At 43.7% G+C, this 144,179-nt stretch overlaps 3 protein-coding genes across 7 annotated transcripts in view; 1 reads left to right on the top strand and 2 right to left on the bottom strand.

Annotated features, from left to right (window-relative positions):
- Positions 1–10,578, bottom strand: part of CCNYL1 (cyclin Y like 1) — a 50,638-nt gene extending 40,060 nt beyond the window's left edge. Inside the window, exon 1 of the mRNA XM_034785522.1 lies at positions 10,198–10,578. Coding sequence (XP_034641413.1) covers positions 10,198–10,411 — 214 coding nt within the window. The 5' untranslated portion in view covers positions 10,412–10,578. The remainder of the gene's footprint in view (positions 1–10,197) is intronic.
- A 30,506-nt stretch (positions 10,579–41,084) lies between these two features.
- On the top strand, positions 41,085–51,209 carry METTL21A (methyltransferase like 21A). 3 transcript variants are annotated; one of them, XM_034786268.1, is made up of 5 exons: positions 41,085–41,223; positions 42,870–43,046; positions 44,517–44,628; positions 48,761–49,196; positions 50,758–51,207. In XM_034786268.1, the coding sequence occupies exons 2-4, from the start codon at positions 42,888–42,890 to the stop codon at positions 49,156–49,158; spliced, it is 669 nt and encodes a 222-aa protein (XP_034642159.1). In that variant the 5' UTR covers positions 41,085–41,223; positions 42,870–42,887; the 3' UTR covers positions 49,159–49,196; positions 50,758–51,207. The 3 variants fall into 3 exon arrangements, with proteins under 3 accessions (XP_034642159.1, XP_034642157.1, XP_034642158.1); XM_034786266.1 differs by having other exon boundaries at positions 48,761–51,209; XM_034786267.1 differs by lacking the exon at positions 41,085–41,223 and adding an exon at positions 41,742–42,452 and having other exon boundaries at positions 48,761–51,209.
- Positions 51,210–71,643: 20,434 nt separating this feature from the next.
- On the bottom strand, positions 71,644–115,788 carry CREB1 (cAMP responsive element binding protein 1). Of its 3 annotated transcripts, XM_034785249.1 has the most exons (8): positions 115,557–115,788; positions 94,622–94,743; positions 90,057–90,203; positions 88,174–88,274; positions 83,625–83,767; positions 81,880–82,062; positions 80,419–80,569; positions 71,644–75,292 (listed from the first exon to the last, which is right to left on the bottom strand). In XM_034785249.1, exons 2-8 carry the CDS (start codon positions 94,733–94,735, stop codon positions 75,148–75,150), a joined length of 984 nt encoding a protein of 327 aa, XP_034641140.1. In that variant the 5' UTR covers positions 94,736–94,743; positions 115,557–115,788; the 3' UTR covers positions 71,644–75,147. The 3 variants fall into 3 exon arrangements, with proteins under 3 accessions (XP_034641140.1, XP_034641141.1, XP_034641142.1); XM_034785250.1 differs by lacking the exon at positions 115,557–115,788 and having other exon boundaries at positions 83,625–83,741; XM_034785251.1 differs by lacking the exons at positions 94,622–94,743; positions 115,557–115,788 and adding an exon at positions 88,568–88,693 and having other exon boundaries at positions 83,625–83,741; positions 90,057–90,175.
- Positions 115,789–144,179: the final 28,391 nt, after the last annotated feature.

Genomic DNA, 144,179 nt, shown 5'->3' with positions numbered 1-144,179 from the left:
GACACTGGATGTGGTATTAAGGGTTCTGCATTTTCAGAAGTCCCTGTGGTACTGAATCTCTTTCACAGCAAAACCAAAGTCCTAGTCAATTTAACTTTTAGCCCCCTGCTGGGGAACCTAAAACAAAATACATGCCCATTCCACCACATGCACTAATCAGGCCCAGGGCTGGCGGTCGCCTAGGGTGCTACGATTTAGGGGGCGGCGACCGCAGCGGTATTTCAGTGGCGGGACCTTCCGCCGCCTCTGTGGGGGGCAGCATTTCAGGGCAGGACCTTCCGCCGCCTAGGGCGGCAGAAAAGCTGGCAGTGCTCCTGATCAGGCCTTTCAGGGATTGAGAGAAATTGAACAGGATTCCATGACCTGAACCTCTGTGTGCAGTAGCAAAAGTATTTTGGATGGGCAGAGTCAGAATGTGAAAGGGACCAAGAATTCCAGAGGGAAAAATAAAACCAATTACAAAATGTATAGGAGAAAGACAGACATCCTCAACTTTTTGTTTCTGGGGGAGGGAAGGAAAATGGAAATCCAGATGAAATAAGATGTGACAAATGGACCACGTTTTAATACCGCAATTAGAAAATTAATATAAACTCAATGTGACATTTAATTGGGTGGGTAGAAAACCAACTTTAAACTGTCCACTTTTTCCTCCCTGTTTGCGCCAACCTCTTGAATTTGCTCAGCATTTGGAATTCATTAGCATAAGTTAAAATAAACCCCTGGAATTTTTAGAACGTTAGATTTTTAAATTTAACAACATACTTTTGCACATTAAAGTATGGGTAGCCATATCTCAGGCTTCTCAGCCAAAACTGATCACTCCAATGGTAAGAAACGCATTCCCTCACTGTCTCTTCATGTTCAGTTTGCCTGGTGTACTACAGGGAATGCTTCAGAAGGAAGTCAGGTGTTAACTATTACCAGAAATTTACCAGAATTGATGAACCAATAATCTGGTAGGTCAGATTCCATCTAGTCTCTATAGATAAAATTAAAATAATGCAGTGTATTAGGTACTATTTTGCATAGTGGGCCATCTGATTATGGGGAGGTTATGGGGGGGGGGTTAACTTCAGTTTAAACAGTGAAGTGAAAATGTAACAATACCTTCCCTCAGTAAAAATTTTATATGCTGAAAATATGAGGCTTGGGCTTTTATGAAAGTTACTAGAGGACTTTTCAAATTTCCTTTTAAAGGTCACTTCAGGCACCAATTCAAATTCTCCCTTCATAGTAGTTTTGGTTATTGGTAGCCAAAATTTTGTTTTGTAAGAGGTTCGATAAAAATGTGATTTTTAGTTTAAGATTTTTTTTTTTAATTTTGTAAGGGCTGCTCAGTTTCAACAGTGTAAAGGGTTTACTCCTGTCACAACTGATACTGAGCCAGTATTATGTATAACGTTACACAAAAACAGTAAAAAAAAAAAAAAAAGTCTTATAAGAATTCCAACAGTGGAAGACAGTGCTGTACATCAGTATGTTTCATTAACAACGCAACTGAATTTTATTAAATTCAAATTGGGATTTTTTTTATCTAAAAATCTTAATTTGTATCAACCCACGCTCTTGAATTTATTAATTTTAGTATTCTTGCTTTACTGTATACTTGAATTTATGCTAGTCGAGTTCTCTAAGCGCAGTCATCACCTTCTTTCTGATGTGGGTTTTCAGTTTAGCTTCCTTATGGACACTGAAAATAGTGTTTTATTTCACTTTGTATATCTTTTTCTATACAATATTTTTTTCATATTCTCAGTTCCATTGGTATGGATAAGGAATAAAATAATGAAAAAAGTTACCTCAGAACCATAAAGAGTTCTAAGGCGAGTGATGTGTATCCGAGATCTCAGCTCCAATTTCACACTAATGTTCTGCCCCACACTCCCACTTCCCTGTTCTTCCCAGCTACTAAATGAAGTGCTCTCAAAGGCCTAAAGTTAGCTCCCACACCCAGCAGCAAAAAGCCTCATGGTCTCCACCCACTTCCCATTAGCCAACTTTTTCAGCAGGTGCTAAGCAGGCTCTGAGATATCCAGGGAGGCTTACGCTCTTAGCCACCTTCCCCCTGCTGCTTCTGGGCATGAGACCTGGTCAGGGAGAAGCAAGACAAAAGCCACTTAAACAAGGCAAAAAAGAAAAGGGGCTCTCATGGCGAGGGAGTCAGGGTGAGGGGAGACTTGAAATGTTACTTTAAAAGCTCCTCCTACTTTAAATTTTGAAGTTTATTCCAGTGATTTTTTTCTTCACACTCATATGCACTTTTCAGTTACTATCCCCATCTGTCCCTGTCCCCCCCTTTTCTGCAGCAGGGTCAATACTTTACAGTAACAAAAAATGTTAAGTAAGCCTATGACAGGTCTAGCCGTCTGTTTTTGGTTTGTTTTTTGTTTTGTTTTTTAAATCAAAAGGAGTAAGTCTTATTTAAAATGAGAGGAATTACAATTCTGAGTGAGAGGAAACAGCTCACACAATATTTGGAGGAAGCAGAGAGTTGAAATTTAATTCTGAATTTCCTTTACTTTGTAAGTTTAATCAAACCAAGCTACTGTGGTATGCTCTTATTGTTGAATATTTTAGCTAGCATTTCCAAAGTTACATGGAAACCAAAGCAATCTTTCTTGGAATTTTTATAGCCAAGAAAAGAGTTCCACATAGCATGATCCCGCAGGGCAGTAGGGCTACTATCATAAATTAATAAAATAAGTTGCCTTCCCAACTACACTTGGCTTTTCATGAACTGGAATCGTAGATACAAGCCACAGACAGATTAACATGTCACATAAGATTCCCTGGTTACGGAATTATTTGCAGAACTTAATGGAGGAAAAATGGAGAGGAGAACAAGAGATTCTTTGGTTACCAGTAGCATCTAAGCATGGAAGAAATAAAATGGGGTACACAACAACAGACATTTTTCTTCTTCATGGTCATGGTCAACTACCACGTGGATACAGTACATTCATGGGAAGACATTTCAATCCGCCCCCTCACTTCCACCTATCCAATGGGAACTCATCACCTCTGATCAGGTGTCAACTACAATAGAACCTCAGAGTTACAAACACCTTGGAAAGGGAGGTTATTCGTAACTCTGACATGTTTGTAACTCTGAACAAAACATTATGGTGTTTTTTCAAAAGTTTACAACTGAACATTGACTTAATACAGCTTTGAAACTTTACTGTTCAGAAGAAAAAATGTTGCTTTCCCTTTTTCCCTCCAGTAGTTTACGTTTAAGACAGTACTATACTGCTGCTGCTTGATTGTGTACTTCCACGTCCAACTACGGTGTGTGGTTGATTGGTCAGTTCGTAACTCTGAGGTTCTACTGTACCAACTACCAAGAAGATGCATTTAGGTAATGTAGGGAGTCAAGAATTGAGCAAACATGCTGCAGGTATGTGTGAAGATGTTATACCATTTGTAATTCTGGGAAAAATAGAAGATCACAAGAAGGAGATATTAAAAAGACGAGCAAGAAGATCATAAGGATAAAACCCAGAATGCAAACAGGATAGCAAGCCTGAATAGCACAAAAGGGACAAGACAAAAAAAATAAAACAAAAACAGATTGTGATTGTGTCAAGCAAAGCTTGTCTTCAGCCAGCAACTTCATCTTTTACCTCAGCAGACAACTGAATGCACCAGTTCTTTCACTGCTGATCTTCAAATACAATGAGCCACAAGATAAGACACAATATAAGCTGGTTAAACCTTTGATGCAAGCAGTTTCCAGCATGGGGAAAAACTGACTCCTTGCATCAAAGTTTATTTTTGATTTAGCTTGCAAACAGTTTTACCAAGATCAAAAAGAGCAAAACGCCCACACGCTTTAGGCTATTTAACATGTTCTATAAAATGGAATAGTGCTTAGATATCTGAAATGAAGATTTGCGGATAGACTATAGTTAGTCAATGTATTATTGCACTGTATATTCATCGTTGAATAGATAACTAAGAAAAAGCAGGAAGAGTCTTCACAGATTATGCCCTCCTCTAGGCTAGGCAACTGCTCCTGCACTCCTCTGGAGAGCCTCCATCTTTTGAATGGGACTGACTAGTTAGATAAATTATTCTAATACTGACAAAGGGGAAGAAAATAGGATGACATGTTTGTCAAAACAAGAACCAAGTACTGTGCTGTATTCCAGTAGTAAGGTTCTCATCCTAGACAGACTTCACTTCTCTCTCCCCTTCATTATGTTTCCATTCTTTTTTAGCACTGGTCTTCTTTATCTTAACCGCAAGTGGTTATTTCACCTCACCTGGTGCCTCTCCTAATCTTGCCTGGCTTTCTTCCCCATTCCTGGTTACCCCAATTCTTAGTTCAACCCAGTGCTGGTTATCTCAGATCTACCTCTCATTTCTCTTCCTTTTCTCTTCAGCTTCCTCTCTTTCCCACATATATCCTCCAAAAATACTGACTTGTTTGGAATTCAGATTTGATACATGTAATCAAAGTAGTGCTATTAACGATCCTTGCTGGGACAGTGCACCATACTGTCCTCCCTAGGAGGACGCGAATCGATTGATCTCAGATCAGAACCGTAAGCCATCAGCCTGCAATAAATACAGGAACTTTTTTAAATGACTAACTTTAATGAGTATTCATATTGAAGTCCAATGAGCTGTAGCATGTGTCATCAGTACAGTTTTTAATAGATGCTAATCACATAAACTGACTTACTGTGATTCAATCTTGAATATGGGATAGGCCAATTTGTGGTAACAAAAACATTAGGGATTTATTCAGCTGTACATATTCACTGAATATGTAACTCAAATTACAATGGGAGTGAAGATGTTTCTTCAGCAACAAAAATAGATCCTAAATGGTTTGGATTTATGCAGTGTACTTTGAGCACTGTCTTTTCCTAAACATCAAATCTTGGTTTATCCGTCAAATCAACAATGGCTTAAAATGTGCTGTTAAGATACTATGCTGGTAAACTGGGGACCATTTCCAATTTAAGATACAGGCATACATCACCACCACACTCCATTGCAAACAGGTTAACAGTGCTAAGTGCTAAGTCTCAGCTGTTAACTGTGAAGTTCCTGTTGCCACTGAAACACTCAATTTCAGCAAAACAAAGGCAAGAGAGTTAAAGTGTGGATTTAAAATGTAATCCCTGGTTTGTCATTGTTCCCCCCTCCCCTCCCCCGAAACAGCACTTTAGAGAGAATTCTGTTCAAGCCAGAAATTGAGCAAGATGTCTCTATCATCACTTTCAGACACTAGTGTTACCTGTCAGCTCTGCGTTCTTGGGGAACCAGGGCGCAGTATCCAACCTGTCTGACTCATGAAGACACCCCCCTCCTACTCCCAGCATCTGCTTGAGCCAAAGCCGATCAGAAGAAAGACTTACAAAAAGCAATGAAAAGACAGTGGGAGATCCATCTAAACCCCTCCGGACTAGGGTGACAAGGAAACTCCCCTAGCCTCATCTGCATCAAAAATGGGACAGGGAGGCATCCCTATTAGCGTACAGGATGGAGAACAGAGATTCCAAGACAAGAACCGCACTGAACTCTGGGACCAGAAAAGGAGGGAAGCACTGCATGATGAGGGAATCTCTGCTCCAGATGTTAATGAACCCATGCCTGCACACACCCAGCTCAGTAGTTATCAGACCAATTCTAGTAATAAATCCTTTATTGGTATCCAAAATACTGATGCTGTCTAACTGCATTGTGAGCTCCCTCGAAGGAGCACCACCCATAGCCAGGAATGATCAGCTCCTATTGTCTAGCCTAAACAAAACAACTGTGGTATACCCCCTTGAGCCATCAGTTTACCCAAAAAACAAATCTAGTGTTCTCCTTGAACCATTGTTCTTTCCCTACAAAAACCCCTACCCATGCTCAAGTAAGTGTTCTCTTGCCTGTATCCAACATCTGCATCAGTTCCATTGGGACTTCATCTTCTCCAGACTGATCATGCTGGGGGCTCTGCCTGTCTCCAGCACTCCGGACCCTCAGCTACCACCACCATCTGGGAATCCCGATAGATTCAAGCTTCACGGAGTGGTGAAAACTCAGCTCTCGCTCTCTAGATAGAGCCTTCTGACCCTGACTTGTGTAATCAGTTATAGTTTTCTAAACCTTTTATAAAATTAAAAGTAACTTAAATTTGTTTATAACTGTTTTGTTTGTTATTACCTGGCAATAAATAGCTTTCATGGTTAAGCTGGTTGCGTCTCTCTCTTCCCGCCCAACCGTGGGTGTTTTTTGGCTTCCTCATTTGCTCTGCAGCAACGCTCCTCATACCTAAACTAAAAGATCCCTGCAGCGCCCAAAAATCCTGTGAGGTTTGCTCATCAAGTGGGTTACTACCAGAACAACTGTAATGTGAAAGTGGGGGTAGGGACGTGCTGAACCTGGGACATATGAGGGTGGCAGCTTGGAGGTACTGTTCAACCAAGCCTACTGAGTCCAGGGACATAAGGGTCAGCTTGGGGGTGCTGATTAACTTGATCCTCTCAGACATGGGTGTGTGGGTGGGTGGAAGAACCTAGGTCCTGCAGGATAGCTCCATTGGGAGGGAACTTGCAGAAGGGAAAAGTAGAGTGCTGTATGAGAACACAAGTGACACAAGCAGTATATTGATAGAATTACAGAACACTTGCCCCCCACTCCCCCAGAAGAGTAACCCTAACAAATGAGCGTACACTAAAGTAACTGGCAATCTGGTAACACTAGCTGCCTGCTCCGTAATCAATAAGTGAATGTTCTCAAAAAACCCTGAGAATAATTGACAGAAAAAAATTGGGATGATTATTACTTCCCTCCCTTGAATTGTTTTACTCATTAGAGAAAGGCAAAATGGCTAATAAGTTCCAACCTGGCAGTTACTAGTAGAACTGGAAGCTTCCTCAACCATCACATCACTCCTTTCATAAAACCCTTTCCATGTAAACCCTTAAATTGCTGGGCCAAATCAACCAATATCAGTAATGCTGTAATAGTCAAAAGTATAGAACTTGTGTAGTTATAATGGACGCTTGTATGCCATGTGACAAAGCTAGCATCTTTCAATGTCATGATAAATACAGGGATCTAGTATACAACCGCTACAGTTTAATTTAACATTCTATAAAATGACAAACTTTTACTGACACCTGCATAATCTGAACCTCTGAGAAGCCCTCCTTCATAATGCTTATTTTTAAAATCTTGCATATTGGGAGTCCTTCATGGTGTGAAGTGAACCACTCCAAGATGTTATTGTAACTACCGAAGTCACATTTTAAAGTTACTTGCTCATTTTAGAACTTTAAAAATACACTTGTAGTGGTGGCCCACCGTACATCTAATTTCATGACTGTCTCATTCCAAGTTTATCTGGGACAACTCAGTTTTGTTTTGCAGCCTCATAAACAGGAACCAAATATATTGAAGACACACAATAATATTAATAGAGATAGGAAACAGTCAGTGATTTATTGTAATGATGCCTAGCTTACCAAAGGCAACATAAAAATGAATTAAGAGCAATGTTGTGTGAATAAGTATGCCTCTGAAAGTCTCTTATAACTTGTCTAATTTGTGCCCATCACAAATTATAGAATTATGTCCAACCTTAAGATCAAAGTTTCCACAACCCCAAAGCCAATCTGGGTTAGCTATTACGTTATCCTTTGATTGTACAGTACTGTCATAATACACCTCTACCTTGATACAACGCTGTCCTCAGGAGCTAAAAAAAAATCTTACCGTCTTATAGGTGAAACCATGTTATATCGAATTTGCTTTGATCCACCGGAGTGCGCAGCCCCGCCCCCCCAGAGCACTGCTTTACCACATTCTATCCGAATTAGTGTTTTATCAAGTTGCGTTATATCGGGGTAGAGGTGTAGTCTGCAAACCCAGAAAATTAAATGCTTCCCTTCTCCAAGGCCAATTCTGACATTGGGATGAACTCACAATTAAGCTTACCATAGCTATTCAGCACTGGATCAAAACTGAAGTGATTACATAGTTGAGAGATTCAGACAAACACAGCCCTTATTTCTGAGCAGCTTTATTTAGTTTAGGCATTTTTGATCAGATTACTAGAATCTTTATTAGAGAATTTATCCCACCCAAAAAGAATTAGGAGAGAAATAGTTCACAGATTCCCTAACAGTTTCTTGCAAGATTAGAATTTTCCTTTTCCTAACCTGTAAATGTGACTTTTCCCATTGCTGCATTACACAGCTGTCTCAGAGAAAATCTGGAAAGTTGGCTATTCTATTTAGTTTCATTTCTATAAAAACAGCTATGCCATATGGTCTGTGTGCAGAACCATAGATGTTTAAACCTTCCATTTCTGACAGTTTTCTCACACTCCTCTGCAACCAGTTTCTAAATGACTGCCAAAAATGTGTCCCTAAAATTCAGGAACAAGAATGGAAGACCAATGTTAAATGTTATTGCAGGCATCCTACACACCAGATGGCAAACATGCTGTCTCTTTCAAACTGTGTATTTTGAATAGTGTTGGTTGTTATAATCATGAAATGGGATGACAAAGCTCTTATACAAGTCAGAAGTTAAAGATGTCAAGCAGTCATGAAATTTGAAAGACTGAGTGTAATAGCATTTGAACCAAAGTTCACACACACAGCAGCACCAGTAAGACATCAGGTGATGTCTAAACAATTCCCACCAAGGCATGACCCTGTCAGCTCTTCTTAGGCGGTAGGTGCGGTTGAGAGATTAGAAAATGTTTTCACCCCTCAGCCATAAGGCCGAGAAGCAAACCACAGAACAATTATGTTCACAAGCACACCCAAGTTTGCTGTTCAGACTGCAGTGAAACATCTGGAATCCTTGAGCCAATGGGGAAGTAAGTGCAGAACCACAAGAGCTATGTGAAAATGGACTTTCAGTGCAATGAGTCTACTGCTGTAATTTAGCTCCCTGTGGGGCTAGTTTATAAATTGTCCTTGTCTCCCAGAGTGATGTCACATTACACACAATCTTTATAATTTATAATCCTTTTACCCTCCAACCCTCCCCCTCCTCTCAGGGGAGCACAGATTAGGAATGCAGCAACTATTGTCAGCTCCGCAAAAGTTATGAAGTCAGTTAGGACTCCAAAGTTAAAGGGCTATCATCAACGTAAAAACACTTCCACCTGAAAGTATTTTACTTACTGATATTACCACTGGCCACTAAAATTTAAAGAAAAACTCTTCAGAGATTGCTTGTCTATAGCAAGTTTCACTGTTTTGTCTGTTGAGTTGGCCTCTCCTGCTTGGGTGGGGCTTCCACACAAAGTCTAGGAGGAAAACCTTGTGAAGCCACAAAATTTGACAGTGAATTCCAGGTTAAACTGTAGAACCTACAGCTACTTTTAAAACTTTTTTTTTTTTTTTAAAAAGACACTGACCAAATTATCCTTTAAGCTTGCCAGTAGTTTTCCATTCTGAGCCTTATTTCTGATTCTCCCCTAACTTCCTAAAGAAAAGTTCTTTGACATGGAATTTCTCATGTTTCGTTTCAAGCCAAAAATAAATTGTTCTAGAAAATGAAAAAAAACCCAGCAATCTATAAGAATTTTAAAATGTACAGATACCCAATGAATCTTTGTTTCAGCTACATCACGATCTACAGAAGACCATCTAGGGGAGCAGTGCAACACTAAAGAAAATTAAGATGCAAATTATAGCACAGATCTTCAGAGCGCCTCAAAAGCAGTTACGTGCCCAAATGAGACGCTGATTCAGTCTTTATCCACCCAAGGAGCAGAAGATAGTATGCGGCATCTTGCCTCGACAGCTCATTCCCTGCAGCCAGCCCATCGATGGGGCAAGGGATGAAAGAGGTGGCTGGGCGGCACCCCCTGTACAGAGGTGAGTATCCATGGGGACCCACCCCAAAGAAAGGGGGGGAACCTCCAATAGGGGATAGATTCATCAGGTAACAGCATCAGCCCCTCCCACCCCAGTGCTGGGGGCTCCCTCCAGGAATGGGGTGACGCAGGCTCCAACGCACCGCAAGGGCCAGGCCGGTACCACCCCACGTGCCACCCCACGCACACGGTGCCCCCAGCAGAAGGGCGCAACCACATGCAGCCTCCCGAGTGCAGACACCCCCTCGCTCTGCCCGGTCCCTCTCTACATCCCCCAGGCAAGGTCCGGTCCGGTCCCGTCCCCCCGCCGCGGCTGGCCCCGGCCCCCCCCTCGGGCCGCTCGCTCCGCCGCTCACCATCCGGGAACTCCCGGTCGCTGATGTGCTGCAGGTGGGGGCCGCCCCCAGGATCCGAGTCCCCCGACTCAGCCTCCGCCGCGGCCGCCGCTACCTGGTAAGCGTCCGCCCGGCGCTCGGCCCCCGGCGCAGCCCCGCCGCCGCCCCCCCCGCGGGCCCGGCCGAGCTTGGGGCTGGTGTCCGGGGACACGCAGCAGGTGACGGTGTTGCCCATGGGGCCCGGCCGGAGCCCCCGGCCCCGCTACGCGGCTCCCAGGCGGGGGCCGAGCCGGGCTACGGGCGGGCGCAGCGCCGCATCCCGCCACGCACCCGGCAGCTGCCTCAGCTACGGCTCATAGAGCGCGAGAGCCGGAGCCGCCGCCGCCTTCCCAGGAGCCCCGGGGAAACGCCCCGCCCATCACCTGATGCCGGGCAGCCAATCAGAGGGCAAGAACGGACTGGGGCCGCTGTGTCACGTGAGCCGGGGAGCCCCTGCTCCTCCCTCTCCCATCTTTGCTCCTCCCCCTCAGCCCCTCCCATCCCTGCTCCTGCTCCCCCTCCCACCCACACTCCCGCAGCGTGGGAAGGGCAGGGGCAGCTGCAGGCTACACTAGTCGCTTACCCGGGGCGGGACGTTTCTGACCTGGCCCTGCCGTGCTGCTAAGGCTCATCCCCGCAGCCTCCAGGGGAAGGCCCTGCACGGGAGCGAGCGAGCATGGAGGTGAAAGATGCAGCAGAGGGGACCGACTCAGGCCGGTCCATATGGTTCCCTTATCGCCCACTGAGCCTGGGCAAATTTTACAACTCATTTTTATGCTGATTAGAGCCTTAGTGTAGACGGGATCTAAGGTGACTTCAACCAAACAAAATCAGTTTACATAGTCTAGCCTCAGCCAGCCTTAAAAGCTGTTCAGCTCATCCGGTTTTAATAGTTCCCTAGGGTCCACACGTGCCTATATTGCACAGACACTCCTTGTGCTGCTCTCCCCTTCTCCCCACAAGGGAGAAGTTTTCATAATAGGCAAGAGAGATCAAATCTAACAGTACACTACACAAAAGTGGGGGGGAGGGATAGAAAGGTTTTGTCGGCATGAATGTGGGGTGGTCAAACTGCCAGTGCCCAGATGAGTGCTGAGAAAAATGTTTGTAGCACAGCACTCCATATATGCCACACATTTTTTTAAATTTATATTACAGTAGCATGCAGAGGCCCCAATCAGGGACTGGGGTTCCCTTCTGGGATGCAGTGTACATGTACAACCCAGAAAGATGGTTCTACCGAGTTTCAAATCTAAGTTCATTTTACGGAAAAATTGATATGTTTAAAATGTTTGAGTTTTAAACATTTTTAGTGGCAATTCATATATTTATCCCTCAACCTCTAAACCAGGAACCTTAAGTATCAGAAGTCCAACTGCATGGGGCTCAGAAGAAGACGACTCTAAATTCATCTAAAGTCACAATTTTGACATTGTAAGATAAGGTCTCCCAAGCTGCTTGGGCTAGAAACAAGTGCTGTATCCCAGTAGGGAAATGGGATTCCCATGAGAAAATCCATATGCCTAATGGTGATGTTTTGAGAGATAAGGAACCATAAATCCATCACCAATTCAGGACTGGATATTTCCCATCCTACTTTTAAACCAGTGTGGTTTGGAGGGGGAAACCCCTACAGTTGATGGAAGGAAAAACCTACCCTTCCCCAATAAATGTTGGGGTTTTTTTTGTTTGTTCGTTGTACATAGCAGCTATCTGACAGCTGCTCAGAGGTTTGGAATGTTAGATTACACCCTAGGGAAGATGGATTACTAGGCAAGATACCTTTGACAGAGTCAAAGTTCATGAGAAGTACAGCCTATGCATGACTCTGCAATGTATCACCACAAAAAATGTATAACTCTAGATACTGATAAGAATGAAACCACAAAAGATTTAAGAGAATAAGATTTTTGCAGGAATATATTGAAATAAAGGACCCTAGAACACAGGCATGTATCCAAAAATTAGTGGAATTGATATCCATTTTGTAGTAGTAATCCTAACAACTGAAGGTGCATCTTGCATATATGAATATATAATTTTAGAAACAAGATAACGTCTTCTCTTCATAAGGTGGATATAGATGCTATATGACTAGAGTCCAGCTGAGTTAACAGTGTTATAAATATAGGAACCTATTGATTTATATAGTCCTAGTCTTACATGTGGGTTAAACCCTCATACTGATAAATTATGTTTTTCACCTGCATGCTAGTTCTGCTAAACTTTAGTGCCACCTATGTCCATGTAACATGTTGTTAAAGTCGAAAGGCATGTTACCCTAGAGAAATGTGTCATTTAATACAAGAGTGGTTTGGAGTAGACCAGAGGTTCTCAAACTGTGGGTCAGGACCCCATAGTGGGTTGTGACCCCCTTTGAATGTGGTTGCCAGGGCTGGCTTAGACTTGCTGGGGCGCGGGGCTGAAGTCCAAGCCCCACTGCCCAAGGCTGAAGCCAAAGCCCGAGGGCTTTAGCCCTGGGTGGCAGGGCTCAGGTTGCAAGCCCCCAGACTAGGGGCTGACGTGCTTGAGATTCAGCTTTGGCCCCCATGCCTGGAGCGGTGGGGCTGGGGCTTGGGCTCCCCCCATCGCCCAGGACAGTGGAGCTGGGACAGAGGCGACCCCTGCCTGCCTCAATACAAGCAGCAAATTGGGGGGAATGACCCTGCCCGCCTCCCCCTACACGTGTCCCCTGGGCTTGGGCGGGCTCAGGCTTTGGTCCCCCCTCCTGGGGTCGTGAAGTAATTTTTGTTGTCAGAAGCGGGTCGTGGCACAATGAAGTTTGAAAACGCCTGGAGCAGACTTTTAGGGATTGTGTACACAAAACACTAGGTCTACACTCCAGCATATATTCGCATAATTTATGTCACTCAGGGGAGGTGAATAAATTACCCTGCTTGGCGGACCACCTGAAACCTGCTCGCAGACCCCTGGTTGAGAACCACTGATGTAGACAAATCCTGGCCCCCGAGTCACTCTGTTTCAATGCGGTCTTAAGGGGCACTTTGCCAAGACTGAGGTTTGGGGATGCAAAAAATCTGCTGCAGGTTAAAACACAGACAACTGAATGAGAGAGGTGAGGAACAGTGGTTAACCAGACTCCAGCCCAGCTGATCATTAGGACTCACCCTATGATAAAGTACCAGTCATAAAAGCCTGATGTATCAGACAGATATATAGAGGTAGATGGGAATTGGGAACCAACTTTGATTAGGGTGTTTTCTCCCACAGTTACCAGCAAGTGGAAGTGTATGATTTGCACAACTCCCAGAGGCTGAAGTTTCTTGCTGGATTTTGCACTTGATGCATCAGGCTGCAAAGGAGATTGATTAAGTTAAATATATTCCTTCTGCAACAAGCTCTTTACAAAGGGAGCAGGATACAAGAAGAAAAGAGAGGAATCAGAAGTCAGTTTCCCTTTACAGCCTTATTCATAAAGATCAAAGTCCAAAAGGAAACTCCAACCCCTGGGAATCCCAAAACAGCAAACTGTGTGGCATGTCAGTAACTCCAGGAGAAGAACACTTTTCCTAGTATCTAGTTTAACCCTTTCCTTCCACATTCCCCAAGTATGGCCACACATTATACTTCCCATCCTATAAGAAGTCATATCCAGATCTTTTTATGCCCCTTTAGGTACAGAAATGGAGGGGGAGGGGGTCTTCAGTTTGTTCCCCAAGTTAACTCTTGGGGTATGTTTATACTGTGATAAAAACCCATGGCACGGCTGCAGCTGGCCCAGGTCAGCTGGCTCGGGCTCATGGGGATCAGACTGTGGGGCTATAAAATTGCCATGTAGACATTCAGGGTCAGGCTGCAGCTTGGGCTCTGAGATCCCGCGATGGAGGAGAGTCTGAGCTGAGGCTCCAGCTCGAGCCGGAACATCTACACTGCAGTTTTTTAGCCCTGCAGCCCAAGCCCTGTGAGCCCAAGTCAGATGACCCACCCAAGCTCTGCGACTCGGTGCTGAAAGTTTTTTATTGCAGCATTGTTTTACCCCTGGAGGCTTTGTTTCTTGATAAACCAGACCCTTCAGATCATGAATCAAACTTGGCACCCTCTGTACTCTCTCCAGGACCAGGATATTCTTTTATACCCAGGCCTGTGGACAGGGACCATTATATCTTTGATTGAAACATTAGTCCCTTATTTATGAAATTTCACACCCTATTGACTCATTGCTAATAGCAATACGGTGTATCTACTATCACAATTTATTACCAGCCCTAGGTCTCTTTCTTCTACAGTCTTACTTCTTTTGATTTTCTGCTTGATCTAACTCGATGAATCAGACAGTTCCCACTACAAAAAAATCACTTTTGATCTACAAGTATGGACATTATGTACCTTGTTCCATATTTCACATGATAAACGGGGGTTTTGAATATGATCAATTCCAGCATAATGAATTAATGTGCTGCCAGCAGTTTACTATATACATGAGATTTGAACCATTGTTGTGCTGCCTCAAAAAGCCTCCACCACTTGACCTAATGGAAAATGTCCATAGTTGCTGCTCTTAGTAGATCTTTTATTCTCTGTCTGACAGTCACTAGAGAGCAACTAGTCACCTACTCACACCCAGCCAGTGCCACACCAATATGTGGTCCAGTGGATTGGAATCAATATTTTCTTGACTATTTGTATGAAAGAGGAATTGCCCAGTACATACACAATCCCCTTACTACACTGTTTTAACCTGTCTGGGCCCACAGCATATATAGGACAATTGAAACTACAGTTTCACCCTAAAGTGCGAAGAAGTAGAGCTCAATCCTTAGCTGCTGTAAATAGCTACATTGAAGTGTGCCAGTTTACACCAGCTGAGGATCTGAGCTATAAAAGGTCAATATAGCTTTATTACAGATCTACAGTTATAATATACTACAGTGGGAGGGTTACTACTAATTCTATTAATTAGGCAATTAAATCTATACTCATTATTTACAACACTGGGGTGTGGGTTAGTGCTACACTGCTATGAGAACTCTACCTTTTGACTATAGTTAGTTTAAATTCATACCACTCATGCTCAATTAACCTTTTGTGAATTACATTTTATTTTGTCATTTGAACACACAAGTCCACACTACACAAGACTAATATAGTTTCATAGATTCCAAGGGCAGAAGGGACCACGGTGGTCATCTAGTCTGACCTCCTGTCTGACACAAGCCACAGAACTTTCCCCAAATAGTTCTTTGTGAACTAGAGCATCTCTTTTAAAAAATAAACATCCAATCTTGATTTAAAAGTGACCAGTGATGGGAATCTAAGGGGCAATTGAAACAAGAAGTGCATAAACCAAGCACCTGGATTCAAACACCGCCATATCCCTAAATTAGAGTAAACTTTTCCATTTTTAATCAAATTGCAAACAAATTGCAGCCACTCACTAAAGAAGAGAAGAATCATTGAACATTATTTTCTTATGAATGTGTAATGTGAACTTAAAAAGTGGTATTTACATGATTGTTCTCACGACACCATGTGATATTGTTAATATAAAAATGAATGCTTTCTCAAGATTAGATCATGCTAGGTTTCCTTTACAACATGCCATCCTATGGTTAGATATGTACTTCTCAATATTTTTTGGCCCCACAGAAAATATCTATTTGCTAGACAACTTAAACTGATCCAGTTGAGGTGACGACACAGGCAATATTGTAAATATCAGAGTCTGGTCATACAGCAGTGAAAACCAAGAGCAGGAATCCCATTAACGTATGGGAGCAGGAGCAAGCCCTAAATCAGTGTTTTCCAAAGGGTAGGGCATACTCCCTCCCAAGAGCCAAAGGGATGCAGATAGGCCTCTTAATTGTTCTCCAGAATCTCAGCTTTCACAAAGAAAAAAGTAAGTCTCTTGTTATTACGATTACAAAGAAAATCTGACCCAAGTGTAACCTATGCAGCCATGAATGTCTGAGTTTGCAGAGAGCCTGACATAATAGTTCACAGGTGAGAAGTCCTCATGCATTTCAATGAATGCTAACAATGATAGTTAATGTTGACACCTAAAGTATGTCTCTGTCAAAGTATGTAAGAAAGGAGAGCAAGTACATTGTGTAGATCTGCACATTCTACTCTGACTGCTCATTTTGGGTAGGGGTTTAACAACATAAGGTTGAAGGCAGTGTGATTGGTTTCATTTTCCTGAAAGGGGGATCAACTTTCAAAAGGCTGGAAATGCCGCCTTACATCACCAGGGAAACTTCAAGCAGCCTCTGAATATTGGTCAGGATTCTGAGGTGGACCTAGTTGTCGTGTCACAATGACATTAGGAGAAGCAGCCTATATTCTAATAGGCCCTTTCTGTCTCTAACGTCTATGATTCCTTTAAGCTATGAAAATATAATGGGACAAATTCATTCCTGGAGTAACTCCAGGGAGGTCAAAGGAGTTATACCAGGGAGGAATCTGGCTCAGTGACTATTGTGCATAGCATCAAGGTGAATATATAAAATAATTTGTAGGATGCATATTAAATGAAGACTGCCAAGGCTGGACAGACTAATATTAGAGCCAACAGCTGTGGCTGTGCATACATGAGAGCATGTCCTTCTGTCTTTTCACTCTGCCTGCCTGCTCCGTACATAGAATCAGGCAGGCTGTTGAAAAGAATCCTGTGTCTCAGATGAGTCTTTTACATTTAGTATCCCCACGCTGTCCCTGGTGTGGTTAGCTCTCTCTGTTGATTTTTATATGTTTTCATTCACTCTCTCCCCCTTTATAAGCTCAGCAGTAATGTTCATAACCACATAATTAATGCTGTTTCCTTACACCCTTGCGCCACTGTGTAAAAACATTCTCTCCTGAAATCTGTGAGGAGGATGGGGGGGGGGGGAATAGTCTCCTGGAGAGAAAAAAAGATACAGTAGCTGAAATCATAGTTACCGGAATTCCAGTCTCAATAATGGCTCCTGAAAAATGCCAAAAATTTAGGGTATATTTTTACCCAAACTAATTGCAGCAAGGAATTGAGATGCTCCTAAAAGCTATTTCAGAACCAACAGGGACGCTGTATGCTTCCCCCTGGTCTTCCTTTGTAGTGGCACTTACTCCTGAAAGGGGAGAATGGCTCCTTGAAAAAAATCTATGCTGTGCTTCCCATTGCTAAGAGACTCTCATCTCGCAAATTCTAACTGAGGTCTTGACACTAAGGGGGCATCTTCACCCAGCGTTGGATGTAGAATCCGCACCCTCTTTTCCAATGCACACCCTCCTCTCTCACACATCCACCAGTTTAGGAGTGCTTTTCCTTCATCTTCTCCCTTCTTAGAAAGTATCTCAGCTGTCACAGGTGACTGTATTTCTGCTCTTCCTCTCAGGGCATTTATGGATCCTTTGGACAGGAGCCAAGACAGAAACATAGCTACAGGAAGAGTGAATCAGCAGGCTGAACCTGTATAACCAACTGAAAACAAAAGCTCAGATGTGTGTGTTTTCCTGTGGCATACAGCGGGCATTCTGGGGAAAGAAAATCTTCTGTTTGGAAAATCCACCACCAAGCAACAGGACAAGAATGTTGGCTAGAATGATTTTCTTCTAAAGCCGGCAAATAATGCAATGAAATTATAGCAGGCAGGATCATGGCCGTTTAAGTGAAAGAGCCCGAAATAAAACAGTAGTTAATGGTGAAGTATGAATTTCTGACCTATTTATTAAGACTTGATTTAACCATTCATCAGTGAGGGTGTGTGAAACACACATGCCTAGATTTTCAGTAACCACATAAGAACATAACATAAGAACAGCCGTACTGGGTCAGACCAAAGGTCCATCTAGCCCAGTATCCTGTCTGCTGACAATGGCCAATGCCAGGTGCCCCAGAGGGAGTGAACCTAACAGGTAATGATCAAGTGATCTCTCTCCTGCCGTCCATCTCCATCCTCTGACAAACAGAGGCTAGGGTCACCATTCCTTACCCATCCTGGCTAATAGCCATTCATGGACTTAACCTCCATGAATTTATCCAGTTCTCTTTTAAACTCTGTTATAGTCCTAGCCTTCACAACCTCCTCAGGCAAGGAGTTCCACAAGTTGGCTGTGCGCTGTGTGAAGAAGAAGTTCTTTTTATTTGTTTTAAACCTGCTGCCCATTAATTTCATTTGGTGGCCACTAGTTCTTGTATTATGGGAATAAGTAAATAACTTTTCCTTATCCACTTTCTCCACATCACTCATGATTTTATATACCTCTATCATATCCTCCCTTAGTCTCCTCTTTTCCAAGCTGAAAAGTCCTAGCGTCTTTAAGCTCTCCTCATATGGGACCCGTTCCAAACTCCTAATCATTTTAGTTGCCCTTCTCTGAACCTTTTCTAGTGCCAGTATATCTTTTTTGAGATGAGGAGACCACATCTGTATGCTGTATTCAAGATGTGGGCGTACCATCGATTTATATAAGGGCAATAATATATTCTCAGTCTTATTCTCTATCCCCTTTTTAATGATTCCTAACATCCTATTTGCTTTTTTGACTGCCTCTGCACACTGCGTGGATGTCTTCAGAGAACTATCCCCGGTGATTCCAAGATCTTTTTCCTGATTCATTGTAGCTAAATTAGCCCCCATCATATGGTATATATAGTTGGGGTTTATTTTTTCCAATGTGCATTACTTTACATTTATCCACATTAAATTTAATTTGCCATTTTGTTGCCCAATCACTTAGTTTTGTGAGATCTTTTTGAAGTTCTTCACAGTCTGCTTTGGTCTTAACTATCTTGAGCAGTTTAGTATCGTCTGCAAACTTTGCCACCTCACTTTTTACTCCTTTCTCCAGTTCATTTATGAGTAAGTTGAATAGGATTGGTCCTAGGACTGACCCCTGGGGAACACCACTAGTTACCCCTCTCCATTCTGAGAATTTACCATTTATTCCTACCCTTTGTTCCCTGTCTTTTAACCAGTTCTCAATCCATGAAAGGACCTTCCCTTTTAACCCATGACAACTTAATTTACGTAAGAGCCTTTGGTGAGGGACCTTACATTTGCACTTTTCTATCATCTCCATGCTATTCTTGGCTACTGGTAAATATAGCCTAACTAAGGGTACATATATACTTACCTCCAGGTCCGGCGGTAAGCAATCGATCTTCTGGGATCGATTTATCGCGTCTTGTCTAGTCGCGATAAATCGATCCCGAATCAATCCCGGAAGTGCTCGCTGTCGACGCCGGTACGGGGGAGCCTGCCTTCCACATGTGGACCCGCGGTAAGTTCGAACTAAGATAGTTCGACTTCAGGTACGTGAATAACGTAGCTGAAGTTGCGTATCTTAGTTCAAAGTGGGGGGGTTAGTGTGGACCAGCCCTGAGGCTACCATCCTGTGCTTGATAGCACAAAGGCAGACTGCTACGCCTCTGTCTTAGATTAAATGAGTACCTTTGTTGTCTCAGCAGCAATCTAAAGTGCTATCATGGGCAATGTAAAGGTTGCTGTATTGATATCCACAGTATGTCAAAACACAACCCTATACAGGGGTTTGGTTTGACTTTCTCTCTTCTGACCCTACCTTCAGTTTGTCCTAAGTAGACTAATTTTGTGGGTAGCGAAGCAGAACAACGAAGTGCAGCTAGTAGAATCAACCGACTCTTTAAAATGCTTGCGAGGGAAATGTGATATCTAGTCAACTCAGGTAAGCATAACGCTCTAGTTAGCTATATTGTGTGTAAACCGAGGCAGGGAACTGGTAGAACCACTTCTATGACTTACCATCCTCTAGCAGAAAAAATATTTGATACTACAAGTCATGTTTTAAAGTTTCCTTTGCTCTGAGGAAGAGGCAAATCTTTTACAGCACTTTGGCATGGGCTGTGGAAGGTCGTTGTGAAAGTTCTTCTGAAGGGATAATGTTGCAGGAGTAACCCTTTTATTAAGCCTGATTAATCAGTGCTGTTAGAGTCCTCATTGCATCTCTGGCCTACCTCTAGTACCACTCACCATTGGGGAGGGGCTATAAATGAGCCTCAGAACAGCTTTGAGTTACTTGAAGATGTTATTATGTAGACTTGATTACAGACTATCAGTGGTGTGTAGGGTTTAAAATGCTTAGAGAAGAGAAAAGACATATAATTAATGCAGCAGGCATGGTATTTGATATTTGTGTTTGTAACCTAGGACTTTGGTTGTTTTAATTGGAAAACTTTGCACAGGTGCAGGTTGCTTCTGGGGATGGTATTTTAAAGGACTCTGCTTGTTTCTGCTGTAATTTCTTCTCCAATTACATAAGATAGCAACTGTAAATAAAACCGCAAATCTGGGTGCCTAAAGTTTAAGCTTCTAAATCTGTATCTAGGCTCTTAAATAGAAATGGAATGTAGTGCAACTTTTAGAAATGCTGAACACCCACAAATCCCAATAAAATCAATGGGAGTTGCAGGTAGAATCATAGAACTGGAAAGGACCTCGAGAGGTCATCTAGTCCAGTCCCCTGCACTCATGGCAGGGCTAAGTATTATCTAGACCGTTCCTTACAGATGTTTGTCTAACCTGCTCTTAAAAATCTCCAATGATGGAGATTCCACAACCTCCCTAGGCAATTTATTACAGTGCTTAACCATCCTGATAGGAAGTTTTTCCTAATGTCCAACCTTGAACCTCTCTTGCTGCAATGTAAGCCCATTGCTTCTTGTCCTATCCTCAGAGGTTAAGAAGAACAAATGTTCTTCCTCCTCCTTGTAACAACCTTTTATGTACTTGAAAACTGTTACCATCTCCCCTCTCAGTCTTCTCTTTTCCAGATTAAACAAACCCAATTTTTCAGTCTTCCCACCTAGGTCATGTTTTCTAGACCTTTAATCATTTTTGTCACTCTTCTCTGGACTCTCTCCAATCTATTTTATCAGCACTTTCTAAAAAGAAGCCAAACTTTTATTTAGGAGACTAGTTTTAAGCACACAGGTTTGAAAGTGTTGTTATTTACCTTATAGTATCATTTAGTTCCCCAATTAACATCAAGGCTCCACTGTGCTAAGCACTATATAGACACATAGGCCCGTATCCTCAAAGGTATTTAGGTGCCTCGCCCCCAGATTTAGGTGCACTTTTGAAGATCTGGGCCATACTGAGAGACCATGAAGTGCGTATAAGACAAAAGAAAAATGGGCAGAAAGGAAATATTATCCCTATGTTAGGTAAGATGCTGAGGCAGGGAGGGATCAAAGCCCAGAGCCTCAAAGGAATTTGGGCTGCTCACTTCCATTAACATTAATGTTTGTAGTGTATTTGTAGCCATGTTGGTCCCAGGATATTAGAGAGACAAGGTAGGTGAAGTCGGCTCTTTGAGCTGTGGTCAAGTGAAAAATTCTCTAAGTTATATCTTTTATTGGACCAACTTCTGTTGGTGAGAGAGGACAAGCTTTTGAGTTTACACAGAGCTGCCCAGGGCAGTAGAATGCATTACACCACCTCAAACCCTCTACTTTAGTGTTCCTAGCACTTTTTGGAATGACCACAAGGCTGATCCTTGATACACTGCTCTACAGCCAAAATGCTTCTGAAATAAATGTAGTCAAACTTTACTAATTCTGGGTTACTGAGAATGAAAATGATGCTTAAAATTGTTGATTGGCTCTAGTTTTCAAGATTTGCTATTGGGTCAGTATATACGACCCTTGACTTGGGAATGGCGGAGGATAAGTGAGTTATAAAGGGAAGGGATCTCAATTTAAACCAGAAATGACTAAAATACATCTTTGACTGGATCTATGAATAAATCTATGACTGGGTTTGGACAGTACTTGCTTTTTAGGCAAAACAGTGAATGATGCAATCTGAAGCTGGTATTGCGTCATCCATGATATGAATTGCATCATGTTATTCCTAGAAGTCATGGATGATGCAATCATAACGAAGCTTACATCACTCTGCTGAACAAATTGCCCTATATCAGCTCTAGAAATCATAGTGTCATGCTGTCTTATTTGTCAGTGTTTGATTTTGCAAAGGGACACATTTCTGTTTAGCCAAAGTGAGCAGAGATGCCTCGTACTTGTGTGACAGTGCAGATAACTTCTGCTATGTTTGTGGTGAAGTGACTTTTGCATCACAAAAGCACAGTATAACCACTATGGTTAAGGAAGCCTATCACCTTTATTTTGGCTGCAAAATTGGAGATCAGGACAAGAGGTGGGCCCCACACATATGCTGCAACACTTGTGCAACAAATCTTCACCAGTGGTTGAACAGGAAAAGGAAATCTATGCCTTTTGCAGTGCCAATGATTTGGAGAGAGCCAACAGATCATACCAGCAATTGTTACTTCTGCATGGTGCCTCCAGTTGGGAAAGGTGTGTCAAAGAAGAAAAAGTGGACTGTGCATTATCCAAACATTCCATCAGCTATACGCCCAGTACCCCACGGAGAAGGACTGCCGGTTCCTGATGCACCAGAATCATTCTCACTTGAGTCAGACGAGGAAGAGGATGAAAATTCTGGTCCTGAACCATCAATGTCACAGGACCCACATTTTCTCCCATCCTCCTCCTCCTCTGAAGCACACCTCATAACACAAAGTGAACTGAATGACCTTGTCAGGGATTTGGAACTACCCAAGAGTAAGGCAGAGCTGTTGGGCTCCAGACTACAGCAGTGGAATCTCCTGGCAGGTGATGTTAGGGTTTCCATGTTCCGTGACTGTCAAAAGGATCTTGTCCCATGGAAGGTGATCTTGTAGCCTTCAACAACATCGATGGTGTGATGGCAGCCCTCAACATCGTTCACGATCCAGATGAGTGGAGACTGTTCATTGATTCATCGAAGAAGAGTCTTAAAGCTGTTTTACTGCATAATGGCAATGTTTTGCCATCAATTCCAGTTGGTCATGCAGTCCATATGAAGGAAAACTATGACAACATGAAACAACTTTTGAGGTGCATAAACTATGACCAACATCAGTGGCAGCTTTGTGGCGATTTGAAGGTTGTTGCTTTCTTGCTTGGTCTGCAGACTGGATACACAAAGTATATGGAGCCTGGGAGGAAAAGTGTTCAGCATCCACCACTTGTTGAATCAAGGAAGATTTTGTTACCCCCCTTACACATCAAGCTGGGTCTGATGAAGAACTTTGTCAAGGCCATTGACAAAACACAAGCAGCTTTCAAGTACCTCCGTGGAAAATTTCCAAGGTTAAGTGAAGCTAAGATAAAGGAAGGTGTCTTTGTTGGTCCTCAGATTCGTGAACTTCTTCGAAATGATGCATTTGACCATGCACTGCGTGGCAAGGAAAAGATGGCATGGAAAGCCTTCCAGTTAGTGGCAATAAATTTTCTCGGAAACAACAAGGCAGACAACTACAGGTTGTTGGTGGAAAATCTCCTCAAGGCATACAAAAGCCGTGGTTGCAACATGTCATTAAAGATACATTTTTTGCACTCTCATCTAGATTTTTTTCCACCGAACTGCGGAGCAGTGAGCGACGAACACGGCGAGCGATTTCACCAGGACATTGCAACAATGGAGAAACACTATCAGGGCAAATGGAGCCCATCAATGCTTGCAGACTATTGCTGGACAGTGACAAGAGATGCTCCATTTAATGAATACGAGAGACAAGCCAAGAAGCGCCGAGTAGACACTGAAGAGGACTAAACTATGTACATAATAGTTTTTTGCCTTTTGTTTCATAATAAATTTTATTTATATACCCCTTTTGCTGATTTTTAAAGTGTTACATAAACAGGACAGGTGAAATATCATGTAAAGCAACCATAAACACATGAAAAGACCTAGGTTTACAATTTATGATTAAAACTCTACTATCTACACAATATACATAGACATAAAATGTAAAAACAAATATCTTAGAAACAGTAGCCAATCAGTTGTTTTAATTGTCATATTTGAATTCAGCACATCAAAATACATAATAAATAGCACATTTTATCTCTGAAGCAGACGACTTCTCAAAAATTGTAGACCAGTGATACCAGCAATAGTTTTTTTGTGGGGGCCTGGGGTATTTGATTCAGATCCTGGCGCTGTGAGAAGAAGGTAATATTTGGGTACCAACTGGTAGCCGATCATGTTTAGCCTCACATCGTGAGATTCTCAAGTCTTTTATTACAAGGGGTGGTGGCTGTTCGCTGATGGTGGCTGCTGTTGAGGGGAAAATGGGGAGAGTAGCGTTGTAAACATGTTCATAGTTTGTGATCTAAGTGACAGCACATGGATAAGTATTGCAGCACATCAGGTTTGCATGGAACTCCTACTGTATCATGCTCATATCCAGTACGTGTTCATTTGTTTTGTTCCTTGTTATCATTACTTAATTAAGCCTTCAGATTAAGTTATCTTTTAAAATTGCAACACCGTTGAGTCATTGAATATATCATGCAAAGCGTTTCTTGTGTAACAAGGCATTTTCATAAAGGTGGAGATTATGTGTGACTAATGATCAAAGTGAGGCTTCAGGCACTTATATAATATTACTGAAAGAAACTATTCTGCAGAGGAATCCGAAATCACTTACATTTCAGTTCATGCACAGCTCTCTGTTATTAAATTGTGCATCTGTGTATTTTTGTAGCTGATAGTGTGAAGGAACACGCAACTAGAATTCCTTTCCAATATCCAAAAATTCTTTGCAGGAGTCATACTAAACAGGCAGGACAAACTGCCATTTCTCAGTTCAGTTTCTGCAAAACTTAAGCTTTCATCTGAAACAAAGATTTTGGCCTCCCTGGTTTCAAAGATAACCTCAATTTGATCTAATGCTAACTTCTTGCATCTGCAGACTGACAGATACAATGAGCCAAATTCATCCCGGGTGTTACTCCATTTGCTTCAACAGAGATTAATTGAGCTCAATGGCTCTGAAATGTAAACTGCCCATCCATCTTATTTGTGTGATAAAGTTGAAACCTAATGATGAATGTGTAAATGTCCAAATTTTTAATTATTTCACTGCTGAATATTTGAGCAGAACCATCCAGTTGTCTGTGACTGTGGGTGGCACTTAAGTAGAATAAGTCGCTGTCTTTTTCTTGTCTGTTTTCTTTGCTGACTAATCATAGTTGTTTGATGAAATTTTCATAGCAAAGTATCTGTGTATAAAATGTTTGTTTCAAAGATACTTTTCAATAATTCAGCAGAATGGAGCACAGAAGGGACTGATGTTCTTGTACAGAAGAAAGAAATAAGTAGCATAAATAACTGGACATCTTTACCCAAATGGTTGTTGCTAGTCTTTTGTTGAACAGAACTGTTTGGAATAAGCTACAACTATTAGGGACTTGTGGACACCATGGGTTTTCACGAGCAAAGTGAAAAAAATCCAACTGTTTCTATTTATATCACATTTTCCCTTGGTAACTAGAGATTGCTTGTTTAGTGCAGTATTTTCTCCACATCACAAATCACTGCAAGCTACCATGTGCAGTCACACAATATATGTAGTAGGTAGGATTTCACATTATGATCAAAGTAATTTCAACAGAAGCCAAGGACTTTAGTTATTAAGCAGGAAAGAGAAGATTTCAGTAACGTATTTACAACCATTGCTTTAAAAATAAACCTTATTCATTTTTATCCCATCTACCTGACTCTTTGATCTTCTGAATATTATTTGCACAAAAACACTTAAAAGAAATCATTAGATATCACTTCAGAAGCTTACATGCTTCTGAGCTGGCAGCATTCACTGATAGTGAGATACAGAACCTGATGATCCCAGCAAGTGGCCAACTGAGCGAGAGACATCCCCCCCTCCATTAATCACATGATAATGTAGCTGAAGCAGTGTTTCTTGATTTAAACCTATTTCAGTTCATCCTACAGCAGACAAGTATCTATCTTATTTAAAAAAAATCAAACAAAGAGGGAAAGCTATCCCAGTAATTTACAAATATCACAATGCTGTCACACAATAAATCCAGGTTCAAGGATGACTTCAGGACTGTGACTCCTCCAGTCAGCAGAGTTCAGCACTTGCATACCCCACCAAAAAGTGGTGCCAGTTTAATGTAGGGCATGAATTTAAACCAATACAGTTAAACTGCTGCAAAAGGCTGCATGGCTGCTCTTACTTTGGCATAAGGGGGTTTAAGTCGACCAGGAACGGGATTAAACACCAATAAGCCACTCTTACGCAGAACTAAGGCCTGGTCTACACTACGGGTTTAGGTCGACTTTAGCAGCGTTAAACCGAATTAAGCCTGGACACGTCCACACAACGAGGCCCTTTCTTTCGACTTAAAGGGCCCTTTAAACCGGTTTCTTTACACCACCTCCGACGAGGGGATTAGCGATAAAACCGGCCTTTGCGGGTCGGAATTGGGGTAGTGTGGACGGAATTCGATGTTATTGGCCTCCGGGAGCTATCCCACAGTGCTTCATTGTGACCGCTCTGGACAGCGCTCTCAACTCAGATGCACTGACCAGGTAGACAGGAAAAGACCCGCGAAGGTTTGAATTTCATTTCCTGTTTGCCCAGCGTGGAGAGCACAGGTGACCACGCAGAGCTCATCAGCACAGGTAACCGTCATGGAGTCCTCCCAGGATCGCAAAAGAGCTCCAGCATGGACCGAACGGGAGGTACGAGATCTGCTCGCCATATGGGGAGATGAAGCAGTGATAGCTGAACTCCGTAGCAGTAAAAGAAATGGAAAAGTATTAGAAAAGATCTCCAAGGCCATGAAGGACCGAGGCCATAACAGGGACACACAGCAGTGCCGCGTGAAAATTAAGGAGCTAAGGCAAGCCTACCACAAAGCCAGAGAAGCAAACGGAAGGTCCGGGGCAGAGCCGCAAACTTGCCACTACTACGCGGAGCTGCATGCGATCCTAGGGGGTGCAGCCACCACTACCCTAACCGTGTGCTATGACTCTCTCACTGGAGAAACACACAGGGAAGACGGTTCGGGGAACGAGGAAGATGACGATGGAGGTACTGTAGGTAGCTCACAGCAGCAAGGAAGCGGAGAAACCGGTTTCCCCAACAGCCAGGATCTGTTTGTTACCCTGGACCTGGAACCAGTAACCTCCGAACTCACCCAAGACCCTCAGGGCACACAGGAGACCTCTGGTGAGTGTACCTTTGTAAATATTTGTAAACATTACACATGGTTTAAAAGCAAGCGTGTTTAATGATTAATTTGCCCTGGCAATCGCGGCCAGTACATCTACTGGAAAAGTCTGTTAACGTGTATGGGGATGGAGCGGAAATCCTCCAGGGACATCTCCAGAAAGCTCTCCTTTATGTACTCCCAAAGCCTTTGCAAAAGGTTTCTGGGGAGGGCTGCCTTATCCCGTCCGCCATGGTAGGACACTTTACCACGCCAGGCCAGTAGCACGTAGTCTGGAATCATTGCATAACAAAGCATGGCAGCGTATGGTCCCGGTGTTTGCTGGCATGCAGACAATATCCATTCCTTGTCTCTCTTTGTTATCCTCAGGAGAGTGATATCATTCACGGTCACCTGGTTGAAATGGGGTGATTTTATTAAGGGGACATTCAGAGGCGCCCGTTCCTGCTCTTCTGAACAGAAATGTTCCCCGCTGTTAACCATGCGGTGGAGGGGAGGGGTGAAGTGATCATCCCAGAGAATCGTGTGTGTGTGTGTGGGGGGGGGGTGGTTTACTTGTGTTTGTGCCGCATGTTAACCGGGAAACTGCAGCCCCCTCCTTTTACATTGAAACCCCATTTTAAATGGACAACCCAATTCATCCTTGAGATGGGAAATGCGCTGCTGTTTGCAACCTTTCCCGCATGTTAAGAAGGTTAAATAAGCCAAAACACTGTGGCCTACGATGGCTGCCTGCAAGCCGAAATATGCGACCTTGTAATGAAAGAGTGTACCCATTGTTCCCTAAAATGTGTCTTTTTTAACCACCTCTCCCTTCTCCTCCACCAGCTGCAAATGTTTCTCCTTCGCAGAGGCTCGTGAACATTAGAAAGAGAAAACGTAAGACAAGGGACGAGATGTTCACGGAGCTGCAGATGTCCTCCCACGCTGATAGAGCACAGCAGAATGCGTGGAGGCAGTCAATGTCGGAGATGAGAAAAGTCCAACATGAACGAGAGGAGAGGTGGCGGGCTGAAGACGATAGGTGGCGTCAGCTTGCAGACAGACGGCAAGAGGCAATGCTCCGTCTGCTGGAGCATCAAAGTGATATGCTCGAGCGTATGGTTGAGTTGCAGGAAAGGCAGCAGGAGCAGAGACCGCCGCTACAGCCCCTGTGTAACCAACAGCCCTCCTCCCCAAGTTCCATAGCCTCGTCACCCAGACGCCCAAGAACACGGTGGGGGGGCCTCCGTCCACCCAGTCACTCCACCCCAGATGATCGCCCAAGCATCAGAAGGCTGGGCTTCAATAAGAGTTAAAGTTTTAAAATGCAGTGTGTCCTTTTCCATCCCTCCTCCCCCACCCATCCCTGCTACCTTGGCAATTATCCCCCTACCTCTGTAAGGAACTAATAAAGAATGCATGAATGTGAAAAAACAATGACTTTATTGCCTCTGCAAGCGGGAGGGGAGGGGAGGGTGGGGTGGGGTGGTTGGTTTACAGGGAAGTAGAGTGAACCGGGTCGGGGGGGGGGGTTGGAGGGTTCATCAAGGAGAAACAAACAGAAGTTTCACACAGTAGCCTGGCCAGTCACAAAACTCGTTTTCAAAGCTTCTCTGATGCGCACCGCGCCCTGCTGTGCTCCTCTAACCGCCCTGGTGTCTGGCTGCGCGTAATCAGCGGCCAGGCGAGTTGCCTCAACCTCCCACCCCGCCATAAATGTCTCCCCCTTACTCTCACAGATATTGTGGAGCGCACAGCAAGCAGCAATAACAATGGGGATATTCTTTTCGCTGAGGTCTGAGCGAGTCAGTAAGCTGCGCCAGCGCGCTTTTAAACGTCCAAATGCACATTCCACCACCATTCGGCACTTGCTCAGCCTGTAGTTGAACAGGTCCTGACTCCTGTCCAGGCTGCCTGTGTATGGCTTCATGAGCCATGGCATTAAGGGGTAGGCTGGGTCCCCAAGGATCACGATAGGCATTTCAACATCCCCAATGGTCACTTTCTGGTCCGGGAAGAAAGTCCCTTCCTCCAGCTTTCGAAACAGAGCAGAGTTCCTGAAGACGCGAGCATCATGTACCTTTCCCGGCCATCCCACGTTGATGTTGGTGAAACGTCCCTTGTGATCCACCAGGGCTTGCAGCAGCATTGAAAAGTACCCCTTGCGGTTTATGTAGTCGGTGGCTTGGTGCTCCGGTGACAAGATAGGGATATGGGTTCCGTCTATGGCCCCGCCACAGTTTGGGAATCCCATTTCAGCAAAACCATCCACTATTGACTGCACGTTGCCCAGAGTCACTACCCTTGCTATCACCAGGTCTTTCATTGCCCTGGCAAATTGGATCACAGCAGCCCCCACAGTAGATTTGCCCACTCCAAATTGATTCCCGACTGACCGGTAGCTGTCTGGCGTTGCAAGCTTCCACAGGGCTATTGCCACTCGCTTCTCAACTGTGAGGGCTGCTCTCATCTTGGTATCCTGGCGTTTCAGGGCAGGGGAAAGCAAGTCACAAAGTTCCATGAAAGTGCCCTTACGCATGCGAAAGTTTCGCAGCCACTGGGAATCGTCCCATACCTGCAGCACGATGCGGTCCCACCAGTCTGTGCTTGTTTCCCGGGCCCAGAATCGCCGTTCCACGGTATCAACCTGCCCCAGTAACACCATGATTTCCACATTGCTGGGGCCTGTGCCTTGTGAGAGGTCTATGGCCATGTCAATTTCCTCATCACTCTCGTCGCCGCGCTGCAATCGCCTCCTCGCCTGGTCCGGGTTTCGCCTTGGCATGTTCTGGCTCTGCATGTACTCCAGGACAATGCGCGTGGTGTTCATAGTGCTCATAATTGCCGCGGTGATCTGAGCGGGCTCCATGATCCCAGTGCTAGCTATGGCGCCTGGTCAGAAAAAAGGCGCGAAAGTAGTATCTGATGGACCAGGAGAAGGAGGGCGGGAGGGAGGGAGGGCCGAGTGACGACATGGCGTACAGGTACAGGAACAGGGAGAAACACAAACAACTGTCACACAGAATGGTCCCCCCAAAGATTAAACTGGAAACCCTGGGCTTAGCAGGCCGTTGATTTCACGGAGGAAGGGGAAGCAAATGAACACAGAACAAATCTATTTTTTACATCTTAAGGTGGCAGCCGACGCTGCAGCATGAGTGACAGCCATACCAGTATGACGATGACGGATACCAATCATAATATGCCATCATCTGCCAAAAGGCAAGGGGCTGCTGCTGTGTAGCAATGCAGCCCCACGTCTGCCAGCCCCACGTCCGCCAGCACCCAGCATCGCCCTCGGCCTCTTCTGGGTGCTTAGCAGACAATATTGGGCAATTGGCAGAAAATAGTATATTATGACTGGTAACCGTCATCATCGAAACAGTAGCATGTCTGCCCAGGTGGCCATGATTGACAGCCATACCAGTACGACGACGACGGGTACCAGTCATAATATACCATCGCCTGCAAGGGGCTGGTGCAATGCAGCACTACGGCTGCCAGCCCCACGGCTATCACTCATGCTACACCGTCTACCGCCAAAAGGCAGTTAGCAGCTGCTGCTGTGTAGCAATGCAGTCCCACGTCTGCCGGCACCCAGAGGACATATGGTGACGGTGAGCTCAGCTGAGCTGAGCGGGCTCCATGCTTGCCGTGGTATGTTGTCTGCACAGGTAACCCAGGTAAAAAGGCGCGAATCTATTGTCTGCCGTTGCTGTGACGAGGGGGGAGGGGCCTGACGACATGTACCCAGAACCGCCCGCGACACTGTTTTGCATCATCCGGGCATTGGGATCTCAACCCAGAATTCAAAGAAAAGGCGCGAACCGCTTCTCGGCTCGAGCTGTGGCGCAAACGTAGTATCTGACGGCCTAGGGGAAGGAGGGAGGGGGGCCGAGTGACGACATGGCGTACAGGCACAGGGAATTAAAATAAAGAACGGTGGCTGTGCATCAGGGAGAGACACAAACAACTGTCACAGACTGGTCCCCCCCAAAGATTAAACTGAAAACCCTGTTGACGGAGGGAGGGGGAAGCAAATGAATACAGAGAAAATCTATTTTTTACATCTTAAGACGACGGTGCAGCGTGACTGATAGCCCTCGGCATCTTTCTGGGTGCTTGGCAGCAAATACTGGGCGGTGTATGACGATGGTCTTCAGGCCTATTGCACGAGCTGCTGCTCAGGGAAGACTCTGCTAACGTGCGATGACCCGACTTGTAATAGGCCGGCTAACAGTCATAATACACCATTTACTGCCAAAAGGCAAGCCCCACGGCTGCCAGCACCCAGATCGCCGATGAAGGCTACCAGTCTACTGCACCGTCTACCGCCAAAAGGCAGTTAGCAGCTGCTGCTGTGTAGCAATGCAGTCCCACGTCTGCCGGCACCCAGAGGACATATGGTGATGGTGAGCTCAGCTGTGCTGAGCGGGCTCCATGTTGTCTGCACAGGTAACCCAGGTAACCCAGATAAAAAGGCGCGAATCTATTGTCTGCCGTTGCTGTGACGGGGGAGGGAGGGGCCTGACGACATGTACCCAGAACCGCCCGCGACACTGTTTTGCATCATCCGGGCATTGGGATCTCAACCCAGAATTCCAAGGGGCGGCAGAGACTGCGGGAACTGTGGGATAGCTGTGGGATAGCTACCCATAGTGCAATGCTCCGGAAGTCGACGCTAGCCTCGTACTGTGGACGAGGTCTGCCGACTAGAGCACCTAGAGCATTTTATTGTGTGGACATACACAATCGGCTGTATACAACCGATTTCAATAAAACCGGCTTCTATAAATTCGAACTAATTTCGTAGTGTAGACATACCCTAAGACTCTCTGCAGAGCCTTTTGCTCTGGTTAAACTACATCAGCTTAAAAGCAGAGTCAAGTGATGCAACTTTCGTATTTAGCTAAACCCTTAACAGAAGAGAGATTAAGTAATTCAGCTCTCGGCAAGGGTTTCTGGATCAGTTCTCTGTCAGTGCCTCTCACCAGTTATTTTATTGTTCCTCGCTGTGGTGGAAGCCATGTATCTCTTCTCTGCTCCTGTAATACCCAAGATAAGATATCATGAGAGCAGACAAGTTTGGACAGAAGAAAAAAAAAATCGGTGAATAGCAGATTTAGAATGACTAAAGGGAAATTGTTGCAGCGAGGGCCAGATCTATAATCCATCTCGGTCAATGGAAAAATTGTCATTTACTTTAGTGGGCTTTGGATCAGGAACCTAATCTGCACTGACCTTCTAAGCAGCATGGATGGGCTCCACGAAGGGGCTTACTTAGGTGTTGCAGCACTGAGCATCGTAGCAACTACTTTTAGATACCTAGAAAAATCACAGGAACAACACTGCAATCCACAAAGCTAAGTCAGGCACCTAGGCTCCCTACACCATGAATGGGGAGAGATAGGCGCCTAAGACTGCAAGCCACAAAAGCCAGCATGCTAAGTGGGGAACTGCCTAAGGTAGCCAATGAGAGATGCCGACAACAGGGGTGTGTGCTAAGCCCCTCCCTTCTTGCAGAGATAGGCTCCTAAATCCAGGCTGCAGGGAGGTGCCTCGTTCAGCTAGTGATCCACAAATGGGAACCAACTGTCTGGATGCAGGCACCTTAGGCCCCGCAGCCACTTGAGGGAATGAATTTGGAGCCCGAGGAGGAGGTGGTGACCTATAGCTTTTAGTCTAGTGGTTAGAGCACTCACCTGGGATGTGAGAGACTCACATTCAATTTCCCTGAGTCAGCCAGAAGGGGAAGAAAGGATTTTAACCAGGGTCACCCATATCTCAGGAGAGTGCTCTAATCACTGAGCTATGGGATATTTTAATATGGGCCTTCTTCAGGCTCTCCTGGGAGAATGATTCTGTAGAGCAGGGCACCAGATCCCCTGCTCCAATCACTCTCATTATTTATCTCAGCTTCAAATCCATCTTCTCCACGGGCAAGGGGGGGGGGGGGGGGGGGGGGAGGGGAATTGAACCTGGGTCTCCCACATCCCAGGTGAGTGCTCTGATCACTGGGCTAAAAGTTACCATCACCATCTCCTCCTCTGGATTTTGAATAAGACCCAATCTGGTAGACATGATGCAAGGCCACCTATGAGATCAGGCCCCACATGCTACTTAGACAGATGAACACCTATTTTCCACCAGATTATTGTGATCCCACCCAGTAGGCATGACCAGAGGCCATCTACAAGACTGGGCCTTGCATGCAACTTAGGCAGACAAATGCTTATCTTCCCCCAGTTCATGAATCACTCTGGGCCTTAGGAGATAGGTGCCTGGGCACCTAGAGGGTGACAGCAACGCATCTGCTCCACGGTCTAAAACTCAGACACCTAGGGAACTTTCAGTGGGAATTTAGGTGCCAAATGAGTTTAAGCAGGGTTAGGTGGCAGCCAAGCGAGAGTTTCACAGATCGAAGTAGTGTCATGCATGGGGGTTTAGGTACCTAAACTACTTCCTGGATTGCACCCTGTGAGAGTAATCTACTTCCTTCGGTTCAAGGGAAGTCAGTACCAAACAAAGACATTACCTGGGAAGAAGGTAGAAATCAAATAAGTAATTTTTTCAATGACATAGAGCTGGTCTGGTAGGGTATCCACTGAAGGTATTTAAGGATCCCTGACTTACTCATAGCGCTGTCTTTTTATCATGTCATTCCCCAAATGATCTCCTTTGGGAACAATGCTGTAACACTTGATGGACAGCATTTTTTTTTCAGGGTTGGTGGTGGTGTCAAATAACTTATCTCATGGTAGGTCTTCTGAGTTACCTTATAATAAGGAGATTACTCAAGAAAAGAAACAACCACCCTGCCTACCACATGCTTTCTGGAGTCATGATAGGCACAGGTAAAGTGATTCCAAACTAAACCAATCTGAGATTTTCTTCCAGGTGCGATTGCTCTCATCACTAGGCGAGAGCTTTTTCTTATACTGCCCACACATGTAATATCCAGAAATGCAGCCAGAGAACCGCATTAGCAACTCGAGTTCCCACTTGCTGTACTAACAGCAACAAATCGGCCCTTAAGGCACTAAACCTCAATATGCTGAATCACTACACCTGCCCTGGCATGCTTCTAATCATGGGGTTTACATAGCATGAGGCCTGTATAAACTGGTTTGGGGCAAGTGAAATTCCAGTTTCCATTTCCCTATGGCAACAGTTTTTTCTCCCAAAAAGTTTGGTTCATCCCATCCTTATGCAGACCATTATTGTATCTGAAGAGCTTGCCCTGATTTTTGACCAACTGTTGAAAATGAGAGGTTTCAGATGTTACCACATCAGTTTCATCTAGCTTTGGACAGGTTCTCTCCTGCAGCCAACCTGTGTTCAGTGCAGAAGAGCTACGGGACATCTGGGAGCTGGTTCTGTTCCCTGATCCTGAGGCAGGTCAGCGCTGGCCCCAATCCTGATGAGGTTTAGAGCAGCTGAGGAGGCTCTACAGAGTCTATGCCAGTGGCGGATCGATGTAGTGGAGCCCTGCCATAGTCCCTTGCACCCTGACTGGGGAGACCCAAGGGGGTGATGCATGTGACATAGGAGCTGGCAACAGCAGCTTTATGTCAGGTGGGAGAGTGACGGGTTCAGTCACAGAGACCCCCTTGAGGCTATCATCTGACATGCTTGAATTACCTCTGAGCCCGTTTTCCCTGCCAGCTTGGAACTCCAGAACCCTGCCTTGTTGGGCCAGACGCTCTAGTCTGCTGCAATACAGACCCAGGTCTGGTCCACGCCCCCAAAGCTGCAGACTTTAAAACTGCTCAGCAAGTCACCTATCTCCAGAACCCTGACACCCAGCTCCCAATAAATAAATCCATTTTACTCTGTATAAAGCTTATACAGGGTAAACTCATAAATTGTCCACCCTCTCTAATACTGATAGAGAGATATGCACAGCTGTTTGTTCCCCCAGGTATTAACCACTTACTCTGGGTTAATTAATAAAAGTGACTTTATTAAGTATAAAAAGTAGAATTCAAGTGGTTTCAAGTAATAACAGACAGAACAAAGTAAGTTACCAAGCAAAATAAAACAAAACATGTATGTCTAAGCCTAATACATTTAAGAAACTGAATACAGGTAAATCTCACCCTCAGAGGTGTTCCAATAAGCTTCTTTCACAGACTAGACTTCTTCTTAGTCTGGGCCCAATCCTTTCCCCTGGTACAGTTCTTGTTAATTCCAGCTCAGGTGGTATTTCTCATGACTGCAGCCCCCTTTGTTCTGTTCCACCCCCTTTTGTAGCGTTGGCACAAGGTGGGAATCTTTTGTCTCTCTGGGTCCCCACCCTTCCTTCTTAATGGAAAAGCACCAGGTTTAATATGGATTCCAGTACCAGGTGTCATGGTCACATGTCCTGTGAGACCCCAAGCCTTCATTCTTTCTGGCCTGACTCACAGGAACACAGGAAGGCTTACAAGTAAACAGAGCCATTTACAACCAATTGTTCTAGTTAATGGGAGCCATCGAGATTCTAAGACACCATTAATAGCCCACACTTTGCATAATTACAATAGGACTTTAGAGTAATACTTCATATTTTTAGCTTCAGATACAAGAATGATACATTCAAACAAATAGGATGATCACACTCAGTTATTAGCTTTATAATGATATTTTACAAGAGACCTTTTGCATAAAGCATATTCCAGTTACATTGTATTTACACTTGTAAGCATATTTCCATAAACATATGGAGTGCAACGTCACAGGGAGTTTCCCTACACCAAGGCAATTCCCTGCTGTCCCTTCACAGCTAGATTCTGTCTTGTTTGCACTGCCCGAGGGATCTCATTTAAGAATCTGATCCTGTATCTTTTCAGGAGATAGACCTAGTCTGTGCCGTAAGGGCGAGACCCACAGCTCAATGAAATCAATGTGAAGACACCCAATGGCTTCAGTGGGCCTTGGATCAGGCTCCACATAACCAGCTATTGAAGATGGAAAAAGAGAGACGCAGTATGTCAGGCCCCATTGCTTTCCTAGGCCAAACAAGTAGCGTTTGAACAGAAACGGGGTAAGATGGACAAACACCCCCTACACAAACAACTCTGCAGGGACGTTTACACCAAACAGCCACTATGCAGAGCATCTTCCAGTCCTGAGATATGCTTTGACCAAGATACACAAAATGTTCAGTGCTGCAGTAATGGTCAACTATGGTCACCCAAGAGCCATTTAGAGACCAGTAATGAAAACTTCCAGGTGCTTAGGTCATGTTCATAGCAGTGTAAATGCAGATTGAAAGATAAAGCAAGTCTGCTTTTTCAATAATCCAATTGACCTTCTACAAACCAATCACATCTGAAACCAGGGAGAGGCAGAAGGAACTTCCAAACATCTCTCAGGAATTTTGATTTTTTTTTTTTTTTACATACATTTGCTTGGTATTTAGATATCAAGGTGATAGATGCCTATCTAATACATTAGGGAGACTCCAGAGACAAAGAACCTTTATTTTAAAAACTGGTGAAGGTTGCTAAGTAACATTCTGTTCTTACACATCGTCTACAAAACTCGGGCTATTTAAAGTAAGGCAAGGGATAGTTAAAGAAATCATAAAACTTACACTGCCCACATTATATATAAATCACATTATTAGGGCTGGCTGAAAATTTTCGGTCAAAAACAGACTTTGACAGAAAACTGGATTTCTGACTAAACAAAATGTTTCAAAGAAAAATATCTGTGCGCGTTGGAAAATTTTGAATTTTTTGTAAACCCCGCCCCCCACCATGAATATCAGAATTAAAAAAAAAAAGTTTTTTTTGGCCCCAAACTGAAATATTCTGGACAAAACCCCTAATATTTTAATTCTAAAATGCTGTTATCGTGGTACATATTCCCTTCCTCCTCAATTGGCCCCCAGCCAGACTACATCTCCCATGAGACACATGGCTTGACACATGGGCTCACCATAGGGAAGACTGTGGTGCATCAGGGAGATGTAGTCCAGCTGAGGAGTTCAGTCTGTAGAGGACAACTCCCAGAAGAGGCGCCCGTGGACGGTGTGAGCCCGGTAGCGGCCCCCGGCGTGCCGGGACCGGGTCTTCTTGGAGTCAGGTTGCTTGGGAATGCAGCCCAAAGCTGGTGGTAAACTCCAACTAAGGCTAAATACTGGCACAACTCCCATCAGATCCAGTGCGGGCATTTCAGATTCAAAATAGTTCCATTTTTGATATTTTTCTGTAAACTCAAAATCTCCCCATGGATAGCCCATAGAGCTAGTTTTGCAGTAGCGCGGGAAGAAAGAAAGCCTTTCCAGACCAGCTGTGATTGCTATTAAATATTTGTAACCCTTGTGGAGCCATCCCAGCCCCCTCGGTGTGACGCCACGAATAGCAACCCTCCCGTTTTGCAACTGGGTGTGATTTCTGCCACGCAACTTGACATCTGGTTTACTTGCTACCGCCTGGTCCATGGGGTTGCGAATCAGGAGGGATGGGGTATGTGGTCAAAAACAATCCCGATCTGCTTCCTGACCAGAGTGGCCCCTTTCATTGAACATGTGAAAAGGGAGGTAAGGTTTGGGGGTACGGAGCATGCCCCCAAGCCCAAGGTGATAGCAGAGTGGCCCCTTTCATCGATCTGCTTCCTCCAGGGTAGCATGCCCCTGAGCCCAAGGTGAGACCAGAGTGGCCCCTTTCATTTTTTCCACTGGCTTTCTCCTTGCTTATTTCCAATGACTTGGCTGCTCATGCATCTGTCACTGGTCCAGGGAGGGTTGCAAAACGGGAAGGATGCTGTTTGTGGTCGAAACCACTCACGATCTGCTTCCTCCTGGCTAATGTGCCAAATTGATCTATTGGACGATTGAGGCATGCTGTTTCACTTTTTTGTGTGTGAATCTGTGAAAAGGGAGGTAAGGTTTGGGGGTACAGAGCATGCCCCTGAGCCCAAGGTGAGACCAGAGTGGCCCCTTTCATTGAATTTGTGAAAAGGGAGGAAAGGTTTGGGGGTATGGAGCATGCCCCCAAGCCCTAGGGGATACCAGTGTCCCCTTTGATTGATCTGCTTCCTCCTGGCTAGCATGCCCCTGAGCCCAGGGTGATACCAGAATGACCACTTTCACTTTTTTCACTGGCTTCCTCCTTGCTTATTTCCAATGACTTGGCTGCTCATGCCATTGGTCCATGGGGTTGCGAATCAGGAGGGATGGGGTTTGTGGTCAAAAACACTCACGACCTGCTTCCTCCTGGCTAATGTGACAAATTGATCTATTGGACGATTGCTATATCCTGAATAGTGGTGACTGGGAATGGGGGGGCTGGGGGGCGGGGAGTATAGCAGATGCCAATTTGAGGTGAATATTCTCTTGGCCAGATTCTACTGGGTTTATGGTGCTTTGTGCTATGGACTGGAGCAAAGTGGCTGGTGAATAACCAAGAATCTGGTTAATAATTATTCTCTAAATTCAGCTTTTTTCTTTCTCTCTCTCTGAATTATCACTAATTCAAAATAGTAGTGTGCAAGTTGACTGGATAATGGTAATAGCATAATCTCTTGTTATAACATTGTAAACCTTACTACCTGATTTTTATATTAAACACTTACTATACATAATACAATAAATCCTTGATGTTAGAACCTGGCTATGCCGCTGCTGTAGAGGGCTCATCACCCAACAGCTGGGGGCCACCATGTGGGCTCGGCAGGGCTGCTGGCCACGGGGCCAATGGCTGTGGGTGGGATCTCGGGATTCACGTCCCAGGGATCTGCCCCACTCTCCAGCACTGCTCCAGCTCTGAGCTGTCTCCACTGCCTGGAACCTGTGGGGCCCCACCTGCCTCCCCAGGGAAAGAGCCACCTGGGACTGGTACAGAGGCTGGGCCAGTCTCAGCCAGTCACAGGGGACGGCGGGGGGGGGGGGGGGGGGGGGGGGGCTCAGCTGGGTCCTGCCAGGCATGTGGGTCCTGAAGGAGCCTGGCCCGGGTAGGCTCTGCTCCTGCTCCAGCCTGGCTGATTGCACCCCCAAGGGGCTGGAGTTATCCTGCCCCAGGGCCAGCTCTGGCTGTGCTGCCGGCTCAGCCTGGCAGACACAGTCACCTCCCATCAGGGCCGGGTATTATGGCTGGGGGTTAGGGTGTGGGAGAGTAGGTCTCTAGTGGGTCTGGGGGGGTGCTGTGCAGTGGGGGTTGGGGAGATCTGTGTGTGTTTGGGGGGCTGTGCAGTGGGGGAGATCTGTGTGTGTTGGGGTGCTGGGAAGCATAGGGGGGTCTGTGCGGGGCACTGTGCAGTTGTGGCAGCGGGGCGGTGGGGAGCACTGGGCAGTGAGGGAATCTGTGGGGGGGCTCTGGGCGGGGAGGTGCAGGGCACTGTGCTGTTGTGGGAGGACTGTGGGTTGTCTCCAGCTAGGGGGCACTGGGCAGTGAGAGGATCTGTGGGGGGGTTCTGAGTGGGTGGGGGAGTGGTCTGTGGGAGGGCACTGAGCATGGGGGTTTGTGGGGGTCTCTGGGTGGTGTGGCACTGGGCATAGGGAGTCAGAGGGGTGCTGGGCAGGGGGGTAGCATGGTGCAGCATGGGACTGCCCCGAAGGGGAAAAAGCACGATAGGAGCGCAGGGCCGGGCTGGCCAGTGTGCGTCTGGCAGCTTCTGGTTTGTAAACAGTGCCCTTGTACTGCGCTGTGTGGAACGGGGCTGTCCCTGCTGTGCCATGACCCATCTCATCTCCCATTGCCCCCAGCCAGCCCGTTGCTCTGAGGACTCTGCTCCCCTGCCCCATGTCCCCATTTCCCCCATGGGGGCTCACAAATATGGTTAGCACCAGGCCCACAAAAGGTTAATCCAGCCCTTTTTGGGGTGCAGGCTCTGGGATGCAGGGGGGTTGCAGGCTACGGGGAGTTTGAGTGAGGGGTGCAGGCTCTGACCTGGGGCAGGGGATTGGGGTACAGGAGGGGGTGCGGATATGTGGGCTCTGGGAGAGAGTTAGCAACTCAGCATGTTATATAAGAGAAATGAGCTGCAGTGAGTGATTTCATATAGACATAGAAGACACTTTTACATATTCAAAATGTGAGAGGCAGAGTTTGAGGGAGGGAGTGTTTGTACAATATTTCACCGCATTCAGGCTCCTGGCTGGAGCAGTAACGTAGCCCTGCACAGGGCTGCCCAGAGGATTCAGCGTCCAGGAGTGGCGTTGGACAGCGTTGGAGCCACGGCATTGCAGCGCGCCAGGGCCGCTCCCGGACGTGGCCTGCGGAGACTGTGACACTGGGGCTTGGGGGAAGACGGAGGCGGGGGCAGCCTCCAATATACTCGTGGGAGCCCCTGTGGAAAATTGCCCCACTTGCCCCCCCCCCCTCTGGGCAGCCCTGGCCCTGCATCACTTGTATAGGATAGAGAGGAGCTGTGGTGATTAAGCTTTGACAGGCTAGGAATTGGAGGCCTGTACCTTTAAGACCCCAGTCCCAGGAACCCGCCCCCTGCTCCGGGGCTGACATGCAGTGTCCCTGTGAGCAGAACGAAAACAGCCTCTGCACCCCCCACACCCCTAGATTAGCGAGCACAGTGGGTGGCTCATCCTACGGGGTCACTGTTCCCCCCTCTCCCTAAACGGGGGTTTTGTCCCTGCACGGGGTCTGGCAGCGTCTTCCCCCCCAGCTTAACCCCGGCTCCCACCCCCGAGTTTTCCCCTTCAGCCCCTCTTCTGCCGCTAGCTACAGTAGCTTGAGCCCCCCGGGCAGTAAATGTGTGCCCCTGCTCAGACCCTGACAGCCCCGCCCCCCGCTGCGATTTGCCCCCCTTCATCCTTTTAAACCCCTCCAAAGAGGAGGCAGCAAACCGCATGTAGGAGTAAGGGCAGAGAGAGGGCAGTGGCTACAGCGAAGGTTACTGGGCATGCTCAGTTCGGGTGCGCATGCTCAGTACACCCAAAGTAGGGAAAGGGGAGCAGGGTTTGTTTGCGTCGCTACGGGCGCAGGCAGCGACACCGCCCCCTTGCCGGGGCGGGTGAGGCGGGACTCAGCGCGGCCTGTAGCGAGGAGGTGGCGGTGAGTGCCCGGCCCCGGGGTGCAGGGCGGGACAGCCGGGCGCCCTAAGGGCTGCAAAGAGCGCTCGCTCCCCGGGCAGCCCCTAGGGCTCGTTGCGTGGGCTCCAGTGCGCCCCCCCAGCCTGTGCACGGGGGGAAAGGGCGCTGCGTGCACCGCCCCGGGCAAGCCCTGTGCCGCAGGAGCGGCTGCGGAGAAGCCCCTTAGCGCGTTGGTAGCGTGCATGGCCCGCCGAGCACTGCCCTCCGCAGCCAGCCCTTCTCCCCGTCGGGACTCGGCAGCAGCTAGATACACATTCCCTTTGCACTACAGAGCTCCGCAGATTAAGCTCACCTTGCCCCCTGCGCGCTGATGCGCGGTTTGGCCGAGACCTCGGCATTCTTACAGGAGTTAGTAACTGGCATTACTCCCAATGTCCTGGCTAAAGTCCACTGGGGATAATTTACCTTCTCCTTGACTTCCTTCCGCAGCGTCCATTAGATACCATAGCATTCTTTATGCTCTGTCTGAACCCATTGTGGTATTAAACTGGCTTTGTTCCACCCACATGAGTGGGCGATGTGATTCCCAGGAGGATATGGGATTGAGCATCATCCGAATGCATGGCAGTTTTGGGCAGGAAACGTAGACTGCCGTCTCCAGGGGGTTCAATCAATCAATGGTACCAGCGCTCTTTACAGAGCATGGTGTATGCGCCAGTGAGTTCTTTGATGGCTGCTGAGTCCAATGGGCTAGTGACAGCACCGGAGGGCACACCCACGCACGAGCAATGCTCTGAATCCAAGCAGCAGATGCTTTCCTCCTCTGACGCTGGTCATCACAAAACTTGATCCAGTCCACCTCGCAATGCTTCGCTCTATCTACAAGCTGACTCCGTCAACCAGAGCGGCACTCTGCATTCCTTTCCCAATCATCCACAGCGATTCCAAAGGATACAAAGTCCTCTTTGCAAGCATCCCAAAATCTGCGCAGTGGTCTGCCTCTCTAGACCCTTCGCGAGTTTCAGAATACAGCACGCTCTTCGGTAGTCCAGCACTCGCTTGACCTGTCCAAGCCACCTAAGTCTTTTCTTACTAATGAATGTTCCCGTGAATGACGTACCAGCATGATTTAACACTTCCATGTTTGTCACGCTATCTTGCCATCTTATTCAAAGAATTTTACACATGTATCTGATATGAAGTGGGGAATATCAGCATTCCTCTGTCCAACTCGCCTGAGGGGCCTATCTGGTAAGTGTGCTCAGAGAGCACTTACCGCATGAGCCCTTATTCGCGAGTTGACACAAAACGGGGTGGGAGAGGAGTGCCTTCTTCCAACACTTTTAGCCCAGAGGTTAGGGTACACAGCTGGGATGTAGGAGACCCCCAGTTCAAGTCTTCCCTCCAGCTGAGAGAGAAGGAAGTTGACCACCTTTTAGATGAATGCCGTAACCACTGAGCTAAGGGATAGTCTCACGTGGGACTCCTTCAGTCTCTTGTTGAAGCTGTTCCACAGTAGCTAAACAATGAGCGAATCGTTAGGATCCAAAGTGGTATTTGGAATCTTCCTCATGTTATTTAAAACAAGCCAAATTAGTTTGTGAGGACAAAACAGATGTTCTTTTCTCACTGAGGTTTCACATAGACTTGTTCTCCCTTGCTCCATAGGTCAGAGAGATTTGATAGATGGATAATAAAATGGCGTTGGTTCCCTATGACGACAGTGCGGTCTGGGGATTGCAGAAGTTCCATAAATCTTCATCTGTGTATCACTTTGCCAGCCACACAATCCAAATCAAACAAAACTGGAAGCAACTGGGTGTAGCAGCAGTCGTATGGGACGCGGTACGTATGATTAAAATACAAATATTTCAATTTGTGCAGAACATGTGTCTGTTTCAAGTCCAACTCCTAATAATACTGAGCTTTTATGTAGTGCCTTTCATCAGGATACCTCAAAACTCTTTACAAAAGGAGGCCAGTACAATTATTCCCATTTTATAGACAGGTGAAATGACATGCCCAGCAGCCTAGGAGAGCTGGCTGCAAATTTTCTGCATGAGAAGTTTTTTCCCCAATTGAAAAGTGCAAAAAAAAATCTTTTTATGGTACATTGTCAGCATGATCAAAACTTTCCATTTTGCACAGTTTTCTGCAAAATTTAAAAATTGATACTTTGATCTAAATGCTCAATATTTTTAGATTTTTTTGTTGTTAGATTGCTAGTGTACTGGAAACTGTGTTTTCAGTAAGAAAATCCATTTTTTTTGGTAGATGAAAAATGTTGACAATTACTGCAATAGAAAGTTTAACATTTTGAAAAAAAAAAAACCCATGAAAGACTTTGTGGGAAATGGGGCCACTTTCAAGACTTATCACAAAGTTGTTTTCCCATTTTTTTTAACCAAGTCTTAATAATAATAAAATAATACTTAGTATTTGCATAGCTCTTTTAATCTTCAAAGCACTGGACATCCACTAATCCCCACACCACCTTGATGAGATAGTTAAGTAGCGTTATGTAGTAGCTAGAGAACCCAAAGCACACGAGTCGTCAGTGGTCGACCTTGTATTGGAATTTAGCTGTACCTGTGTCGTAGTCCTGTGCTTTGACCACTAAATCATGCCTCTCTCTCTGATCATAAATAATGAGTTTGGCAATTTAACTGCTCGTATTAATTGGAGCATATACGCTAGCACAGCTATCATTCCGTTCCTAAGGATAAGTCTGATATTGATGAGACAGAATTTTCTATAGCAGATGCTCTTGCGAAGTCCTGATTTGGGTGTGGGAACTTGCTTAACAGTAGCTCACATTGGATTTAACTTGTACTTAAATAGAAGTGCTCTTAATCCATTACGCTCAACTGCTTGACCTTCACACACATTATGGAAGAGCATGCCAAGCATGCACCAAGATTAAACCAAAAGGTTTTGGAAAGTTGTAAGAAATATGATAAAGGGCAATGGTGCATCTCAACGGTTCTGCAATTTTGCATTCATTTTTGCATCAACAAAAATCCTGCTTTTCCTTTCTTAGTGCAACTATTTCTTTTTCTGCTTCCTTCTGTTGTGTTTTGGATTTAATGAAGAAACAGTCCCATGTCATTATTTTAACCTACTTTGCAGGATTGATTGGACATTCCTCTCTGCCTCTCATCAGCCTTTGTATAACATGGATGGCAAAGTATACCTGTAGACTTGAGGTGTTTGATTGTATCTTGCAACCTTCTCTACTGGTTTCAATCAGAAATACTGTGGTCTGGCATCACTAAATTACCCCCAAGTCTTAATTAGTCCTGTCTCTTGGTTCAGGCTGTTGTCCTGTGTACTTATCTGGAGATGGGAAGTATTGATCTACAAGGGCGCTCAGTGATTGAACTAGGAGCAGGAACTGGATTGCTGGGAATAGTGGCCACGTTATTGGGTAAGTTTTTCTTTAAGAAATCGGTGCTGCCGTAAAATTCACACATAAGGTGACAGGGCTGCTGTAACAGCTAAGCGATGTGACCGTTACTGTGATGTTTCCTCTGTGGCTCATCTTCCTTATTAGGCTTTAGAGCCTCCTGCATTATTTATTGTGGTGATGGTGCTACACCAGGTTTCTTCATAGTAGAACCCCCTTAAGGCTGCCTGCTGTTTCCGTGGCAGTGAGCTCAATGGCATCCCCTTCTTTTCTGTAGCTGTTCTCCCCCAGGGAATAAATGCTGTGCTTGTGTCCTTCAGCTTTATTAATACTTCACATTTTGTATACTGAGCTCCAGCAACAGATAGCAAAGCACTTTACAAAGATGCATAAACGTTATTAACCCTATTTTGCAGGCAGGGAAACTGAGGCATGGAGCAATTAAGCAACTTGCCCAAGTTCTGTCAATCACTCAGTGGCAGGGCCAGGAACTGAACTCAAGTCTCCTGATCTAGTCTGATGTCCCATCCACGGTGCTGCGCTGCCTCCCCTTTACAATGGGTGTGCATAGTGAGTCACGGCATCGCTAGACCAACAGCGGGGCCAGTCATAAGTCTGGTATCTCACAGCCCTAGCTTTGCTTCCTGCTGTATTCGCTCATTGATTGTTTCAGAGTTTCATTAGACACCCTAGCGGTAGCACAGACTAAGAGTAAAGGTAGCACTGGACTCCTTTGCCTGACCACCGACAGCTCTTGACAGATGCTCAGTTCCACTAACATGAACTAATATTAGTTTGATTCTCGTTTGAAAAGCAACCGGTATTTGATCATTTTAAAACTAGCACCATCTTTATCTGGAAAACTCACTCGTTCTAATTGTAATTAATTCCTGCACTGTATGTGTTAACAATACATTATTACCCCACGCCCCCCCTGGGAGGCATGGATCAGCATTCATGTCGCATGCCCCCTCAGTACCCAGTCCAAGCTGGGGAGCTAATGATCCAACCAGCGGACCAAATTCAGGGATGAATCCTGGTCATGTGCCGCCTGAGGCACGTTGCACATACGCTAAGAAGACTCCCCCGCTCTTACTTCTTTTTTCTTACCTTTGCTGTAGCCATAGGATTTGATCCTGCAATTGGATCTGTGTAGGTGGACTTGATTGGAGCCCTAGGTGGGGATTTTCAAAAGCATTCAGTTTAGCCTAATTCTGTACCCAGTGTAGTCAATGAGAGTTTTACCATTGACTTCATTAGGCCAATGAGTTCTTCTGCTAATTTACATCAGTGTAGAAGTGGGGTGGGAGTGGTCTGACTCTGATCCCACTGAAGTCAGTGGAGTTATGACAGTTTACCCCGACCGAGGATCTGCTCCAGTGTGTCAATTCTTAATTTTTAAGTCCTCTTTAACATGTGTTAACTAGCACAATTCTATAATCTTGTGCAGACAGCACACAAGTTTGTGTACTGCCTAAACTTGCCATGCTGATCATATCTCATTGGACTAAAATAGGACTACATTCAAGTGTAGATGTCCCTTTAGTCATAAATTCTAGCCACTATGACAGACTTCCTTTTAAAATGGAAATGAAAGGAAGGAACTCAAATGTGAAGTTGCAGGACTACTAACTGTCATCTGTAACCTATCATTTAAATCAGCTTCTGTACCAAATGACTGGAGGATAGCTAATGTGATGCCAATTTTTAAAAAGGGCTCCAGAGGTGACCCTGGCAACTACAGGCCAGTAAGCCTCACTTCAGTACCGGGCAAGTTGGGTGAAAATATCATAAAGAACAAGATTGTCAGACGCATAGATGAACATATTTTGTTGGGAAATAGTCAATGTAGTTTTTGTAAAGGGAAATCATGCCTCACCAATCTACTAGCATTCTTTGAGGGAGTCAACAAGCATGCGGACAAAGGAGATCCAGTGGATATAGTGTATTTAGATTTTCAGAAAGCCTTTGAGAAGGTCCCTCACCAAAGGCTCTTAAGCAAAATAAGCAGTCATGGGATAAGAGGGAAGGTTCTCTCATGGATTGGTAACTGGTTAAAAGCTAGGAAACAATGGGTAGGAATAAATGGTCAGTTTTCAGAATGGAGAGAGGTAAATAGTGGTGTCCCCCAGGGATCTGTACTTGGCCCAGTCCTATTTAGCATATTCATAAACAATCTGGAAAAAGGGGTAAACAGGTGGCAAAATTTGCAGATGATACAAAACTACTCAAGATAGTTAAGTCCCTGGCAGACTGCGAAGAGCTACAAAAGGATCTCAAAACTGGCAGATGAAATTTAATATTGATAAATGCAAAGTAATGCACATTGGAAAACATAATTCTAAGTATACATATACAATGATGGGTTCTAAATTAGCTGTTACCATTCAAGAAAGAGATCTGGAAGTCATTGTGGATAGTTCTCTGAAATCATCCACTCAGTGTGCAGCGGCAGTCAAAAAAGCGAACAAAATGTTGGGAATCATCAAGAAAGGGATAGATAATAAGACAGAAAATATCATATTGCCTCTATATAAATCCATGGTACGTCCACATCTTGAATATTGCGTCCAGATGTGGTCGCCCCATCTCAAAAAGGATACATTGGAATTGGAAAAGGTTCAGAAAATAGCAACAAAAATGATTAGGGATATGGAACGGCTTCCGTATGAGGAGAGATTAATAAGACTGGGACTTTTCAACTTGGAAAAGAGGCTACTAAGGGGGGATATGATAGAGGTCTTTAAAATCATGAGTGGTATAGAGAAAGTAAATAAGGAAATGTTATTTACTCCTCCTCATAATACACCTCTACCTCGATATAACGCTGTCCTCGGGAGCCAAAAAATCGTTATAGGTGAAACCGTGTTATATCGAACTTGCTTTGATCCACCGGAGTGCGCAGCCCCGCCCCCCCAGAGCGCTGCTTTACCACGTTATATCCGAATTCATGTTATATCGGGTCGCGTTGTAGCGGGGTAGAGGTGTACAAGAACAAGGGGCCACCAAATGAAATTAATAGATAGCAGGTTTAAAACAAACACAAGAAAGTATTTTTTCACGCAATGCACTGTCAACCTCTGGAACTCCTTGTCAGACGGTGTTGTGAAGGCCAATACTATAACGGGGTTCAAAAGGAAGCTAGATAGATTCATGGAAGATAGCCATTGTTGGACCTATTAGTCAGGATGGGCAGGAATGGTGTCTCTAGCCTCTGTTTGCCAGAAGCTGGAAATGGGTGACAGGGCATGGATCACTTGATGATTACCTGTTCTGTTCCTTCCCTCTGGGGCACCTGGCATTGGCCACTGTCAGAGGACAGGATACTGGGCTTGATGGACCTTTGGTCTGACCCAGTATGGCCGTTCTTATGTTAAAAAAAATCAAATATTTATTAAACTATAAGAACATCAGAATGACCGTACTGGGCCAGACCAATGGTCCATCTAGCCCAGTATCCTGTCTTCCCACAGTGGCCAATGGCAGGTGCTTCTGAGACAATGAACAGAACAGGGAGTCATCGAGTGATCCACCCCTGTTGTCCACTCCCAGCTTCTGGCAAACAGATGCTAGGGACACCCAGAGCATGGAGTTGAGTCCTTGACCATCTTGGCTAATAGTCATTGATGGACCTGTCCTCCAGGAACTTATCTGATTTTCTTTTGAACCCCGTTATAGTTTAAAACCGTGCCCAACTTCAAATAAAATATTGCAACCATTAACTTAAACATCCATTGAAAAAAATAGCTGTGTCTAAGGCTCTTTGGTTCCCCATCTGCTCTGTCTGGGTGCCTAGGGGTAATCTGATGCTGCTACACCAGGGCAAAGATCAGAGGAGACTGTTTTATAATCATCTCCCACCATTTATTCTGTCGTTTCCTTCAATTGGCAATTGGCTCCGTCTTTCTAAAAAGAAATAGTCATTTATTCCAAAAACGATTTTGATCTGATAGTACTATTTTTACCATTAAACATAAATAAAACTAAATATTCCAAGTGTCAGTTGACTTAAAATCAAGCATCTCAGTAAATGTTTTCATTGTTATTCAGTAATTTTGTTAACTCTTAATGGAAACGAGCAATTGTATTCCAAAAGCTGTATCGGTGAGCATCAGTTATTTGTCTTGACACTTACACTCCTTGTGCCACACAGGTGCTCATGTCACCATCACAGACAGGGAAGCCGCACTGGAATTTCTCGAGTCAAACGTTCAGGCTAACTTACCTCCCGACCTCCAGCCGCGAGCTGTGGTAAAGGAACTGACTTGGGGAAGAAACTTGGGGAACTTCTCACCAGGAAAGTTTGACTTTATCCTGGGCGCAGACATCATTTATCTGGAAGACACCTTTGCAGATCTGCTTCAGACACTGGAGCACTTGTGTTCAGAACATACTGTTATTCTGTTATCGTGTCGGATTCGCTATGAACGGGATCAGAATTTCCTGGAGATGCTGAAGGGACGATTTTCGGTACGTGAGGTCCACTACGATCCTAGTAAGGATGTACATGTATTCAAAGCACGGAGGAGCATTCACAAGGAAGACTTTTGACTGCATTTCTTTTCTCTAATATCAAACACTACTTGAAGGTTTGCTACTATTATTTCTACTACATATACTCTACTTGTACCGATGAGCTTAATTTCAAAGGGATCCATCCACTTATGCCACATCTGTCGCCATGGTATCTGAGCCCCTTTGAAGTTTGTATGCTCCGCCCCTCATGTGTATAAGACTCATTGTCAACATTCTCATTATCACGGAGTGAGCTTAGAAAAGGTCATTTTAAGAACCGGTTTAAACTTTTTCAGCCAAGAGACGCCCTGTGAGAAATAGAGTTTAATTGAAAACAGTTGTTTTGCTGGAATATATTATTTCATGAAGGTTGTTCAGTTGTTTGACAGAAAATTACAAACAATTTTCTTGTTTCAAAATTAACATTTCCTTTTAGTTCTTGTAAATTGATTTTCAAAATATCAGATTTTGGGGTTTTCCTCCTCTTTTGTCCCCATTTTTGCCACCAAATAGAATAAATAGAATGAAGGATGTTGAGGGTTTTTCCTTTCACTTCTTCTATTTTTCCCCTCATTGTTTCTCTCTTTCCTTGCTGTAACTTTTCAAAGCTCCCTGATCTTTGAAAAGTTCGAGTGGAAAAATGTAAACTAAACGGTGTAGAGACAAGTAACTGTCCCAGGACATCCCATTGTGGCCTAGGACAGCCCAAAGGCACCCTGCCTCAGTTTCCCTCTGAGTTCTGCCAAAATAATTCAGTCATAAGCAAAGTCTTTGAAACAGTATTCCTCTTCTCCTGGAGTCTGATTTGTCCAATATAATTCGACTCCCACAAAGCTTCCTTTCTACTCTTCTTCAGATTTAGGGTCTGAGTCTGCCTTGTGACTGGGGCTTTAAAGTTTGGCCTCCCCAGCATGTAACTTACCTCGCAAATCTGGGATCTCACAGTCCTCCATCCTGTGTGCTGGTTGACTTCTTTATCCAGCAACTCCTTAGTGCCTCTCCCTTATATATCCCTAGGCTTGGCCTGACTTAGTCACATGATCAAAATCATTTTCTCACCTGGGGAGGCAAGTTAGGCTTGTCACAGGAGGACTGAGGCCCATCTCCCCTTAAAGGGCCAGCTGCAGCTATGCCATTGTAGTGCCGTAATATGGACGCTTCCTACATCAACAGAAAGTGGTAGCTAGGTCCTATGGGGTGGAGCTTTAGCCTCCCTCTTAGCCTTGCTCTCCCCAAATATAGGGTGCCAACGTGAGCCCTGGTCCTCCCACTCCCACCAGGTTCCTAGGGAGGGTGTGTGGTGTCCCTTCTGATGACCTAGCTGCATCCACTCTGGGGGGTAGGTTGACCTAACTGTGGTGCTCCAGACATGAAATTTTTCACAGCCCTGAGCGATGTAGCTAGATCAGTCTAATTGTTCAATGTAGACCAGGACTAAGAAAAAGGAAAAAAGTGTCCAAAAATCTGAAGCCTTGGACGCTGTTCATTTTATTGCACTCAGTAGCAAAAAGGAAAAAGTGAGGGAAAACAAACAATAGTTAACGTTTTCAAAAAACATTTCATGAAAATTTTAAAAAAAACCCTGCAAAACTGAAACAATTTTTCTTTTTTTTCTTTTTTCCCCACCGGCTGTAGGAACTGTGACACTGAAGTCCTGTCAATAGCAAGATAGGCCAAATAGCAGGGTGATTTTAGAGCAAGACATTTTAGGATTCACACAGAGAGTGAACATTCCTTGGTGCACCCACGTGTGTGTGTACACATGCACAAAAAGAAGAGATATTGTGAGATGAAGACAAATGGATTTTTAAAGACCCAGGTAGCCTTTGGGTCTCAAAGCGCGGTTATCGCATAGTGTTCTAAGCATCACCACCTCAGTTACCTTATTGCCATGAAACTGCTTCTATTATTCTGACCTGATAATTTTTCAAATAGGTTAAGGGCTCTCAGAAAGAGGATGGTGATGAATTGTTCTCCATGTTTGCTGAAGGTAGGACAAGAAGTAATGGGCTTAATCTGCAGCAAGGGAGATTTAGGTTAGAGATTAGGAAAAACTTCCCAACTATCAGGGTAGTTAAGCTCTGGAACAGGCTTCCAAGGGAGGTTATGGAATCCACATAATTGGAGGTTTTTAAGAACAGGTTGGACAAACACCTGCCATGGATGGTCTAGGTTTATTTGGTCCTGCCTCAATTAATAGAACTGAACTAGATGCCTCTTGAGGTCTCTTCCAGCCCTATGTTTTTGTGATTTTATGATTCTCTATCCTAATTGGTTTATGTGGTTAAATCATCTATTTTGACTACTATCCTTGAGAATTGCTGTTTCTGGGTGGAGTTTTGTTTTTTTGTAAACAGACCTCTCAGAGTCGGGTTATTCTGTTTGTAATTTGTAATACAGCCGAGGGTCCCCATGGAAGGGACCCCATCCAAAACCACCAACCAAGATCTAGTAATGGTCCATCACAGTGATGGTATAATTTACTCGGCAGGAGAGAGCCAAGATAATACAACTGGTTGTCAAAAAATAAATAAAATAAAAGGGATTTTACTTAAACTGGAACAACCAGAACAACAACCAGAACTGGATTCCACCTACCCACAATAACATTAAATAGATGAAGAATGTATATCATAAAAACATTTATAACAGGGTGTGTGTGTGTGTATATATATAAAAATAACTTACTACTAAGTGTATTTAACTCAATATAACCCGCTAAATAAAGATATACACCTCTACCTCGCTATAACGTGACCCAATATAACACGAATTTGGATATAACGCGGTAAAGCAGTGCTCCGGGGGGGTGGGACTGCGCACGCCGGTGGATCAAAGCAAGTTTGATATAACGCGGTTTCACCTATAATGTGGTAAGATTTTTTGGCTCCCAAGGACAGCGTTCTATCGAGGTAGAGGTGTATATCTATCTCTGTATGCACAGTCTGTTATCTTATAGGTTGTTGTTATTATATTAGATCAAGGTTCCCCTTTCCCCAGATAACTCGCTGGGTCCTATCTAACGCTTAAGGCAGTCTTTGAGCCCTGGAGGGATGGACTTGACTCCAGTGGTGCTCGCTTGCAGGGGTGGACATTAGACCAGACCCATGGGATCTGAAGGACCTTTGCTTCTCCTGTTCCAGTTCTCTGGCTCCCCATGTATCGATGTTAGGAGACAACCAGAACTGAGGATCAGGAACGGAAGCTCAGGAACTGGCCATCGAACGTGGACTGACTTGACCAGCCAGCTTTAAACTAAAAGAACCTTCTTCTGTACAGCTGTCTGCCCTGCTCAACCTCAGTCACTCCACTTACTCTCGGTTTCTCTCAGTCTGGTTTCCCTCTCTCTCTCTGGCTGCCCTCTCCTCACACCCTATTTCTCTGCATTTACTCCCAGACTCTGTGTTTCTTTCTCTCTCTCAGGCTGCCCGCTGCCTGCCTCCGTCCACTGCCTTCCTCTTCTCCTCCAACTGTCACTTCCCATCCCTCTGAGACTAGGGGCCACCTCTTCTCCAGAGCAAACTGACAGTACATTCACCCTGAACACACCCTAAATCATATATCCCCACACAAGGTTGAGTCCATTGTTTACCATTTGTTTTGTTTCCAGGAGGTCTTACTTTTCCCTAAGGGCAACTACTATCATCCTTTGTATTGTGGTAGTTCCTAGAATCTCCAGTAGGGTGACCAGACAGCAAATGTGAAAAATCGGGACAGGGGTGGGGGGTAATAGAAGCCTATATAAGAAAAATACCCAAAAATCAGGTCTGTCCCTATAAAATCGTGGCATCTGGTCACCCTAAACTCCAGTCAAGAGCTGGGCCCCATTGTGCTACGTACTATGTGGACACACAGAAAGAAGCAGTCAGAGCTCCAATGAGCTTACAGTCCAGCGCTGCCTTCTTGCAAAGACTCATGCACATGTGTAACGTTAACCAATGAATGAACAAACAAGTTACCAAGTTAAAACAGAATTTGATTAGAAAAAGGAATGGGGCGTGGGGAAAATAAACAGAAAATAAAATCAGGAAAAGATTACAGGAAAATGAAGAAGAGAGTAAAGGAGGAAAAATATGGGTGAGAAAGCAAAAGTATTCAAATATCAAAGGGTAAGCACCAATATCTCCAAATGTATTTGTAAAGCATAAAAAATACACAGTTTCTTATTTGAAATACTTTTGTCTATTGTACGCCCAATTTATAAAGGCCCCAGTTCACAAAAGAATTTTAAGCATGTGCTTAAGTCCCAATCAAGCCTGTGCTAAGCTGTTTTCCCTGGGTCCATTTCCATCAGCTGAACTGGGGCCATAGTTCTTATTTCTCGGCATTGAAGATTACTCAGAAGTGATCTGTTAAGAATGTTAATTTTAAGCAACAAAGGAGGACGTGACCTGAAATGCACTATTCTGTGGATCTGTTCTTAGGAATATTTTCTTGTAATTCACAAGCCACAAGGTGTCAGTAGAGCTGTAGACACATCGCTCAAAGAAAACCAGCATAATGAAAACAAATATTAATTCCGGTTAGGTGATGGGAAAACTGCATCTTCAATAAAAACACCACACCTCTAAATCATAAGCCATAATTTAACAGCAAATAAAGCTCATTCTGTAAGTGAGCTTGTGGATCAGCTGAACAGTGTTAAGAAAACTGTAGAACATTCACGTTCTCTTCCCAGGTGCATGGCTGGCCTCCAGATTCTGGCTTTCAATTACCTCCCTATTAGCCTAATTTCCAGTGCTGTCCACCCTTATTCCTCTCACACCCTTGATCTGTCATCACTGTACATTTAGGGTTTGATCCTGCAAAGAGCTTTGAACTAGGGCTGTCAATTAATCACAGTTAACTCACGATTAACTCAAAAAAATTAATCGTGATTAATCGCACTTTTAATCGCACTATTAAACAATAGAATACCAATTGAAATGTATTAAATATTTTTGGAAGTATTTCTACCTTTTCAAATATATTGATTTTATTTACAACACAGCACAATGTGGACAGTGCTAACTTCAATTATTTTTTATTACAAATATTTGCACGGCAAAAGTGATATCACCTCATACAAGTACTGTAGTACAATCTCTTTATCCTGAAAGCGCAACTTACAAAGGTAGATTTTTTTTGTTCCATAACTGCACTCAAAAATAAAAGTAAAACTTTAGAGCCTACAAGTCCACTCAGTCCTACTTCTTGTTCAGCCAATCACTCAGACAAATATGTTTGTTTACATTTGCAAGAGACAATGCTGTCCGCTTCTTGTTTATAATGTCACCTGAAAGTGAGAACAGGCATTCGCATGGCACTTTTGTAGCTGGCATTGCAAGGTATTTACATGCCAGATATGCTAAACATTCGTATGCCCTTTCATGCTTCAGCCACCATTCCAGAGGACATGCTTCCATGCTGATGGCGCTCGTTTAAAAAAATGCTTTAATTAAATTTGCAACTGAACTCGTTGGGGAAGAATTGTATGTTTCCTGCTCTGTTTTACCCGCATTCTGCCATATATTTCATATTATAGCAATCTAGGATAATGACCCAGCTCATGTTGTTTGTTTTAAGAACACTTTCACAGCAGATTTGACAAAACACAAAGAAGGTACCAACGTGAGATTTCTAAAGGTAGATACAGCACTCAAGGTTTAAGAATCTGAAGTGCCTTCCAAAATCTGATCGGGACAGGGTGTGGAGCATGCTTTCAAATTTCTTAAAAGAGCAACACTCCGATGCAGAAACTACACAACCCAAACCACCAAAAAAAGAAAATCAACCTTCTGCTGGTGGCCTCTGACTCAGATGATGAAAATGAACATGCGTCAGTCTGCTCTGCTTTGGCTTGTTATTGAGCAGAACCCATCATCATCATGGATGCAAGTCCTCTGGAATGGTGGTTGAAAAAGGAAGGGACATCTGACTCTTTAGTACGTCTGGCACGTAAATATCTTGCAACACCAGCCACAACAGTGCCATGCAAACACCTGTTTGTAAACAAGAAGCGGGCAGCATTATCTCCTGAAAATGTAAACAAACTTGTCTGAGTGATTGGCTGAACAAGAAGTAGGACTGAGTGGACTTGTAGGCTCTAAAGTTTTACATTGTTTTATTTTTGAGTGCAGTTATTTTTTTTGTACATAGTTCTATATAAGAACATAAGAGTGGCCATACTGGGTCAGACCAAGGGTCCATCCAGCCCAGTATCCTGTCTGCTGACAGTGGCCAATGCCAGGTGCCCCAGAGGGAGCGAACCTAACAGGCAATGATCAAGGGATCTCTCTTCTGCCATCCATCTCCACCCTCTGACAAACAGAGGCAAGGGACACCATTCCTTACCCATCCTGGCTAATAGCCGTTAATGGACTTAACCTCCATGAATTTATCCAGTTCTCTCATATTAGCCATTAATGGACTTAACCTCCATGAATTTATCTAGTTTTCTTATAGTTGTAAATTGCACTTTCACGATAAAGAGATCACACTACAGTATTTGTATTAGGTGAATTTCTTTTGTTTTTTACAGAGCAAATATTTGTAATAAAAATAAATATACAGTGAGCACTGTACACTTTGTATTCTGAAACCAATATATCTGAAAATGTAGAAAACATCAAAAAATATTTAAATAAATGGTATTCTATTATGCTTTAACAGTGCGATTGTGATTAATTTTTTTAATCGCTTGATAGCCCTGCTTTGAACACTTTACCCTGATCCAGTAAAACATTTAATTTTGTGCTTAATATTAAGCCTATGGGTAGTCCCATTGCAGAATACTTAATCCTGCCTTGAGTGCAGGGGACTGGACTAGAAGACCTCTCGAGTCCCTTCCAGTTCTATGCTTAGTGTCTTGCAGTGCTTAGTGCTGTGGGCATCTACACCTGTATGTTGCCACTTGGAAACTATTGACACAATGTAGTAACCTTAATGCAGCAGAGCAGAAGAAATGCCAGCAAGGCAGTCCCACACCCTGGAATAAACAAGTAGCCTCCATACTAGATCTTGGTGCAAAGAGGGGCTTTCCAACTGGAGAACAGTTTGACACTTAAACTTCAAACCCAGGGGTTTGTGTCATTTCTGCTAAGGATTTAACAATTTGCAACAAAGGTTTTCCCACTTCAACCCAGCTCCTCCCAGAGCTGACACAGAAGTCAGAGGGTTGTAATGGTCCAGCTTCCCTTACCTGCTACGGTGGAACAGAAAAGGGGGCTGAATTCATGCGCTCTGGGCTCCAACCCGGGACTAGGCATTAACGGCGTCCCAGACGATGTTAGGGGATTTGTGGTCATCAGCCGTAGCAGAAACGCTGATCTAGCAGAAACAAAACAAGTTACATAGTGGCTGGCAAGTGTGACATCTGTGTGTAAAGTGCTACTCCACCCAGCTCTGTATTCATACTGGGAAAAGCGAGGTCTGTTCACCAGGGGCCTGATTCTCGGTTTCCCTGCACCTCGTGTAGTTCTTTGCATTGCAAAGGGAGCATGAAATACCACCATTCTGATTCGGCTGGGCTTTGCACTCACTTTGCATTGGCGTTAGTGACTACATGAGGTGCAGAGAAATGGCAAATGGGAACTAAGGATTGTAATTATTGACGGCCAATGGAAGATGCTGCTGAACTCTACTTCAACTCCTGAGAGCACCGACTGCTCCAGGCCGAACAGCAGCTGAGAATTAAAGCTGCTCACTCTCTCTTATTTTCTTTGTACTTACCAGAGGAAAGAGCTGAATTACTTGCCCAGGTCAGCTTAGCTGTTGCATATGAGTATACTGCACTCCGGGAAGGGTACAGATGGCTTGTTTGCTCTCCTTCAGAGCGTAGTGTGGGGTACCACTGCTTTTCAGTGCCTATTGGAAAGAAACTGATGCAGGCGACAACTTTCCATTGTCAGCTGCGGCGCAGACATGTATGTCAGTCAGTTCACCCACGCTTGTAAAGTGGAGTTCAGATCAGAAACTTGCCCCGGAGGGAAGGAAGAGGCTCAAAACTAGACAGGAACTTTCTGTCCTTGGTGTCAAAATAAATTTTCCGCCGGTGAGAAGCAGTGGTAGCATTTTGCTGTCCTCATCACCTGCACAGGCTGCACTCAATGTCTGCGTGTGTCTTTGCAACTTTGCCATCTGTTTGTTGAGTGGCGATTGTGTGGTCTCACCCACACTGCTGCTGTCTCTAGTTAGAGCTTATTGCTGTTCTCTCCTGTCCCCCTGGCTGTGTGCTGCTGGTTCACTCAGCTCACATCACTGCAGGATATCTGGGGAGCGGGGAAGTGATGGGGGAGGCAATAAGAAGCCACCCACAACACATATCCACACAGGAGTTTCTTCTTTGCTCGTGGGATGAGAGTTACTTTTAAGTGTAAAGAAATGAAAAAGGACAGTGACTGACTGAACTTAACCATACATAGATTAATACACAACTCATTTTGGATACCTCTCTGCCCCCGCCTTTGTTCGAGGCTGTCATATGGTGGCCCTTCTCCTGGGGAGCCCTCCTGTGGCAGGCCAAAGTACAACTGCCTCAGTGTCCCCCTTCTTCCAGGGTTCCCATTAACGCCATGCCTTTGTTTCCAGGTATAAATAGCCCTCTGCAGCGTCAATTTATTACAAAAAAAATCCCGCAACCATAATCTAACCCTCCCCCGTACAGTCTAAATAGTACAGTCAATCTTTCAAGTCCCAACAGTCTATCAGCACCCCACGTACAGCGTTGGCATCTCAGCACACTGCAGCTCTCCTGTACTGCTCCGACATCTCTCACCAGGCCTCACAACAGCCCCTATAGTACAGCTCCAGCATCTCTCACCACGCTCCAGCTCTCAGGTACAGCTCCGACGTCTCTCACCATGCCTCACAACAATAGTACAGCTCCAGCGTCTCTCACCACGCTCCAGCTCTCAGGTACAGCTCCGACGTCTCTCACCATGCCTCTCCAGCGTCTCTCACCACGCTCCAGCTCTCAGGTACAGTTCCGAAGTCTCTCACCATGCCTCACAATAATAGTACAGCTCCAGCGTCTCTCACCACACTCCAGCTCTCAGGTACAGCTCTGATGTCGCTCCCCACGCCTCACCCTGTCTACCTGCGGTGCTTCTCTGCCCACTTTCATTCTCAGGACTGATTCTAGTGCTTGCCAAGAGACATCAGCTGTCTTACTCCTCCATCATGCCTCAGCCTTCAGCTCTCCGGCTCAGGGAGCCATCAGGCATCTTCCTCCGCCACATTCAGCCCTCTCTGGCCTGGGGAAGTTTGTAGGTGACCCCGACTGCCTTTCTGCCTTTTGCTTTCACCAGCCTGATCTGGCTCCGTTGCTCAACCAGGGAACTCTGACCACTCTCTCCTTCAGAGGCATCCCCCCGTGTAGCTCTCAGCCCAGCTCTGCACTTCTTCTGTGCACTGTCTCAGGAGTCTGAGTTCTGAATTCTCCTTCAGGGCATCCATCGCTGAGCATTCTTCACTCTGGGTTCTGGACTCATAGGCAACTGGAGCAGGAAAGCTGGGCCTGATTTCATGGAAGGGATCAGCTACCCTGTTACAGAGGACAACCATAGTTTATCAGACAGCCAAGTCTGAGATCTAGCCCTTACCTTGCTTGTCTTAGGTAATATCTCCCTAGCTTATCTCATTTCTTCTTACACAGAAGATGGTAACCAATTTGACTGTCAGTAGCAGTCCAAGGAAATCATGGAGTGAATTTGAGGTGTTTTTTAATAGACCAGAGGTTCTCAAACTTCATTGCACCACGACTCCCTTCTGACAACAAAAATTACTACACGACCCTAGGAGGGGGGACTGAAGCCTGAGCCCCACCACCCCGGGGGGAGGAGGAAGCAGAAACCAATGCCCAAGGGCTTCAGCCCCAGGGTGGGGGGCCTGTAACCTGAGCTCCACCGCATAGGGCTGAAGCCTTCAGGCTTTGGCCCCAGGTGGTGGGGCTTGGGCTTTGGCTCCGGGCCTCGGGCATGGTGGCTTGTTAGGACCAGTGGCTGGAACGTGTGTGCGTGAAGTATACATGGGCCCCAGCAAGTCTATTGCCAACCTTGGCAACCCCATTAGAACAGGCTCGTGACCTACTTTGGGGTTGACCCACAGTTTGCGATCCACTGTAATAGACGATTGCCCACCCATTAACAGTAAAGGGTAAGCAGGCTGTAGGAATCCACAGAGAATCTGGTGGCTTTGTTAGGACCAGTGGCTGGAACGTGTGTGCGTGAAGTATACATGCATTCCTGCTGAAAACCACCCGCATGAAAGCAGCACCTACTTTCTTAACAGATGTGCTCCTTGGGTGTGTTCAAAAAAACCCCCATAGTTTTATTCTTCAGGCAAGACGTGGTGGTGGATTCCATTTGCATCATCATCCACCCACTTTTTACTGAGCTCCACTGAGTTACTCCTGGGAATGCCCTTTTGAGGCAACAGGCGTATAGGGGGCGTGGTGGTGGTGGGATTTCCACTTATGACAATTTGTCCTACACAACTATTATTTCTGATGGCGAGGTGCAAGAAAGCAACCTGATTTTCAAATTCCCAACTTGAACTTAACAAAAGGATTTTTTCCCCACTGTAAACGCAACATATTTGTTATGGACATCAAGACATGACAATAAGGGAACCTAACAATGCCACTTGCACAGAGTGGCTGTTAAGAATAAAACTACTTTTTACAGTTTGGATGGACTCTGGCAACCATGTATCTAGAGGAGCTGAATGGCAGTTTCATCAGTTGTGAAGGGGACCTACTTTTGCTTTTAAATTAAGTTGCACTGTTGAGCTAACAATAGCAAAAGAGAACACAGGTGCCATCGAAGTCTCCCCTGGTAGAAGCGTTAATGGTATTTTGGCCCCATCCAGACCTGTGAGAAAACTGGTGGACAAAAAGAAAATGCAAAGTGAAAGAATCAGTTGAAAAGAAAAGAGTTTAAAAGAGTAACAAAGGTGAAAGATTCAAGTTAATGCAGAGTAAAGAACGCGGGAAAGAAAAAGGCAATTCAATCAAGTTAGCAGTTAACACTTTTAAGTGTTATGAGCATAGCAGACGGTTAAAAAGAGAGACAAACAGTTAATTCTATTTAAAGAGCTATCATGTTCAGAAATTAAAAACAAGTGAAAAGAAAGAAAAAAACTCCCCCAAATTTGTAGCCAATAGATCCAAAGAAACTAAAGGGAAAGTGGACAAGTATGGTTTTGATTTTCATTAAATACAAAAATATTAAGTCCTGCGAGGGCTTTGAGAAGGGACCTCAGGATTCTACACATCCTACGTGAGATTAATAAAATCCAGAATCTAGGACAACTGACTCAGATTGGTATTAGATTATTAATATATCCCAATTAGTCATTTTAGCAATACCATTGACTACGTGTTTTGTAAAGTAATCAGATTTCATTGACAAATTTTATATTGCTGCTTTTCCCCCTTGCGCTGCAGAAGTCAATATGCATCTGTCTGGGCACTAGCATTGTAATAGAATGGATGACAGCAGGAACATACAGTTACATAATCCCAGGTGAACACATCTTTGGTTTCTCCTTTGTGTTAGTGTTTAGGGCACAGACTTGGATTTCAGGATGAAATCTGACTCGTTTTACCTGTGCAAGACTCCCATGCGTGTCACCATAGGAGTCCTATTGAAGTCAATGGGAGTTTTACGTTGCCCTGGGACTCTTATTGTAACTCTCCCATTGATGGGGCAATGAATTTTAAAAAGACAAATATTCCATTAGGAAATTCCTGGTCAGTTAAAACCATAGGATCCAAGCCAGGGAGGTGGTCAGGACATTGACCAGGATTCATTGCTATGAAGCCTTGGGGCCGTTACTGAAATCTTCCAGCGTGACATTTAATAAAGGAGTGAACTTGTTTGAAATGTCATTAACATTAAGAATATGCTTAAAAATATTTACACCATAAGGACCAAATCCCATTCCCTGCTACATCCAGGCAGCTGTTTTCAATAAGGTGGTGTGGCTAAAACTGAGGGCAGAATTTGGCCTTAATATAGGAAAAAACTGCATCTTGTGCAAGTATTTTTTGGTCAGGACAAAAGACCCATTCAGGAAAGCAGCCGCAAAGACATGTGACACAGATACAAATTTTAATATTTTTGCCAGCAAAAGCTAAGTAACTGTAGTAGCATTTCCGTAGCTTGCTAAACAAATTTACCATTATGCTGCCTAGCAGTTACCACCGCTACCTTTATATGATATAGTGTTACCTGACTTCCTTCACGATGAAATTCGAGCCAAGTTTTACTTTAGTATTCATGGGGTTTAAGCCCTGCTGTCATCCTCTCATAGATGGAATGGTGGATTTTCAAAAGAAAAATGTTCCATTAAGAAATTATGTGGTCACTGAAAACCAGCCATGGAAAGGGGATGGAGGACTTCACTGCACTCCAGTGACCTTAATGGAGAGGCATCTGTTTACAGCAGTGCCTAATTTGATCCACTGGCTTTTACCCCCACTGTTTGACCTAATCTGTAGATTACCTAACCCAGTCCTGATCTTTGCATGTTCACAGTGCCTCCCTGTATTTTGTTCTGCCACATGTTATTAGAGAGACAAGGTGGGTGAGGTAAAAGACGGTTACTCACCGTTGTAACTGTTGTTCTTCGAGATGTGTTGCTCATATCCATTCCATTAGGTGTGCGCGCGCCGCATGCACGATCGTCGGAAGATTTTTACCCTAGCAACACCGGCGGGTCGGCTGTGGAGCCCCCTAGAGTGGCGCCTTCATGGCGCTGAATATATACCCCAGCCGACCCGGCGCCCCCTCAGTTCCTTCTTGCCGGCTACTCCGACAGCGGGGACGGGGGGCGGGTTTGGAATGGATATGAGCAACACATCTCGAAGAACAACAGTTACAACGGTGAGTAACCGTCTTTTCTTCTTCGAGTGCTTGCTCATATCCATTCCATTAGGTGACTCCCAAGCCCAACTTAGGTGGTGGGGTCGGAGTGAGACAATGCTGTGTGCAAAACCGCTGATCCGAAGGCAGCATCGTCCCTGGACTGCTGCACTAGTGCATAGTGAGCTGTAAACGTGTGGACTGATGACCAAACCGCCGCTCTACAAATGTCCTGTATCGGAACATGTGCCAGGAAAGCAGTCGAGGAGGCTTGGGCCCTCGTGGAGTGAGCGGTGAGGTGTGGTGCTGAGACACCTGCCAGGTCATAGCAAGTCCGGATGCAAGACGTAATCCAGGAGGATAGGCGTTGTGAGGAGACCGGTGAGCCTTTCATTCGGTCGGCCACTGCAACGAAGAGTTGCGTCGTCTTTCTAAAGTGCTTTGTGCGGTCAATATAGAAGGCCAGGGCCCTTCGTACGTCCAGGGAATGCAAACGTTGGTCCTGGCGAGTGGCATGTGGTTTGGGATAAAAGACCGGGAGAAATATGTCCTGGTTGATATGAAAAGGAGAAACCACCTTAGGGAGAAAGGCAGGATGTGGACGAAGCTGCACTTTATCCTTATGGAAAACTGTATAAGGGGGCTCGGATGTAAGCGCCCTGAGTTCAGAAACGCGCCTTGCTGAGGTGATGGCTACGAGGAAGGCTGTCTTCCAGGATAGGTACAAAAGTGAACAGGTGGCTAGTGGTTCGAATGGAGGACCTGTGAGCTTGGAGAGAACCAGGTTGAGGTCCCACGTCGGGACGGGCTGACGATGTTGAGGGTACGTCCGGTCTAAGCCCTTGAGGAATCTAACGACCATCGGGTTAGAGAATACCGAGGACGCGAGTTCCCCTGGGTGAAAGGCCGATATAGCGGCCAGGTGAACTCTAATTGAGGAAATCGCCAACCCCTGTTGTTTTAGGGAGAGGAGATAGTCCAAAATGAGGGGAATGGGTGCCTGCAACGGGGATGTGGCTCGTTGTTCGCACCAACAGGAGAACCGCTTCCATTTGGCCAGGTACGTGGTCCGTGTTGAGGGCTTCCTACTGCTCAGTAGAATCTGTTGCACAGAGTGCGAGCATTGCTGCTCTGCCTGGGTGAACCATGGAGCAGCCACGCCGTGAGGTGGAGTGATTGGAGGTCGGGGTGACGCAACCGGCCGTGGTCCTTAGAGATGAGATCCGGATCCAACGGAAGCGGGATCGGTGTCTGAACCGAGAGCTCCAACAGTGTGGTGTACCAATGTTGTCTCGGCCACGCAGGAGCGATCAGAATTACCCGTGCCTGGTCTCTGCGCAGTTTGAGCAGTACCTTGTGGACCAGAGGAAACGGAGGGAAGGCATAAAACAGGTGGTCTTTCCAGGGAAGCAGAAAGGCGTCCGAGAGGGAGCCCGGAGCTCGACCTTGTAGGGAGCAGAACACGTGGCACTTCCTGTTGTCTCGAGATGCAAACAGGTCTATCTGGGGAAACCCCCACCTCTGGAAGATGGAATGTATGATGTCCGGACGGATAGACCACTCGTGCGTTTGGAAGGACCTGCTGAGCCGGTCCGCTAGAGTGTTCTGGACTCCAGGGAGGAACGATGCCGTGAGATGGATTGAGTGGGCGATGCAGAAGTCCCACAGGCGAATGGCCTCTTGGCATAGAATTGACGAACGTGCTCCTCCTTGTTTGTTGATGTAGAACATGGCCGTGGTGTTGTCGATGAGAACTAACACACAGCGGCCACGTAGGAGACTGAGGAATGCCTGGCACGCCAGGCGTACCGCCATCAGTTCCCGAACATTGATGTGTAGGGCTAACTGGGATGCAGTCCACAGGCCCTGGGTATGGTGTTTGTTGAGATGGGCGCCCCACCCCAGAGATGACGCGTCTGTGACCAGGTGCAGGGAGGGTTGTGGGGCGTGAAATGGCATCCCCTCGCAGACCACATTGTGATCTAGCCACCAGGTGAGGGAGGCCAGGATCGAGTTCGGGACCGTGACCACCATGTTCAGGCTGTCCCGATGTGGACGGTATATTGATGACACCCAAGTTTGAAGCGGGCGAAGTCGAAGTCTGGCATGCCTGGTTACGTACGTGCAGGAAGCCATGTGACCCAGCAGGGTGAGGCACGACCTCACCGTGGTAGTTGGGAAGGCCTTGAGCCCTTGAATGAGGTTCGTGATGGTGCCAAAGCGATTGTCTGGCAGGATGGCTTGTGCACGACTGGAGTCTAGAACTGCGCCGATGAATTCTATTCTCTGGGTAGGTTCTAGAGTGGATTTGTCCTTGTTGAGTAGGATGCCCAACTCGCTGAATGTGTGCACTATTTTGTGGACGTAAGCTTGAACTTGCTCCTTGGTGCGACCGCGCACCAGCCAGTCGTCTAGGTACGGGAACACCTGTATCCCTTGCCGACGAAGGTACGCTGCCACGACCGCCATACATTTCGTGAACACCCTTGGGGCCGAGGATAGGCCGAAGGGAAGTACTGTAAATTGGTAGTGCACCGTGTTTACCACGAATCGCAGGAAACGTCTGTGAGGTGGGTAAATTGAGATATGAAAGTATGCGTCTTTCATGTCGAGGGCGGCGAACCAGTCTCCAGGATCGAGGGAAGGGATGATGGCCCCCAAAGAGACCATGCGGAACTTCAACTTTACTACGAATTTGTTGAGTCCGCGCAAGTCCAAGATGGGCCGCAGACCTCCTTTGGACTTGGGGATCAGGAAGTAACGGGAATAAAATCCCCTGCCCCTTAACTCTATCGGAACCTCCTCTATAGCCCCCATGGCCAGGAGCGTAGAAACCTCCTGCATAAGAAGTTGCTCGTGAGAAGGGTCCCTGAAGAGGGACGGGGAAGGGGGGTGGGAGGGGGGGATAGAAGAAAACTGGATAGCGTATCCCCTCTCCACCGTGCGGAGGACCCAACGGTCCGAAGTTATAAGGGACCAAGCACGGTGGAAGTGGGAGAGGCGATCCCGAAAGGAGGGAGCTGGATCCTGGGGGATGACTGGGGCGCCGTCCTCGACCGCACCTTCAAAAGTTCTGTCTCGGACCTGAAGGTGGTCTTGGTGGCCCTTGGTTTTGACCAGGTTGAGGGCCAGCCCATCTTCTCCTACCACCTCGCCCTCGCCTTCTGGCAGGGTCCTGTCTCTGACGAGGTGGAGGGGGGTAAAACTGTTGAGGCTGGGGCCTAAATGGTCTGCGCTGGGGACCCGCAACATGCATCCCCAAGGAGCGCATGATTGTCCTGGAGTCTTTGAGGCTCTGTAATCGAGAGTCCGTCTTCTCCGAGAACAGCCCCTGTCCTTCAAAGGGCAAATCCTGTAGGGTCTGCTGTAATTCAGGGGGCAAACCCGAAACTTGGAGCCAGGAGGTCCTACGCATAGCGATACCTGTGGCCAGGGTCCTTGCGGCCGAGTCCGCTATGTCCAGGGAGGCCTGTAAGGAGGTCCGAGCCACCTTCTTACCCTCCTCAACCATGGCTCCAAACTCTTCCCTGGACTCTTGGGGAATCAACTCCTTAAACTTCCCCATAGAGTTCCAGGAGTTGAAATTGTAGCGGCTCAGTAGCGCTTGTTGATTCGCCGCTCTAAGTTGTAGCCCTCCGGCTGAGTAAACCTTACGGCCGAACAGATCAAGCCGCTTAGCCTCTTTTGATTTTGGCGCTGCAGCCTGCTGGCCGTGGCGCTCTCGTGCATTCACTGATTCCACCACCAGTGAGCACGGTTGGGGGTGTGTGTACAAATACCCATAGTCTTTAGATGGGACAAAGTATTTCCTTTCCACCCCTCTCGCAGTGGGTGGAATGGAGGCAGGAGTCTGCCATATCGTATCCGCGTTCGTTTGGATCGTGCGGATCAAGGGTAACGCCACCCTCGAAGGGGCATCCGATCCAAGGATGTTCACGATCGGGTCGTGCACCTCCACTATCTCCTCCGTCTGCAGGTCCATGTTACGGGCCATTCTGCGCAGGAGATCCTGGTGAGCCCGAAGATCTATCGGAGGGGGACCCGTGCATGAAGTGCCCGCCACTGCCTCATCCGGAGAGGAGGAGGAGGACGCCTCTGGTGGTAGTGGATCCAAGGGGGGGTCCCGGTCCCCCTGGTCTTGGGTCGGAGCATCACCGGCACTTGGGTCCACGGTGTCGGGTGGTGTGGACACAGAAGCCTCTACGCCTCCAGGCGGAGGCCGAGAGATGGTGGATTCTGGGGCCCTTCTGACCGAGTGACCCGAGCGAGAGGTCGATGGTAACGGAGCCCCTTGCTCCTGGTGGTACGCCCACGGGGTCCAAAACGACCAGTGAGATGGTCCATGAGGGTGGTCCTCTGCCCTCTCCTGCCAATGGCCCAAGTCTCGTTCCTCGGCCTGCCCCTGAGGGGGGTATGCCGATCTCGACAGGTCCTCTGAGGATCGAGACGCTGATCTTGACGGCCATGGCGGTGCCGTGAAAGATGGAATGATTCCCGTGGTCTGCGGTGCCGCACGGTGCCGGTCCGGAGATGATCTATCTCTGTGCGGTGCCGGCGATCGGTGCCGGGACCGCGACCGGTGCCGATGACCTCGTCGGTGCCGGGAATCGGATCTGGACCTCGACGAGGACCTAGAGTATGCCCGGTGCCGGGATCGGCCCCTCGGCGTCGAGCGTCGAGCGTGGCGGTGCCGAGAACTACGTCTCGACGTTGACCGGTGCCGACGATCATATCGGTGCCGAGACGTAGAGCGGTGCCGCGAAGAAGATCTTGACCGCGAGTACGACCGGTGCCGAGACGTTCGGTGCCGGGACTGCGAGCGGCGTGGGGACCTGCTTCGGGACCTGGATCGGCGCCGAGGTTCCAGCCCTTGTGATGGAGGGCGCATCAAGGCAGGTTTCCCTCTTGACTGTACCGGGCGAGTCAACGGTGCAGTCGGTGCCGGTGGTTGAGGCGGTGCCGGCTCCGTGAGAGCTATCAAGTCTCTCGCCGCCGCGAAGGTCTCTGGAGTCGACGGGAGACACTGTATCACCGCCGGCCTCGGTGGAGACGCTATTTGCACCGGACTCGACGGCCTCGGCGCCGGAGTCGACGGTGCTGGAGGAGCCTGTTTCCGATGCTCCATCGGCGGACGCGGCTCTACCCCCGGCACTGGGGGAGCCGGTGTCTTCGGCGCGGACGTCCCCGTCTTATGGGCTTTTTTATGCCCTGGGGATAATGACCGGCGCCGCGGCACTTGCTGTGTTTGCGGTGCCGACGAGGTCCGGTGCCGGGGAGGCTTATCTGACGCCACTCGTGTGGTCTTCATAGCCGGTGCCGCCGGGGCACTGCGCACCGAAGTGCTAGGCACCGAAGTCTGGCCCGTGGAAGGAGTGTCCGGGCTAAGTGCCGCCTCCATTAGGAGTTGCCTGAGCCGAAAGTCCCGCTCCTTCTTGGTTCTTGGTTTGAAGGCCTTACAGATCTTGCATTTGTCTGTTTGGTGGGACTCTCCCAGGCACTTCAAACAGGAGTCATGAGGGTCGCTCGTTGGCATAGGCTTAGCGCAGGAGGCGCACTGCTTGAAGCCGGGAGCGTTGGGCATGAGCCCGGGCCCGCGGCCGGGGGAGAAAGGGGGAGACGACCCCCTTAACCCCCTGAACTACAATACAACTATAACAACTTTAAAAACTATTTAACTATAAACACTAGAACTACAACTATAACTATAACTCTGAATGATCAAGTAAGCTAGGGAGAGTGGAGAACAGCTACGCCGCGCTCCACAGTTCCAACGACCGTCAGGGGCGGTAAGAAGGAACTGAGGGGGCGCCGGGTCGGCTGGGGTATATATTCAGCGCCATGAAGGCGCCACTCTAGGGGGCTCCACAGCCGACCCGCCGGTGTTGCTAGGGTAAAAATCTTCCGACGATCGTGCACGCGGCGCGCGCACACCTAATGGAATGGATATGAGCAAGCACTCGAAGAAGAATATCTGTTATTGGACCAACCTCTGTTGATGAAGGAAACAAGCTTTTGAGCTTACAAAGAGCTCTTCTTCAGCTTGAAAGCTTGCCTCTCTCACCAACAGAAGCTGGTCCAATAAAAGATATTACCTCACCCACCTTGTCTCTCTATTATTACTTCAGATAGTACTAGATTAAAACAATAGTATAGGTTTTACAAAGGGATGTTCAATACATTGAAAGGCAACACATTTAAACCCGATAAAAGGAAATACCTTTTCCATACAACACACAGTTATCCCATAGAACTCCCTGCCACCATGACGGTAGGTTTCAGAAAAAGGATTAGACCTTTAGAAAGAGAGAAAATAGCAGAGGATTAAAAATAAATCAAAAAGCCCAGGTTTTTTTAGAAGGAATATAAAACCTCGTGCTTCAGGATAGAAACCAATCTTCAATTAACTTAAACTAATTAATTAAGCGAGGAAGAAACTTTCCCTATGGGCAGGTTATCCCATAGCAGCCTATAGCAGGATTTCTTGCATCTCCCTTTGAAACAGCTAGGACAGGCTACTGTGAGAGAGAGGATACAGGATTAGATGGACCATTGTTCTGATCAAATATGGCTACGTTCTTACCTCACTGCTTTGTAGCTGCTGCCCGTAACACAGTCTAAATGGAACCCCCTCCTCAAAAAAGAGACTTTGGAGAGTTTTTAAAAGCATGTTTATGTGACTGCACATCAATGTTTGTGTAAAAAGGATTTATGACAGTTTATACCACAAAGGTTACAGTAAGAAAAAGCACTTCTTTATGACAATAATTCACAAATTCACAAGGATCACTTTAATATACAAAGCAATTTCTACCATTCTGAAACACAAAGCAGCTAATATGTACATAGTGTTAATAAAATGCATTATAACTCAGTACAATTTTTTTTTAAACACAGATAAAGCACAAAAAGATTAAGTAAAAAAAAATTAAAGCAGGGATGTTTCTAGAATGTAGGGAATTGTAATAGGAACTTATTTCCCGCATCAAGGTTTCTTTGTTTAGTCATTTAACTCCCACAGAAATGCTGGAGTTAAGGTTGAAATACCCTGTTTTGTGCTGATAGTTTTGGGTAAAGGATCAGAAATGGGGTGAGGCGAGCTTTACCCTCTCCATCTTAAATTAAAAAATAATAACAATAGTTAATAATAATCCTTGCTCTAGAAACCTCCCTGAAAAACATTGTTCTAAAAACATTTCAAATTATAAATCTGGACTAGAAATTATTTATTTTTGACATGAACAACTGATATGTGGACAAGTCTGTGTGGGGTGCGTGGGAACAGTAGCTAGTTCCCACCTCTCTCTGCCCCTTCCCTTCCTCATCACAGAAAGTCCATACAAGCAGTAGAGTGTTAAATTTCATACAAATTTGCAGTTCTATAATTTTATTTCTTTTTAAATATAAGTAATTTCATTACACACACAATGGAGTGGCACCTGGATAAGATACAACTTGGGTAGAGCATCCTGCTGTCGCCGATTCTTAACCGTAACCATTTGCAGATGGCCGATGGGCACAAGACCCTATTCTTGTTGGTTCCCCCACTTCGTGTTATCCCAGATTTCCCCTTACTTCATAGAAAGGCTGCCTAAGGTTGAGACTCAACGAACTGATTTTGATAACAGTATGCTTCCAAGTCACAAGTACAACAAACGGTCAGCTTATGTTAAACGTGCTAACCTCGGATCATTAGCCCCCTTCCCCTACCCAATGTATGTCTCCTGAGGACAGTAAACTTTCCCTATTTCTTGCTGGTGAGAATGAGATCTAAAATTACCATCTAGTGAGCCAAAAAGTGCAGCTGAGACCTGCACTTGCAGTACCAGAATGTAGACAGGTCAAGATCTTGAATTTGTGCTAGGCAAATTTGCCTGTTCAATTCTCTTCACAGGCTATGATTTAAATACACTTACAAAAAACACTGCAAGCTGAAAAACCTGAAATACAAACCCTTTTTACAAACTGAATCTGGTCCCTCTTCCCCAAAGAGACAGAAATATTCAAGCTACATCCATCAATAGAGCTGAACCTACCATGAGCCAATGCCAGCTGGAACTTAGGACCCTGTTTGTATATCAGGTTGAATCCTCCCAAACTAGCTTAGCTTGTGATATGTTCAGGTCCCTCTCGGATCAGTATCTTTTATAACTAGCAAATTCAGAAAATCAAGGAAACCACTCCTTCGTCACAGTCCACACAAACCGTGAATGTACAGGACATTTGAAAAGTTTACATTACAAGGATTCAGGGTATAGCTAAGTCATTCATTCCCCTCATTGCCACTGCAAAAGAGAGTTAGCTGTGCTTTTTTCTTTTTTTTAAACTGAATGGGCGTGTTATCATTAGATGCACCTCTATTTCCTGGTATGTAGAATCTGTAAATCCTTTTGCATTTGTTTTCTTGGGATGCAGCTCCGGAAATGTGCAGCTAGATCTCAAACTGGGGACAGGGGACTAACGTGATGAAAAGGTTTCAGTTTCCCTTCCAAATTAATTCCCCTTTCTCACTTGAGTTCTTTGAACTAGTTCTGTTTTGTCTAAAAATAATTTAACATTCGTCCTGTTTGTGTTCCTAAGAGACAGAATGAGATTCTTACACTACACCCCGGTATCTAGCCTTTTGGTACTGCCAGTTCAGATCCCTTGCTATTTGGAAGTAGCACTTGCTGAAAGTCAGGTGCTAACAGGCTTCATGCTGAAAGCTCTTCATGAAAGAGTCAACAGATTTGTGGAGAGGAGTGAGAGTCACAAACAAGTAGTAGGTCTGTAATAACCATGTCAGGGAGCTTTTCAAGCAAAGCGAATATCCAATTGCTCTAAGGTTTTTTTCTTTTTGTAAAAGTGCACATTTTATCAAACATTTACAAAGCATATCACGTAACAAAAATAAATATACCACCTTTCCTTTAGGTCATTGGCGAATGGTCTGTCACTAACTCTGTTCTCAGGGCAAAAAATGGCCAGACAAACAGGATCTCAGAAATGCAGAGAAACCCTCCAATAACTGCCACAGGTTTGTGACCACTGATAATGAAATCACTTTAAAGTGTAGACTTGTTCTTGCTTTAACCTGCAAAAAACACTGGCTGTCTGTTTTAAAAATAAGCAGAGACCAGTTTTAATTAACAGATGACTGCCTGCAGCTGCTGTCTACTGGAAGCCCAGATTAAAAAACGGTAGTACAAATTTAGATCAGAAATGTTACGTATAGGGTGGTTTGTCCTTGTTAAATTAACCTTTATTTTTTCCTGAGTCTTTGTATGGTTCCAAACACCCCACCACCTTTCTGGTCAACATTTAGTACCAGACAAGCCAGTAGGTCTGAGACAAACCATAGAACAACCAAAAGCAGCCTACAGATGACTTTGTCCTGAAGAGCATGACTGGCTGGAATTGTGCTTTCAGATACTAGCAATGCTGCTGGCAACTATCCAAATCTGGTGAAATCATTGGTCAAATAAAAATGCATAGCCCCTACACCATGAGTTAAAAAAGAAAAAAAAAGTTTTACGAGTGGTTTCTTAGTAAAACCTCTTCCAATTATTTTTGCCTTTGTTATATAGCTGCCAAAGACACAAAGCACAAAAGTGAATAATTTTGAGGGAGGGGGGAGTTTTTAAACAATTGTTTACATTATTTCAAAATCTCCGTCTAAGAAAAACACAATAGCCTTGAAAGATGAAATAAAATCCTTTAAAATGGGTAAATGAACAACAGCACACATAAAAAATCAATAATAAGCGCCTGAATAATGCAGCCCAAACCTACTGAAAATGTAAGCGTGCGCACACTCACACACACACAAAAGTAAAAATTGTTTCTGACCTCAATATACTATAATACTCAGCATTCCTGACTTAAAAGCTCTCAGAGCTGTAGATTATATACTGTGTGTGTGTGTATATATATATATATATATATGTACATATTATACATATGTATTTTTTCCAAGAATATCTAAATTAAGAGAGCACCTCTGACAATATCTTAACTGCCTGCTTGGTGCCTTTGTTTTGAAAAATAATGACATTACAAAAATTATATTTGAAATCAATTCTTGTTTATTATGAACATAATGGATCTAGCCCTTTCTAACCCTCTCTTCAGTTAAACCAGGCTATCGACGCTTGAAAACTCACAACCGTGAGATATAAAACAAGCCTCCCATTTAGTTTCAGCAGAATTTCTGTTCTACAGCAAAATGGCCCTAATTTATAAAAGCTGACTACCCCCAACACCTTGCTGTTTGTTACTGGATTCCTGTATTGTCTTTTTCTTTCCCTTTTTGGCCAATGTGAATAGTAAAGCATATACTGGTAAACTCAGCCAGCCCTGTACTTGGTCTAATATGATAATTTTTATTCTTGACTTGTTTCATTTCCATTAAAGAAATTCAAGTCCCCAAATCCTCAATGCTGCATGCACAAAAATAAAGATTCTTGTAGATCTTTGGGTAGTATAGAAGGCTTAACTTTTTTGCGTGTGCAACCTTAATGCTGATGAGGGTCTGGATTGTTAACCCTGAAGATTCTAGCCACAGGACATGTACAGCATGGACATTAGCAATGCGAGCTTTCCCACACTGCCCAGTCAATATGTTTCCACTTTGTCCTGGAAGGAGCACTTCTGGGGCTAACAGTTCAGTCTCCACAACTATTCAGTTCTTGGTCTCTCTCTGCTGAGAGACTATTAACAAAGGTGCTAATTAATGCCAATTATCTAAAAGGAACAGATCTGAGATCATCAACTAATTTCATGCAGGTTCACCACAAAACCCAAGTTTTTGTAAATAGTTGGTTCTGTAGTGAGAAAAACCCTGCTTCACGTAGAGTATTAAAAAGCTTTTTTAATTCTCAGAGCTGGAGTTATTACATATAATTGTTTAAATCAGGCAATCAGTAGTCCATTCCTGCAATATCATCAGGGATTCTGCTTCTAGCACTAATTCTGAGACGATACCATGCATTTATAGTAAGCTATTTGTCTAGAGTGGGGGCACAGATTCACTCCAATATATGTATTCTCCATCTTTAAGAATCTGCCAATTTTAATAAAAGCACATTTGAGAATTTGGGGGCTTTCCTTAAGTTTGCATCACTAAACTCATAAAGTGACCTCTAAATTTTAAAAAAATAAAATAAAAAAGGAGGCTCAATCCTCTACTGCAGATAAAAATAGGCCATGTATAAAAACTACTTGACAATCTTAGATTTGAAAACTTATCCTTTCATAATCCTGATACTCATGTTCCGGTTTTGTTTAATTTGACATACCAACAAAACTTGACCTGAAGTTATCTCTGACCCAAGATTAAACAATAATGCTACAAGTTTAACCTTGCTCTTTCTTAAACCTCTTGGAAACCGAATGCCCTCTCAAATAAGAAAGCCAGAACTTTTAATACTGCTAACAGCTGTTTGAGTCAATTGGTTACAGTCCTCTCAGTCTCTTTTATTATAATGCCATCTTGGCTGTCTCACCATTTAAAAGGATCTTAAATTTGAAAATTTACCTTAAACAGATTGAGTGAACAGGAGAAACTATTAGCTAATACTTAGATAGCCTAGGCATTAGTACAGACCATAGTCTTGTGTGTATGTCTATATACACAAAGCTTGAAATAATAACCAGGACCTGAGATCCAGAGCAAACTTATTTCATCAAATGACCAAGTTAAAACATCACAGTCTGGCTTTAAAGGGCCAATACACAAACTAAGCATGATTCTTTTTGACACACAATGGAAATCCTAATGTTGAGTACAGAGTTCACTGTTTTTAACATGATACATCTACTGTTTCTTGCCATGTATTTCTGGGAAAAATAGCTATCCCCTCAGTGCATACTCAAGGGCCCGATCCTGCAAATGTTTGACACATGTGAGTAACTTTACTCAATAAGTAAAGTATTTGCTGGATCTGGCCCTTTACATTAAAACCATCCACTGAATAAATTATGTACATTTATGGTTAGGATGGGCAGGTTCATAGTCAATATTTTCCCCAAACACAGTTCTCACCCTAAAAGTGGGATTCAGTAGGGAATATTTAGTCACATTTGTAGTCCTCATATTTGAAGTTGTCTTACAAAGATGAATTTTAAGTAGAGAGGGAGGCCTCAGGGTTTGAAAAAGAATTTAGCAAACCAGTGTTCAACATAAAAGTAATGCAGATAACCTACTTATTTGAGTAGAGCTGAGACACTCAGAGGAATTCCATGTTCATCAATGAATTTATACATGGAGTTGGTGATATAGTTGTCTTGAATAAAAACAGGTAGGGCTTTAAGCATTACTCTTGTTTACTATGTAACAGTCCTCTAAACAAAAGCTGTTCACTATTGTACCTTTGTGTACTTTGAGTTCATTTCCCATCCAATATCCAGATGTTTCACTCAGTTGGTGATTTCTTTTAGTGTATTCAAAATATTGAACACACAGACACACACACACACACCTACTGCAAGAAGCAACAACTGACAAATAATGGAGCTAATTTCAAGGAAATGGTTTCTGAGGTATGGAGAAGCTTTTATCAATCTAGAAGGCGGAGAGATTACAGATGACACACCAAAAAGCCTCCTGGGCTAGTTTAATAATTTTCTCTCCATACTAAGAATCTGTATATGAAGCTCCCTTCATTTGGCATGTCACTCAGCCATATATTTGAATTGTTTATAATGCATATGTATCAATTTGGCAACCATTGCTTCTTCATTGCACCATACCTACTTTTATATATATGTGGTCCACAAAGTACTTCAGGCCAAGAGGATGGGGGTGATTCTGTCCCTAAGGCAATCAAAAGAGGTCAGCACAAACTCTTGAAATCATACAAAAGAACCCCCTCTCCCCCAAGTCTTCACAAATGAACATTATTACTCCTTGAAAATGATGGGGGGCATGAGAAAGAAGTCTTTTCTTCTTCTTCTTCTTCTTCTTTTTCACGCTCAGGATAGTTGTGATGAAAATAATCTCTTGGGAGGAGAAGTGGAGGCAAGTGTTTGAACATTCACAGTTTAATGCAAAGCACAGACGAATTAAATTCTGAAGTTGCTTTCAGGCAGTTTCGCGCATAGAAAAAAAAGAAATGTTTAGAAAATAAAAAGTTTACTTTGTCTTTCTGGTTGTGGGCAAAACCAGTCTCTATCCCACCTTGACAAGTGAAAATGGGATCCAAAATTAATCTGATTTGTGGCAGTAAAGGTCCTTAAGTGCTTTTAGCTCCTCAATCAGTGTCTTGTTTTGGTTTTCAAGCACAGCCACTCGGTTTTCTAGACATTTCACATATTCTTTCTTCTTTCTGCGACACTCACGTGCTGCCTCCCTGTAAAGCAAAAGAGGCCGTTCAAACTCAGAACATTTGAGACCATGAGCTGCTTTCGAGCTTGATTGTTCAGGTCAAACTGCCAAAGCAGTATCAGTGTTTTCAGAACCTGGCTGTAGAATTAGAGGTATTTGTAATTCAGGAAGAAATTAAGTATATAATGATTTACATTTCAAATCATGAGCATATCAAAATCACAAGGATCACTCCATTATATAAGTAGCAGCAAATAAACACTAACAAAATTCTGCCCAGTTTAGAACGTGACTCTGAATGCTATCGTAACTATGGTGGCCTTTGTGTTGCGTACATCACTTTGCTATCATTTCACTGGGTTCTATAATAAGGATTAAGATGAGTAAAAAACGAGCATAAGAGCAATGTTCATCTTACTAGTAAACCCATCCATTTGCTATGGCACAACTGAATAATGACAGCAGTGATAAAAAAATGTTTTGTTTACCCAATGCAACAGAAGCTATACTTAAGGCACTCATGTATTTGTCCTCTACCTGTACCAAACCTTGTTAACAATGCCCTCATTTTATTGATACTGTTCATATCACTACACTTAATATTACAGCATTTCAGTCTTAGCAACCACATGGACACAATACACAATTAGCTTACCAATGTCTATTGTATCAATAATGCAAGGACCAAAAAGTGTTGAAGTAAGCTTCAACACAGTAAGCCACAGGGCTGCTTTGTAAAAACTGGTGCTGGAGCCCCCTAACTCAGATATCAGTCCTCTAGGCGCAGTGATGGTATCAGAATGCTAACAGCATCAATGAAAAATACCTCTACAGTGCCAAACTAAGTGCTAAGCATCCTTGAAGCAATAACACAGAGGCAAAAACTTTACTAGTTCCTAAATTATCAGCACCAAAGTGCAGAGGAAAAACAGGTGTCAAAATGCCACAATACTGCACTGAAGCAACCAGAGGCAAGAACTTCAAACATGAATAAATGTGTACCACACCTGACTGGAAGGCTGGATAAAAGATCTGTAAAGGATACCTAGCTAGGGGGCACTGGGATCTGGTAAAAAGCTGTAGCAACCAGGACATTTGGAAGGCAATATTTACAGGCAACAAGGAGTGGGTGTGACAGCCAGTCTCTGCCCTGGATGTGCTTGCTCCCTCTTTGAAGGGGAATTCTGGAGTCACCCACCAGCTGGGGGATCTCCGACAGCATGGCTGTGATGATCTGGATCACTCTGCACAAGGCCTGGATCTCCTGGTGATCCCTTGAGAGGGTGGAGTTGGGGGCATGATCCCTATTTCTGTAATGCCTTTCATTCAAAAGATCTCACACCACCCCTGTCGAGTACATAAATAAGATCATACCCATTTTACAGATAAGGAAACCGGGGACCAGAAGGATTAAAACTAGTCACCAAAGGTCACAAAGGGCTTGATTCATTTCCCATTACAATCAGTGGAAAAACCCCACTGACATAAATGAGTGATGGGACAGGTCTAAAATCACGGAGTGGCAAAGCCAGGAAAAGAACCCAAATCCCCTACTCTACCCACGCATCATCTGGAAGCTGCATAAGAGTTCTGTGTAACTGACATAAAATCAATTCATGACTGTGATGTAGGACCTCCTGATGCCAACTAGCAGAGCACACAGGGGTGCATGTGAATTATAACTAAGGCTAAGATTTCGTCATGGTTATTTTTAGTAAAAGTCACGGACAGGTCACGGGGCATTAAAAATAATTCACAGAAGCTGTGACCTGTCTGTGACTTTTGCTGCTGTGGCTCCATGTTTTCCCCGTCCGCCCACAGCAGCTGGGAGCTGCAGTGTGACCATATTTCCCAAGAAGAAAATGGGACACCCCCAGCCGCTCGCTCGAGGTGCCTCCGCCCCTGGCGCGGCTGTCACCCATCGCTGCCGGAAATCAAACTGCACCAGAAAGGAAGTGGGAGACACTTACCCTAGCAGACCATTGTATACTGTGTGTCTCACAATGGAAGTCGATTTGCACACTGAGTCAAAGGCTAATGAAGAGATTGTGGGGACTTTACCAGAAGAACTTAACAGGAAGAGGTGAACAGCAGGGGAGAGAGAACACTGTTTACTGGTAAAGAACATAAGACAGGGCTAATATATCTAGGGGTGCAGAAAGCCACCCTGACATCCTTCATGTGGGGGAGACAAGCTGTCAGCAGGCTTGGTCATGAAAAGAAAGTCTCAGCTTTCCTGGTTGAAAAACACTGTGAGCAGGATTTTGAGATCAGCAATAGACCTCAATAGACAAAGGGGTATCGTGTTAGTTGAGTTTAGGATCTAGAATGCATGTTATGATTTTGTTTGCTATGAAACCCTTTGTTTCCATTAATCCTACTTGATTCTTCACGAATCTCTATTCTTTGTTAAATAAGCATATTCTTGTTTTCACTATAAACGTATCTAAGTGCTTTGTGTTAAGTGGAGCTGCGTTCTAAGGTGTAACTAGTAAACTGTGGGATTTGGTTACTTTGGGATCTGGTAATTCTGAGAGTGTCCAGTGATTAAGGGGCTGGATGCTGCAGGGAGATGCTTAGAGGACTTTTGTTTGGAGTATGCCTATTGCTAGCCTAAATGATGGACAGGGGAGTCTGTGTGGGCTGAGGGGGAGTGCTTGTGTTTCCTGTGTCTGGAAAAATCAGGGAGCTGGCCCTTGGCAGATACAGGCAAGGCTTCCTCATGCTAAGAGCAGGTGGTAGGGAGGTGCCTCACAATGGTGACCCCGAGAAGCGTCACAATGATCCTATGCAGAAATACCCATGTAGGGACCAGAAAACGTCATGAGGGAATTTTTTCTATCATTGAGGGCTGGGAGAAGAGCATTCTTAACATGCCCTTGCAGAAGAAATGTGAAGTATTATTAGGGATGCATTTGCTACTACTTCAGGGTTAAGGTTGCATTCTGAAATTGGCTTAAAAACAGGACAAATTCCTGTTTTTCTCTACATAAAGGTGGCTTTTTGGTCTGAAATTTCAGTCTTTATGCCCTGCTATGCAGTTTTTAATTTCTTTTCATACATTTTTAATATGAATTGTCTGAAATGGGCTGTGTGGCTGAAATTTGTCCATGGTGGTCTCTTTCTGTTATTTTAAAAAGAAAATCTTGTCTATCCGCCCAAAATTGAATTAACCTTGATTGGATCTGGGGTGATGAGCAGATTTTAACAATATACATATTTAGGGTCATTTTCAGCCATTATTTGTCATAACTGAAAGATCCTTTTAAGAACAGGAAATTTACACTTTGCAAAATCACATTTATTACAATACTGTCTATAAATATTTTATGTAATCCTTCAGCATATATTGTCTTCCCATCTATCTCAGGCATTAGATCATTTTCCCCTCCTTCTCTGATGTAACTCCGCTTCTGAAACACCTATTAGTTAGGCAGTCTAAACAGGCAATGTGGCTCCTGCAGAAGACACCAATATCACATGGGTAGGGTTGATTTCCCATGTTTTCCCGATATTCTCCAAACTGCAAAGCTTTCTTTGACTGTAGGTAGGATTCTTAAGGGACCTCAGAATTTTAACTATGTTTTCTCAAATAGAAGAGGCTCTAGAGGGTAAACAGTGACACCAACTATTTACTAATATCTGAAACCTGTACTCAAAGAGGAGACGTGACCTTTTGGTTAAAAACCTTTTGAAAAGGTGAATTCTGCAATTCAGCACTAGTTATTTCTTCATTCATGCTACTCAAACAATGCATAACACTCTGTTCATGTGATGTCCCCTCACAATGTATCCACGGCTTACCAAAAAACAGAAGATAAACTCACCTAGGTAACACAGTCGGCTTTTTGGAATAACAAGTCAGTCAATCAGACCCTTCACAACCCCCAGGATTTCTTTCCCATCACAGATAAAAACATAAAAACATAAGAAAGGCCGTATCGGGTCAGACCAAAGGTCCATCTAGCCCAGTATCCTGTCTACCGACAGTGGCCAATGCCAGGTGCCCCAGAGGGAGTGAGCCTAACAGGCAATGATCAAGTGATCTCTCTCCTGCCATCCATCTCCAGCCTCTGTCTGTCAGAGGCTAGGGACACCATTCCTTACCCGTCCTGGCTAATAGCCATTAATGGACTTAACCACCATGAATTTATCCAGTTCTCTTTTAAACTCTGTTATAGTCCTAGCCTTCACAACCTTCTCAGGTAAGGAGTTCCACAATGACAAAAACATTGCCATTTTCTTGGATTATACTGTTTCATGCAGAGGCGTCAAACACATGGCCTGTTCTGCAGCTCAGATATGTCACGGAGGGCCCAAATGGGAGGAGATGAAGCGGGAGCTCAAGCTTGTTGGGACAGAATTAGCTAACCCCCTTTCTCCTTCTCCCACTGCCAGCCAGCCACTTTCACCTCTACACCATCTGGACTTGAGCAGGCTCCTTCCCAGCCTCTCTCTGACCCCACGCTCCTTGTTGCCCTCCTTCCCCACAGTGTAACAGGCTTGGGGGAGTGGCTGTTTCTCTCCCGCCTCACCAGTTCCTGCTTCTCCAAACATCCCCACCCCATAGCGTAGTTTCTTTGTCTCTCTCCCTCACTCTATCTGCTGCCGCTGCTGAGTCCTGAGAGTCCGGGCTCAGACGAGCAGCTGCTTCTCTGCCTCTCCCCTGGGTTCCTGCTGCCTCCAGAGACTAGAACCCAGGGGGCAAGTGCCCAAAGGGGATGGGTGAGATGTGAGAGAGAATTCACCAAAGTGGGAGGTGAGCACGGGGACTAGTGATAAGGGGAATGCACAGAAGGCTAAGTTAAAGAACAGAGGGAAGGAGATTGCATAAATGCATTTACTTAACAGATGCTAGTTGAAAGGGTAACTCAGCCCTTGCAGAACGAACTGACAGCCAAGTCTTATGGCTTCATAACCACAATCTACTGAGTTACCAGATGTTGTTTGTCTCAGTTGGCATCTTTAAAGAAGTCTGACCTTCTTCAGATAGTGTTTCATAAAGGGGATGAGAAAGGCCCGGAATCTATTTGCATACACACACACTCTTCTCTAGACCTGTTAGAAATACAACGTGTATATTGCACAAGTTTAACACTTATTACTCTAATTCTATGCACAACTAAAGCAAAATTAACCCTACACACATACCTGTTCTTCATTAGACGCACTTCTCTCTTTCGTGCAGCTTCCTCCGCTGGCTGGGTAGGAAGTGCTGGGGAGGAGGCCATGACCACGCCAGGTGCAATGGTGCTGGTGGGTGCTGTGCGAATCTGGTAGGTCTGCACATCTCCTGAGGCAGCTGAAAGGGAAGTATAGTGTTAGGTTACACAGCACTGTGAGAATCCACTGTTAAAATACTCTGTGAATAACACCTAGTCACCAATCTAAACATAACCAGATAAAACAAGGTGATGACTCTAGGCTACAATATAGGAGGGATTAGCATTATCTGGGTTATCAATGGTAGTTCATTCCTAGTTTAGTATGTTTATGGTTGCAATCATTCTTGCTGAAGAGGCTTAGCTTGTGTCTGACAACTAGATTTATCTGCAGCTGCTGATCCTACTGTACATTTTTCTTCCACTGGATTTCTGACGGTTCTATTTTGTGAACAGGCTAAGCAACCATAAGTCTAGCAAGGTAAGCAGGAAAGAGCTTTTAAGATCTTCCAAGGCAAACAGTACTTTTTAGGTGAACTCCAAATGACTAACTGCAGATGTGAAATGGTAATTGCATGCGTAAGTATCTGGGGGTTTTGTGCAGAAATGTAGGATTTGTATCCACAGCAGGCACACGTGCAATTTAGACACTAATCGTTGAAACACAGTGCATAGCACAATACTATTTCTTTAGTATGATCAGCTTTTATTTACTTGGGAGTCTATTGCATTATCACTATTACTTGAAAAAATAGCTTTTTAAAAAAATATACAAGACAGAAGATCAACAAGACATATTTTCCTCATACATATACATTAATCTTAATGTACTAATATTTATCAAGGCTTGAAAGTCTCTTCCTTGAATGACCTGAACAGAGTCAGAGCAAAATCAGAAGCATCTTTTTTTAACAATGTCTATTTTGTAGTGCCAGAAAGAGCATTAAAAAGAAACAGTGATTTCTAACTGGAGAGGGCAGTAAATTACTAGTAAAGGAAAATTCCCCTATGGAAAGAACATTGTGAACAGATCTCTGCCCAAAGAACAGGAAAACATTCCTAAAACTTTACTTTTAATTTATCATCATTACAGATAACCACTTGACAGAAATTAGGAACTCTCAAGAAATTTGTGTTACAGGTTTTGGGGAACAGATAGCAAACATTCTCTTGAAAGAGCTGAAGGAAATACGGTATGGACAAAACAAAAGTGAACTAGCTTTCAGGAACCGAAATAGAAGCATTTTCTATATCCAAAAATATCTTAAGTTTGTTCTGAGTGAGAGAAAATGTGACATATGGTTTTGTCTGAAATTTATTTTATCTGTTTTAGAATTTGATCTGTGCCAAAACTGTTAATTCCTTTTTCTGACATATTTGAGGGAATTATTTTGGCAAGTTAAATTCCCCTAGGACTAAACATAAAATGATGGATTATGAAGTTTCTTACCTTGTACAACAACTTGGTTACTCGGTACAAGAATCTGTTGTCCATCAGTGGTCTGTGCATATTGTAAAATGGTGGTGCCAGGCTGGGTTGCAGCTGCGTTCGTCATGGTCAACGTCTGAAGGCCCTGTACTCCATCTGTGCCATTGTTAGCCAGCTGTATTGCTCCTCCTTGGGTGATAGCAACTGAAAACAAATACATTTGATACAATAGTTAAAAGATTAATTTATTCGACATGGTTACTACAGTTTACAGCCCAGTTACAGAAGAACAGTTTGAAACATCTGAGTTAAATCCCTTGCACAACTACATACCTTAACATCAGATAGGTCATTGTAACTGTATTTTAGAAGTGGTCATTCTTCAGCAGTGACCTACTATTATTTCATTCAGTACCATAAGGTTGCCACCTTTCTGACAGACAAAAATATAGACCAAATATTGCCTCTCCTACCAATCACATCCCTAAGATAAGCTAAAGCCCTCCCAATGTAGAACCAAGAATTGTAGTATTTACTGAGTTGATGATTTTTTTGTTGGCTACGTGCTCTTTTCTCTTTTTTTCCTTCTGCTCCTTTCTCTAATTCCTCTCCTCTCCATGCTTTTCTCTTCAATTTTCACCTTGCTGTGTCCATTTTGTTCTCCAGTGTCTTTTCCTGCTTGAATCCCCGTCTCCACTACCTCTCCATCCCCTTCCCATGCATTGTTTCCACACACACATATCCAGTCTCTCATTCCATCTAATAATTTTCTTTCCTCTTCCCTTTCACTCCCACAATCCACTAATTTCCATCCCAGTATTCAGGCTGCAGTGAGAGCACATCTTACACAGATCCCCTCATTCAGCGCCTCTAGAATATTTCTCTGCTTTTCTACACATATATCAGGATGTATCAGGCAGAGCAGATATTTGCAGGAAAAATATTTGTACATCAATGGTAGAAGCAGAGTGTCAGCACCATCAATCTCTAAAAAAATCAAGAGGCAGACTGGGGAACCGACCAGGGAGCAACGATAGCACAATGCTTTTAAAAGGACACTTATAAGAGGAATAAGTCATTTGATAGATCTTCTCTTCCCCTTCTTGTACACTTAACAGCGAGTGCTCTGTTTGTTTTAGCCGATGTTTATAACTATTGTTTTATTGCTGCATCCTCCTGTTATTTTCCCCAGTGATTTGCATCAAAGGTGACATACCCATAAAATGTAATGAATAAAGAAGTTGCAAACACAGAAATTGAAATTTATTATGCATTTCAAATAAGGTTATTGAAGCCCTGCTTTTTTCTTGTCTATCTGAAAATGTAATTGCTACTTTATTATATATTATAGGTGTTAAAAATTTTTAAGCCAAAACTACAGAAATATTAGCTAAGAAGGCAAATTCTGAAATGCCCCAATAGCTTTCCTCTCCCAAGAAAGTTTTTAATTAAGCACTCTGATTAATCCCTTTTGTACCTTGGAAAGTAGAACATGTACCATACTAACAGCAACCAACAGGCCTTGTGAATGTAAGTTATACATTTTACACACCCACAGCTGGAATGTACTTAGAAGTCACAGACCCTAGTATATATATATATAGTCATGGAACAGGATTAATAAGGCTTCTGACATTGCACAAGGGTCAGATTAAACTAATGTTATATTGACTTCTTCTACCCCAGCCCGAAAGTCATGCAAGAATTTAACAGTTCTCTCTCTTCCTGTCCAACTACTACAACCAATAATAGATGTAACTACGTACTGTACTGCCCACTGCTGGTTTGGTAAATTGGAGTTGGCACTGTCACAGTGGTGATGGCAGGTGCTGATGTCTCCTCTTCGGACTTTTCTTCTTCAATCCTTGGCACTCCTGGGGCGTCTGAGGACAAGTCATTCAAAATTTTTCTGGCAAAGACAGTGTGTTGTAAAAATTTTAACAAAAAGTGAAAGTAAAATCAATTCTACTGGCTACTTGGTGCTGGGGAAAACTGAAAAGTGCAGCAAATAAGGAAATAAAATACATGGGATGGGAAGAAAAATTAAAGCACGCTTTAAAACGATTTTAGGTAACCATGTTAAAAATGCCATAGGAAAAGAGTGCTGTGGAATCAATCTAGGATAGCCTGTGTGTTTCTGCATACTTGGATCCAGAACTCACATTTTCCCTTTTTCTTCAAAAACTTCTTTATCTTTGATATACTTTTTACAAGTTTCCTGCTCTCTGTCACAGCAAGATGTGAAAAAAGAAAGCAAGGGCATTTAAAGCACCAAAGCTTCTCATTGCCACCATCCACACCCAGAGGACGTGTTCCTGCTGCAGAGGCCACCAAGGCCTAAACTTCACCCAGGGACTTAAGTTTCAAAAACTTAGCAGAAATGATTGTGAAGTGCAATCAGCTCATGACCTAGCATCCGTTCAGAGACAAGGCTGGGCGTTTAACGAAAGTCACACAATTAAGGCCACAGGTTAGGTAATTGTTCTGCTTGAGAAAGCTTTTGGACTTGCAATAGTAAAGGGGCGGAAAGAGCAATTTGGGTTTAATTACTGAGTTGGCTTAATTATTCAAAGCCAAAATGGACAAAACATATACTATAGAATCTCAGAGTTATGGACACCAGAGTTATGAACTGACTGGTCAACCTCACACTTAATTTGGAACCGGAGGTATGCAATCAGGTAGCAGCAGAGACAATAAATAAATAAATAAATAAGCAAATATAGCACAGTACTGTGTTAAACGTAAACTACTAAAAAAATTAAGAGAAAGTTTAAAAAGAGATTTGACAAGGTAAGGAAGGTAATAAAACTGTTTCTGTGCTTGTTTCATTTGAATTAAGATGGTTAAAAGCATTTTTCTTTTTCACAGTACAGTTTCAAAGCTGTATTAAGTCAATGTTCAGTTGTAAACATTTGAAAGAACAACCATAACGTTTTGTTCAGAGTTACAAACATTTCAGAGTTACGAACAGCTCCATTCCTGAGATGTTCGTAACTCTGAGATTCTACTGTAATCATAAAGGCCATGGATCTCACGGACTATGACTAGAACTGACTGGAACTGCTACTCAACAAAACAGCTGCCCAAAATGTTTGGGTCTACCACCTGGCCTCTGTGCTGCAACTGGACTGATAACTCTCTCTACCAAGAATATGGAGGAGTGGCAAACTCTCTTTTATTGACTGCATGCTCCATCATATGCAACTGCAAAAGGCTTCTTTAGGCAGCAAGGCAAATTGGGATTTTCTGTTGTGGACTGCACCCTAGTTCTCATCCAAAAACATTTGAAGAACCCAGGCCCAGACTACACTGAATTTTTCTGCCTGGCTTTGGTAGCCAAACCTATATATTGCTGTATTCCAGGGGTCGGCAACCTTTCAGAAGTGGTGTGCTGAGTCTTTGCTTATTCACTTTAACTTAAGGTTTCACGTGCCGGTAATACATTTTAACGTTTTTTGAAGGTCTCTCTATAAGTCTATATTATATAACTAAACTATTGTTGTACATAAAGTAAACAAGGTTTTCAAAATGTTTAATAAGCTTAATTTAAAATTAAATTAAAATGCTGATCTTACGCCGCTGGCCCACTCAGCCCGCTGCTGGCCTGGGGTTCTGTTCACCTAGTTCGGCAGTGGGCTGAGCGGGTCTGCGGGACCCCGGCTGGCAAGGGGCCGGCAGCCGGGACCCCAGACCGGCAGCAGACTGAGAGGGGCCGACGGCTGGGACCAAGCTTCTGCCTCCTGCACCCCCAGGAGAGAGCAGTGGGCGGGGGGGCTGAGTGGGGCAGGGACCCCGGCAGGCAGCAGTGTGTTATTAAAAATCGGCTCGTGTGCCGTCTTTGGCACGCATGCCGCAGGTTGCCAACCCCCGCTGTATTCCAAGGAGGCTAGTCAATTACCAAACAATTTAAGACAAAGATAGAAATAAGGCTTTGTTATTCTTATTAATTAGACTTTGTTAGTACCTAGGAACCCCAATTGAGGATCAGCTCCTCATTTTGCTAGGCGCTACACAGACAAGTAACAAAGACAACAGTCATCTCCCTGGAGAGTTTATAATGTAGGCGTTGGACAGGTGATGAGACAGAAAGGATGAGACAGGTGGACAAAATAGACAAACAAGATGGGGGGTTGGGAGGATGAGGTAATAATAAAACTGAACAGCAGTTATCAGAAAAGCAGAAATTATAATTACAGCTCACCACTTTCCTAACCAAGGCATGGTGGGTACTGTGAAGAGGTAAAGTGTTAAGGAGGAATTTCAAAGATGATAAGGCGGTGGCTTTACAAATTTAGATGGGGAGTTTCTCCCATGCACATCAGGTGGTGTGGAAAATGTGCAAGATATCTGAGGAAAAAATGGACAAGCAAAGTGAAGGTGGGGTCATCAAGGAGCTGGTTATGGCTCCCTGATTCTGTGGGCTGATCTCTACCAGCCCTGTCCCTGATGTAAATTACAGCAGCCTGGATTATGCTAGCTGAGAATTGGCAGAACACTGCTGTACTCTGGCCCCGACCCTTTCTGTTCCAACACGACCCTTCCGCTGGGGTGGGGAGGCTGGCTGGCATAGGAGCCAGGTACACCAGCTTTACACCAGTTGAGTTTCCTCCTGCCTAAGTGGCACATGGAAGCTGGCTTGAGGGGGACAGAATCTGGCCCTAAGTGACTTCACCAAAGCTACAGACGGAGTCAGTGTTAAATGTGGGATTAGAACGCATGAGTCCCTTGTTCTCAGTGCTCTGCCTTGTTCACTAAACTCTGTTACCTCATTTCGCTCAACTGCCTTTTCCTTGTGGTCAGAGGTCATACTGGGTGCTCAACAGAGGAAAAAGCTCAGCTGCAGACAGCTGACTAGGAGGAAGTCTGTGGCAGATTTAACACCAGTAGCCCTCCCCTCCACAGCTACAAACACACCTGGGGCACTCATAAAATCTAGAAGCCTGCCGTCATGACTTTAATGGACCCCCAAAGACCCTGAATGGCTCTAGAAGGGGACACAGAATAACCTGCACACTCTAGGAAAAATGAATAACAAGTTTTCAAGCCAGGTGACTGGCTTATATTTTCAAGCCAATTTTCACAAAAAAGGGCTAGAAACTTAGAGCTGGATTTTCAGATGTACTGAGCACCAACAAATCACTTTGACATTGAGGGGAGCTGTGACTGCTTATTAAAATTGTGTAGTTAATATGTTTTAAAACGAAAGGTGAGATTCTCATTTTAAGGACCCCAAATCAGAGATTTAGTGTGCATATGATTATGGGTCCCAAAGCCAATTCTGATCCAAATAAGTGATTCCAGTACTGTCTCCATATCTGCTACTGACATTGTCCCTGCACATTTTCTGAAGATGTGGGGCTCATTCTAGACCTTCAATGCCAAAGTAAGGATAAATGTCAATTTCAGCACACCAAAAAGCATTGCTGAATGGAATTACATATAATCAATTGCTCCACAGGACTAAATTTTAAAAATTGATTCATTACTCAAATACAGAAGAAAATTTAACCCTGCCAGAAATAACCTTTCTTTGTAACATTCGTGGGCATTTACTAAAGGAAGACATGAATATCTGATTTAAAGAAAAATACCAGTTGTTCTGCTGCATAAGTGCTTGCATGCAAGTTAGAGATGCCCAAGGCTAGCTCTAACTCACACCCAAGACATTCCTGATTTCCAGCATTTTGAAGAGAATAATACATGTAAACTAGCTTGACTAGGCCACTTCCCTCTCTGCTGGGCACCTGCAGCCTGTTTGGTTATTAGCTAGTTTTCCCCAAGAAGCATGGCAAATTCTAAGAAATACCAAAGCAATTTTAATGAGCCACACAATGTCATGTTTCCACTGAAAGTCTCAGGTGAAGGAAAGAATTAAATCTGACTATTGCTAGTGTTTCAACATTAACAACAAACAGAAAAGTTGATTCTACAGAGACTACAGAATACACAGCAGCAACCTGCCTGCACATTTCAGTGGCGCTCCAAGAATTAAATATCTGTTTATGCAACTTCTAAGGCTTCTCTCACAGTTGTACCTAAATGCTACACATATAGATTTATTTAGCATTGAACTTATTCTCAACTGATTTTCTTTCCTATCTCTCCATAATGGCAGATATTTGTCTCTTCCTCTATATCTTATTCTGCTTATCTCCTGGCATCCCATCAGAAATTGGTCATGGAAAGGTGTCACTGAAGGAATATTTTAGTAAAAAAGGTAGATCTCACATTAACTACAGAAACACACTATTTGTCTACCCATTTGTTGAATAAATGCATCAAGCAAAATGCTTCAGCTTTTAACATCCATACCTGTAGGAGGGTCGTCTGGAAAGGATCTCTCTGCGTTTCTGAGAGTCTGTGACACTGTCCACTGACTCCTGTGAATCTTCACTTTCTGCAATAGTGGAGATCTGTAAATAAGAACAGAATAAATTTACCACTGTAAGCAAGTTTAACAAGCCACTTCTACAGTAATAAATCTATCACTATAAGCAAGTTTTCACAGTATGCGGAAGACATTATCAATACAAGTACTATACAGGACTTTGACCTAGAAAATCAAAAGTAATAGTTGATCACTGGTTACTGGATACACAGATGCCCAAAGTCAACCATCTAACTTTAGAAATGTATTTAACAATTAAGTCACTCAAATGAGAGAATATATAATGGGCAAATTATTATAAATAATGGTTCCACCCACTTTTTTCTTTCCATAACTCCTTCTTTCTATCCTGCTTCCATCCAGTCCAAAGAACCAAAGCAAGGTAGGCAGTCAGGTCTGGAGACACAGTAACTAGAAGCAACGTGGGATTGAAAGCAGAAGGGTCTGGAGACAAAGGGAATGAGGAGTGCAGTTGTGACAGAACCAATTATAAAACTCTACAAGGATATGGCGGTCCTGCAGGAGCCTTTCCTGATTTCATGCAGTATACTTGGTTCTTAAGGCCTCCTTGGAGCCATGCTAAAGGGTTACACAACCATAGCAGACTGTGAAGTATTGGACTGTAAATATCATCATTCAAAATACATTTTTGCATTTCATCCTCCGTTCTGAATTCCAACATGATTTCATCATCAGTCTCTTACCTTGAATCACTAGAGCCAGAAACTAGTGCCACATACCACCTGAAAATTGTGCAGCTCCAGATTTCTAACTGGATAAAACATTAAACTCTAACTCCAATAGTCTGAGGTAGGTAGAGGCTGACAAAAGTACGGAACTGAAGCAATGCAAGGAAATAACCAAGATCATTATCAGAATGATCCAATTTTAAAGCATGAGTGTCACCTAATTTTTTTTTAATCAATACTGGTTTAAATACCTCTATTAAAAAAATCTCAATAATTAGCTTTTAATTTAATTTAGTTCTCATCTCTGTGGGTTCCCAATGCCCAAAAAATGATTTACCATCCTTATCTTATGTGGTCAGTAACAGCCTAAATAGTTCCTGCTTCCATGTTCAGCAACACTAGATTTAAAAGGTAATTTAAAATGTTGCTCAGAGAAGGAACCACAGTAGAGATTAAGACTAAGGCTTTCTGGACTACTGAAGCCTTTCTCCAAGTCTCTAATAAATTTTGAGATTGGCTTTTCATCCTGTGAATCATGAACTGTATTGTCTTTCTTTGTTTATACAGCATCAAGCAATTATTAAGGTTTTATAAAATTAATGTTCAAAACATGAATATTAAAATAACTTATTGCAACCTGCCAGAGGTAGAAATGCACATGTAAATCAGTACAAATGTTTTCCAAGAAGCAAAAACTTTTGATTCCTGAACATCAGCCACATTAGTAAATTGGCAATCTCTAAAATTCTTGTTGTTGTTCATTTAAGATACAGAAATGAGACATCTTAGAAGTCACTAAACAGACATAAAAATGGTCTAGTAATGTTAACTTTGCAGCAGGTAAAAGCCAGATATAGAAATAGTATCAGCAAAAAGCATAACCTAATAGGCTTACCAACTTCTAGAGGGAAATGAAACTCAATAATGTATAGAAACGAAAAGCAGATAAACCATAAAGAAAGAGACAAAAGTAATGGGATAACAAGTAAAGTACAGACTTTCCTTTCAACATATTCTAAGTTGACATGACACAGAACACATCGTAAGTTCGATTAAGGTGGACTGATAAGGTTATATAGAAGGCATGAGTTAGGAGTTTGAAATCCTTTAATACATACCTGAACCGTCTGGACCTGTGGAGACTGAATAACTGATGGCTGGGCTGTCTGAATAACTCCATGGACTTGAACTGTCTGCCCATTAGGCAACTGTACTAAGGTCACCGTTGGGGCAGAAGATGTTGCATGAGCTGTGGGCATAGATACCTACAAAAGAGAGAGAGGGAATATATATTAGATTATTGCAGCATCTCATTATTTGACTACCAAGAACATTCTCAGTAGTAAAAGGATGATGCCTCCTCTCCTAGGAAGGGCTTTGGTAACCAAAAGTGTTTAAAAGGGACACCAAAAAACAAAAACAACAAAAAAAAACTAACACACCCCTGTCTAGGCCCAACATTTGTCCTAATTTGTAACTTAATCTTCTGAAGAATGTCCCCCTGGCTCTAAACATCTTGTTATAAAACCACTGCCAAAAAATGAAGGAAACACCTCTATTTTGAGGTAATGTAATCAAAACCTAATATGCGCCCTTCCCTTGCAGCAATTAAATATTGCTAGAACTGTGAATATTCCTACAGTGAATATTTCCTTCCAAACACTGGAATGGGTTACCTAGGGAGGTGGTGGAATCTCCATTCTCAGAGGTTTTTAAGGCCCGGCTTGACAAAGCCCTGGCTGGGATGATTTAGTTGGTGTTGGTCCTGTCTTGAGCAGGGGTTTGGACTAGATGACCTCCTGAGGTCTCTTCCAACCCTAATATTCTATGATTCTATGATATGTTGCTGACTCACAGGCAGAAAACTATGGGAGCCAGGCTATTTTTGTTTTCAGACTAGAAAATGCAGGAGAGTATTTGCCAACTGTAAAAAGTCAAAATTAGTTAGGGAGTCAAATTTTCAGACTTATTAGAAAGTATAGCCACAAAGTAAATCAAATCAAGTAGTTGGCAATGTCCTTTTAAATAAAGCTCACAGACCAACTGTTCAAACGGAGTAACAATGCATGCTTTCAATGGAAACAAATGGCTTCTAGGTAGTCATTACAATGCTATACTGCACGATACTCAACTAAGAGTTAATTTATTGCTACAAAGAACAATGGCTACAATTTTCAAACATGGGTGCCTAAATATGGTTTTTGAAGCTTAATTTAGAGCTTGTCTACATGGTGCAGCTATGCACACTAGATGTGCTGTGCGCTAACTGGTCCACGTAGACCCTTCTGGCGAGCATAAAAAGTTCCGTGTAATGCTACGTTAATACGCAACTAGTGTACATTGCTGTGTCATGTAGACGAGCCTTCAAAGACCCAAGTTTGAAAATTCTAATCAATGTCACTATGTTTAATGGAGTTTTCAGGAAACTTAATAACTTTTGACTAAAAATGCAGGAAAGATTACACTTCTATCTTCCATGAGCCTCGAATAATGTCGTATAGCAGCATTAATATTTATTGTAACGCAGAAGTGAACAAATTTAGATCTTGACAAATGAATGATTTTCAAAACACTGATCTCTGAATTTCCTTAACCAACAATCTTTTATGTGGAAGCCTTGTTTGACAGAAAATCAAGGGAAATTGTACTTGGACAACCCAGTTGTCTCCCCTTTATTCTCCATATTTGGTGCCTGTTTTTTTCTCTTTATTATGAAGATGGCTGCTGAAAAGATGCACTGCATTCTTGCACAGCGGCACTTGACCAATTTCACAAACCGCTACTCTTCTTTGGCAGTTGAGGGGCACTTGTGCCATGATGTCAGTTGGCTGGAGGAAGGGTAGTAAACAATCTGGGCAACAAGCTTCTCAGGCAGTAGGGTACAAACTTGCAGAAAAATCTGGGCGACAAGCTTCTCAGGCAGTAGGGTACAAACTTGCAGAAAAATCCTCTTTTTAATGTAATTTTTTAAGACAGATTAAGTTCCATCATCATGTGGCCTTATTAATAATGAATCCAAATGACTAAAGTAGTTCTTGCCAATGAAAGCAAAGCTAATCAACTGAAGGCTGTTCTGCAGTTGAGCTAAGCCAACATCTGATAATCATTTCGGCAGATGTTTCTGACTCATACCTTATGGAATCAGTTTACCTTATTCAAAATAGCCAGTATAACTTTTCTCTTTACTAGGGGAGCATTCACCAGCCCTCCAAAAATGCAACAATAAAATGATAGAATCATAGAAACATAGGGCTCAAAGGGACCTCCAGAGATCATCAAGGCCAGCCCCTGCACTGAGGCAGGACCAAATAAACGTAGACCATCCCCGACAAGTGTTTGTCCAAACTGTTCTTATAAACCTCTAATGATGGGAATTCACAACCTCCTTTGGAGGCCTATTCCAGTGTTAAAGTATCCTTATAGTTAGAAAGTTTTCCCTAATATCTAACCTAAATCTTCTTTGCTGCAGGTTACTTCTTGTCCTACCTTCAGTGGACAGGCAGAACAACTGATCACTGTCCCCTTTATAACAGACTTAAACATATTTGAACACTGTTATCAGGACCCCTCTCAGTCTTCTTTTCTCAAGACTAAACATGCCCAGTTTTTTTAACCTTACCCAATAGGTCAGGTTTTATCATTTTTGTTGCTCTTCTCTGGGAGACTCTAATTCGTCCCCACCTTTCCTAAAGTGTGGCATCCAAAACCAGACACAGTACTCCAGCTGAGGCCTCACCAGTGCCAAGTAGAATAGGACAATTATCTGCAGTGTTTTACATATTACACCACTGTTAATACATCCCAGAATGTAACTGCATCACATTGTCAATCAATTTATGATCCACTATAATCCCCAGATCCCTTCTAGCAGGGCTACCACCTAGCCAGTTATTCCCCATTTTGTATTTGTGCATTTGATTTTTCCTTCCTAAATGAAGAACTCTGCACTTCTCTTTATTGAATTTAATTGTGTTTATTTCAGACCAATTATCTAATTTGTCTAGATCATTTTGAATTCTAATCTTGTCCTCTAAATTACTTGCAACCCTTTCCGCTTGGTGTCATCCGCAAATTTTATAAGTATATGAAGTGTTATAAAGAGAGAGTAACATTTCTCTGAAAATGAGATGATGAAAGAATTACATTGATATTATTTATTTAGATTGTAAAAGTGATTATAGGTGCACATCCAATGCTCTGGATAGCCATAACACAAGTTAAATGTCTTATAATAAAATAACACTTCAGTATAAAGGTACAGATAGGGTAAAGCTAAGATGGTGTGAAAAAATGCAGCAACAGTATTATAACTTACTCAAAGTAACAAAAAAAATCTGTAAAATAGTATAGTGAATAACAATTGGGAAAGGCATTAAACACTTATTTGCAGTTACCCAATTCTTAATTATCTAGGATCCTGTTCTATATTTCTTACTCAGGCAAAACTTCCATATGGACTTTACTGGGAATTTTGCCTGAGTAACAAGTACTAAATAGAGCCCTACTATACTGCTAAATTCTCAGTGTTTCAATATTGCCAATTACATAAGACTATAATCCCAGTGAAAAGAGTTTAACACTTCCCTATTACAAGGTGTCATGTGTTTTTGTAAACATGCAAGTGGTAAATGATTTCATAATCATGCCATAAGTAAGACGTCAGAAATTCACAAAATAAAGAGATGGGAGTGAGACGTCATTTTACATACTTCGGGGGGAATGCAAATAATTTACAAAGTGAAACTGTTACACAAGGGACTGATGCCATAGGACATATTCTGTACTCATTTACATGATGGAGTTACTCCTGGCAAACATCAATGGAACCCAGGATAGAACTGGGTTCCAGAAATTAAGACGATAATTAGGTTTGCATTATTTCTGGCCTCTACAAAGTAACTTTTTTTGAGACAATAAAGGGTCTAACAGTGCTCCAGTAAAAGGGAGACAACTCTGCAGAATTTGAGTTTCTGATAATGAGCAAACAGCATAAAACAAATGGCAGTCTGGAAGTTGCTTATAATGTTTGTTATATCCATCCCTTTTGTTAATTTATGCATTCTCTGCATTATTTAACCATATAAAACAAATCAGTTTGTTTTCTTAAGAAATACCTATACTGTCATAACAAAGTTCCTAACTAAAATAAGCAAAATCCTGTTTATACAAGTCAGTACAGAAACACAGTAATTCAAAGTTTCGAAGTATCTTTAAAGGATGGTGGGAAGGAATGCTACAAGTGAAAAGAAGTAATTCAAAAGTCTATATCTGTAGTCTGGTTATAAATGGATTATACATTAAAACAGGGATCGGCAACCTTTGGCACCCTGGCGGGCCAGGCCGGTTTGTTTACCTGCCGCGTCCAAAGGTTCGCCCGATTGCGGCTCCCACTGGCCGGGATTCGCCGCTCCAGGCCAATGGGAGCTGCGGGAAGTGACAGCAAGCACATTCCTGCATTAAAACTACTTCAGGCCTAACACAGTCCAATATGATATTGAAGATAAACCAACAAGTGGTACTGTACAACTCTCATTACAAAATTAAAAGAAATACACATATTCCCTGTTCTAGACTCACATAAAATGGAACATTCTCTCATCCTCCTCAGAAAATAGTTTCCTTCTTAAACCTTATGCAGTTTGGGAACAACGCTGTAAATATATTAAACCAAATCACTTTGTACCTGGGCTAATGTTGCAATCTGCGGTTGTGCCTGTACAGTCATCTGTTGGGTTTCTGCCTCTGTAACGGCTGCATCTCCACTCTGCTGGTTCTCTGCACCAGATTCCATGGTCATTTAGTTACCTACAATCACAATGATGTGTGTCATGAGTATGGGTTTGCCTCTTTCATGGCTTACATATCCATGTAATTCCATTCTTATTGGTGGAGCTGGAAGCAATGCATATAGTTACTGCAGCCCAACATTTTGTACTATGAGACCTAGTTTCCAGTTGCTTATAATTTTTCTTTTAACCATTCAGGAAGGAATTTTCTGTGCCAGGTGTCTGTCTCAGACTGAATTTTCTGTAAAGTTTCAGTAAAAATAGTTTAGCAATTTCTAATAACAAGACTTGAAGAAAATATGTTGTTTGCCCCATGTTAAAATATTCTTGCAACCATTTTGTTGAGAAGTTCTACCACTTTCAGGGACTCAAAATCTCTCAGGAGGCTTTCTCTGTTGTCAGTGGTATGCCTTTTGCCACCCCCAGGAAAACCTGCCCAAATTTGGCCACGTTATATAAACCTTCAAAAAAAAAAAAAACCCTGCAGTTTGCACATGCTCAGCAACTTAAGTTTGGCAGCTAAATTCTCTGAAGATTTTAGATGAACTATTCACACTCCATCCCCCACAAATCCTATCTGTGATCACACTGTGCATGGGCCATCCTCACGGAGCAACTGAGTATGTGCCATGCCAGGGACTGAGCAGGATGTTTCATACAAATGCTGTTCCTATGGATAAAATGTTACCCACAATTGTGGGTAAAATTCACCTGCCAAAGAAAATAAACATAGATAATATTGGAAGTCACTTCCAGAATGGACCAACACCAACATAAGGGATTTGGCATGATTTCCAATATCAACCCATGATTTTTTGGAATATTTTTGGAATTACCTTTATAAAAAAGTTAGAAGGTTTTATGCTGTTTTGTATACAACGTGCATTTTCCTTGGCTAAATTACGCATCCTAGACAGCTCTTAATACAACCTTATTTTGAAGCGTTAATTGAATAAGTGTGTCTCAGTAGAACATACAAAATTCTATACAATGAAGTTGCATAACTCCAAAAAGCAAGCATGTAGGGAGAGTTTACTGATGTTAAATCTGCACCAATCTGTGAAAGTCACTTTACAATCGCCTTTAAATACTCAAAATAAAATATTTAGCATGTAATAAAGAATTGCCTCAAAGTTTAGAGAAGTCTTCCAATCACACTACCTTTCAATAAGCACCTGGATATTGTACAAACCAGTCACTTCTTAATGGTGGGGGTCTAAACATTTCATTTGAAATATTATTGTAGAGAAGCTTCCATTTCAACAAGAACTGTGATTCAAAATTACTGGAATGTATATTCTTTGGGAATAGGCACTGCTCTCTTTTAAAGCGATCACTGTCTTTCATATTCATTCTGTTTATCACACTTCAGTCCTGGGTAAAATACGAAACCTCGATGGCTTAGATTAGAGATACTGTATATCAGACCAATGAAAGTAAACAGCATTAAAACAAGTATCTGTGGAATGATGATCAACAATAAGTGTGAATTCTGGACCAGTTTAGGATCTACTGAATATTTCCAGACTATTAAAGAAAAAGCTCCATAAATACTGAAAGCAGCAACAGAAGACCAATTTTCCATAAACACTTGTTTTCTTCAGGAAAAATACCAATGGAAAGATACAGGTGCCAACTATCTCAATCATGTTCCATGGGAACAGAGCAAGGCACTGTGCATAAACCAAAACATGGTCATTCCAATACAAAAAAAATATTCCCTCAAATCAGCAACTTAGTTTTAGTGCTATCAAGAACCACATATGGAGTTCCAACATCAGTTTGGAAACGCTTAGAGAAGTCCCTGGTTAAGATGGAATGAAGCTGTAATAAGTATCACTAATTCAGCTTGCAGGGGCTACACCGTTGTACTTAAACAGAATAAAGTTTTCATCTATTAGTATACACAGGAAGCCTGCCAATGAAGATCAGAACAATTTAAGACTGGTGCATTGCATCCAATGGTGCGTCTGAGGGAACAATATTAGGAAGGTAAGATGAGATTTGGATAGGTCTTTGTGTGTCTGATCTCTAAAAGGTGTGATCTTTGGGTTGCTAATTGGTCAGGAGAGAGCAGACTGAGATACTACGGCCATTTGGTTGGCAGATGATGCAGATATTAGTATTTCAATTGTGGGATGTGTAGTACATGGTTGATCTTGTCTTAGTTGGAAAATGTAAAGCTTGCTTGCCTAAGAATATCTTATGAATGGAGTTTGAGCATAGATAGGATAATGGGGTTGAGATAAGGTTGTTTGAGACAATTTAACTCATCATTTTTATATATTCTATAGTTTGTTGTTTTGTTCTATAGTTCCAAGTTATTACATTTTGTTTAAAGATAAAACCTTAACTTTAAACTTCCTTCCTTTGTAGTGCTTAATTTTGTGGACTCCAGTGTTTATCTATCTTTAAAGTTAAAGATTTATTTACAGTCTTAACTCTAACCTTTAATTATGTTTTTTGCATGGAAATCTCTTTAAGTTATTGAACAGATATTAAGAATTGCTGTGTAACAATCTGATGTACATAATTAACTTCTAAACTAGGAACATATTTGTGGTGTGAACCTTCACGGGAATCCATGCAATAGTTAGTCCACAATCCAGAGCTGTCCTAAACCTCTCAACACAAGCTGTTCAGGTGAGGACTTCAGGAAGTCAGCAAAGATTTTAGTCTGCAAGCCACAATGAAATATCTATAGCACACAGAATGGTCATTCTGGATATTATAATGTCTTCTTTAGACCATGAAGACTTCCTAGTCTTCCTTAGGTCATCAGACCTTTCCACAGCATTAAAAGTTCACTGTAAAATGTATATAGTTTACATATATGCTATTCATGGCTTTTCCATTGACTTAATATTTGTGAAACCCTGTATATGTGTTCAAGTCTTTTTTTGGTATGTACAGTAAAGCAGTGCTGTGTCAAAGAAGGGAAGACACATTCTTGCTGTCTGACAAACCTTAGCAATGTGTTAATCCAGACTTCTCTAGAGATAAAATCTGGTAGATTTTTAAAAACTTATTTGCTATATCACAAATCTTTTTCATGTTCCATTTAATTTTCCCAAAAAAGTAACTTCAAAAAAACAGCCTATGCACTATTACTTCTTATTAGTTGTATTACCATAGCAATCAAAGACATCATAAATGAAACAAACTGCAAGTTTGCACTCCACTGCACTGCTCATTAAGGTGCAGAAATGCATGAGACTTTTGAAACAGTAATGGTCGGTCTATTTAAATTAAACTCTATTGGTATTGTTCCTCTAAGTTCTCTTGTCCAGAGTCTACATGCAAAAACAGAGACAGAATAGACATCTGTAAAAGAATTTGGGTGAGTGTACATATAACATTTTTGTCATAACCTTACAAAGCGTGTATGATCATTTCAGGTTCAAAATTCAACTATAAACCAGAAATTAACGGAATTAAGTAAGGCAGATACGGACATTGTTGAGAAGCTAAATGATTTCTTTACAATAGTCTTCAACAAAGAGGATGTTATTCCTCCCCCAGATCCACTCCTTTCTGGTAATAAAGATCACATACTACCAGAGACTAAGGTGACAGAAGAAGAGTTGCTGGAACAAATAGATCACTTAAAAAGCAGTCACTAGGCCCAGATCACATATATCCCAAGAGTTCTGGAAAAGTCTTGAGTGTCTGAACTGCTCGCAAAAACACGTAAGCTCTCATTAAAAAAAGCTACCATAACAGAGAATTGGAGGGTAGCAAATGTTATACCTATATCTAAAGAAAAAAAAAAAAAAAGATACTGGGTTGATCCAGGGAATTACAGATCAGTAAACTTAACAAATGTGCCCCTCAGTATCCACCTGTCTCCCTCCTGTACCTCACATTCTCCTGTTCCTCTCAGTCTATTCCTATCCCACATATTCTCCTAACTGCGTCACTCTCCTTCTTGAACATCACATTCCACTCCCTCTCTGCCTCTCCCTGCATCTCCACACTCCCCTACAGCTCTCACTTTCCACTGAACTGTCACAAAAATCAATTGCTGCCACACTCTGGGGATCTGACTTTTCCTCAACCTGACTTAGACGCCCTACCGGCAGCCAGAAAAGATTTGATTTTATATTTTCTTGTTTTCTACATTAGAAATGGAAGTCTTGTCTCTCCTGGAATATTGTATGGATGAGTGGCGAATTGGTATGATCTTGACATCTCATACAAGGGAACTGAACCCTGGTTAATTGAAATGGGAAGTGTTTAAAACTCAGACTGTTTAAAACTCTTAGCTGCTATTCAGCTATCACACTTCGGAGAAAATTTCTCATTAAAGATTTAACATCCCGGCCCTTCAAGAAAGGGGTGACCAAGCTATCCCTACATATTTCGGAGTCTTCCAGTAAGGTCTCCAACAAAAAAAAAGGAACATCCCTTGATACATTCCTGATATTTTTTAAGGAAATCATCAAGTAGAAAACCTTTCAGGTCTTCTTCATACAACAAAAATAAGAATAAGAAAAAAAAAAAAGATGTAACTCCCTCCCTACCCATTTCGTACGTCACCTTAAAGAAACTGATACTTAAGACATCTGAAAGCCAAACTATATTTAACAGAATAAATGTAATTACTATTTCAAGAAACACTGTGTCTTTACATAGATACATAGATCCAGTTTTTGAATCTGTAACAAACTGCCTGGATTCCATTTTGACCCCTTCTATGTCACTTGTGTGAAAACATTATTGGCAGTCTTTGGCATTAGATTGGTTCAAGGATGTTCAGGTAGGAAATAATCTAGCATTACAGTACCTCTGTACTACAGTATCTAAACAAATTTCATGTAGCTCCAATTAATAATTTCAGTACTTCATTTTGGCTATCTAAATGACAAACTACGAATAAAAATTATTGAGGCTACAATTATTTTTATCCTCAATTAAAATCTCACAGCAAAGGATGCCAGTGTCTGAACTCGTCGTAAGTACAAAATGTAACATCAGAGCTGTGGAACACACAAGTCAGGAAATGCCTGTGTAGTTTTTGGCACACACTAACTGCAATACAATAAAATTTTCCTTTAACAGGAAGAATGAGAAAGAGAAAATATACACGTAAGATGTCTGAGTGAATGTTGCCTAGCATTCTTAACTACTGAAATTTCCTAATTTGAACGCTTAACAGTACAACCAGAATGTTACACTACTAACTAGGATTTTTTTAATTTAAATTGTTTTGTTTTAAGTAAAAGGGAACATGGTGGTGATCTAATTGCAGTTTCTTTCCTGCTGCACACTTTCCATGAACAGATACAAGTGTGCACTTATGTTCTGGTCCTGCAAGCACGTACATGCATAATTTAACTCATATGAGTCATCCCATTGCCAGACATTTGCAGAATCAGGCCTGAACTAGTAATGCACAAGTACGCTCCTCTTTGATAAACTAAAATTATTCTTTATGAATGACCAAAATCACTAGTTTGACATTTGAAACTTGATATGGACATTTTTGTGTATTCTGCCAAAAAAGTGAATGTTTAGAATATTTTTAAATGGGCGTTTTCCCTCACCTTTGCTGAACTTATAGCTGAAAGAGTTTTCCTAAAACTTTTTTTTTTTTTTTTTTTTAAGTATTTACACAGACTTGAAGCAAGTCTGTCCAAAATGTGAACATTTTGGGAAGCCATGAGCATGTGAAATTCGGGCAAGTGATTGGGGGGGGGGGGGGGGACAGAAAGATGTGTGTGATTTTACACAATTTCTGATTTTTTTTTTTTTTTAATTTCAGAAATCCAGGTCTTACCTATCTGCAGCTGGGAGTATGCCTCCTAAGCCAGGCAGACAGACACATGCTGGCTCTGCTCAAGGTAGAGCTCTAAAAATAGCAGTGTGGATGTCCTGGCATGGGAGTGGCTTGGATTAGCTGCCAAAGTCCAAGCCCACTCAGCTCCTTAGATCCAAGCTCAGGTGGCTAACCGGAGCCTCCGACCATGCCGCAATATCCACACTATTTTTAGCCTACTAGTTTGAGCAGAACTAATGCAAGGCTGTCTATGCAGGCTGTAGAAATACCCTAGAGACCTAGCTAAAGTATGACCAATGATTTCAGTGGGTTTTGGATTAGACCCTAAATGAGAGGGGTAGATATTTTTATTCAACTCTCTTCCTTTTTTAAAAAAAATAACAGCAAGTTTTGTGACCCAGGAACCTCTTGGTGCCAACTGGCAGAAAGAGTGCATGAAGTTTTACAGGCATCCCCTGGGTCAGATATTAGCATAAATCACTAAAGAGTGGCACATGTGAGGTCTCTAAAGAGAGCCAGCAGCCCCGTGGTTGTCACAATCACTGCAAAATGTATTACAGATAGTATTTAAGAAGTTGTGTGTCTCTACTGAAAATGATGTTCTTAAGGCAGCTAACTAGGAGGTGATATGTCTCAGGCAGATTCCTTTCAAGCAGGAGGTGTGTCTTACACTGTGTATCTATTTGCGCACTGAGCCAAATGTTAATCAAGAGACTGCAAAATCCTCAAGAGATAAACAGCAGGAGGGGATCCTATTTATGAGTAAAGACAATGGATTGTTGCTACATGTACTACACATCCCACAATTGTTGCTGTAAAAATGCTGGAAGGACTTTGGGTGAACATTGCTCTGTAAGATATGAAAGTATCTAGATAAGTAAGTGTAGGTGGTAGAATGTTTGTTATGATTTTATTTTATATGTAACCATTGGTTTCCAATATTTCAACTTGCTATTATGTGAATCTCTCTGCTTTTTAAAATAAACTTATACATGTCAATAGTGAAAACAAGAATAAGTGCTATGTGTTAAGTGGAGAGGTGATCTGAAGTGAAATCGGTAAGCTGGGTATACTATTTCTTTAGAGGCAACAAATCTGTGAATACTGCGAATGTTCAATGGACCAGGGGCTGGATGCTCCAGAGACATGATCGGTAGTCTCCGGGGGTGCCTATCACTAGCTTGTAGAGAAAGCAAGGTCTGCATGGGCCTAGAGGGGAGTGCTTGTGTTGCCTGAGGAGTCAGGGAGCTGACCCAAGGCAGGTACAGACGAGGCTTCCTCATGCTAAGGGCAGGTGACAGCGAGGTGCATCACAGTATTTAACTCAAATACCCGATTTCTAACTGTTTAAGATTCTATACCCTGTCCCTTCAACTAAGAGCTGAAAAAGCTCTTATTCCAGTTCTCTGGATCCTCCAAAGAGGCTATCAGCAGAAAAAATGAGGACCAAACTTAATATTTGAGGTGGATCTTTAAAAAAGCCACCACGAAAAAGATTCCTCCTACCATCCAAAATACTACCTAACAGAAACAATACAAGGCACAACCCCTACTCCCTTTTAAAAAGTTATTTTAGAAGTCACCTTTAATTCATGAATATGATTTACTGCTTCCAGCTGGATGCACACAGAAAGGATAGTAAAAGAATAATTAGTTTGTTTGCTTTTATTTGAAATTTTGATATATGTTCCAGGATATGAAATACAGTCAGAATATTACTAGTAAATACCTTTGATAAGTATGCAGACAAAAAGAACAAAAACAAAACAACCTCCTCCCCAAACACCTCCATGCGCTGCAACTATACAAGCAATAAAGATTCTGAAGGTGAAATTTTGCCCTAGAAAGTATGTGACCAACTTCCATGGACTTCAATAAGCATACCGCACACATTATTAAGTACAAATCTTACGTGGTCTGTTCACTTCTGTATTCCAATTGTGTTTCACTGCAGCTTGGTATCTTTCCTTTTTATTTATTTACTTTTAATAACTTTTTTAAAGTACCTTATTTTTAACCCCACTGAGTTTTTTGTGGTTCTCTTTAATAGTACACACAAAATTTTCCTCTGACAAAAATGAAATGTCAATCACACCTTTTAACTTCATGCTGATATCAAAGATCAAAATAATGAAGCTACTATAATTCAGAAAGTTGCACTCTTGCTCACTGTAGCAGCACGATAGCCCACTAAAATGATCACTATACTAGACTTGGCCAATGTGACTTAAATACCAAAGTTTTTAACTCCATGTAAAGTGTAGGTGTCAGGTTATTTTTTGATGGCAGAATCTGTCCTATTGTATGCTAAGACACCTACCTCTTCTACAAAACAAGTTCTTGACAGGTAGTGTAGGTCTGGTGAACTAGCAGTCATGCTCAGCAATATTCTGTTCGCTAATGGGTTTAATTTCTGGTCCTAGTCAATCATTCCTTTTATCTTTGGCCAGAATCATGCTGGGTATAGAACTGAGGACTGGAGAACGAAAAGGACACATGAGAGTTTACATTTCTTGACAACTTACCTTGAAGCCAGTGACTGTAGCAAGTCATAAATTGAACCGTTGTACAACTGTCACTTGAGTCCAGCATTAAACTACAAACCAGTTTCCATTTTGATTGGCAGTTAAACATAGATACTATCACATCGGTATTAAGACATGGCAATTGGTTTATGATCTCAAATGGGGGCCCCTATACCACTGCTCTCAAATACTGCAGCTCCCTAATGTAAGGCAGTAAAACACAGTGATTCTCTTCTCTTTTGCTATTTAATAGCATGAGAAATGTTTTGGGGAATCTCCTTTAGTGATAGAAGGTTCGGAACGTTAGCATCTGATGTCCTTTGGCTGAAAGAGCTAGGCAGCTCAGAATAACAGAGAGAAGAGCTAATTCTGAAAGCAGACCCCTTGAGAGGAAGTGAGAGACCGAAGCAAACAGAATGCAGGGTAATGTCTGTGTGAACAATAAGAAAAATGACAGAGACAGGAAATGAAGATGCCAAGAGACCCAGGAAAGAAGCAAAGGCAGATTAAGCGCCACTTGAAGAGGCAAACATGCACCCGTTTCCTCACTGTGTGGAGTTTATCAGGATTTGGAATTGATGGCAGACCTATCATTTTAATTTAAATAGAACATTTATTTTTTCCCCCAAGTATATTCTAATCTCTGAAGACCCCATCCAGTTAGACCTAGAATAACCACTTCAGGAAAAAGTGAGATGAACGGATTTAAGGATCTTGATCCACGTGCCACATTGGCTTCATACATACCAGTTCACTGGGTGAGGGTCAGTGCATACAGAACTGATCCACCAGCCGCAGAGGCTACGGTAGTCCTGAACCTCTGTGGCCTGGTGTTGGTGGTGGGTTCCCCCTTTACAGGGAAGTTTGCACATATCTCAGTCACTTAGGCTGCATGTTGAGCGTATGATTTTCTATAAGGCAATAACTAGTTACTGCCGAGAAGTGGGTAGTGAAGGGTATATTAGTAATACAGGGAAACTTGGTTTAAACAACCAGTTAGGGGAGGAAGACTGGTTGCTCAACAGAGGAGGTCTCCTAAGAAAGGTGAAGTAGAATTGTACTCATATTTGGGGGATACTTTGCAGCTGGTTTAAGATATCAGGCTGTCTAATAAGAATAGTCTCTTGTGCAGACTTTGTTTTCTCTCTGCAGTGCAGAGATTCACAGACTGATCATTCAGTCCCTCACATACTGATTAAATTAACAAAGTCAAAGTTACTCTGAAATTTTAATTTCCTTTAAAAAACTGACATCTAAATTTCCTGTTGCAGCTTTCTTTAAACTACTGCCCTCTGAAAAAGTCAGTAGCTCAAAACTTCTCTGCAGCCATAGAACACTAAATTAGACCTGCAGTAATCTACTAAACCTGAATGCCGCACATCCATATGCAAGAGGCAATCTTGCAGCTATGCTAGAGAGCAAGGAAATTGCCTCAGTACAGGTGTTTCCTTATCTGATTTATATGGGTACACTTAGAGGATCTGTATAACGGATACATATGTATGAAGGCTATAAAAGCAGGTATCAAAAAAAAAACAACACTACACATTGTATTAGATGTAGTGCCATTATTTGTAGTCTTTCAAGCCAAACTAATTTGTTTGTGGACTGTGAGTTAACGTTACAGTGTGAACATAGACTGCAATCCTTACACTGATCAAGGTATCCCATTTTAGGATTGGATTGATGGCCCAGAAAGATCACAATCAGAATAGGGGTGCATCCTGGGCTATTATGTACATAAGGTTATGTTTTGAAACAAAATCCTAGCGAAAATCCCTAAGCTTCTGGAACTAAATAGATTCCAGACAACAAAACATGTCTTCTCTCCCTTCCCATAACACTGGGAGGAAACTCTGAGTAGCTAAAAATTGTTATTCAGTCACAAAAAAGTAAATGATAAATTAGTCTCAGTGCTTGATTTCTATTATCCAGGCCACTCCTTTCCATTCTATGTGGGGTGGATTTGAACACTAAGACCATCTGAGCATGAAGCAAAATACTGGAACTTGAAAAATCTACTGCTGAAGCTCCAAAGTGGTAAAACCAACATTTACAGTCAGAATGATTTTGTATTATAAAGACTGGCAATTGAGTCAAGATGTTTGGTGCGAGAATGTCAAGTTTTAGATGTGATCAACAGGATTACTAAATTCTATATACTAGGTAACAGAATGTCAGACAACTACTCTTTCTCTATGCTCAGATTTTATAAGTTGATCAGAAGTGACAACTTCATTTTGAATGGATCTGACCCACTTTAGAATCTAGAGCACTAAAGTAAGCACTATTGTAAGTCAGGTTGTACAAAATCATTGCTTCGTGTATAAACTGCAGCTTTTACAGGCATAGATTATTAAAAAAACATTTTTCATTATGTTTGATATTTGGAATATACACGATAGTTCAAATATTCAACCCCAAACATATGAATAAGAGGTTATGTCACATGATGAACACTGACAAGACTTTTATTTTAAAATTTGTTTAATGAGTTCATAAGGGGAAAAAAAACCAAAATGGACATGTTCACTGATTTTCTTCTACTAGTTTATTAATGGATTACTATGTGAAGTGATCATCTGGAAGCAAGATGGCTAGAAATAACAGAGGCCAAATGTTTATAGAGAATTCAGAACAATAGTCAATATCTATGAATTCAACATATAGAGTGTTATTGTTTTAAAGTTTTACTCGCTCCATTATGCACAAAATAAAAGTATTTAGAAGCCATGTGCACTCAAGGTCACCCCTTAAATTTTGAGACACTTACAAAAAATATTATACACACACACCCCATTCTCTACAACTACTTTTGTCTTTCAGGCTCCACTAATTTTGAAACAAAATTGTCAATGTCATCTTGCTTTAACTGAACTCCCCCATTTAACTCAATGTCACTACTCTTGTCAACTGTTTCTGAAGCGATACAAGGAGACTTGACTCTATACTCATTGTCCTAATGTACTAAAACAATGTAACTTGTAAGCCACTTTTGGCAGCACCCCCAAAAAAACCCCTAAACCTGCTAAATTTAAGCCAAAATTACTCTGCCTTAAAAAAAAAAATCACTTGGTGAATAGTTTTTCCATGTATTTTTAATCAGTCTGGCTATTGTAGGAAGGCATTCTCAAAAGAGGGTCTTGCAATATGCCTTATGGGTGGTCACAGTCTGGATTACTCTGACCTCCACACTCAAACCTCCCCAACCTAGAACACTAATACTTCATCTTGAAATTTGAGAACTGCATTGCTCCAGAGCAGCATAGCTGTCTTTCTAGGTACAGGATGGAGATGTGGTTCTGAGGTATTGATGACTTTAAAAATCAGGACTAAGATCTTGAACTGGCAATGGAATCAGACTGGGAGTCAGGAGAGGGAGTGGAACACATGGGTGAGGTACCTGCAGCAGCTTGTCCTGTTGAGGTAGTGGGAAGCCTCTTCCTGCACAAAACTGGAGACTCGGCTTTGCTTCTACATTCAGCCCTGGTACAGTGAGTTACAGTGATCCAATGTGGAGATAACAAATGCATGGATAAGTGTGCCCAGATCCAGAAAGAGGTGGAGTTTCTTAGCCAGCTACAGATGAAAGGTGTTTTTTTATTTTCCTGTGCTGATGCTATTTTATCTTTTAGTCAAACATGACTTCAATGGAAAAGGAGGACAATGTCCAGCTTAGTTCTTAAATGTATTTCCCTGCTTCCAACCAGTATCACTTCTGTCTTGGTTGGACTGAGTTTGAGCCAGCTGCTCTTCATGGATATTGGCACATGTTTGTGATGCTGTTGGTTGCGTTGGTGTAAAATAAAACAGACAGGTAGGTGCCAATGGTGCACCATTGGCATCAGTGCCCCAGATGTCTTACCATCTCCGTAAGTAGTCATGTAGATACTGAAGAGGAGGGGAAACAGGATGGATCCTCAAGGGACCTCACAGGGCAGGGCCTTTGGGATGAAAACCATCACTACTCTCTGTCCCCTGTTGGAGAGGAATGATTTGAGACACTGTAGTTCTGCTCTGTGTACTCTAGTTATGTCATGAATGTGAGTGGCTGGAGCCAAAACTACAGGCATATCAAACAGTATGTGCATTAAGTCTCTCTCCATTTCCGGGAGGAGATCATCTTTTAGTGTGCCTGATTGCAATATATCCAGGATGTTGAAAGAATCACAAGATAGAGCTTGATTGTCACTATTTTATCAATGATTTTGCCTAAGCCTGGGAGTCTGGAGATGGGATGGTAACTGGAAAGGTTTGCTGAGTTCAGTGCTGGCTTTTTGGGGATTGGGTAGGCAATTACATTTTTCTTACATTAGCTTCTCTGAAAAAAGTGTGGATTATTTATTAGCAATGGGCAATATTGTTCTTCTCTGGCTTTCACCAACCAGAAGAAATGGGAACTGCTCTGCAATGCACCTTAATCCTAACTGGCAACATTCTTGCTAATCCAGTTTTAGGCACAATTCTTACTTTAAAAAAAGAGAAAGAGAGAGGCCAAACTGCATATCATTTGAGATAAGGACAGAACTAAGGGCAAATTCACCACTGTCCTGCAGAGTAGGAAGCATCATCAGTGAGTTCTAAGGGGCAGTGTCCCCTGAAAAATATACTGCCTGCCTTGCTCTAGCAGCTGAAAGGGACTGCTCAGATCCCCACCAAGATGCTGCCCCTGGACTCTGTTTGGAGGTTTCAGATTTCATATTATTTATATTGATATTATCATAGCACCTATAAGGTTCAGATGAAGGAGCATGACATTTTGGAGTTCTTACTTTCATCTGACTACCTGGAAAAAGGGGGACCCAAGGTGTTCTCCCACCTTGCCTCTTGCAGGGATCTCTTCCTTGCCCCCATTTCCCCCCTCCACCTATGACTTTTGACAAGGGATAGCTATGTTCCCCACACACATGTCCAGGTTTCTGAAAGGGGGAACATCTCCCCTAGATCACCCACATACTTTGGCCAGTCACAGCTTCAGTATGGACAAGTTTACATGACTTTGGTCACTGTGGACAGAAGCAGTTAAAATAATCAGTCTTTGGTTCTTGTCTCCGCCTATACTTGGAATCTGCATCTACTGGAGTCACTCTGTGAGAATGAGGCAAAAGGGAAAAGACTTTTCCTATCCTGTTCCCCTGCAGGAGTTTTTAGAGCAGCAAGAGAAACAGCCATGGCTGTGATCAGTTTCACAGAGCGTGACCAGAATCTTGTTGTTTTCATGGTACTGGTTTTATATTCTCTCTAGAGGAAGTTCTCTACACCCCAGTAGGGTCTGGATTTTTTAAGCCCCGCTTATATCTCCTACTGCACTTTGTGGAGAGCACACACAAGTACATTTGAGGGTACTGCCAGAGAAGCAGAACCAGAGGAAGAGTTTAGCAGAATAGGGACCAATTCAGGCAAATCATGCATTCTTCTACTGTTCAATGGGGTTTAGAAGGAAACCCATACAGGAAGAAGGTCGTATTCAACCCCTGATCAGATGTGCTGATGGTCTGTTTGCCGAATGGAATAATGGTCTATTCTCTGCTGCTATTGAGATGCCAAGCAGAAGGTTTAGAGCAGTGTCTACATAACAGAAGAAGAGATGTAATCAGAGTGGCAGAAAGTTTTGGGAAATTCTGTTGCAGCTAGAGCAGGGGCGGGCAAGCTTTTTGGCCTCAGGGCCACATCGGGTTTCCGAAATTGTATGGAGGGCCGGTTAGGGGAGGCTGTGCCTCCCCAAACAGCCAAGCATGGTCCGGCCCCTATCCGACCCCCCCTGCTTCTCACCCCCTGCTGCCCCCCCCCAGGACTCCTGCCGCATCCAACCCCCCCTCCCTGTCCCCTGACTGCCCCCCACTGCCCCACCCAACCCCCTCTCCTTCCTGATGCCCCCCAGGACTCCTGCCCTCATTCAATGCCCCTGTTCCCTGCCCTCTGACCACCCTGACCCCATCCACATCCCCGCCCCCTGACCACCACCCCAAACTCCCCTGCCCTCTATCCAATCCCCCGTTCCCTGCCCCCTTACCGCGCTGCCTGGAGCACCGGTGGCTGGCAGCGCTACAGCCACGCCACCCAGAGCGCCAGGACAGGTAGCCGCGCCGGCCAGCTGGAGCCAGCCATGCCACCGCGCAGCACAGAGCACCGGGTCAGGCTGTGGCTCTGCAGCTGCACTGCCCGGCAAGACCTCGCAGTCCCGCTGCCCAGAGCATTGCGTGGCGCAGTGAGCTGAGGCTGTGGGGAAGGGGGCTAGCCTCCCAGGCCAGGAGCTCAGGGGCCGGGCAGGAGGGTCCCGCGGGCCGTAATTTGCCCACCTCTGAGCTAGAGAGAGCATTTAGAAAACTACAGTAACAGAAAGCTCAAGAAATGGGCAGTGAGATTGAAAAATTAACAAGATGAATAATAAAGCATGATCAAGGGAGGAAACGGAGCTGAGAAAAGATAACATACAAGGTAAAAAGTGTCAAAGGAAGACAATGAAATAATGCGACAAGATAAGTGTGCGATTGTGAAATATTTGAAACTGCTGTGTCACATTTTTATTTATATTGCACATATAAAAAAAATTCAAATTTACATAAACCACTCAGCACTGCAATCACAAGAATAAGGATCAGAGTCCACATCATCGATCCTTAGTTACAAATGCATCCATAATTTTAAAATTTAAGTCCGTCTGGAAGGTAGTAAGTAAATTTCAGATTGGGTTCTTGGTTGTCCCAGGCTGTTGGACAATAGGATTTTTTTCCCTAGCCTGTCTGGTCTTGAAAGGATGTCGCTATTTATCAGGAATAGAAAGGGTCTGTCTACAGAGCAATCCTAGGCACTTTCTCCCCTTCAAAAAAACACTCTGCCTAACCCAAGGGAATGAGGGACAAAACTATTCTCAACCTAATATGCTATCACTCAAATCATACTTAATAAAGGATTAGAGATTTATATGGTTAATCACATGAAACAGTATTAAAATGTACATAAAGGGCATAAATGCTTATGCTTCAGGGCATCAGCCAACTGCCTCTAGAGCGGAGTAACAAAAGCCCATGATTAGGTTTCTAGCACCTTCCTCTAAGGCACCTGATGCTGAGTACTGTTGGAGGCAGTACTTCAGACCAGAAAGAAGACCATACGAATGGCCAAACTAGGCCAGACCAATGGCCCATCTATCCCAGTATCCTATCTTCCAACAGTGGCCAATGCCAGATGCTTCAAAGTAAATGAACAGAACAGGGCACTTATAAAGTGATACATCCAGTCCCAGCATATGGCAGTGAGAGGCTTAGGGACACCCAGAGCATGGGGTTGCATCCCTGACCATCTTGGCTAATTGCCATTGATGGACCTATCCTCCAGGAACTTAGAGTTCTTTTTTGAACCCTGTTATCCTTTTGACCTTCACAACATCCCCTGGCAACAAGTGCCCCTGGCTGACTGTGCATTGTGTGAAGATGTACTTCCTTTTGTTTTAAATCTGCTGCCTATTAATTCCATTGGTTCTTGCGTTATGCAAAGGGGAAAATAACACTTCCTTATTCACTTTCTCTACACCATTCATGATTTTATAGCTCTCTATCATATCCCCACTTAGTCATCTCTTTTCCAACCTAAACATTCCCAGTCTTTTTAATCTCTCCTCATAAAGAAGTTGTTCCATTCTCTTAATTGTTTCTGTTGCCCTTTCCTGTACCTTTTCTATTCCTAATTATCTTTTTTGAGACAGGACTTCCAGAACTGCATGCAGTAGTCCAGGTGTGGGCATGCCATAGATTTATATAATGGTCTTATGAAATTGTCTTCTTATCCATCTCTTTACTAAAGGTTCCTAACATGGGTAGCTTTTTTAACTGTCAGACCACGAGTATGATACTACTAGAGCCAGGCCACTAGTATGATCCAGAATGGCAATTCCTATGTAGTTAGCACTATTTTAGCACCGTTCACCCAAGGATCACAAAATGCATAACAACCAACCACCCCTAGAACACTCTGGTGAGATAGGTAGGTATGCCCATTTACTATGGGGGAAATGGATGCACAATAATTAGGATTTGCTTAAGGTCACGCATGAGTCATTGAGTCAGCCACAGTAGCAAGATAATGTCTAGAGCTGTATTTTAACAACTAAATATGCTTCCTCCAATTTTCTTACCCTCTCCTATCAGGAGACTCCCTCACTTTTTTCTTCTTCTCCTAGATGGATAGTGTACCAGGGAAAACAGAGGGAATAGGAAACTGAGGAAATCCTTGTCTATTTCAAATGACTGCTTTTGCCAACATCAGGGAGAGAGCAGCATGGGAATGTGCACTCCTGCCTTTCTTCTTAAAATATGCTGCACTTCTGTGGTCTAAATGTAAAAGTTTGAAGCATTTACCAAATCTTGGCAGTTGAACAGGGAAACAACTGGGAGAAGTGGAAGAGAAACACTCATCTACAGGGAGTCTTCTCAAATACTCAGACATAAGATTACAGATGTTCATAATCACTGACAACATACAAGGTAGCGTGACATTTTTACTTTAAGGATTCAGCTCCAGTATGATAGCAATACAAATAATAAATAACATTTTAACACGCCAGCTGTATCAGACAACTTTACAAGATGTAGGAGTATGTAAGATCAACGCTCAAATTTGGACAGTTTGCTGTATATATATATATATATATAGATAGATAGATATAAAAGGTTGCCATTTTGTTCTTGATGTGCTCATACCTATCAATAAAAGACTCCAGCCAGGCCTGCTAATTGCAAAGAAAGCACTGAAGATGGGAAGGTAGCATGTAACTGATAGGCATTTGTAAAGATAAAGTAGATATTGCTTAAGTAGGCCCTTACCTACATTAACAAAATTTGCAGCTACATAGCGATGTAGAGCTCTGCGCTAGTGCAAAATAGGGCTTGTACTGATACTTTTTATGTCAGCAGAACAAGTGATTTACTGCAGTAATTTGTGTCAGTGTGGCACATGTACAGTTGATGACTGTAGCAGCATAACACCACCACTGCAAGTTTTGTTTTGCAGATGGACCCTAGGATAATCTTAATGTCAATATTGTTAGTTATGTCACTGATGATTAAAGCAAGTAAGGAATAATCAGGTTCTGAAGATCTGCCCCCTCCTGTTAAGGCTATCAGTACTTGGGAGATACCATTACCCCCTGTCCCACTCCCACTCTGACCTATGAAGCCTAAGGTGGCACATAAGCTTCTCCACAGCGGAGCCAGAGTCCAGCTGGGCAGCAAACACCCAATGGCCTTTCCCCTTTGCTAGAATTTCAGTCTCCTCCCTTCCCAGGACAAGATTCCCATGCAATCTAAAGAGGGCATTCAGTTTATTGACAAAAATATAGACACCTTCACTGCAAACTAATTTAAGCTTTAATATTTTGATGAGGGGAGTAATAAAGTTCTTAAACAGGTATTTTGCAGGTTAGAAAGCAGTGATTGTGATCTTACTTCCTACCCTCAAATAGAATAGGTTTGGGAAGGATGAGAGGTAAGTCTCACAGATATAAAATAATAAGATGCAAGTATTTACTGTCACTTTACTTACACTTTTGTACAAAAAAAAAAAAAAAAAAAAAAAAAACAACCCACACCCAAAATCGACTTCACTATGAATTACACAAAACAAAAGCATGTTATATTTAATTACTGAATCACCAGCCCCCTGGCAGCCTCAAGATCAGGTCATTGCTCACTGAAATCAACAGAAATGGTGGTGTATCAGCCCTTCAGTTTCCTAAGATTTTCAAGCACTCCTCTATTGTCAAGTTTATACTACTCAATGCAGGAATCAGGAGTAGTATGTGGCTTCCACTGCAAAGAGGCAAGACACTAGTAGTTAAGAGAGAATTCACATACATCAGAAATAGTTTACCTGCTCACTTAGAGCCTAACGTTTTTGTGAATGATAAACGGTCTTAAAAAAAATTAATTTTGGGACATCCCCGGTTTACAGTTTCTGTAATTTAAACACCCCAATCTTGCATTCTGATTGGTACAAATAGACCTGATTACAGGACTGAGGCCTAAAGTGTCTCCAAAAAACAAAAACAAGCTAAACAGAAGGGGAATGAAGAGACTTTCACCAGAGTATTTCAGAACATTTTTTTAACCACAATAATCCATCAACACATGGTACTCTGACCCTTTACATTCATCTCTTTGCAGGAGTGGAAGGAAACACTCAATATTCCTACATAATTTCCAGCTTTATATACAAGAACCTCTGGAAAAACTTAAAAACTGATTTTTCCCCCTAATTGAAGAGTTTTATTTCTTTCACAGGGTTGATGGCTAGAGTCCTTTGAGAAACACTGGGTTGCCAGTGTGAGTTTATATATTAAAAAAGGAAAAAATTGTTTTGGAGGGAAAAGACAAAGTCACATGTACTTTAGAAAAACATACACATGAATTTAAAAAAAAAAAGTTTTAAACCTACTGTAGGAATCACAAGGGCGCCAGAACTTTTGCAGAAGTGGGGGGGGGGAACAGCCCCCCCCCCCCCCCGAAAATTGCACTCTTTGGGCAGGCATGAAACAGCGCCAGGAGGGGCTGCGCTTCATGAGGGGGAGCTGATAAAGTGGGAGAGCCAGGCCCCCACATCTCCCTCAGGTTCCAGAACCCTTGTATCACAATAGTCCTTAAAAAAAAAAAGTTGATAACATTGTGCCCTTAAATTAGCTGCACAGTATTTTAAAAGGTTACTGTACAAGAAGATGCAGAATCCTAAGGCTGAAGCAGGTGTACAACAGTAAGTGGGAAAAAAAAAATAAAAAATCACAGATTAAGAATTTCTAGTATAGACATTGAAGAGAGAAGAATAAAAACTGCAGTCACAATTATCAGAAAGTATAGAATACCTAAAGATTTTTCAGAATTATGGGTAACATGGCAGATAGCAAATATTAACAGAAATTTTGAGGAATAGTACAGGTTCAATCCAGCTATCACTCTGTCTACAGAATTCCCACTGAAGAAACTTGCAGATTAGTGGCAAGAGCGAGTGCTGAACCAAAGCTAAACTACAGTAATGCTTATGGTGAAATTCATTTTTTAATATTTTAAAGTATTAGCAAGATTGTGTATCTTTCTACTGCTATATACCAGGAGTATGCTACAAACAGAGATCTGTATCTTTATTATTTGCTCTGTGATATAAGCCTCTGCAGTATTTTGACTGAACTTTCATTAAAAACAAGGCGGTGGTAGACTTTGGGAAAGTTTCTTCTTCAGGCCTTTCAGAACTGAATATTTGCATAGCCCCACTTTGAAAGAGGATCCCATCAAATCAAGTCTGGGCCAAAACATAAACTCTTAAAAAGTTTTTATTGGAGAAAAACTACTTCTGTAACAAGCTAAAACCATTACACGTGTTTTTATATAGTTTAATTACAGTTTCTTTAAGCAGATATTCCAGGACAGCACAGTGGAGCATACCAGTCAGAAAGTGAAATTGTCTATAAACGAGTGAAACTAACTAGACTGTTCAGTATCCAAACTGAATGGAATAAGCATGAAGAGAAAAAGCTTTTAAAATTCAGTTTTAATCTAAGAGATATTTGTGCCATACATGATGGGGTGTGTTAACTGTCTGCCCGCAGCCCTTGCAGGCTTCAAAAATACACCTTTCAAGGGGTCTATTTCTCACAAGAGTAACATATCGCCCTATTCTCACATCTCGCGTCTTGACGGGGGGAAAAGGGGAAGAGACTAGCTTCGGGGCCGAGCCGGGCCTGGTGGGGCAGGAGAGATGGGGACGATCCGCTATGGGGCTGGCCCGAGCTTGAGGGGGCCGGTACAACCAGCCGGACTCTGAGGGGCGGAGGGGACCGGGCAGTTCAGTGGGGGGCGCGGGGGAGCCCGTCCGGGCTCTGGGAGGCGGGGGATGCAGAGCGGAGCCGGGCTGGGCTTTGGGGGGCAGCTGGAGGGCTGATCCGCGGCAAGGGGGTGGGGAGGGACGGGCTTTGGGCGGCTGTTGAGGGAGGACGATCCGTGGGGGCGGGCTGAGGGGACCAGCCCGGGCTCGGGGGGGACGATCCGCGGCGGGGCCAGCGCGGGCTGTGGGAGGCACTAGCGAGGCGCCACTTTCCTGACAGCGGCTCCTCGGACCCGCGGCGCCCTGGTCCCGGCCGGCGCTCCCGCAGCAGGGCTCTCCGGAGGCGGGAAAGGAGCGGTCCCTACGGGGCCAGCCCTTCTCGCCCCGCGGCCAGGCGAAGGCACCGCGGCAGCCGCGGCTCCCCCTTCCCCCGCCGCGGCCGGGCTGGGCTGCCCCAGGCTGGGCCGGGCGCGCTGCCCCCGCCGCGCTGAGCGCTGGCTGCAGCCAGAGCGGCTGCGGGCCGGCTCCAGCCGCCATTACTCTTTGTTCGCCGCGCTCGGAGCGGCGGCGGCGGGGATGTTGCAGGGCTCGGCTCGGCTCCATCTTTAAAGCGGGCGCCCCTCCCGCTGGCGGTGCAGGCCGGGCCGCGTCCTGCGCCTGTTGCTCCCTGCGCCCCGCCGGCTCCATCCCCCCCTCGGCTGGGCGCCTTCCTCCTCTTACCGGTTACGGGCTGCTCCGTCACTGCTTTCGTTCGCGCCTAGGCTCTCGCCGCAGTTTTATTCTCTCCCCCACGTAACACACCGCGTCAAACTACACCTCCGCCGCGTCACTCACACACAAGGCTCTCCCAGCCCGGCGACAGGCAGGCAGCGGCCGACTGAGGAGAGCCAGCCAGGGAGCAAGCGCCGAGAGCGCCGCGGCCCCGCGCGGAAAACGCCGAGCTCTCACGGAGAAGGCCGAAGCCACACAACGCGCGGCGGCGCCCGAACGCAGCCGACCGGAGATCACGGAAACAGCCGGAAAAGACCGAACCGCCGACCGGGTTCACGGCAATGCCCGAACGAGTACGGAAAAAACCGAAGCGCAGGACAACGAGCATGAAAACTCCCGGCAGCGCCCGAATATGTACGGACACGGCCGAAGCGCGGGGCAGCGATCGGAAACTAACAGCAACCCCCGAAAGTTCACGGAAATGACCGAAGCTCCGGAGGAGCGAGTCTTTGGGACAGGCCACGAACTGAGAGCTCAGATCTCCGGAAATGGCCGAAGTTCGGGGAAGAAGCACGGAAATTCCCGATTGGGGTTGGCCTGCAGGGCGGTGGAGGCTGGCTCGTGGCAGGAAGCCTAACGCCCAAATAAAGAACATAAGAATGGCTGTACTGGGTCAGACCGAGCATCCACCCCGCCCAGTATCCTGTCTGCTGACAGCGGCCAATGCCAGGTGCCCCAGAGGGAGTGAACCTAACAGGCAATGATCAAGTGCTCTCTCTCCTGCCATCCATCTCCACCCTCTGACTGACAAACAGAGGCTAGGGACACCATTCCTTACCCATCCTGGCTAATAGCCATTCATGGACTTAACCTTCATGAATTTATCTAGTTCTCTGTTAAACCCGGTTATAGTCCTCGCCTTCATAAGCTCCTGAGGCAAGGAGTTCCACAGGTTGACTGTGCGCTGTGTGAAGAAGAACTTCCTTTATTTGTTTTAAACCTGCTGCCTATTAATTTCATTTGGTGGCCCCTAGTTCTTATGTTATGGGAATAAGTAAAAAGCAACAGAGGGTCCTGTGGCACCTTTGAGACTAACAGAAGTATTGGGAGCATAAGCTTTCGTGGGTAAGAACCTCACTTCTTCAGATGCAAGTAATGGAAATCTCTAGAGGCAGGTATATATCAGTGTGGAGATAACGAGGTTAGTTCAATCAGGGAGGGTGAGGTGCTCTGCTAGCAGTTGAGGTGTGAACACCAAGGGAGGAGAAACTGTTTCTGTAGTTGGATAGCCATTCACAGTCTTTGTTTAATCCTGATCTGATGGTGTCAAATTTGCAAATGAACTGGAGCTCAGCAGTTTCTCTTTGGAGTCTGGTCCTGACGTTTTTTTGCTGTAAGATGGCAACCTTTACATCTGCTATTGTGTGGCCAGGGAGGTTGAAGTGTTCTCCTACAGGTTTTTGTATATTGCCATTCCTGATATCTGACTTGTGTCCATTTATCTTCTTGCGTAGTGACTGTCCAGTTTGGCCAATGTACATAGCAGAGGGGCATTGCTGGCATATGATGGCATATATAACATTAGTGGACGTGCAGGTGAATGAGCCGGTGATGTTGTAGCTGATCTGGTTAGGTCCAGTGATGGTGTTGCTGGTGTAGATATGTGGGCAGAGTTGGCATCGAGGTTTGTTGCATGGGTTGGTTCCTGAGTTAGAGTTGTTATGGTGCGGTGTGTGGTTGCTGGTGAGAATATGCTTAAGGTTGGCAGGTTGTCTGTGGGCGAGGACTGGCCTGCCTCCCAAGGTCTGTGAAAGTGAGGGATCATTGTCCAGGATGGGTTGTAGATCACTGATGATGCGTTGGAGAGGTTTAAGCTGAGGACTGTAGGTGATGGCCAGTGGAGTTCTGTTGGTTTCTCTTCTGGGCCTGTCTTGTAGCAGGAGGCTTCTGGATACACGTCCGGCTCTGTTGATTTGTTTCTTTATTTCCTTGTGTGGGTATCGTAGTTTTGAGAATGCTTGGTGAAGATCTTGTAGGTGTTGGTCTCTGTCTGAGGGGTTGGAGCAGATGCGATTGTACCTCAGTGCTTGGCTGTAGACGATGGATCGTGTGGCGTGACCGGAGTGGAAGCTGGAGGCATGAAGGTAGGCGTAGCGGTCGGCGGGTTTTCGGTATAGGGCGGTGTTAATGTGGCCATCGCTTATTTGTACGGTGGTGTCCAGGAAGTGGACCTCCCGTGTAGATTGGTCCAGGCTGAGGTTGATGGTGGGGTGGAAGCTGTTGAAAGCATGGTGGAATTCTTCCAGGGCCTCCTTCCCATGGGTCCAGATGATGAAGATGTCATCAATATAGCGTAGGTAGAGAAGGGGCATGAGTGGACGGGAGCTGAGGAAGCGTTGTTCCAGGTCAGCCATAAAAATGTTGGCATATTGTGGGGCCATGCGGGTGCCCATAGCGGTGCCACTGGTCTGGAGGTATATATTGTCACCAAATTTGAAATAATTGTGCGTGAGGATAAAGTCACAGAGCTCAGCAATAAGTTGTGCTGTGTCATCATCAGGGATACTGTTCCTGACAGCTTGTATTCCATCTGTATGTGGGATGTTAGTGTAGAGAGCCTCTACATCCATGGTGGCTAGGATGGTGTTTTCTGGGAGGTCACCAATGCATTGTAGTTTCCTCAGGAAATCTGTGGTGTCACGGAGATAGCTGGGAGTGCTGGTGGCGTAGGGTCTGAGTAGGGAGTCCACATATCCAGACAGTCCTTCAGTGAGAGTGCCAATGCCCGAGATGATGGGGCGTCCAGGATTTCCAGGTTTGTGGATCTTAGGTAGTAGATAGAATAACCCTGGTCGGGGCTCTAAGGGTATGTTGATTTGTTCCTGTGTTAGTGTAGGGAGTGTCCTGAGTAGATGGTGCAGTTTCTTAGTGTATTCCTCAGTGGGATCTGAGGAAAGCGGCCTGTAGAATTTGGTATTGGAGAGTTGTCTGGCAGCCTCCTTCTGGTAGTCAGACCTGTTCATGATGACAACAGCACCTCCTTTATCAGCCTCTTTGATGATAATGTCAGGGTGGTTTCTGAGGCTGTGGATGGCATTGCGTTCTGCACGACTTAGGTTATGAGGCTAGCGATGTTGTTTTTCCACAATTTCTGCCTGTGCACGTCGGCGGAAGCATTCTATGTATAGGTCCAGACTGTCATTTCGACCCTCAGGAGGAGTCCATGTGGAGTTCTTCTTCCTGTGTTGTTGGTGGGAGGGTATCTGTGTATCAGTGCGCTGTTCAGTGTTATCATGAAAGTATTCTTTGAGTCGGAGGCGGCTATAAGTAAATAACTTTTCCGTATTCACTTTCTCCACACCACTCATGATTTTATATACCTCTATCATATCCCCCTTAGTCTCCTCTTTTCCAGGCTGAAAAGTCCTAGCCTCTTTAATATCTCTCCTCATATGGGGCCCATTCCAAACCCCTAATCACTTTACTTGCCCTTCTCTGAACCTTTTCTAATGCCAGTATATATTTTTTGAGATGAGGAGACCACATCTGTACGCAGTATTCAAGATGTGAGGTACCACAGATTTATATAAGGGCATTAAGATATTCTCCATCTTATTCTCTATCCCCTTTTAAATGATTCCTAACATCCTGTTTGCTTTTTTGACTGCTGCTGCACACTGCGTGGACGTCTTCAGAGAACCATCCACAATGACTCCAAGATCTTTTCCTGATTCGTTGTAGCTAAATTAGCCCCCATCATATTGTATGTATAGTTGGGGTTTTTTTTTCCAATGTGCATTACTTTACATGTATCCACCTTAAATTTCATTTGCCATTTTGTTGCCCAATCACTTAGTTTTGTGAAATCTTTTTGAAATTCTTCACAGTCTGCTTTGGTCTTAAGGGCAACTGAGAATCAGCCCCAAAAGCTTTCTTTCCTAGGCTTCTTGGTAAACCTGGGAGGTTCCCCATAGATAAGAAAATCTCAAAAGAAAATGAAATCGCATACAACTAGAAATACCCTGCACCCTCAATTGTGGACACAGCAAACAATTCTTTACTATACAACAGCTCACGTATGGACATGAGTCTTGGTAAAGCAGAAGTAAGCCATTTATATCTGGGATGCTGGGGCAGCTACCTAATTATTGGCTCTCTCTAAAATAACTTGATCAGTTCACAAGGGGTTTTTGTTTGGTTTAGGGTGTGAGTGTATTGTGTATCTCTGTGTGAAAAAAATATTGAGGAAAAGCTATTGAATACATTTTTGCATTGACTTGTGACAGTGATAGTTATTCTGATCTCTTGGGGGAATAAGTTTCATAGGCGATGCCCTGCTCCTGCACACACAAGTCTTCCATTATTGAAGTTTAAGTGTTCCAGACAGGGGCAGTGCTCTGGGGTAAAGGAGATGTAGAGCTGTGTGTTAACTGCATGCCATTGACACTTCAGCCCATGCTATTTCACCAGCTCTTCCAATAGCTTTGTATCAATACTGAGTAATACCGGGGAGATGATTGTGCCCTGTGGGACTCCACAGTTGAGAACTCTGGAGGAGGAGGAGGAACAATTGGCCATAATTATCCTCTGGGTTCAGTCTGAGAAGGAGGACCTGAGCCATTTCCATTCACCTCTGTAGCTTCTTGGAAGTATTTTCTGATTAATGGTATCAAATGTCATGGGGAAATCCAGCAGGATGCATTACATCCCTTGTCTATGGCCAGGAAGAGATTGTCCACCCGAGCAACAAATGCTGTCTTTATAACATGCCATAGCCTGAAACCCAATTTACAGCCCAAGCAATATCTCCCCAAAATAACTGCATGAACCAGACTCTACAATGTAATTCTTATTGGCTAATTTTGAAATATTACAGCAGTTTGTTAGATTTTGTGTGTGTGTGTGTGTGTGTGTGTGTGTGTGTGTATATATATATATATATATATATATATATATATATATACACACACATATATAAGAAAATGCTTACCCTTTTGATACTTATGTCACAATACCTCCAGGTGGCATTGTATATGAAGGTTTTTTCAATAATTTGATTTTGTAACTTCAGTTTAAACTAGATGGAAATATTTCTTCACTGTTGTATGCAATTACTGTATAGCAAACCACCACTAATAACTACAACAGTGTCACACAAAAGTACTCAATATCTCTTCTACCTCATTAGCTGATGGGCTTTTTTAACTCATGGCTCTCCGGCTGACTCATTTTTCCTTACAAAATCACTAGGTTCATCACTGGGACTTGGGTTGTGAATCGTGTTCCAGGGTCTCTTAATGTCCCGCCCCACAGTTGAGGCGTAGAAGATCTCTATAGTGGAGCTGGATGTGAAATTCCCCTCTGCGGGAAGAGGAGTAGAGCTGTGTGAAAAGTTTTGTACATGTTCTCGTGAAATTGCATGCCAGCTATTTTGCCATCTCACTCTGGGCCCTTTCCCAGCTAGGCCTGCCACATATTCTCCCCCCGTGCCCCAATCAAATCAGAGTGAAACATTGAAGATAGGCAAAACTGGGACTTTAAGATGCAAAGCCATCTTTACCTAAAAATGAATGGACGTTTCCCAAATGCCTGCATGTTCATTTTCACTGCTGTCTCAGCGGGGAGTTCCCCCTTGTAAAAATGTGCCATCACGATGTGCTGATTATTCAGAATGTCAAATATTATCCAAGACAAAGCTGCTGTGGGGGATCAGTCTCCTTCATCCTTCCTACATGCACAGAGTTGCTTTACTTGATGCTGAGTGAAACCCAGCAAGATTAATTAGTTTTCTTCACTATTAAGCCTTAAAGGCAAATTAATTAGCTTTGTAGAATTCAAGTCAGTTTCCCCTGGGCAGCTGGCTCCTTGTGTATAGCACTAATTGTCCATTGCCCGCTGCCTAAGGTACTTTCAGGCTAGTGGCAGACAACTGATCAAGGCAAAATCATAGATGGCTGCAATATGTGGCAGATCCTCTGTACATAAATAATAATCTGGACTCGTTTCTTCTTTTCTCACACCTGGTATTGCACAACAATATAACATTGTTAAAATAAACATACACACTTGCAGGGCTCTGGTCAACACCCCTGAAATGAAATCAGGGCTCCTGAAAAAGAAATACAAAAGTACTCTCATCAGGGAATGTACCATAAAAGCCTCTTATTGCCAAATCCTGGAGGACCATGCAGCTGCACCAGGCAGAGCAATGTGGGGTCAGGACCTGGGGAGCTTGTGTAAGCGGTCCATTGAGCACAAGAGTTATTGAAGAGAGGAGAAGATGCGATGGGTCCTGTGGATTTCCAGCTACACTAATTATTCGCTATTCTCCCAAGCAGAGAGAGAGTGAGCACTTGTTTGGGCTATTCTTGACACTGCCACTGTAGGGCCTTCTAAGAAGGAAGGATTCCTTCCAGTGCACAGTTAGAATATGGGAACCATGTCCCAGATAGACGATCTGCATCCAAAACTGAATCTAGCACCATGACTCAACACCTGCAGGCCAAACCCCCAGAGCCTTCAGGCATAAATCGTGAACAAATCTAGGCCCCTTAGGGCCCAATTGTCAGGATCCCAGTGAATGCTTTGATTCTGTGGCCACAGAATCCACGCTTGGCTGAAGAAGTCTGCTCTAGAATCTAAACTCTCCTTCTAGATCTTATGGTTCCATCTCCTATGGCTCCAAATAAACCCTTCCAAACGTGAGATGATTGTAAATTGATGCAGCACCTTCCAGAATCTGCAGAAGATCTGTAGCAATAGCTCTGAATTCGTCTCATTTGGCTCACTCAGAAATCTAATGATAATTCAGATGTCAGCATTGTTAACTAGGTCACTGTTGATCATTTTAGCAGAAACATTATCTTATCTGTTTATCCCACAGTTCCAAACGACCTTTAACACCTCCCAGGTTATCAAAAGGCCTTCACCAGCCCCTCACTGCCAATTTCTACAGTGCAGGCTATGTTGTCAATACAAAAATCTGCAGCCCATTGAAAATTTAGAAGCAGCATAAAATTGAATTTAGCATCAAAATATATTACATAAGGAATATTCTGACTGTATGATTCATTTTCATACTGCATTCAGTTAATGGGGCCAGATCCTTGGCTGATGTGTATCAGTGTAGCTCTATTGAAGTTAAATGGCCCCAGATGTTCAACAACAGAGTGCCTCCTCCTATTAAGAATGTGTCTCCATTACAGAACCACTGGGTGTGAAACATACCTGCTCCTGCCCTCCCCACAAGTGTGGACAGGGATAACTGAGCTTAATAGCTGTTATGGCAAAGTATGATAGGGACTTAGCAGAATGAAGGGTCTAGCACACTTCACTGAAGTGAGTGTTGGATTCAGTTGACCATGCCACCCAAGTGGGACAACTGATTCTGACACCAATGAAGGGTAAGCGGTGGGGCTGCCATTTCTGGTATCCCCATGGCAAACAGGGCAATTTTGTAGCGTGGACAATCCCAGATCATGACTTTCTGGGGAGAAAACAAAAACAATCCAAAGGCATATTTCCATAAGCCAATGTCTCGGATAGGTTCATCCTCCATTTTGGTCTCTGATTCTGAGAAGACGGAGATTTAACTTCAAATGTCTACAGATAAGAGCATTCTGTGGCCCCATTTTCTTCTTGATTCAGGGAGACTTGCTCGCTTATCAAGATGAGAACAAATACCACAGACATCTGAAAACCTACCACAGAATTAGTGTCTCCATGAAGAATAAGAATCACCGGATTTTCCCAGATCTTTATTACCGTATTTTCCGGCGTATAAGACGACTGGGTGTATAAGACGACCCCCAACTTTTCCAGTTAAAATATAGAGTTTGGGATATACTCGCCGTATAAGACTACCCCTCTTCCAACGCACACCAAAAAAAAATTAAAAAAACATCAGATTTGATTTCAATATGGTAATTTTAATTCAAATGCTTATGACATGCAGGTACTTAGCAGGAAAACTGTCATTTATAAACATAAGGCTGTTTGTCATCAAACATGTAAACATAAAACAGTGCAAGTGGATTAAACTTTTCCTAATTCACTCTAAAGCTGAAAGGAAGGATAAGACAATAAACCCATGGGAGCTGCCATGCTGTTTGTTTTCTAAGCTGTCAACCAAACTGGAACTGATGATGATAGGAGGAAGATAACAAACAAGAGAGAGAGAGCAAGTGCCGGGCAAGTCCCTGGCGAGTTAGCAACGCCCATCATAACTGCAAGCTACGGTATTTTTACAGGTTTTGCTGGCGTGACAGTTTCCCTTTAAAAGCCTTCAAAATCCTCCTGTTCGTCATCTGATATCATAAGTACATCAATGACATCTTGTGATACATTTGTAAGGCAGTCATCGTATGGATCGAATTCCGTATCAGATGGTGTGGTCTCAGCTTCGGCTTCCTCTTCATCTTGCCACAAGTAGTCGTCCTCCATACCATCTAATGAATTTGATATGCCACACTTCTTGAAAGACTTGATTACTGTTTCTGCATCAATATCATTCCAGGCTTTTATGACAAACTTGCACAAAACATCCAACCGTGGAGCACGCATGTTTCCTCCTTTTGTGAATGACTTTTCGCCGCTAACCATCCATTCATTCCACTGTTCTTGAATGCGATCTTTAAATGGCTTGTTTAGGCACACATCCAGTGGCTGTACCAACGATGTCAATCCTGCAGGAATAACTGCCGCATCTGTGTTTAGTCTTGCAAGCATTTGCTTGGTGCTGGGAGTTAAATGAGCCCTGAACATATCCCACACCAGTAGACTACATTTTTGAATAAGTCCACCTGGTCGCCTGCTCCATACATTATCAAGCCATAGCTTTACCCCTTCTTCATCCATCCTGCCTTTTTCATTCACATGTACAAAACAACCAACAGGGAACTTGAATTTCGGCATTGTTTTTCTTTTAAAAATAATCATTGGTCTCAGTTTGGCGCCATCAGCTGTGCATCCTAGTACCACTGTAAAACTGGACTTCTCATGTCCTGTTGTTTTAATTAAAATTGTTTTTTCACCTTTTTGATGGACAGTTTTATTTCCAACCATATCAAAATTCATTGGAGTTTCATTCATATTTCCAATACTACTTAACGCATAGCCATGTTTAGTGCGCTGTTGTATTACGTATCGATGGAAACTATTTACTTTGCTATCAAGATCTGCAGGTAATTTTGGGGCAATTTTCATCTTTTGCCTCAGTACCATATTATGCCTTCCCATGAATCTAGTACACCAGGATACAGTGGCCTTAAATCTGTTGCTGTGATCTGGGTTAGATTTGGCCCACTGAAGTGCAAACAAATGTATTTTATTTCGTGTCACTACATAACCGTTTTGGCGATGCTCATTCACCATGTCTGCTACATGTTTTTCGAGTTCTGGCCAATGTGGAGTGCCTCTTCTTAATGCACACTTACCCCTTGGCATACTCTTTAATGCTTTTTCATTTGCTTTCCAGTCCCGAACCATCTTTTCTGTTACTCCATATTGTCTTGCAGCAGCGCAGTTATTATGTTCCATGGCAAAGTTTACAACTTTAAGTTTGAAACTGGCGTCATATTTCTTTCTTCTTGCTGGTGGAGCCATGATGGGGTTTTGACTGTTGGACATTTGTATACTGTACTGTATGTACTGGTGCTATACTGTATGAACAGGTACAGATACTGGTGCTGTACTGTATGTGGTACCCAGTATACAACAACCAGCCAATCACGGCAAGCGATGTACCTTACCGGCGATTGGCTGGTTGTTGTATACAAAGCCTGCTTGGATTGGTCAGCTCTCCCTGCCTGCCCAGCCCTCCCTGTCTCCAAGACTATCAGAGCGGTAGTGCAAACACGCCTCTTTCACCCGTCTGGCCTGCCCTTGTATCCTATTACCTCCTTCTCTGCCTCTCAGATCTCGCACATGCGCGCCTGCGCTGCTTCACTGCAGTCCTCAGGAGCGAGATCTGAGAGGCAGAGAAGGAGGTACAGTAATAGGATACAAGGGCGGGCCAGACGGGTGAAAGAGGCGTGTTTTTCTGGGCACAGCGCCGCTCTTTTTTCCATACCCCGGGCGTCCCGGACGCCTGCAGCTTTTTCCGCCCTTCACTTACACCTTCCCGGTGAGGCGCCCCCTCACCTCGTCATCGGGCGGGGATGCGGCCGCGGCCGTTTTTGAGCTCCCCCCACCATATGCGGCGACCGCAGATTCTCCAGTCCGGCTCGGAAGTTTCAGCACCCGCCCTATAAGACGACACCCGGCGTATAAGACGACTCCCGACTTTTGAGAAGATTTTCCTGGGTTAAAAAGTAGTCTTATACGCCAGAAAATACAGTACTTAAATAGCTCTAAATACAAAGGCAACTTAAAATAAAATAACCAAAAATAGAAATGTTTTTTCCAACCTCTTCCCACTGAAAGTTAATGAACTGCAGCTCAGGTCTGCCTCAACTGCATTTCGACATTTACTGTCACCCAAAGTAGTAAATCTTCTTGGCCAAATACAGGCTTTACAAGAAGGCAAATCGCACGCTCGATTAGTCCAAGGAAATTGGTGACTTTGTTTAACCTCTGCAATTTGAAATATGGATCCTGCTGCAGTGGAAATCTGCGTGGAGTGAAGTCACTTTTTTCATAGAGCAAATGGAGGAAATCCTCTCTACTGAGCAAAGTCAAAACAGATGGAGCATGTGCAGGAGCTGTAGAGGGAGGGGATGCGATCACCCTCCTAGGTTCTTACACTGTGCAGAGCAGAGGAGCTTCTCTTCATGACTACCACTGCAACTCCTGGCTTATAGTATCTGTAACCCCCGATGCACAGGGGTTTGTCCAGTAGATCCACGTAGTTGGCAATCAAATGACCTTGCACCTAGTTCACCATGCCAAGACACCACACAAGCCCATGATGCTGCAAAAGGTAATACGGTGATGTACCCCATTATATTGAGGAGGCCAGTGCCTGTCCCTCCTCATGTAGCAGAATTGCTCAAGTTCCAAGGCATTCAGGACCTTACACAGCACTTACGTGGGTTGGTGGATTTGTCTCTAAATGCAGTATTGTGATTTTCACATTGCAATGTATGGGAAAAGCCCAGGAGCTTCATTCTACTTCACTATAACAAAGCTCCCCGTAAGACGGTTTTAATGTATATCTAAAAATGAATGCACTTTTAGGGAAACTGTGTGCGTAGTACGTAAACACCCCTCTTTAACTTGTGTAAAACCCTTAGATTTCTCATAATTGCGTGGCAAGGAGTTGCACAGAATCTCTTGTTCTGGAATATGTTTGACTACATTGGCAAGCAAGGAGAAGTCCTTTTCTGAGTTTTAAAATCAAATAAAAACTTCAATAAAACATTATCCTTCCAGGGCTGGTGGGGATTTTCCAGGAATATAAAGGTGTGAAATGGACTCCTGCAGCCAGATTCCTGCAGTTTTGTCACTGCACTATGTCTTACGTACAATAAAATAGCTCTTTTGAAAAAACCTCATTAGACAAACTGCTGAAAACAAAGTGCTGCCAAAATGTTAGTCCGTGCTCTGGGCATTTTCCATATTGAATATATTAAAACCACTTCCTCTCTGGCCTTCCTTTCTTCTTCAGTGCATCCAAAATGCCCTGGCAAGACAGTCTCTTTTTGCTACTCTAGTTATATTTTCTCCCTACTTCATTCTCTGTATTGGCCTTCCCTCTTCTTCTTCATTAAGTTCATGTTTCTCCTCTCTTTAAAAGCATTCCATAATCCCACCTCTGATTTTCTGCCATTTTCTCCTCTTACTTTTCCCCCTTCTACCTGTTCCAGTCACAGCCTTAACTCTGACCAAGACATAGCTATCAAGAATCATAGCCTTCTGCTTTTGAGTTAAAGAAATCCAGTAAAAATAAACATAACACATAAAGCACAAATGACCTAAATTTCCATAAATGTCTACTGGGTGACTAAATTGTTGGGTGCTCAACTGGAAATACTTGAGAGGAGCTTGATTTTCAGAGGTGCGGTCCTCTTTATGGTGTCTCAAGTGGGCATGCCAAAAGTGAGTCATTCAAATGACTAGTCACTTTTGAGAATTTAGGTGTAATATGTACAGCAACTTTAACTATTCTTCAGCAAACCACACGAGCAATACTTGTCAAGGTGTATTGAACGCATCTTCCAACCGTGGATTACTAACATCTTCATTTGTAACCATTATACCAGCAGCACTGTTCTGAATCTCATACAGTATTGCCAACCCCACATGTTCAAAAAATCAGCCGCTCCAATCATGTGATTGACTTAAAAATAATAAGATTCATTTTTTTAAAAAATTGCCTTCTGTCTTTTGAGCCTTTAGGGTGCACTCACTTCACATTTCAAGCTTTACTCCATAATTATGAGGGCTAAAAACTTACTTTTTTCCCCAATAAAATGGAAGATGAGATTCTCCTACAATCTGCTGACTCCAGCGGCATGGGTTTTATGAAAAACACTGAGTATCATCAGACTTGGGTTTAAACCACGAGAGTTGATGACATTTAATATGGATGTGCACCTAAGACAAATCTTCTTAACGTATGTGTTTCTAGAACTTTACATGATAGGGTGTAAAGAGGGTTCCACTCACTGCAGGAATACCTCCTTGTGGCTAGATCTGGGAATTAGCTCTCGCCCTGTCTGGTGCCCCCTTCTGGTGGTTGTTCACACTGTGGCCCCTCTCTCTTTCTGTGACTTGGGATGCTCCCTTTCTGTGACTTGGCCGTCCAGCCAGGTCACTCTGTAGTTTACCCCCTTCTGGGGTAACGAAGTCCCACTGGACAAGCTGTATAGATGCTGCCTCTGATAGTCTTCTGTTCCAAGTCTCTAGGTCCTGTGCCATTTTCCCAGTGGCAGGTAGGGGAAGCTGGGCCCACCTACTACTCCGGGCTCCAGCCCACAGACCTTATGACTAGCAATCCAGGTTTGTTCAGTCTCAGACCCTGTTGCTGTTTCTTTGGGCTTCTTCCTACCCCATCTCTTGATCTCCTTGCCTATCTCTGGGTTTACCACTGTAACTTCCTCTGCTCCCCGTGGCTATTTCACCCTTCTTGGTTGCGTGTCAAACTCCCCAGTCCAGGGCGGGACTCCAGGGTTTACTCTCCCCCTCTGGATCTCCTCCTTGTCCCTGGCCAACTCCCTTTCCCTCTGGGGAGTGACTGTAGACCTCCTCCCCGGAGCCCTTTCTGCTCTCACTTCCAGGTTTATACTCCTAGCCCAGCTCCTCCCCCAGCTAGGCTTCATCTGCCATTAGGCCTTATCAATCCCTGATTCCCCTCCAGGTCCACTCTGGCCCACATTAACCCACTTGGGGCTTGGGTAGGGTAGACGCCCCATCACATACAGTAAATTCCCAAACGTACGTTTATAACTGCCAACACCGACAGAACATCTCTACCGCAAAATATCCTTCCACAATCCTGCTACAAGAGAATGTGTATCAAACAGCCAACGTCTGAGAGAGTTGGGGCCCGACATCTAGGAGACATGGGCAGGACCAGCAGCGCGTATTCTAATCTTCACATTCATTCCCACAGCTGTGACAAGGGGCCAGTCTTTAGGCCACTCCTTCAGTTAAACATCAGGCTTTGGGATAATCTTCTCTTAATCTTCTCTAAACAGTTTATAAACAGAACCTCCATTACCATTTCACAATATTGAATACCATCTGCCACCTTCCATACTGCAGCCTAGGCGCATAGCATGCCTGGAACTTTTGGGTATGTTAAATGACAGGGGGGATGAGCCATTAAGATCTTGAAATATGCAGTGGAAATGTCTTTTATTACTTGTAAATATGACAAGTTGTTCCATGGAGGAATTTCTGCTGATACCATCTAAGCTCTCAAAAAAAAATCTGGGACAGGCAATGACTGCTGGGCAAATACACCTAACACTAGCAAAGAGATCAAATTACTGGTTCAAATGATCCAATGCCCTCTAGTGAAATAAATTTACAGAGCTAGTCTAAAACTTTGCTATTTGGTAAAAAAAAAAAAAAGGGAAAAAAATCTGTAAACCAAGAATAAAGACGGGGGTAAACCTTCAGATAATGAAAAGTGACAATAGACTGGAGTCAATAGATCTATACCATTTTACACTAACTGTCCAGCGGAGGAGCTGGCTCATTGTCAACAAAAATATCAATTTTTGTAAAATTTCATATAACTATAACATGTAGCCACAGAATTATATACAGGATATCCTATTATCTAGAAAATGGGCTGAGGATCTGGCCCTACCCTACGGCCATTTTGTCCCTCTCTGGCATGATCAATCAATGTCATCTCTAAATCAATGATCCCTGTATCTCCTGTGTTGTGTGCATGAGCATTTTCTGAAGAGGCTAATGACATTCTGCATTAGAACCTTGAGTCTTATGATAGCCAATACAGGATCATCAGGCTTGGAAAGATAATATGGTGCCATCACTAAAGGAAAAGATTTCCAATTTAATTCAAACAATTACATGTTGAAAAGGTCCTAGTCAGAATGGAAAACAAGTTATTCAGAGTAAGGAAATGCATCCTCCATTCCTAACTTCTTATATATAGAAAGAGATTCAAGAACATAACAGCAAGGAAGATGGTTGAGAAATAGATGGTTGAGAGACCTTAAGTTCCATGAGAAAGAACGTCTCCTTTATGGTTTCACATAATGTTTTGGCCAAGAAGGGTCAGACCCCAAACCATTTATCTTAATGTTACTTGAACTTTAGAGATTCAGCTACAATGGAACCAGGATCTGAACCAGGCTTGATTTCGATTTTGCAAAACAAAAACCCAGTGGATGATACTTTGCAAATCAAAACCATAGCCCTTCTTGATTTTCTTCATCTCTATAATTTGTATTTATTCTCAGTGACAAAGTCTCATGAGGTACAGGTTCGGTATGAGATCCCTGAATTACAAGATATTTTTGTACTTGAACACTGCATTCCGATGTATTATCATCTCTTATGGTTGGACTCAAGTACCACATCCATCTGCAGCTATTTTTAAAACTTTGAAGTCTAAATTAAAATACAGTGCCAAATTCTGGAAGCGGCTGTTGACTTCAATAAGATTTACAGATGCTAGCAGGTTTTAGGATTTAACCCAATTTGTTAAGTGAGGAAAGAAACCATGAATTTCAGCAAAAAGATAGTTCAATATATTAGAATTTCAGTGCCACATATTCTTACAGGTTGGACAGCACTAAACCATACCAGTAATGCTAAAGAATCAAACCCTTTCAGTTGCACATAGAAAACTATGACAAAGAAAGCACAAGAAGAAAAACAACTTTGCAGATCTTAGTCCTGGAAAGTGCCACTACTACTGTTATCAGCACAGCACTGGAGCTATCTTGGAGCTGAGGCATTCAAGATGTTTCTGTCTGTGGTCTCGAGAATTGCCTCTTTTCTGAGACTGCCAAGAAGGGTGTCACTTGTGAGGGTGGGTTTCTTGGTTATGGATACCTGCTTGCTAGGAACTAGAATGAATAACTAATTTTGTATAGGGCACTAACCAGCCATTAGACTGTACCAAATTTTGATCACTACCAACCTTGACCATATTCAGAATGGTGACCTATAGATGAAATATCCTGCTAATAAAATCTTTTGACCCATTGATTCCCTATAATCTTCTTTTCTGCTTGATGTCATCTCCATTGTAAAGTGATTAGTGTTTCTTAAGCGAGGCAGAAGACAGCTCAGTGTACCCTGCTGAGGCATAGAAAAGGTCAGTAATGTACCCATTTCCTATATTCTCCTCACCAGAACTTCCCCCGAGTTATCTAAGATGGTGGAATATCCTGTACTTTACTGATGAAGGAAGCCCTAATTCCTAGTTACAAACTTTTTTACATCTTGAAAGTGAGATTCCCAACTCAAACCATCTAGGATATATCAACCCATACTCCAGCCATGCCAATCCATATCATACAAGCATTCCCAAGTGAAACAAAGACGGTTAATGGAGTTACCATACTTGTGTTCAGCTTATCTGAGGTACTTGAGCGTCTTTCTCTCCTGCTGAGTCTCTCCAAAGTTGCTGAAGCTGACAGGGTTGCCCTTGTTCTTTGTCCCAAGTTTGATCTGGAGTGAGCTGGGCCAGGTCTTCTTCATTGAGGGACTCATTCCTGAGTCTGTCTGCCCGAGTCCCTTTGCATAATATATATTTTCTCATTCCTTGCACTTGTATAGCACCTTTCATCCAGAGGTCCTAAAGCACTTTATAGACATGAATGAATTAGAACACTGTACTCGGGGAGGGAAATATTATCATCTCCACTTTACAGATGGGGGGGAAAGTGGGTTCCAGAGAGGTTCTGATGATCCAAAGTCACACTGGAAATCCATGGCAGAATCAGAAGCTGGATTTTCCTAATCCCATTCCTGCCTCTTATACATAAAACAATTCTTCCTCTTTTACATCCGTCTCTGGTAGATGTCAAGGTTCACTGTAAGATCAGCTCATCTTTGATCCTTTCATCCTCTCTTTTTTAACCAGTGCTTCCTTTTTAGGATATTCTTAGTATGTCTTTCTTTTAGCAGGGTGGTTGCTTCTCGCTGGATAATAAGACACAGCTTTATTTTCACAATTGTTGTTTTTAACTTATATACAGCACCCAATATACATGGTGATGGGTGCTACATAAACAAATTAGATAATTAAACGACCACTTAGTCAGTGTCATTGGGACTGTTAGGTTCTTTCCATCCTTCCTCCTGTACTAATGTTTTTTCACTGTTTTAGCTGTTTTTAATTCAAAGACTCATCAGTGCTAAGCAGTAGCTCCTAGGTCCTGATCTGAAATCCACTGAAGTCAATAGGAGTTTTTGCATTGACTTCAATGAGTTTTGGATCAGCCCTTTCATCTTTTTGGTTGGGACTTTCCCACTGAAATGAAAACTCACTAGTGTTTGTCTGCAACCCAGTATCTTTCTCAGTTGTTGCCATATGATGATGGCTGTTCTACATAAAATGAATTGGCGGTCTCAGTTCAATACCTATTAGACAGGCGTTCACATCACAAAAGCACAATTGAAATTGACACGAATTGGCAGCCTTTGTTGGCAGTAGAAGTATAGAGGCCAAGAGCTACATTCTTACCTCTATGTGTGGTCCCTCAGGTCTGGTTTGAGGTACCATGAGCTAGCACTGCTGCTACATGCTATATCTTGTTCAGCAGATAACTAGGAATCATCACTCTTCAAGCTTGTCAGTCCAGACATTGTATAAACACTCAATCCATAAATAATTGTGAGGGACTGTAACTTTCTTGATTGCCAAGGCAGGTTTCTCTAACTTTATTTTACGCAAACCAAATGAAGAACTTCTGTGCATCCTAAGCAAAAAAAGCCCTGAGGCTGAAGCAAGCACAGAAGAGAGATGTCGTTATTACATTTGTTTAACAGCAGATAATGAGCGACTGTAATGTTTCAACTGGAAGTTTCTTCAGCACAGCAAGACTTGCACTTGAGACAGCAGCAGTTGTCTGTTATCTGCAATGAAACAAATGTAAATGTTTTAAGCATCCTCACTTCTTGTTTTTCTATATCAGCCTTGGAGGATTTCCTTGGAAGGGTGCAATAGTTCTACATTTATCCCACTCACCAAAAAAAAAGAAAGGAAAAAAAAAAGGCTCCTTTAACAAGCAAGTCCATTGGCCATTCCTCTGCCAATGTAAGCCATATACCCGGAAGTTTATTTTCCATGGTTTTTGTCCAGTTTGGTGTTTGCCTCCCATATGGAAACCACAGCAAAGAAAGTGAGGCCCTAGAAATAACACTAAAGGGATAAACTCCTGCAGTCCTTACTCAGATCTTACTCACTGGTTTTAATGAGATGGCAAGTGGCTAGGGCACTGGACTGGGGCCTTGGGGGCTATTCCCTGCTCTCTCATGGACCTGGTGTCACTCTGTTTCCTCTTCCACCCTTTGTGGGTCTTGTTTATCTAGTTTTTAAGTTCTTTGGAGCACTGATTGTGTCTTACTATGTGCCTGGACAACACCGAGCACAATGGGGCCTCAATCTCAGTTGGGACCTCTTGTTGTCCCAGTGATACAAATAATTACAATTTGATGGTGGTTTTGCCCAAGTAAGGAGTGCAGGATTTGGGCCAATTTATATTGTGAATGTTCATGCTTGAAAATTTCATATTGGGATCTAGAAACAAACTGGGGACTTTGGTACATATATCATATGGACTTCATTGGTTTTGGCTAATATCAAGTGTAGTATTACACCGCGCCCAGCTGAACTGCGTCCCCCTCAACGGAGCCATCCACCACAGGAACCGGGACAAGTGCTGCAGGAAGTGTGGGTATGTCGCCGAAACCCTGCGCCACATTCTATGCAGCTGCAAGCCCCACGCCAGAGCCTGGCAACTGCGCCACAACGCCGTCCAGGACCGCCTCGTGAAGGCCATCGACCCGCGCCTGGGTGAGGTCACCGCCAACCGCACCGTTGCCGGCACCGACAGCCCGCTGCACCCAGACATTGTCGTCACGGACAAGGTTGGAAAAAAAGATCATCCTGGTTGACGTAATGATTCCACTCGAGAACAAGACCCCTGCCTTCCGTGAAGCCCGAGCCCGCAAGCTCGAAAAGTACACCCCCCTGGCTGACACCCTGTGGACAATGGGCTACGAGGTGCACACCGACGCTCTGCTCGTTGGGGCCCTGGGTGCCTGGGACCCATGTAACGAACGCGTGCTAAGGACCTGTGGGGTAGGCCACCATTATGCGCAGTTCATGAGATGCCTAATGGTCTCGGACACTATTCGTTGGTCATGGGACATCTACACAGAGCACATCACCGGCCACCGCCAATACTGAGAGTGAGCCGGGGAGACCTCGTGCACCCACAAGGGGGAAGAGACCTATAAACCCCGCCCTGCTGGACTTTATCCCCTGAGCCCTGAACCCACCGAACCTAACTGAATCCCACCACGTGAGGGTTGCCCCATCCCCATTGCCTAGCCCGCTTGCTTGTGCCCATGACTGTCTGTACTTTCTGTCTGAGTGATGGACCCTCACCGCCTTGTCGGCTGTATCTTGATTCCGCCCACCATTTATCCCCCCATTGGGGACATTGCAGTCTGTATATATTATGTGTGCTGCCCAACCCCAAAATACTAACATCCCCATATACTCTGTATGTTACCCCCAATGACCAATAACTGACACTTCAAATTTTCTGTATCGTTTATTTTTAAATATTTTCTAATAAACTTTTAAATCTGCTCCATTTCTGAGACATGCTTTATCAGAAGATAGAATCCTGTACATGCAAGGAGATGGACTCAGTATCATGGTGGGGGGTTGTTTCCATCTCGAACTGCTGTGATTTTGATAAATGGAACCCAGCAGAAAGAAAAGAATGGGTCTGATTATCCTCTCTCTTACACCAGGGTAAATCAGGAGTAAATATCTCCATTGAAGTCCGGTGGCATTAAAGCAATGTCAAACTGGATCACTGTAAACAACAGGGGAGACAGCCCCTAGATTTCAGACACTGGCCCATGCAGTTCTAGCTGATGAACACTAAAGGGCAGGCTATGCACATACAAACAACAGTAAGGCAGCTTGGAAGCTCTAGTGCGAGGCACTGCTCAGTTCTGAAGCACAGTAGACTTACGAAAAGCCACCACTTCTTTCTCTGCATAGTTCAGCTGGGCTTCTATTATATTTTATTAAAGAAAACAGTGAGGAATTTTTTTTTCTGCACTGTTCCTCAGCGAGTCTATTTAACTCATCCATGTAACTCAACCAAACCAAATAAAATAAAAATAAAAAATCCCTGAATGTTGAGAAAGTTGATTGAAACTTTGCACCTCAGCACCATCTCTAGTTATGCATAGTGGCTTATGGTATGAGCAAGCAGATCCATTGATCTGTGTCCTGCATTAGGGCTATAAGGACCCAGATCAGCCACCTTTGGGGACCACAGAACTGACTCTTCCTTCCTCCTATCTCCAAGAAACAATCTCTTATCAGGCCACCCTCCCCAAGACAGAGTCTTCCACCTCTGCCCCAAATGGACTCTTGCCCATCCCCCATTCTACCTCTGACTTACTGTTGCATCTGACCATGGAACTCAAATCCCAAGGATCCAAGGATTTCACTTTCATCAGTCCCTGCCTTTGCATTATTTTTTCCACTTTTTTTTTTTAAAACACCTCCTGGCTACTTGTGGCTACTGGTGTGCTCACTGTGGGGAAGAAGCCAAGGACATGTGGGATGGGTATTAACCAGGCCACACCATTATTAGTCAAATACATCCAAGGTTCTCATCATGGGACAGCCCAGTGCAGTGACTCCTACCCCATCGATCCTTTGCCAATTCTTGGGGCCTCCCACCACAGGGGAAGCCAACTGTCACACTAGGAGGGTTTCTGGGCACCTCCATTCACCCACTAGCATCCATCCCCCTTTCAGCGGTTAAAGTGAGAGGGGACCTGGACCCCCAGCCAGCACTGACTTCAAGTACATTGGCAGGGCAGTGCCTCTGGGTAATGCCCATGCCCCTGGTTCACATTTTCCCCCAGGGAGTTAGACACAATGCCCCCATCTCCTAAGAACATGCCCTCAGGATGCCCTCTGTGTTACCTTTTTGGATCTGGAGCCTAAATAAGCAAGTTCCTGCACTGGGCACCTGCCACAAGGAGGTGCCAGCATCAGCTTGGTGGCCTCCACCCCATTCTGCACGGGCTACCTAGAAGTTTGGCCAACCCAATACTGAGATCACCCAGGAACAAATGGGCACCTATATCAGAGTGGTGCACTCCATCCTCTTAATAAAGCTCAGCTGCCCTATGGGCTGATAACTGAGCCATGTCAATATTTTCCATCTGGCCCTCCTCCGGGCCCTATCCACTTTTCGTGGGTGGACTGCAGTCCACCAAACCCTGCAGGTTAGTATCTCCAGCCATACTATCCCCATGACAGGAAACATGTCCACCAGCAGCCCTATATCCTGCTCAGCCTTCCAAATCAGTTGGAGGCCGGAATACGTTCCCAGGTTGTTCTCCCCAGGCGGATAACAATGACGTCTGACGTGTCCTCACAGGGCACCAGCCCCCATGCAAAGGAGGCAGAAGCTGTTCCCAATGCATGTCCTACCTGTTTTGCCAAGACAAAATTCGCATCCAGCCCAAGGCCCAGCTGAAAGCCCCTTGCTGAATTACACACTCGCTTGTGAAACCAGTGCACAATGTTGTGCTTCCATATCCCCAGCCGAGGTGGGCTCTGATACCTTCTATATGATAGACATGGGAAGGAAGCAGACATGGTTAAAACCCTGGTGCTTACAGCCCACCATCTGCATTGGCCTCCTCTCAGGCAGCTGCACATAGGCGTTATAGACCCTGGATCACCTGCACCCTATAGCTTGGATCTCTGATGCTCCCAGACACAACTGGGTAGCTGCTGTTGTGGCCCCTGTACAGAACAAGAAGGAGCCATACTATCCTGGTGGCAAGCCCAAGAACAACAGCCCCTTCCTAAACACTTGCATCAACTGGAATTTGGCTAGGAAGGAACGGTCTCCCAGCAAGAACACGGGACCCTCACCGGCCGTTGAGCCAAGTCAAGATTTCCTGGGTGGCAAGAAAGACTGGAATGCCCCAGGGGACTGTCAGTGACTCCATGTCATGGCTTGAGGTGTTCACACTTGCTACTTGGTAGATAGAATCTAATGATAGACCCTACAGCCATGTGAGGTTTTTTGCCCTGCTTCTTGACAGTATGCCGTGGGGCTGGCACTCACGGTTGTGAGCCATTCCAAATAGCACGGCACCTCATTTCCTGGGACAGCTATTTTGAGGCCTTGCATATTTTTGATTCACATGCTTAGTTTTATTCCATTCCTTAATTTCCAAAAACTGCTTCTTTCTTCAATGAGGTATGGCCTGGCCTATGGGATATCTGGTGTCACACTGCATAGCTCTACGTTCCTAACTGGCATCTGAGCCAAAGCCCATTGAGGTTTTCCATTGACTGCAGTGGGTTTGGATCAGACTTTTGGCGCAGTGGGGGATTCCAAGGAAATGAAAGAAATGGTCATCTAGTAAGATTAGATCCTGATGAAAAAGAAGGAAGGTGGCGGCTTTCAGGTGGCTTCTCAGACCCTTTTAAAGATTTCCCCCCCCCCACTAGTAATGCTTCAGAGACAAATGCATTGTCAGAGAAGATCTCTTGGTGGCAGCAGAAACTAGAATGGCATTTTAATTTAACTTATTGCATTTCTGCTTGTTGGAAAACACAGCACATAGGAGCAGCTGTCGTGAGGACACTATTTCAGAATATAAATTGGGATTGGAATATGGGCTTAATTAAATCATTCCTGAGGTCACTGTAAGGAAAGGCAAACTTCCTTCCCTCACATTTAACTCTGTTTCACACAAAAGATCATTTAACACCACCAGAAATCTTTATGTAGGATTTGAATTTAATAGGAGAGAGAATTTTTTGGGAAAACTACAAAGGATACAGTGACCTGTCTTAATTGAATGTACACTACAAACAAATGCATAACAGCAGCTCTGTCCCACCCCAGAAATGGCGACATCCCAGTGTCGATGAAGTGAAAGTGAGCCTTGTTTTAGGTTTAGTTTTTAATTTTGGAAATTTCATTGGTGTTTGTGAGTTACGCTATATAAAGAACAAACAGTTATAATATATATGCATGCTTTAGCTAGTGTAGCAATAACCTGAGTCGTGTCTTTGTGAGGGCTCTGTGTGTGCATGTATCAAATCGATTATACATATCAACTGATGTATATAGATGAAAGAATACTTAATGACTGAAGGCAGGATGATGAAGACTTCAAGGAGAACGGGAATGATCTCACAGTGATCACTCACGAGTGAGTAATTCAGTTATTCCCTGAGGGGTGCGTGCTGTATGCAAAGTTGTTGCCAAATCTGTATTTAAAAAAACAGTAAATATTTTAAAGTGCAGCAAGTGGATCAGAATATTGTCTCCCTTTTGCATTTCATTATTGTAGGGCTTATTGTAATAAACAGGCCAGCTGCAGCCAACTAGGTACACTGAGCGACCTGCTATTAACACAGGGAGTGCAGAGAGCATCATGGGGTACAGTGGAGAACTCCCCAAAAAGCTGGTGTTTTGTTACCTGCTCCATCCGACACTCAACGTTTTCCCCAGTGTTATACTCAATGTTATGTGACATATCACGACACAACTTGATACTAGGCACACAGTGCATTGCACCGGATGTATAGTGCTTTGTGACTATACACAAGGCTACAGACTGTCCTACTGCTGCTGCACACCTTGGGGAAACTGAAATCCTATCCTGTCTCATGTTGCCCATTAGCTAGACAGATTGACCAAACGTATAGGCAGATAATGCAAACAATAACAAAGCTATTGATTAAGGAGATAGTAGACAGATAGGATTTCTGATGATGTGTATAAGCTCTGGATCTCTCCAGCACGCCGCTAACAGAGGCGTATCGATTGCATAGCGTTCAGTAGCTCAAAGCTGACATGGGTCCAGTGCCCGGGTGTTTAGCTGTGCTGAGCCTGCTGCAGGGTAACAGGCGTGAATTTGAACAATGTAAAGGCACAGGGAGCTTTTCACAGGCAGAGATGGGAGTCAGGTACCCGACGGCCAATGGCTTTCCATGGGAGGCAAGTGCCTGGCAGCCCTGGGTGCCTGTAGATAGCTCCCCCATGGTTGTGGCTAAGATAACCAAACCGTGCTGACTCTGCACGGTAAAGTCAGTGCTTTCACAGCAGCTTCAAAGCAATGTATTGTAAATATACCAAGGCTCAAATTCCCACCCCCCACCCCATCCTCTGTATTGATTATTTCTTTTCCTGGTGGCCAGGAGCACCGATGACGGCAGAAATGTTAGCAGCTGGCATTAATGCTGAGCTCTAAAGTTACCAGTAGGGATGCTGATTTGGAAGAGCTGTGAGAGCAGCATCCATCCTCCCCCTGCTGATGGCTGAGGGCATCACCTTCACAACACATCTGTTCCCCACATCTGGCCCTTCCAGTTGGCAGTGAAATCTGGCCAGGCTTATTACGATGGCTCCCCGCAGCATGTGACCAGCTTGAGGCATTCACGGTGCATTGTCTCCGTTTTAGATGTAAACCAGGAAAATGCCGCTTTTAACACTATTGGTCTTGTTGGTTAGATTGTTGTGCAGGAGATAGAATAAGCACCGTCCTGTGTGCTGTAGATTGCAATGCAAGAAAAGGATCCTTGATATTCTTCCAGATATGTGAGTGTGACCGTTTGACACTCACACCAATAAGGGAGAGTGAAGAAGGCAGAAGGAACTTTACTCTATGTTGTAATTTATAGATGGGTCCTTAAACCCCTTGCAGACCTCATCTGTTTGAAAAATCAGGTTCATATGTCATCTGTAATGTTTGCTTTCAGGCAAATTGCACCAGAGCAAATGTGATTTCAATAAGTGTGTTGCACTTGGAAGACTGAGATGCTTCAGTATAGGTGTTTAAGTGCCTGAGTATTTGTCTCAGAAATGTAGGGGGTATATTCACCCCACAGTGCACACTAATGTTAATGAGAGTTGCTTACATGCAGAAGAGGAGAAAAGAACCCTCACTAGGGAAAGGAAGTGGACACATCACCCCAATCCTAATTTAGGAGAGAGAAATTGAGAGGACGCCTAGAAAAACATTCCTGGATGTCATTCATTTTGCTGTAATTTTACACGTCTTCGCATTAAGGGCTTATATTGTCAGAGAAGCACTCTGAGTAAGTAATGTCACTCACGGAGTCGCAAATGGAAGCCATGTCAGCCGGCGTTGCAAAATAGATCTATAACTGGCTTTTTGTGCCTCAATTTGAGAGGATCTAACTCAATTTCAATGATTTACGATGAGGAGGAGGACGACACTTTCTGCCCTCCTTCTCCCTGTCCCCCCACAAGCTTATTTCTGCTCCGCTTCTGGATTCTCTGGGATCTGGAAGTAATTAGTCTTAGAAAGAGGAATGAATGTATTTCTTGCCCAAACTGATTTGTATACCAGTAACTGTAACGGGTTTTCCCTCCCTTGCTGCCAGCCCAAGATAGCATGCATCAGACAAGCCAATCAGGAATTCTGAGAGGATGGTGAAATAGCATTTATATGAAAGATTAAGTATGCATTTAGGGCTGACATGGGATGGTGAAGGCATTTGCAGTCCTGATATGGACTCTGCTAATATTGCTGATCTGTCCGATTGCCAACATAACCCATTAGTTGAAAGCCCTTTTTTGCACAAATAGCTAATTTGCTCTCCTAGAGTCTGATCCCAAACTAAAGTCACTCAAGGCAATGGACAGACTCCCATTGAATTCAAAGGGCTTTGGAGCAGGCCCATACTGTATTGTTTAAATAAACCCAACAGTCGGACTAAGAAAGCATCAGGGTTTAATATAATGGATCTAATTGTGCTCAAATTGGTGTGCAGGAGATAGAATTAGTACCGTTGTGTGTGCTGTAGATTGCAATGCAAGAAAAGGATCCTTGATATTCTGCCAGATATGTGAGTGTGACCATTTGACACTCCCATGGTTACATCATGGAATCAAATATACTCAGTATTAAGATAACCAGGAATATAATGCATGGTGCCAACATATTTGTTTTCATGGACATATTTTCTCAAAGTTCCCGCAGTATTTCAAAGTACTCTATCTCTGAGTAGCAATGGGGAAAAAAGCACCCCAGTTTAATAGGTGAGGATCCTAAAACTGAGAAGCTGATCCTCTGATTCAAAAGGAATCATGACACCAAACCAGTGCATCCATGTGCAGAAGTGATTTGTTTTTACATCATTTACTTTTTCACGCATGCCCCGATTATTGCTTCTTTCCATCCTCCTGTCATGTCTGCTAGGGTACTCAAGGAGACGTAAAGTAATTGGCCTCCTAGCATCTGTGGTCATCAAAACACCCAAGGCTCTTTTCATCTGGATAGGGAGTTTAGTCAAGCTGATCACATAATGGTTGAGTAATTTATTGAGATTGTATAGTATTACTGGGGTAAGAATTGTTTTCATTATTTGCCCACTTTGTAGAGCTGAGTGGTGAAGGTGTGAATATTCATGGACATATATGAAACTTATTAAATTTATACATATGTAGGGGTGAGGGTGTTGGTGTACACACACACACACACACACACACACAAACACACAAACACACACACTTTTTGCATTATATTCACCCAATTCTAGATGCTAGGCCCCTTCCTGAATGAGTTCCAATTTGGGAAAATGTACTCTGCCTACCTGAAGTCTCTCAATTTCAGTCAGATACAGTATTCTTCACTTTCTGTCCTAAACTGTTGGATAGTGTTGCTAAGTGCTGTTAAACTGCGTTCCCTCTTCCCTGCCCCCAGAGAGTGGTGGTTGCAGCGATTTCTGTATGTAAAGAGCTTTGTGGACCTTCAGGATGATAGATACTGTATAACATATCACGCTCTGGCGTGATTAATTATTATTAATATTACCAATATTGATACTTCATATTATTCCATATGTGTTCATGTGAATGATTCTTTGCGAAACAGTCCCCAGGTACGTTCCGTGTTAATTATGTTATCCAAGATTTATGGGAGGGAAAGATGCATGGCAGCTTTAATAAAACTTTGTCCCGCATCGTCAGTAAAAAGTTTTAAATCAAGCCACCCAACTCACTCAGATGTCCCAGCACTAGAATTTGCAGTGACCCAGCTATTTCCGGCCAGGCTGTTGCTGGCATATATCAAAAGCTTTTTGGCCTTGCCATTCTCACTTCGCCGCCTCATAAATTGAAAACTCTGGGTTTTGCCTCTTCTTTGCAGGCTTGTTTCCATTCTTCTTACCGATTCCATCGGTCATAAAGCAGAGCAAGAGATAACTACTAACCACTCTAGCGATTGCACCATGAGATGTGGGCTTGACTCAGCCCTCACTTACACAAGCATAATCCCATTGGCTTCAAAGGAATTTATTCCTGATTTACACGGTGTAAGAGAGCAGAATCAGACACAAGGCCCTCTCCAGGGTATTAAGTAGCTGACCATCTATACTTTTTAAAAAATCTTACTATCAAGTTGTGTGTTCACAGTATCTGAAGCCTGACTCATGAATATATGTATTAAGTACAGAATAGTCTTAAGCAAACATTTATATTCCAGAGCAATCGCCATCGTTAAAGGCTCTGGGGATGGATGGTTAGAAACCCTAGTCACTTTCAGCTGAGACCTGGAAATGAGGCAGTTCTTACAAGAATTTTTTCCTCTCTTCAGTGTAACAGTTTCCAAATAAACAGGTGAAACAGCCTAAGGTGATTAAAGCAATAGAGAAGATTTGTTTTGTTAAATATAATCACCTTTGCTTCCTTTTTATGCACAAAGTGATTTTTCCTCAGTGGGACGTGTTATCTACTTTAGATGAGGCCTGATTTAAAAAAAAAATGTAAATCAGATTTTTAATCTTTTTTTATGTAAATTTGATAGCCTTTACTGGCAATTATTCTGCTTTGTGGTGGTTCCTTTTTCCCCTTCCCCCTTGGAATTGTCTCCCCCTGCTCTTTAATTGCCTTCATTTGAATAAATCTGGGATCACACCTTGGTTTTGAAATTTACTAAAAAGATTTACACACTGAGCATTGACATTCCCCAGTCTAATCAGTGCTGGGGATGTTTGATGCGTCCAAGGGGCCCTGATTCAGCAGCCAATCCCTATTCAGCAAAGCACTTGAGCGCGTACTTAGTTTAGGCATATGTTAAGTCACTTCGCTCTTGCTGGATAGGGATGGAGTTAAACCCATGTTTAAATGGGTTTGCTGAACCAAGGCCAGGATACACTCCACATCTCAAACGACTGGTCCCCACAGGACAATCCTGTAGTTCGTCCACCGACACTCATCAGAGGGAGGTTTGCCGGAGGAAGGACTGTGTAATAACTTTTGCTGGGCCTGATCCGCACTGCCTGGCACCTGGGGTTGTTGTTTACACCTGTGCACAGTGGTTGTAACAGGCTACCTTTTCGATCTGCCTGCGTTTCACACCCACTGTGCACAGGCGTACGTGACTACCTGGGGTGGATGGATGCCAAGAATCGGGCCCAATGGGAGCATTGCCTTAACAAAGACCTCAGAATGAGGCCCTACATGATTATTTATTCCTATGCTCTTCCTTGAAATCTGAATTTCCCTTTCCTTAATAGAACTATTTAAGGACACTTTTAAATCAGTGTTGGAATTGTGGCGGTGAAGAGCCCTAGTACAGTAGTTCAAGGAGCAGCCCTGATGCCTTTCATGATAGGAGGTCACATTAACTGAAAGCCTCAACATCTCCCACCGTCCTGGCAACTGAATTTCAACTGTGCTTTGAATTGAAAGGCTTGTAATATCTATGGGAAAGGAATGAATAATAGATTACTATTTTCTTTGTTCTGTGCCTTAATAATTCTCCTGCCATGGAGGCGGTTTCCACTGCTGTCAACGGCAAAACTCCTATTGACTTTAGTGGGAGCAGGATCGGACCCTAAATAGGATTATCCCCCCACAATGATGCTTAATATTCTGCGTACAATGGGGCAGATTCTGCTGCTATTTAGACCAGAGCTTGAGGGTAACTCAAGGCAGAATT

Source organism: Trachemys scripta, chromosome 11 (assembly GCF_013100865.1).
Source record: "Trachemys scripta elegans isolate TJP31775 chromosome 11, CAS_Tse_1.0, whole genome shotgun sequence".
In the NCBI taxonomy this organism is placed as follows: Eukaryota; Metazoa; Chordata; order Testudines; family Emydidae; genus Trachemys; species Trachemys scripta.
Note: the sequence above shows the minus strand (reverse complement) of the source record. Positions and strands in the feature narration are given on the sequence as shown.

Bases quoted from the DNA above. Each gene is read 5' to 3' on its own strand.
- METTL21A (XM_034786266.1), top strand. From the start codon at position 42,888: ATGGATAATAAAATGGCGTTGGTTCCCTATGACGACAGTGCGGTCTGG. The intron at 43,047-44,516 runs GTACGTATGATT...CTCTTGGTTCAG, and splicing joins CAGCAGTCGTATGGGACGCG to GCTGTTGTCCTGTGTACTTA. The intron at 44,629-48,760 runs GTAAGTTTTTCT...TGTGCCACACAG, and splicing joins AATAGTGGCCACGTTATTGG to GTGCTCATGTCACCATCACA.
- CREB1 (XM_034785249.1), bottom strand. From the start codon at position 94,735: ATGACCATGGAATCTGGTGCAGAGAACCAGCAGAGTGGAGATGCAGCC. The intron at 90,204-94,621 runs GTACAAAGTGAT...TCTCTTTTGTAG, and splicing joins AGATTGCAACATTAGCCCAG to GTATCTATGCCCACAGCTCA. The intron at 88,275-90,056 runs GTATGTATTAAA...TCTTATTTACAG, and splicing joins CACAGGTCCAGACGGTTCAG to ATCTCCACTATTGCAGAAAG.